General features: G+C 51.0%; 3 protein-coding genes across 11 annotated transcripts in view; 1 reads left to right on the top strand and 2 right to left on the bottom strand.

The window, feature by feature from the left end:
- Window positions 1-34,716, bottom strand: part of STX1A (syntaxin 1A) — a 74,518-nt gene extending 39,802 nt beyond the window's left edge. For both annotated transcript variants that reach the window (XR_009489136.1, XM_059865671.1), the window contains exons 1-3: window positions 34,652-34,716; window positions 17,265-17,342; window positions 16,039-16,138 (exon numbers count right to left, since the gene is read on the bottom strand). Coding sequence is in view for 1 of the 2 variants with exons in the window: in XM_059865671.1 (XP_059721654.1) it covers window positions 16,039-16,138; window positions 17,265-17,342; window positions 34,652-34,681 (208 nt within the window). In the remaining variant the exon portion in view is untranslated. The remainder of the gene's footprint in view (window positions 1-16,038; window positions 16,139-17,264; window positions 17,343-34,651) is intronic.
- An 8,891-nt stretch (window positions 34,717-43,607) lies between these two features.
- MKS1 (MKS transition zone complex subunit 1) lies at window positions 43,608-55,731 on the bottom strand. The gene is made up of 17 exons (XM_059865826.1): window positions 55,599-55,731; window positions 55,313-55,526; window positions 54,363-54,518; window positions 53,883-53,980; window positions 53,567-53,695; window positions 53,139-53,243; window positions 52,325-52,433; window positions 51,419-51,475; window positions 50,460-50,502; window positions 49,911-49,973; window positions 48,788-48,858; window positions 47,946-48,009; window positions 46,341-46,448; window positions 45,692-45,825; window positions 44,923-45,005; window positions 44,735-44,832; window positions 43,608-44,306 (listed from the first exon to the last, which is right to left on the bottom strand). The coding sequence occupies exons 1-17, from the start codon at window positions 55,694-55,696 to the stop codon at window positions 44,200-44,202; spliced, it is 1,737 nt and encodes a 578-aa protein (XP_059721809.1). The 5' UTR covers window positions 55,697-55,731; the 3' UTR covers window positions 43,608-44,199.
- Window positions 55,732-69,285: 13,554 nt separating this feature from the next.
- On the top strand, window positions 69,286-139,958 carry GTF2IRD1 (GTF2I repeat domain containing 1). Of its 8 annotated transcripts, none has more exons than XM_059865941.1 (28): window positions 69,286-69,363; window positions 90,310-90,438; window positions 92,499-92,640; window positions 95,437-95,583; window positions 99,249-99,432; window positions 100,947-101,263; window positions 102,712-102,801; window positions 103,643-103,726; window positions 105,107-105,290; window positions 106,478-106,503; window positions 109,050-109,170; window positions 111,540-111,577; window positions 113,239-113,319; window positions 115,019-115,108; window positions 115,673-115,732; window positions 116,215-116,280; window positions 118,749-118,932; window positions 120,051-120,109; window positions 120,282-120,347; window positions 121,180-121,263; window positions 125,779-125,962; window positions 126,524-126,552; window positions 132,244-132,291; window positions 136,307-136,384; window positions 137,438-137,630; window positions 138,086-138,123; window positions 138,817-138,953; window positions 139,706-139,958. In XM_059865941.1, the coding sequence occupies exons 2-28, from the start codon at window positions 90,316-90,318 to the stop codon at window positions 139,778-139,780; spliced, it is 2,928 nt and encodes a 975-aa protein (XP_059721924.1). In that variant the 5' UTR covers window positions 69,286-69,363; window positions 90,310-90,315; the 3' UTR covers window positions 139,781-139,958. The 8 variants fall into 8 exon arrangements, with proteins under 8 accessions (XP_059721924.1, XP_059721930.1, XP_059721927.1 ...); XM_059865947.1 differs by lacking the exon at window positions 69,286-69,363 and adding an exon at window positions 87,773-87,867 and having other exon boundaries at window positions 118,839-118,932; XM_059865944.1 differs by lacking the exon at window positions 69,286-69,363 and adding an exon at window positions 87,773-87,867 and having other exon boundaries at window positions 138,817-138,872.
- The last annotated feature ends 958 nt before the right edge of the window (window positions 139,959-140,916 follow it).

Genomic DNA, 140,916 nt, shown 5'->3' with positions numbered 1-140,916 from the left:
CCAGCCTGGCCTTGGGCACTTCCAGGGATGGGGCAGCCCCAGCTGCTCTGGGCACCCTGTGCCAGGGCCTGCCCACCCTCACAGAGAAGAATTTCTCTCCAGTATCTGAAGTGCTGCTACCTGAGGGCTACTTCCAGCCCTGAGCACCCTGGCAGTCACCAGAACAATGATGGATCACCCTCCTTATAAAAGTGCACAGGGAAGTGGTTCATGGGAGGCTGCTAATGAAGAATACCTGCACAAGATGGTCTCCAGCTGCACACACATCAGTACTTACAGAGCAGAAGCCAAGTCCTGACCTGCTGGATTCTATACCACTTGATGATTAATTACTTACCTCAAAGCTAATTAATCATCCATTAACTCTTGGTCAGCTCTTCTACCAGTAGGGCACATTCATGGAGTGACTCAATAAATGCTTCCACCATTTAGAGCTTCATAAGAAAAAAAATCTTCTGTGAGAGAGCCCCAGACATCTGAGAGGCCACGTCCCAGCTGCCTTTCACCTTCTTTACTGGACAATTCTTTGGCCTTGCTCTGATCCTGCTATCCATGAAGCTCAGTGCTTCTCCAGACAGCACTTTTTTTTTAGTTGCATCCAAAGCAACTCTTTTATTTGCATTTTTGCTAATAAACTGATAACTTCATTAGGAAAACACAGTTCTGCTCCACCTCTGTGGGGCCTGGAAACTCATTAACAGTGCTGAGAGATAAGATGCTTAAACCTATTAAGCAGGCTCTGCTGGCATTAAAAACAATTTCAACATTTGTTGCCTGCTCTCAAAAAACATTTCTCTCTGACAGACCTCAGGGACTGAGGCAGGATCAGCAGAAAGGGCTCTGGGGACACAGGAGGAGACATGTCACCACAGGGGAAGTGACAGGGCCATTATCAAGCCACACTCTCCTTCAAGACTGTCTGGCCCTGGTGCTGCCCAGCCAGAACCTTCGTAGCCATCATGCCCAAAACATCAATAATTCATTTCCCCAACCATAGAATCAACAATCAATTAGGCTGGAAAAGCCCTCTGAGATGATGAAGTCCAACCATTCCCCAGCACTGCAAGGCCACTACTACCAACCTATGTCCCCAGGTGCCACATCCACACATCTGGTAAATCCACCCAGGAATGGGGACTCCAGCACTGCCCTGCACAGCCTGTGCCAAGGCTGGACAACCCTTTCCATGAGGAAATATTCCTCAATAGCCAATCTAAATATCCCCTAGTGCAACCTGAGGCTGTTTCCTCTTGTCCTGTCCCTTGTGCCCTGGGAGCAGAGCCCACAGAATCCCAGAATGATGAGGTTGGAAGAGACCTCTAAGATCATCCAGTCCAACCTGTGCCCTAACACCTCCAGACCATAGCACCAAGGGCCATGTCCAGTCTCTTTTGAAACACATCAGAGATGGTGATTCCACCACCTCCCTGGGAAGAGCATTCCAGTACCTTATTATTCTTTCAGTGAAAAATTTCTTCCTAATATCCAACCTATCCCTTTTCCTAATACCCAACCTATCCCTTTTCCTAATACCCAACCTCTACCTTCCCTGATGTAGCTTGAGGCTGTCCTCCCACAGCCCAACTCCCACCTGGCTGCCCCCTCCTGTCAGGGAGCTGTGGGGAGTGAGAAGGTCCCTGCTAAGCCATGGCCTGTGCCTGTCACTAACACAGTGCAGACTGAAGGGACAGATTAATTCCTCTGTCCCTATCAGCCAGCATCTGTAAACATCTCCTGTTCAGGCTGCTGAGTCTGGAGTATCAACCCAAACCCCACCTCTCATGCCTCAGTCACAAGCCAGGATTTATGGTAACACCTCCCCAGCCCACGTGTCCTCATGTCACCGTCTCCAGAGGAGACTGGTCCAAGCACAGCACATCACCACCAACTGGAGGGGAACTGGAGCGTGATAACAATGTGACAGGTCCCTGAAAGGGCAGCCCAGCACTCCACTGATGCAGGAACTGCATCCACGAGCCAGCTACCTTAGGTAGAAGGTCTCAGGGGTGAGAAAAATCATTCAGCATCACCACACCCCATGAACCCAGCCCCATGCCCAGGCCAGGATATCCCTTCTGGGGCAGCCCCAGCAGGCTGAGTGCCCCAATGAAGCAGTGGGGTATCCAGGGTGTGGGCAGCCCTGGAGTGCAGGCTCACAGCTCCATCCCACCCCGTGCTCATGGAGCTGTGGAACATGTGCAATGCACTGGTGAGCACCCAGAGATCACAGGCAGGGGGGTCTCAGCACTGATAATTCAGCAGCAAACTGCCAGGGAAGAAGCCAAGTGACACACCAGGGAGAATTTTTTTCTCCTACTGAATGATCATCAGCTCAGAAGCAGCAGTGTCCCATTGGAATGGCAGCACTTTTCCATGATATTTCACTTTTCAGCTGCTCCCCATATCTATTATTTACACCTGCCTGCTAAATTCACTTGGAAATACCTCAGGGCCCTTTCCCACAGCTCTGTTCTAGTTGAAGGATCAAAATCCAGGACTAGAACCCACAGAATCATCACCCTAGGAGGGGGGCTGCCAGTTGGTGCTGTGGCAGGCAGCCCAGTGATGGTGGCCACACAAACTGTGGGTCCCTTCCCTCCAGCCAGCACCCACCCAAGTGGGTCCCAGCAGAGCAGGGATGCAGGAGCCACAGCCCAGCCATGCAGACAGCAGTTCTCTCCTGGGACTGTCTATCTGACAGGTCAAATCCTCCCCTGGAGAACGGGGAAGCCCTCTGCTCCTGATGGGAGCAGCTCCTCTCCTGTGCTCCCCACTGCCTGCTGGAAGCCTGGCCATGCCCTTGGAGGTTCCAGCCAGCACAGAAATGAGACAGGCACTGGTGGATGCAGGACAGCTCCAGCACGGCTGAATCACTGCTGCTCTGAGCTGTGCAGGCACTGGGGAGGAGCTCCTGCAGGGGGAAAGCTGGGGGGACTTGAGGAGACTGGAATTGCCAGGAGAGGGACTATGGAGGGACAGGGAAACAGTGGGATGGCTGTGTCCAAACTGCTGCAGGGAATGGCTCAGTGTGCAAGAGGAAACTGGGGACAAGAGGTGCCCCAAGGGTCTGTACTAGGACCAGGATTAGTTCATACTAGAACCAGAACTAGTTCAAACCTCCATCAGGACACAGGCTGTGGATCAAGCAAACCCCCAGCAAATTTTGAGCTGAGTGTGCTGAGGGAAGGGGAAGGATCCAGAGGGACCTGGACAGGCTGGAGCAGTGGGTCCATGGGAACCCTGTGAGGGTCAACCAGGCCTGGCAAGGTCATAGACCTGGATAAGGACAATCCCTAGTGCCAGCAAAGACCAGGGGGTGGATAGAGAGGGATGGATGATGGATGGATGGATGGATGGATGCATGGATGGATGGATGGATGGATGGATGGATGGAGAGCAGCTCTGTGCAGAAGGACTTTCTAGCTGAAGTCCCATTTGCCAAAAGAAATCTGGGACAGCAGTGACCTCTGTGCAGTCCTTCATTCCCAAAGGCTGACATTTATTCTTGGAAACAGAGCTCAGAGTTTCACATTGCAACTTATTGATTCAAGCTGTGGAAAACAAGAACAAAGGCATCAGATGCTGACTCAACCCTTTCCTACTTTTCTAGAATTTTTTTCAACTCTGGCCAATAAAACACTTTGCAGCAGGTATGACAGAACAGGCAAGGATGCAGAAGGATGGATGGAGGAATGGAGGGCATCCTGTGGTAGCTAAAAGAGGAAAAATTTAGATTACATATTAGGAAGAAATTCCTCCCAGTGAGGGTGTTGAGGCCCTGGCATAGGCTGCCCAGAGCAGCTGTGGCTGCTCCTGGATCCCTGGAAGTGCCCAAGGCCAGGCTGGATGGGGCTTGGAGCAGCCTGGGACAGTGGAAGGTGTCCCTGCCCATGGCAGGGGGTGGAACAAGATTAGCCCCTAAGTCTCTTCCAACCCAAACCATTCTGCAAATCCATGATTTCAGGAACTTCCAAACCCAGTACTATGGGAGCTGCTGGCACTTGCAGCAGGGGAGCACAGGGGTGTTCTCTATCAGAAGACCCTCACCAGGAGCTGCCCATTTGCAGGGCACAGCCAGTGCCAAAGGGCTGCAGGACAGCCTGCACAAGCTGAGACCATCAGTGACAATGCCTCAGAGAAAAGCTACAAACAATGTCCAACAGGAGCTGTGAGCAAGAAATGGGAACATGGGAGAGAAAAAGCCCTGCAGACCCTGAGGCCAGTGCAGAAGGGGAGGCTGGAGGTGCTCCAGGCACCAGAGCAGCTTTTCCCTGCAGCCCATGATGAAAACCATGGTGAGGCAGGATGTCCCCCTGCAGGCACGGAGGATGCCACACTAGAGCATGTGAATGTGACCATGAGGAAGCTGTGCCTTCACAGAGAGCCTAAGCTGCAGCAGGCTCTCTCTCTTTTGTAGACTGAAGCTCTAACTGTGGCCCTAGCCCCCAGAACCATCGCCCACTCACGCCATCCCCAGCCCTTGCCATTCAAGACCCTCAAAGCACCCACACAAGCTGTAATTCACCCCAAACTCTCTGAGCAAACAGCCCCAGCCTCACCAGGACCCCTCACCAGGACCTGAGATAAGCTAGAGAGTGCTCACACTGATGGTGGGGAAGAAGCCAGGAGACAGACACTGGTTTGGGCTGTGGAACATGCATGAAGCCAACCCCTAAGTCCTCCCACTCCCTCAGTCCCCTTGCCAACAGCTCAAGCTGGGCAGAGGGGATGGAGACAAGCCAGGAAACAGCAAAGGAGCTTTACAAGAGAAAACAAAAATAAATCCCAAGTCCTGACTGAGCTTTTGGGCAGCTCATGACACCAAACACTGTCCAGCTCAGGAAACTGAGCAGAAACCTCTGCCCGGGAGGTGGTAGAGTCCCCATCCCTGGGTGTGTTCAACAAAGCCTGGATGTGGCACTGGGTGCCAGGGTTTAGCTGAGGTGTTGGGGCTGGGTTGGACTCTGTGATCTTGAAGGTCTCTTCCAACCCAGTCATTCTGTGAATTCTGTGAAACAGGAGGTCCAAGTGGTACTCAAAAATGTCCCACAGATGTCCAGGCCATGTGTGTGTGTGTGGGTGGCCAGGTTGGTGAACACCAGCGTGCCAGCTCTGCCAGTGGGATTCCAAGCCCTTGGATGGCAGGCAGGCAGCTCTGGGCAGGCAGCAAGGATCAGCCTGCAGGGGCTGGGCTGGCAGCTGCCCGAGCAGCACCCGCTCCGGATCAGCAGCTCCCAGGCACTTCCAGGAGGCAGAGCCCTTCCAGCCAGCTCTCTGCAGGGTTTCCAGGAACAGCAAATGGGCAGCAGTGCCCCCACGGTGATTAATCATCTTCCTGGGATGCAGGGAATCGTTATTCCCACCCCTGAGTGCAGCTGGTGCTGCACCCACGCCACGGCAGCCTCGCAGCTGGTGGCACCCTTACATCAACCACGGGGGCAGGAGGGGGCAGTGGGCAGAGACCCTGAGAGAGTGGGCTGGAGCCTCATGCAGAACGTGGGTGGTGCTGTGAGGCTGTAAAATACAGGGATTTTGGGGGGAGTTCAAGGGGAAATGGGAGATATTTGCTGTCTGAATGTTTTCTCCTAAAACAAGGATTTAGAACGACAGGCAAACACTTGGTTACTGCAGGGATTCTGTCAAACACACACAGCAGCACTGTGTGAACTGCCTCTAAAAAGGAACAGGATTATCATGGAAGCATTTAGGTTGGAGCAATCCTCCAAGACCATGGAGTTCACCCAGCAGTGCCACCACTAACCACATCATCCCCAAGAGCCACATCCACACATCTGTTAAATCCCTCCAGGGATGGTGACTCCACCATTGCCCTTCACAGCCTATTCCACTGCCTGACCACAATTTCTGTGAATAAATTTTCTTCCATCTTGCTACATCCTTTCAGGGAGTTTAGAGAGCAAGAAGGTCCTTCCTGAGTCTCTTTTTCTCCAGGCTCAGAGCTGGAGAACACTGGATGCAGAACCACACGCAGCACCACAGCCATGTCAGGGGCCAGCACCACCAGACTGGACATCCTACTGCAGGTGTCTTTGTTTTGTCACTATTCAGCAGGAAAAAGGCCCCAGCTATCTCAGGAGCACTCCAGAAGCACTGTTGGCTTGGCCTGAGCTCAAAGCAGCTGCAGCCCCACTCCTGATCGGACCAGTCAGCTCACAGAGTGGTGGGGAGGGCAGGGGACAGCAGGGCAGATGTGCACAGTGCCAGGTTTGCCCTGGGCTGAGGCAGAACAGCTCATTCCCCCAGTTCTGCCAATTCCCAGCCTGACCCCTCAGACACTGGTCACTCTGAGCTGGTTCTGTGAGGAGTTTGCTCTGCACTGATCAGTCAGGGACGGGACAGGCACCCACTGCCACCCTGATGTCAGACCCACTCTCCAGCTGGGCTCACCTGGTTGCTGCCCAGGACTGTCAGGGCTCCAGGAGTCTCTTGGAGCTGGTCACATCACCATCCAACCTGTTCTCCCAGCAGCCTGTCCAGTGTCCCACTGGGTATCCTGGCCGTCCACCCCTCAATTCCTCTTCCAGCTCCTCCTCATCAGTTGATGTTGGCAAACCTTAGGCAGCCAAACTGACCACAGCACCTGCAGCTTCCACACCAGAGGACCCCACCACCAGTCCAGAGAACCCTCATTTCCAGACACAACACAGCTCAAGGGGTCAGAGGAGCCATTTCTGGCAGGCTCCAGCCCTGTCCAACATGAGGTGCCCCACGCTGCAGCCATGGACTACCCTCCTTGGCACATGGCACCCACCTCACCAGCCCAGACAAAGCTGCCCCTGCACCCACCCAGCAATGTCCCCCCTCCACCAGACCCAATCCACCTCTGTGGATGCCCCCTGTGAGAGCTCCCAGGCTCCTTCAGCACTCAGATTTCCTGCTCTGGCTACCACTTCCTCAGACTGCTTGCCTGAACTCTCCATTTTTGATTGATTTCTTCTCCCTCTCCTCCCACCTGAAGCACAGCCACACACACCTCCCTGCCACACATGAGTACAGTCACCCAGGGGGACAGACAGACACTGCCTTTCCAAATCCAAATGGATTTTCATCAATAATTCCTCCTCGAGCTATTCCCAGCAGTTTCCCACTCACTGTCCCTGACTCTTTCCCCTCTCAATAATTTAGTTGTAGCTTTGTAGAGTCAGTTCTTGGAATGGGCCCATAGCAGGAGCTCCTGGTGCACCCACTGTGGGATCTCCATGGGTGATGCTGAGGTCCCAGAGATCCCAGGACTTCTGGCCACCCTCCTCCTCCTCCTCCTCCTGCTGCCTGTGCTGCTGCCCAGCTCCACTGAGCAGACCCTGCTGCTCCTGCTCTCAGCATGCCTAGAAAGCAGCAGTTTCCCACACATCAGAATAATCTCAGGAAAGAGTAAAAGGATTTAGGGCTTGCTCAGCTCAGCCCTCCTAAACCCATTTCTGCAGAGAAGGGATTATCCCCAGTGCCAGCACCAAGACAACCATTCAGCAGCAGAAGGCAGAGCTCTAGCAGCAAAAGGAACTCTGCTGGGGCTGGAAGGGGTTTGCTCAGAGCACCCTCCCCACCTCGGGGTCCCTGCCCCTCTCTGCCTGCACAGGCAGCCCCCCAGGAAGCCACACAGCTGGGTGACATGGCCCACCCAGGGGTGTCAGTGCTGTGCCAGCCGTGGTGACACAGCTGCACAGGGCAGGGCTGGCCTCCTCACCTTGTGGCTGCTGGGCTGCCACTGCTGATCCTGCTGGTTCCTTCTCCCAGCACTTTCCAGAGCAGCCCCAATATTTCTGTCCTTCACCCTCAGGTCTTCACACCCCCTGAACACCTCCCCCCACCCTGACAATGGCAAACCTGAGCCAAAAGCATGAGGAATCCCAGGCATGTCCATGCCAGGAGGAGGACTGAAGGGATGGAGAGGGGATGGGGGATCCTGGATGCTGCAAGAAGACGAAACTCAACCACAGACCAGTGTCTGTGACACCCAAAGCTGTGCCACTGATGCCACCCAGCATCCCACCCACTGGGGACAACGCCACAGCCCAGCTCACTGCCCACAGGGCAGGGCTCCTGGCTGCTACACAGGGCTCTCTGGCTCTTCTTCTCCCCTTGGTACACAGGGCCCAGCTGGGAACCACTCCAAATCCAGCAGGAAGAGGCAAGGAGATCCTGAGGACACCACGTGCCACAGGCAGCCCCCAGCCCATGCACCCAGTGATGGCTGGGAGAGCCCTGGACTGGAGCTGAGCTCTGCCAGTCCAGGCAGCAAGGGGCACAGCTGCCATATCCCCCCACATTCTGGCTCCTTTCTCTCCTTCCTCCCTCTAACCTCCCTGGATGAAAAGAGTCAGGAGAGGGCCAAGAGACTCCCTGGGCAGCCAGCTTGGCTCACCCACCCAGCCACGTGGATCCCAGCCAGGGCTCAGGGGGCAGCCAGGGCTGGAAACCACCACAGGAGTGGGAGCAAAGTCCCACACACAGCATGAACCAGCAGAGAGAGACAAGGGTGCCACAGGCTCAGGGCAGTGATGGCCTCGTGTGCCCTCACTGCCAGGGCTCCCACTCCATCCCAGCACACAGAACAGGGACTGGGGCACTGTGACACTGCTGCCTGTCACACAGAGGAGCCACAGGTCCCTCCTGCACTGAGATGGGAGCAGCAGCACCTCAGGCAGTAGGGATGGGCTCCTGCTCCACAGTCACCTCCCCACTGCCCATCACACAACAGGCTCTGGGGTGCAACAGGGAGTGCTGCCCTAAGAGAGAAAGCTTCCCAGCAGCAGCAGTAACACAGGTTCCAGGAGTGCCACTAAACCTTTGGGCTAAATTAAACCCGAAATAATTACAGAACAGCTGATTATGATTCTTTTTTAACATGTTGCCATGAATCAGACTCCAGTTAATTGATATTAACTGCACTCAGTGTGTGATCAGCCAGCACTGCTCAGGGTGGATGGATGGAGCAGACAGTGGGTGCTGGTGATCAGGGATATTGATGGTCATGGAGCAGGAGAACTGCACTGGAAAAGGGAACATCACCTGGGACAGCACATTCAGGGGAAACAAAAGAAACAGCCACAGGGGCACAGGAAGAAAGGACAGAGGTGTCCTAGGTAGCCTCACTGCAGCACTGGGATGATGCACAGAAAGTCAATTGCTGGAAAAATCCCAGCTTTACAGAGACAGGGCAACTGAGACTGCTGGCTTAGGAAGGCCATGGAATAGAGATGACATTGTTGAGAGAAACAAGTTTCAACAAGTTTCAAACTATGGCCTTGCAAAAAAGACCAGATATTTTAGAGAATTAGAATTGTGAAAGATGCATTGCAGCAAGACCACATGGGGTAAAAATATAGGTGATTTGTGTTAGAAATATTAGCAGCATTGTGTGGCTACAGCTAATAGGCTGAAAAACATTTATAAGATACTGCAACCAGGAAATAGGGTGGCTTCTGATAGAATAGTGTTGAGTTTTACATCTCTTATGCCTCACCCTTCAACAAGACTGATAAAGGAATAAAATCTTTTAAAAAGCCTCTCAGTTGCCCTGTCTCTATAGAGCTGGGATTTTCCCAACAGTCCATGTGTCCAGTTCCTGTGGGCAGCACCCAAGGGCTGGCAGTGGGTGCCACCATGCTGGGCATGATGTGGCTGTGGGAGCCTCAGGCAGGTTGGCAAAGGGAAGGTGAAGAACAGCATGAGCACTCCTGCTTCCACGGCCTGAGCATCCCCACACCCATGGCATGAGCATCCCTAAACTCACAGCCCAGGCATCCCTGGCACCATGCCCTGAGCACTCCCAGCCCATGCTCGCCCCTGGTCTGCCTGCACCCCAGGCAGTGCCAGGAGGAACAGGGCTGGTTTAGGGCTGAAGGGAGGCATTTTGCCACCTTGTTCCCAGAGAGCATGGGGAGGGCTGACTGGTCACTCCCAGGACAGCTGTGCCCACAGGGTGACACATGGCCATGTCACCACGACCTGCCAGCCCTCGCTGTGCCCGTGTCCCTCAAACACACATTGCCTGTGGCTACCCAAGCACAGCAGCCACCACCCAAACGCAGGGAACCCCAGCCCATCCCACACAGACAGATCCCAGCTTCCACAGAGGAAGTGAAGGACAACCCAGCCTGAGAAGCACAACAAACACTGACCAGCAGTTGGGCCAAAACCTGGGGTATCCACCTCTTTAAAACCAGAGCTGGTGCTGGGTCTGGGAAGGCTGGGGTTGTGCAAAGCCTACACAAAACACCTGAGCTGCTGTGGTGACCTGCCAGGATGAAGCCAGAAGGGCAAACAGCTCTTTAAGCAAAATATATTTGCTCCTGGGCTGACATTGGTGTGCCAATCGATTGTAAACAGACTCAGGCTGGAAATGAGAAGATCACTGGAGGGTATGTCCTAGAGAGGCCCTTCAACAAGGATTATGGGCAGGAGAGACAAAACTCCTCCAAGATGGAGCTGGAGCAGTGTCTGCACGGGTGACAAAGTATCTGTGTGACACAGGGACAGGACAAAGCCACCTGAGGCAACCCGAGCGCAGTGTGGCACTGCCACAAGGGCCAAAGGGTAGCATTAGCATCACACAGCTAGGGATGGCCAGGCCAAGTGAGGTGTTGGAGACAGTTTAAGAGATCCTGGAACCCCCCAGTGGGCAGAGGAGACCCCCTCCCTGCACCAAACACCCCTCCAGTCTCTACATCACCCCCCAGGGACAGCTGCACCGACCATGGGTGAAAAGAGCCTGAGAACTCCCTTGGGACTGCCTGCAGAGGGGAGGCAGGACACAGGCAGGATGCTGAGAGCCACAGGGCAGGTGGCACCTGCTCTCACTGTCCCCTTGGGTGCCTGCTCTGCTGCCACCCAGCCCTTCCCACCCTGCTGGGGACCAGGACATCCACCAGCTGCACTGCTGTGTCCCCCAGCCTCAGCCCCACTGCAGGAGCTGCAGGAAGCAAACAGAATCATCCATCCCCCCTGGGCCACTCACCACTTAATGCCCATCAAAGCCCCTCCACATCCTGACAGCCAACCAGGCCAAGGGCAAAGTCCTGCATCTGGGTCAGGGCAATCCCCAGGGCCAGCTCAGACTGGGGCAAGGCTGGAGAGATGAAGGGATGGATGGAGAACCTGCAGAGAAGGACTGGAGGATTCTGGGGAGTGACAAATGGGACTTGACCTAGCCATGGGCACTGGCAGCACAGGAAGCCAAATGTCTCCTGGGCTCACCCTCAGCAGTGAGGGCAGCAGGGGAGGGAGGGGATGCTCCCCCTCTGCTCTGAGACACCCTGGAGCTGTCCCCAGCTCTGAGGACACAACACAGGACAGTGGTGTTGAATTGAGGTGGATCAGGTTGGACATGGGGGAAAAATGTCAGACCAAGAGGGGCTGGCACAGGTTGCCCAGAGCAGCTGAGGTTTCCCCATCCCTGGAAGTGTTTAAGGCCACATTGGACCAGGCTTGGAGCAACCTGGTCCAGTGGAAGGTGGCCCTGCCTACAGCAAGGGGGTGGAATGAGAGGAGCTTTCAGGTCCCTCCCAATCCAAGCCACTCTGTGAATGTGTCCCTGCTTCAGGCCAGGGGCAGGGACAGCTCCCAGCTCCTCTCAGGCTGCAGATGAAGGGTGACAGCAGAAGATGAAGAGGGGGGATATGTTGCTTTTGCCTCCTGTGTACAGGACGTGCCCAGACACCTTTTCCCAGATCCCTTACTCTGCTGGGGCTACACTTGCTTCATCTTCAAAGTCTGATGAAGTCTGGGCTGTCTCTGATTTCCCACTGGAGGGAAGCTGGGAGAGGATGAAGGAGCAAAGAGAAGACAGGAGGACAAAGTCACCTTCACCTCTCCTCTCCAGTGCTCCTCCCAAAGGAGCATCACAGCCCTGAGCCTGCAGCCTCCAACACAGCACTGCTGCAGCTCCTGGTGTTCAAGGAAGCCCTCCCTGCCCTGGTGGGACCAGGCACCAGGGGAAAGTAGCCCCACAAAACCACTGCATGGTGGTAAGTGGAGCTGAGAGGGCCCAGAAAGCCATGCCTGAGGGGACAGCTCCAGCAGGAGCCCAGCCCCAGCCTTGTTCCTCCAGCAGCACCAGAGCAGCAGCTCCTTGGAGCACACTGGGCTTCCTGCTGGGACACTCTCCCTAAGGACCTGCTGAGAGGTGAGGTTGTGCTTACAGGAGAGCACAGAGCCAGCTCAGAGGGGCCCAGCCAGCACCTCAGCACCCAGACAGTTCCAAATTGTTTTTTTTTTTTTACACAGGCCAGTGCTAGCTCAACAGCATCAGACAGAAGTGAGCAGCTACAGCTTGTGTCCTTGCCTAGCTGACATACCTCTCCACCAGAAAATGCTCTGCTAGGATTAACAGGGACCACTCTCCAAGGAACTCCCAGCAGCCAGAAAGAGTGAACAAAGTCACCTGTGCCCTGGTGTCAAACACCACCACCCTGAGCCTGCAGAGCTAAAGGGATGCAGCTGGAAGTCAAGCTCCCATGGAAGTGAACCTCCCCTTCTGTGCTGGTGCAGCTGGAATGGACCTGCTTCCAGGTCTGAAATGCTTACTGGGCCTCCCAAAGCCTGCAGAGATGGGCTGAGCTGGCAGGCTGAGAGACACAAGCTGGGATCTGAAGATTTCTGCTCCCAGAGGCAATTCATGGAGCAAACAGCTGTGTTACATAACCCAGTGTGGAGAGACAGGAGCACGGCCACCGGAGGGACGCCGTGCTCAGAGAAGAGGAATGGCACACAACCCCTCCTGACCACTCCAGGAAAACAACAAATGTGACTTCATTGCTTGCTGGCTGGAATGTCACCCAAAGCCTCCTCCTCTGGGATGTGGCCTGCACCAAGGACCAAGCAGGAGCAGCTGATTGCAGCGCCAGGAGCAGCAACAGCCACAGCACTCACCGGGAAGGATTTCAGGAATGGGTTTACCAGGAGCTGTGACTTAAATGTGGAGTAGCACAGGGATGGCCCCAGCCCAAGGAGGAGCACAGCCCACCCAGTCCCACCATGGCACTGCCCACTGGGTGGGGACACCTTCCTGTGCCCCCCAGCCAGCTCCGAGCCTGCCGGAGCCGCGGGCTGTCACCTCGCTGCCTCAGCAGCAAAGCCAGCCAGCTCCCCACCCACTGGGCTCCAAAATAAGCCCAGGCAGCAGGGGCAAGGCAGATCCAAAAACAGTCTGTGCAGCCAGAAGAGGGATCAGCAGGAAGGGAGGGATGAGCCCCTCCATGGATCCTGCACCTCCGCACGCCAGGCAGGTCCAGGTCTCACACAGACACTGGACCTCACTTGCTCCTGCAAAGAACACCAAGGGGCTGCATCTGCCTCAGCACAGCCACCTAAACAGCAGATTCCAGTGGGACTGTGCCCATGGAGTCCCTCTCTTCTATTACTGACCCTGAGAAAGCAGCTATTCACCAGCAGCCACACCTCTCCATCCATCCCTCCAACAGCAACCCCAACCACTGCCCAAACATTTCCCAGACTACCAGCCCAGCTCTGCTCCAGTCTAAAGCCCCACTCCAAAGTCCTCCAGCTCCAGGAAGGACTTGCTGGTGGTGTTCAAGGAGTTTGTATCTCTGATGGAGAAGCTACACCCACACCAAAAACAAGCTGCACAGCACATGTGCTCCAGACAAGGATGAGAAGTCCGTGACATTCTCTTATTTCCTGGAGGAACATTTCCCCTCATCTTGCAGTGAAAGTTCCACATGATGCTAAAGTACTCTGAGATCACTAAGAAATAAGCAAGGGGATGAGCAGCATCCCAAATCCCTGCAGGGAGCAACATCTTGCCCTGATGGCCATCCCAGATGTCACTCCTTGCCCTGTTAAACAGCAAACTCCAGTGAGCACATCCCAAAATCAGCCTCTCACAACCTACATTTTAGTGTCCTTTGGCTCCATCCCCCTGCCATGCCTCGTGGGAACTTGTTTCTGAATTTCCAAATTAATCTTAATAAATTCACAGCAGGTTCTCTGTGGGTTCAGGAACACAGGAGGGTGGGGGTGAGGCTGCCAGCACAATGAGCTGGCAGAGCAGGTTCAGAGGTGGCCACCAGAATGGTCCAAGGGACAAGGGGCACTGGGGTCAGACTGGGCACGGGGAAGAAGTGTCAGACTGTGAGGGTGGTGAGGGCTGACAAAGGCTGCCCAGAGAAGCTGTGGCTGCCCCATCCCTGGAAGTGTTCAAGGACACATTGGACTTGGAGCAAGTGGTCCACTGGTGCAGATTTAAGGTGTCCTTGCCCATGGCAGGGATGTGGAACTGGATGATCTTTGAAGGTCCCTTCTAACTCAAAGGGATTCTGAGTCTGTTCACTGCTGAGCCCTACCACACCTCCTGAGCACACCACAATGCCACAGATCACTGATTTCAGATTAATGTGTGGCTCCTCTCTTCCTGTCCAAACAACTCTTGATGAGACAAACTGAATTCTCTACAATACCAAGGCAAAGTAATGCTGTAAAACAAAACCAGAAACACTTCCAAGGTCCTGGACGCTTCTGGAAGTCATGGGAATGTCACCACATCTTGTTCACTGCAGATCTCAGACTTTTAAATAGATTATTATGCTTTTAGGCCATGAGTGCCCTTTGCAGCCCCAAGTGGACCCCATACCACTGCAGCAGCCAGGAGCACAGCAGCTCCTCTCTGAATACTCCCAAACAGGAACATTCCAACATCTCACAGTGAAAGCACAAGGGCCTGGAGGATGATTGAGCAATGGCCTGAGACATGTGAACTCCCTCGAAAAAATCCCTCAGTTCCAGGCTTGGCCAAGGAAATTTTAGCTGAGGAGCAGCTGACAGAAAAGGGGAGCCTGAGACAATTTAGGAAGGGCCAGTCCTTTCAAGTAATTACAAAACCTACTGATTTAACATGGATGCAGTGCAATGTGTGTGTGGGCACCCTCCTGGGACCTCCAGGAACAATTCCACAAGCAGAGATGGACTTGCACTGGGCAAATGAGAAATGGATGGGAAGAGGGTAGATGAGCAGAGAGAGACCTGGTCTCACCTTTCCAGCCTCTCTAACTGGGAGCACAAGCAGTGGTCAGCCCATGCAAGCAACACCTCTGCCAAAATGAGGGCTGCCAGTGCCTGGAGCCATCCTGCAGGGTCAGCCCTGCAGCATCCAACAGCCCTGTGACACCAGCACCACGATGGAGGTGGGCACAGGGGAGCCACCTGGGCTCAGTGTCACACTGAAGGTGGAGCTTGGGGCAGCTGAGCTGCTCCAGGGGCTGCCCCTCAGCAGGTGAGCCTGGGCAGGCTCCAGCCCCACCCCAGGGCTGTCCCTCAGCAGGTGAGCCTGGCCAGGCTCCAGCCCCACCCTGCAGAGCTCAGCCCTGCTCTCCCTACCCAGCTCAGCCCTCAGATCTGCCTGTACCACAGTAAAGGCTTTGCAGACACTGAGGCTGGAAAGCCTCTGCTGACCTCACCTCCCCACAGCCAGCTCCTCTAGGAACAGGGGACCACAGCATGCACAGTTCTAACTCTGCCAGATCTCCCAGATATCCAAATGTTGCCATCCTTTGGGTGCTCAAATCCTTAACTCCAGCTCCTGGCAGCAAGCCTTTTCTCTGGAGGAAAAAGCTGGTGAAGAAAGAGGTCTGGAAGGGATAGACTCTTTGACCAGCCAGCAACAAATTGTCCCCAGGACAGAGATGCAAGGTCCCAGCTGCCCACATCTGGCTCAAAGAGGAGCTGCAACATTTCTGGGCCCAAGCAGGCGACACTTGGTCTGTTCTGCTTTATCCACTGCTTGGGACCTTCCCAGGCAGCCCAGGGCAATACAACAGCCAACCACCACAGAAACAGCCACTTCCTCTTCCCAGCCTCCACACTGCCCCATCCTTGCAGAAATCCCCTCCCTGGACTCTCACCACCTCTCCAGGTCTGAAAGCCACCACTCACCAGGCCAGCCCAAGCCCTCCCTCACCACCCAGCTGTGAACACCTGCACACCCAGGGGCCTGTGCCTGGCCCCAGCCACCCAGCAGGGAAGCCACGTGCCCACAGGCCACACAGGACACAGCTCACTCACTTTCATCAGGGTTGGGGGAAGCCAGAATGGCACTGTGCTTCCTTTTCACTTCTTCCACATTCTCCGAGATTTTATCAATGAAGCCTCGAATTTCTTCCACCTGTGAAGTGAGACAAGAAGACAGGTGGTCTGTGACAGACCTGGACTCTTGGAAAGTGAAGGGATTATTGTACCCTATTCCAAAGCAACCATGACACGTCTGAACCACAGCAAACACCCTCCTGGATAAATATTTTCCAGTTTGGAACTATAGCACCACTGTGGAATCAGCCCTTCTCCATCCCACCAGCCAGCTCTGACTCACAGCAGTGTAATACAGACTGTATGTCCTGTGTTCTTTGTGATACACTGAGAAACTTCTGGGATTTATATAAATCAGCAGCAGATTGATTCCCAGACTCTGTGCCACTGGCAAAGCACTGCTGAGACTGCACAAGCCTGGTGGTGGCTTGTAGTGGCTGGTAGTGGCTCAATCCCCCATGGCTCCTTGCTCCATAAAAAGCTCCAGAAATGCCCAATTTGATCCTCACCCCCCATTCCAGGGAGGCCACATTTTCCAGAAGATCCATTCTGGCATTTCCCCTGCACTTCTGTGCTACAGCATCACCCAAGAGGGGAAACCTCTCCTGTGTTCTCTGCCTGCCAGGCTGCTCACCCTCTAACTCAGCCTTCTCCTTCGGCTCACACCACTCCTTTGCTCATCTTCCTCCACCTGCACATCAGATTTATCCCAGTTCCCACTCCATTGCCTGCACAGATCCATTTTAACACCCCCCACACACATGCCATGCTAAGGGTGTGCTAAAAATCCGCAAGCAGATCTTACAGCCACCCACATGCCAGAAGACAACCTCTTGTTTGGGAACGGGAGGCACCAAATTAAATCAATGCCATGCAGAGACTGCTGCTCTGCAGAGGTGCTCTGGGGAAAGGCCTGAGAGCTGGGGGTGAGGCTTCCCTGCTCCCATGGCCTGGGCAACAGCCTGGCTGGGCTCTGGAGGAGCAGGGAAACGTCCACAGGGCAGCACAGCCTCAGGTCTGAAGGAAAGCCAGGTTCCTGGTGTTCAGCACAACCTTGAGCACCAGCTGAGCAGCACCAGCCAGGGCAGGACCTTCATCCCATCCCCAGTGGCCACAGGGAGCCTGGACCACCCAGAACCCATCCTGGTGCCAGCAGAAAGGTCTGAAGCAGCTTCAAGGCCACACTGGAGGAACAAACCTCTCACCTGCTCAAAGAACTCATCCATGAAACGATCCCGGTCCACGCTGACGGTGACTTCATCATCATCATCACTGTCCTTGGCCTGCAACAGCACAGAGAGAGAGAGGCATCAACCAGGGCTTCCTGCAGAGTCCACGGCCTATTTCAGAGCTCCTGTGAGGAATCTTCCCCCTCTCCCGTGCTAACCCCCTCCAAGGAGCTGGGGCAAACACTAGCCAGAGTGTGGAACACCCCAGGCACTGCCACTCCAAGCCCCAGGACTCTGGGAGAGCAGAGAACAGACACATCCAGCAGGGAGGGATGGCCAAAACACCACAGCAGCCAGGGCCCCATGGCACAGCATGGGACACAGCCAAGGACACCCCACACCCAAGGAGGGGGAGCTCCCAGGGCACCCTCAGCCCTGTGTGAGCACTCCAGCTCTGCAAGGAGCGGGAATGGGAAACACCACAGATTCCACCATGGGAAACACCAGGGTGCTGTGATGGGAAAGCATGAGGCATGGAAACAATGGGAAACACGAGGGATGCTGGACTGGGAAACACAGGGAATGCTGTGATGGGAAACACAGGGAATGCTGGACTGGGAAACACAGGGAATGCTGTGATGGGAAACACAGGGAATGCTGGACTGGGAAACACAGGGAATGCTGGACTGGGAAACACAGGGAATGCTGGACTGGGAAACACAGGGAATGCTGTGATGGGAAACACAGGGAATGCTGGACTGGGAAACACAGGGAATGCTGTGATGGGAAACACAAGGAATGCTGTGATGGGAAACACAGGGAATGCTGGACTGGGAAACACAGGGAATGCTGTGATGGGAAACACAGGGAATGCTGGACTGGGAAACACAGGGAATGCTGTGATGGGAAACACAGGGAATGCTGTGATGGGAAACACAGGGAATGCTGGACTGGGAAACACAAGGAATGCTGTGATGGGAAACACAGGGAATGCTGGACTGGGAAACACAGGGAATGCTGTGATGGGAAAGCATGAGGCATGGAAACGATGGGAAACACAAGGAATGCTGTGATGGGAAACACAGGGAATGCTGTCATAGGAAACATGAGGGATGCTGCCATGGGAAACACAAGGGATGCTGTCACAGGAGAAAGCATGGGCAATGCCATGATGGGAAAACACAAGGAATGCTGTGATGGGAAAACAAGAGGGATGCTGCCATGGGAAACACAAGGAATGTTGGACTGGGAAAGTGCAAGGAATGCTGGACTGGGAAAACATGAGGGATGCTGTGACAGGAAAACACAAGGAATGCTGTGATGGGAAAACATGAGGGATGCTGCCATGGGAAACACAAGGAATGCTGCCACAGGAGAAAGCCTGGGCGATGCCATGATGGGAAAACACAAGGGATGCTGTGATGGGAAACATGAGGGATGCTGTCACAGGAAACACAAGGAATGCTGCCACAGGAAAGCATGAGGGAAGCTGCAGTGGGAAACACAAGGAAAGCTGCAATAGGAAATGAGAGATGTTGCAATGGAAAAACACGAGGGATGCCATGTCAGGAAAACATAAGGGATGCCATGATGGTAAATAGAAGGGATGCTGCCATGGGAAACACAAGGGATGCTGTGATGGGAAACACGAGGGATGCTGTGATGGGAAAGTAAAAGGAGTGCTGCAGAGTGCAGGAAAGGTGGGAGCAAACAGATAAGACAGCAGAACTAGTAAAGTCACAGCAGGCAAATGAGGGGTTGTCCTTGTCTGCAGAAGCATGTGTGTCATTGTCACCAGAGATGAAAACACCTCCTGTCCCAGCAAGGCGGGGGCTGCAAGCTCTCAAGGGAAGGAAAAATTACAGTCCTGCACATAAGGAGACATTTAAAAGATTATCATCCAAAGCAGTTACACGACGGAGGGAAATGGAAAATTAACAGGTTGGAAAAGTTTCCTCTTACTCCATCTTTACAAGAGAGAAGAAGCTGGTGGAATGGAGATTTAAGACAGGAGTGCCTCTGCTCATCTCATGATGATTGCACTTACACATCACCCCATGGTCCCTCTGCACTCTGCAGAGAGGAAGCCACTACAGTCTTCAGAGAGAGCCCTCTTACATTGAAATAAGCCAGATGAAATATCTATCCCACCCCCTAAAATTGTCTTTCCACCCTACAGTGACTGACTTGGGTGGTATCATCTGGACACCTCAGCTCTCAGCCTTGCCACCACTTGTGGTGTTTTTTGCCTGGGTAACTAACGGAATAAATCACAGGGACTCAATTTTCTTCATGGTGGAAAAATCCCTCTTTTTATTCACATAACTCCTTTTTATACAGTTTTACAGACCTCCTGTGGGACTCCAGTTGGCCAGGAGCTTTCTTGGTAATTACTTTATTGGTCAGTAACAAGTTGGTACCCTGTATTGATTGGTCACTCAAGCTCTCAGTGTGTATGAGCAGGAAAAGTTGTTTGTGAGAGATAGTTTTCATTTTTCTATCTAAGAATACAAAAACAGTTTATATAGGTGCAAGTTGTCTTTCACCCAGGAATAGACTGTTATGTTAATGAACTGCTCACACCAGGATTGCTTTCACATGGGAACCTGCAGAGGGTTAGCCTGACAAGGCCAGCCACTGATTCCAGGAGAGAAGGTTTGATTTTATGAAGCCTTTCTTTATGATTTTTCTGCCTTACTGCAACAGGTAACTCACTCCCACAGAGTTATCCCATTCATGGTTACCCAGAGCCTTTGTGATCAGAGAGCTCCCACAATTCTGGTGAAAATCTCACCCTGACAAGGAAGAGCAGCCCTGGTGCTGCTCTTGCCCACCACTCCATGGGCACAGAAAACTGTGCCCTTAAGTCTGAAGCTGTGCCCATTTGTGGCACAGGCACTCAGGCCAGGAGCTGCTGGCACAGTGAGGCTGGGGCATGGCCAAAGCTGCCAGCCTGGGGATGGGTTGGTACATTCAAATCCCTCCAGTGATGGTGACTCCACCATTGCCCTGCACAGCCTGTTCCTGGGTCTGACAACCCCTTCCACGGAGACATTTTGCCCAATATCCAACCTAAACCTCCCCTAGGGCAACTCGAGGCCATTTCCACTTATCCTGTCACTTGATAACCTGGGAAAAGAGAGTGACCCTCACCTGGCTCCATCCTCCTGTCAGGGAGCTGTAGGGAGTCAAGAGGGTTCCCCCTGAGCCTCCTTTTCTCCAGGCTGTGTGCCCCAGTTCCCTCAGCCCCTCCTGGTCCTCCAGACCCTTCCCCAGCTCTGTTCCCTTCTCTGGACATGCTCCAGCCCCTCAAAGTCTTCCTTTTGGAGGACCCCAAGATTTGAGATGCCTCAGCAGTGCCCAGCCCAGGGGACAGTCACTGTCCTGGTGCCACTGGCTCCCTGTGTGCTGGGACAGGCTGGGGCTGCACAGTCCCTGCAGCAGGCACTGCCATCAGGCAGGGCCAGCTTTTTCCCTGAAGTTTTTTGCTTCCAAAATTCTGCAGTTTGCTCCCAGCAGGTGCACACCACCTCTCCCATACCCTTCAGCAGCCTCAGTCCAGCATGGAGAGCCAGAGCACAGCTCAGGCTTGGGGCAGAGCTGGGTACATGAGCACATCCAACTCCTCCCACACCTCCCTGGAGCCAAGGGCAGGATTTGGACATGGGCTCTTTTAAATCCTCCCTGCATGCCAGTGCCACCAGGCAGCCCAGTCCCTCCCCCTGTCCTGTGTCACCACTGCTCCAGCCTTGCTCCAAACCATCTGAGCACGGTGACAGCTGTCACTGTCCCCACCCCAATGCCACCCCTCAGCCAGCACCAAGCCTGGCTGTAAGCTCAGCTCCACCTGGGGTCAAAAACTGCTCCCAGAGCAGTGCCCACATGTGCTCCACTGCTCCCAGAGCATCCCAAGCACTCCCACAGCACATGGCAGGAGGGCTCACCATCGAGGAGTCACAAAGAGCCATGTCCTAAAGCTAGGAATGCAAGGACAGAGCTTTGCTACAGAGATACAAGTATTATCCATGTTCACATTCCACTTACAAATCATATGTGCCTGCTAGGTTGGTGCTGGGCTTGATTTTAAGCATCACCAGCTTTGAAGCATCACACACTTTGGTGGGTGGTACTGGGAGCCCACTGGATGGGCAGCAACAACAGAGACCCCCACCTACACCCCCCAGGACCCTGGATAATGCCAACAGACCCTGGGGACACATACTGGGAGTGATGGAAGATGCACCTGCCAAGGCAAACACCACCCTGGATGTGTGTTTACAGGTCAGGGATCTTTCTTCCCTCACCCTGCTAAGCCTCTCCACATCAGGGACAAGGACATCCACACCACCCAGAGATGGAGGGACACCTGTCCTGCCTGCAGCTCCTGCCACCTCACCATGCACCCAAGAGGAAGAGTAAAGGAAAAGGGGCTGAGAGCCCCCTGTGAGGATGGATCAGGGGATTCTGGGCAGTGTCCAATGGGGCTTGACCTAGCCGTGGGCACTGGCAGCACAGAAAGACAAGTGTCTCCTGGGCTCACCCTCAGCCCCTTTTCCTTTCCCCCTCTGCTCTGAGACACCCTGGAGCTGTCCCCAGCTCTGGGGTCCCAGCACAGAACAATGGTGTTGAACTGAGGGTGGAATCAGGCTGGACATGAGGAAGAAATGTTGGTCCATGAGGGTGGGATGTCCAGAGCAGCTGTGGTTTCCCCATCCCTGGAAGTGTCCAAGGCCAGGCTGGACAGGGTTTGGGGCAGCCTGGACTAGTGAAAGGTGTCCCTGCCCAAGGCAGGGGGTGGAACTGGATGGGAAGCACCAGCCAGCCCCTGCAGCCCTGTACAGAAAAACACACCTTCAACACAACCTCCCCACAAGCCTATTCAGCATTTTTTTTTTGCCATCATTCTGGCAGGATCTCAATTTGCCAGAATTCTGAGCCCTTTTCTGAAGCCTGTGAGCAGAGTATTCCCACTGTTAATTTTAAATGAAGACTTGTACAGAAACCAGGAAGGCCAGGGACTGGCAGCAGAGGAAGAGCAGCAGGAGAGCACGGTACCTGCCAAGATGTTATTGTCTTTGTCACCTCTTGCTTGTCCCTTCCACACCCAAAACAGGCCTGGCTCATTGCACAAAGGATGTCACATCCCTGCCTGGTCCTGCCCACTGGACCCTGCCATACCCAGAAATCCTGCAGGAAGGGGACCCAAGCCACACACAGCCTTGCCAGAGGCACTCGTGCTTGAGGGCAGACCTCTCCTGGGAGCACAGAGGCTGATGGACAGGCACAGAGATGTTATTTAGGGCAGGCACTGGACAAGGGGAGTGGCACAGAGCCCAGCCAGAAGCCCCATGAAGAGGAAATTACACAGATGGAGCCTGCTGGACAGGAGGGCACAAGTCACTTGTCACTCAGGGCTGGAGAAGGGCACCATCTGTGCAACCCACGTCACTGGAAACACCCTCAGTGCCATCCTGCCTCTCACCCCCGTGTCAGGCACAGCATCCCAGCCCACCACCCCAGCCCTGGGCCAGAAAGAGCAGCCACATCCACTAATGGGGGACTTGGACTGGAGCCAGAGGGGATGCCCACAGCATGCAGGGTGATGGATCAGCTGCTCCCTGCATCTCCCTCCACCCTGGCCCTCATTGCTCCACCCCAAGCTTGAGGTGTCCCCCCATGATTAATTCTAGTACAAAAGTAGGAATGAGGCCAAAACTTTCAAAAAATAAACATAAAACAAAACAAAACAAAACAACCCCCCCATGTTTCAAATGGAAACATAACAGTGTTTTGGCTTCATGCATCCCAACTGTGAGCATCCCAGGTTTCCAAAGTCACATGGAAAGCTCCTGACTCAGTCAAAACCACCTGCAGGTGCTGCTCAGCAAACAATTCCCCAGCCTGGGAACTCACAGTGTCAGGCACAGCATCCTCCCAGTGCCCTTCACTTCTGCCTCAGGCCCTGTCAGGCAGCACCAAGGACCCAGGGCTTCCAGACTTCCCCCCACACAGGGTAGGTGAGGAGAACCCTTCTTTTGCAAGGTTTTTATTTCTCCAGTCCACCAGAGGCCAGGCAGTGGCACCATGTGGGCCCTGACCTGGCAGCTGGGATGGCTCTGGGAGCTGCTGCCTCTTCAGTGCTACTGAGCAGCAGGGGCTGGATGGGGAGGGCAGGGCAGAGCTCCACCAGCAGCTTTTGGAGCCTCACAGGCTTCACAGTGCCCTCCACAAGGGCCAAAATCCCAAGTGGAGGCAGAAGCAAACTGTGATACCATCCCTGACAAAAAGGAGTAGCAGATGGGAAGACATCCAGAGCCCCGGAGCATCCCAGCTCTGTTTGGAGGTTTTGTAACCAGCACATGCTAACAAATTCATTCAGCCCAGCCCATTCCCTCTCCAAGCACTTTCTGAAAGAGGCAAAGGAGCACAGAACACCTGAAAAAGACCCAATGCTAGCTCTCCTCCAAACAGCAGAGCTGGCAGGGTGGGCTGTGAGGGGCACAGCCAGGTCTCTGTCACCCCAGCAGTGACCAGGGGCACAGCCAGGTCTCTTGTCACCCCAGCAGTGACCAGGGGCACAGCCAGGTCTCTGTCACCCCAGCAGTGACCATGGGCAGGTCCAGGTTCCTGTCCTCTCCTGTCAGGGCTGCAGGTGAATCTGCCCATGTCCAGGGAGCTGGTGCAGGCAGCAGAGGCAGGCCAGAGGAACAAGGGGGCTCAGTCCCTGCAGGGCACACCTGAACCCAGGCACAGCCCTCTGCCAAGCCCTGCTGGCACACTTTCCTGGGAAACATCTGTGTCCCAACAGCAGGGAGCCCTTGCCTGCCTCCAGCACCACGCTGCCTCCCACCCTAGCAGACAAGGCAAGGCTCACAAAAGCACAAGGGAAAGGAAAAGCCACACCAGCTGCCATCCCCCTTTTAGGGACCACTCAGTGAAGCACAGAAAGGCCTCATCCCTGAGATGAGGAGGCTGCTCCACCGCTTCACTCCCAGGCTGCATCTGTTTGTTTTTATTTACGAACACCTCCGTGCTGCTCTGCCCAGCTGAAGAGATCCCAGCCATCTGGGCTTGACTTGCTTTGTAAAATTATCTTCTTTTGTAGCACGGCAGGGTGCACAAGCTGCTCCCGGGGCTGTCTCTGAGCAGCTGTGGGTCACATCTGGGATCGTGTCCCCACACAGAGCGGCACACGGGGGCCACTGTCCTATCTTCTGAAAAATCTTCTTTGCCCAGGATTCTTCTCCTGGGAAGCTGAGAAGCCTCAGAGAAAAAAGAAATTAATTATCTGATTTTGCTGCTTTGAAATGTGGTTGGAGATTGTTTATCCAACAGGTGAATTGTTTTAACTTAATGACCAATCACCATCAGCTGTGTCAGACTCTGGAGAGTCACAAGTTTTCATTATCATTCTTGTCATGCCTTCTGATGTATCCTTTCTCTATTTAGTGTAGTTTTAGTACAGCATTCTTTTATATAACATAATATCATAAAATAATAAATTAGCCTTCTAAGAACATGGAGTCAGACTCATCAATTCCTCCCCCGTCCTGGGACCCTGCAAACTCAACACACAGTGGTCCAACACCCAGCAGCAGTCACCTTGTCCCCTATACCCAAACCCCCAAGGCCAGGGCACTGAGACTGAGAGCTCCCAGGGCAGCTCATTCTGGCAGGCAGCTGTGCAAGGACAAGGTCACAACAACTGAGCAGCACGGCCATCTCAGCCATCTCACAGAGCCCAAAGGACTCACAGGAGAAGGCAGAGATGCCCAGATCTCTGGGAACACCCCAGCCCTGGCTCTGCAATGCTTGGCAGCACAAGGGCAGCTCAGCACAGCCCCACCTGGACAAGGTGCAGGGCACCTGTGGATCTCCCACCCAGCAAAGGGTCCCTCACCCTGGGGCTGCCCTTCATGCCTTGGGAAGGCTGACCTAGAACAGAGGCTAGACAGAGCCAAAGAATAAAGCAGGGATTTATTAGGAGGCCTCAATGGATCCACCTTGGGCAGCACAACCCAAAATCATCACAAAATGCTCGACAAGTCACGGAGTCTCTCACTTTAATAAGTTCTGCTCCAGCTTTAGCCCATGCAGTCCCATCCTTCTTGTTTTTCTCTCTCCAGTCCATTGTTTATGCTCTTGGATCTGAGATTTGGATCATTTGTCCTTGGTGCCCAGCTAGAGGAGGAATTGTTTTGTCTCCCTGCTCTGTGCAGAGAGCTCACCATCCCATAATATGAAGCCTAGACCCACACACTAAAGCAGCTCAGAATGTGAAAAATACAAAATCTAAAGCTAAGGCATCACCCTGACCTCCCCACACTTCAGGATTTGCTTTAGGCATCTGCAGCAGCCAAAAAAAGCCCTTCAAGCAGGGCTGAAGTCCTGTTCCTGAAGGTTTCCAGGGAGGTGGTGCCAAGGCTAAGGATAAGGATAAGGCCAGGGAGAGGGTGTGCTCCCAGGAGACAGCCCTGGAGAGCTGAACCACCCAAAACCAAGCCTCAAACCACCTATGGTCTCAGGCTCAGCCCTTCCTGCAGACCATATAATACAGCTGTGTACCATGACAAATTGGCCATTCCATGGCACACAGGCCCCAAACTCAGCTGTGCCCAATTCCAGCATTAAATCCAGCTGGCAGCCTGCCACCAGAGCTGTTCTCTAGGGATCAGTGCTGGAGCCACTCCTGTCTAACAGCTTCATCAATGACATGGACAAGGGGACCGGGGCCACCCTCAGCAGAAGACACCAAGGCAGGTGAGATGCTGACCTGCTGGAGGGCAGGAGGGATCTGGACAGGCTGAATCAAGGGGCCAAGGCCAATTCTGTGACATTCAATGAGGCCAAGTTCATCACTAGGGTAACAACAAGCCCATGGAATGCTCCAGGCTGGGGGCAGTCACTGGAAAGCTGGGAAAGGCCTTGGGGTGCTGGCCAGCAGTAGCTGAACATAAGCCCATGTAGGGGGATAGAATATAAGAAAATAAAGATAGTGTAGAAAGTAATCTTACCCCTAAGGAGTTGCAGCTGGGCCAACTATCAAAGGTTAGGAGCAGGCCTGACTTGAACAGGCCACAGCTGTGACCAGTGAGAAGAAGAGTGCTATAACAGAGTGGGGTGGCTGGTTGAGAGGGGAGCTGGAGTCAGCTGGCTCCTTTGTGAAGAAGAAAGGGTCAGTGCTCTGAGGAGCTGCCCATGAGAAACACCAAGAAAGTGTGGAACCCCTGCAATAAGATGACAACAAGCCCAGGTGGGCAAGAGGCCAGTGGCACTTGGCTTGTATCAGAAATAAAGTGTCCACAGGACCTGGGGGATTGTCCCCCTGTGCTGGACACTGCTGAGGAACCACAAACCTTGGGGTCAGCTCAGGGCCCCTCACAACATGAAGGTCATGGAGATCCTGGAGTGTGTCCAGGAAAAGGAATGGAGCTGGGGAAGGGTCTAGAGCACCAGGAGCAGCTGAGGGAGCTGGGGGGGCTCAGCCTGGAGAAAAGGAGGCTCAGGAGGGACCTCACTGTCTATAATGCCCTGACAGGAGGGTGGAACCAGGTGGGGGTCAGGCTCTGCTCCCAGAGAACAAGGGACAGGACAAGAAGAAATGCTCTCAAGTTGTGCCAGGGCAATTTTAGTTGGATACTGGGGAAAAATTCTCCATGGAAAGGGCTGTCCAGCCCAGTTGCCAAGGCACAGGCTGTGCAGGGCAGGGGTGGAGTCCCCAGTCCCTGAATGGATTTAAGAGATGTGTAGTTGTGGCACCTGGGGTTAGAGCTGGCCTTGGCAGTGCTGGGGAAACAGCTGGCTCTTAGAAGGGTTTTCTAACCTAAGCAATTCTGTAATTCTAATATTCACCAAAACCAGCCCATACCTTCCAATTGACAACTTTTTTTTTTTTTTTTTAATGAATAAAAGTCCAAGGCACAGATGACTTCAGCATTCAGCAACATCTGCATGAGTCAGGAGGTATTTCCAACACTAGCAGCGCAAGGCAGAACATGATTTCCAAGAGTTTTGTCCTTAGGTGCTTGCTTGCATTCCTGCAAAACAACTCCCAGCCTTTGGCACAAAGTCCAAGCCTTTTATGAGAACCATGATCCCTCTTAAGCTCAGTTTTAAAAGCAAACAGGTAAAATTCTCCCTAACTGAAGAGCAAGCACCAGAGGTGACACCAGTCTGGAGAGGGCAATGAGCTGAACTCACTGACCTCCTCCTGTAGCTCTGAAATGTGGACAGCACTATCACCTGCTGGAAAAGCACCTGTACTTTACAGCCACTACTTTATAAATTTACAGTCATGGCTGGAGAATGATTTGCTTTAAAACAGACCTAAATAATCTGAAATTAATTTTTTAACATCCTCTAAGTGGCATGATCATGATTACAGCTCCTGTGCAGACCAGAGCTGCCCATGGGCAGCAGAAGGACCTGCAGCCCAGCACTCATCTCTTCTGTCCACTCCATTCACAGGGTCAGCCCTCAGAGAGGTCTCTGCTGGGATCATCACTGTGTTTTGGTGCCTGCCAGTGTCACCAAGCCCTGGTGATGGCCACTAATGACACTGAAGCCTGTCCTAGGAAACTGTGAGAGAAAAAAGAAGGGAAGCCTCAGGCAGAGAAGGTGACAGGGGCAGCACCACAAGTCCCATGGCTGTGGGATCAACACAGTCCACACAATGCTTATCCTGCAAATCCCACCACCCCACCTACAGACAGGCACTCATGGAATACTGATCTGGAATGGACCTTCAAGGATGCTCCAGTCCAACCCCCTGCCTGAGCAGGGCCACCTTCACAAAACCAGGTTGCTCACATGGTCATGAAAGCTCAATGACATTCCTTTGGTGCTCTTGCCTAGACCCTGTAAAAGAACCTCAGCACCACCCAGGTGAGACACTGATCCTCCCAAAAGGCAAAGGTCCTCTGGAAAACCAAAACAGTCATTTCATACACAAACCCAAAGTCTGACAGAACCTGATGGAAGACCTGCAGTGGCAGGGAAAAAGACAGAGCTCATACTGGAAAACCTGCAGCACACATCTGCAGAAGTACAGCAGCACAGAAGTGGCCACAGTGGCAGAACTCTCCTGAAAACTCACAGAACAGTGAGCAGAAAACTTCATTTCTAATTATTTCCCATGAAAAGAAACGTGGGTCTGCAAGTATTCCCTAGAATCTGGAAAACTGCACTCTTAACACAAAGTTCAGTCCCACCCTGCAGCAATATTTGATGCTGCACAGCCAGGTCTGCCCCCTGTGCTGGGGTGCATCCTGAGGGGCCTGTGGATGCCTGAGGAGGAGGAGGCAGCAGGGAGGAGGAACCTTCTCCTGTAGAAAGAACATGCTGGCCTAGGAGTAAATGAACACAATTTGGGCAGGAGATTTGGAATTCTACAACCAGTCAGTTGTCTAGTGGAAGATGTCCCAACCCATGGCAATAGGGTTGGATGATATGATTCTTTGAAGGTTCCTTGGCAACTGAGGGGAATCTTTTCCTGAGCCTGAGCTCTCCAGGGCTGATGGAGCAGAAGGACTTCCAGTTCTCCTCTGGATATCCTCAAGCTTTTGGCCAGCAGATGTCCTGGACTCCACTCACTACTTCCATCACTCCTGCAAGGGGACAGCAGCTGCATCACGATGGAAAACACTCAGAGTATCACTGAAAAACGGTGAAAGATGTTTCAGAACATCTCTCATGCAGGACTTGAGCATCCTGAAGTCTGTCTGCTGTGTCAGCCCCATCCCTGGAAGTGTTCAAGGTCAGACTGGAAGAAGGCTCAGAGCAATCTGGTCTAGCCAAAGGTATCCCTGCCCATGGAACCACGTGGTCTGTGAAGGTCCTTTCCAAGCCAAACCACTCTGTGAGCCCATGACACATCAAATGCCACAGCCTGTCCCCTGTTCACAGCCATAAGTCTGCTCCCTGATGTGGGGGGCAAAAGCAGTGCCCACATTCCCAACAGCAGCCCTGCTTCTGGCCACTGCAGTCAGGGGCACAGGCAGAGGTGCAGAGGTGCAAGCAGCCTGTGACACGTCCCCCCTGTTCTCTCCTTTTCTTTCAGTTCAGCAAAACTTTCTTCTCCTTGTGCTTCCACAGTTGCCTCGTTTCATGTTTTCCCTTAGCAAAGAGCCTCTTTGGCTTTGTGCCTGGTCTGGTCCTGACACAGCACTGCTCCATCTCCATTTCCCCTGCTGTCCTCTGCTTGCCCTCCCCTCCCCACATCTCCTCCAGGATCATCCCATGGTGCAAGGACACTCCCCTGAGGCAGGTGTGCTCAGGTCACCTGGAGCCAGAACAATACCACACACTCTGTCTTCCTGGCCTTCCACCTGGGCTCACTCTTCTCCTTTTTTGCTAATAAACATAATTTTCTGGAAGAAGCAATTTATCACAGTACTTAGCTTAATGAGCCTTACTGTACATGTTCTGCCTGTAGTGATAATTTTGCATATTTCCTGAGAAATCTTGTTAATGGGGAGATACATGGCAAAACAAACATTTGTACAGCTTCCGAGCAGCTCACACACAAAGACACTTCTATTAAAACAGCGGGGATGAGACTGAACCCTTTTGGCTCCATCCTCTCAGACACCCAGTGCACAGCTGACCTATCTGGCTGCACTTATTATCACTCTTATCACTCTCTGGTGCCCAGACTGACACCAGATCTCAGTGGGTCAAGAGTATTCTTGTATTTAAGTTGACTTCAGTGGGACCTCCAAACCCCCATGCACCAGACCTGAAGCTCCCCAGCACAGACCAAGGGACCCTGGGGCTCAGCGTCCCCTCTGAGCTCTGTCTGTCCCTCAAACCCTGTCCATGCCCCACCAGGCCCCTCCCAGGCTGGGGACAAGACACACCACCCAGAGCTGACCTGGAGTCTGGGCTTTGCCTGGAGCCATGTTTATTTAAAGCACAGAAAAAGGTTTTCCCAGTTTTTGGCTTGCCCTACCATGGTGTGCATCCACTGCTGAGAACAGCATCCCTAAGCCACAGAGACACCCAGGACCCTCAGTGCTGGGGAACACAAGAATATCCCATACAGGAGCATGTAGGAACACAAGAACATCTCACACAGGAGCATGAAGGAACACAGGAACATCTCACACAGACAGGAGCATGTAGGAACACAAGAACATCCCACACAGAAGCATGTAGGAACACAAGAACATCTCACAGGTGCGTGTAGGAACACAAAAACATTTCACAGGAGCATGCAGGAACACAACACCCCACACAGGAGCATGTAGGAACACAAGAACATCTCAACATCCCACCCAGGAGCATGCAGGAACACAAGAACTTCTCACAGGATCATGTAGGAACACAAGAACATCTCAGCATCCTACCCAGGAGCATGCAGGAGCAAAAGAATACCCCACACAGGAGCATGCAGGAACACAAGATGATCCCACCCAGGAGCATGTAGGAACACAGGAATATTCCACACAGGAGCATGCAGGAACACAAGAAGATCCCACACGGGAGCATGTAAGAGCACAAGAAGATCCCACACAGGAGCATGCAGGAACACAAGAACACCCCGCACAGGAGCATGTAGGAACACAGGAATATCCCACACAGGAGCATGCAGGAACACAAGAACACCCCACACGGGAGCATGTAGGAACACAAGAACACCCCGCACAGGAGCATGTAGGAACACAGGAACACCCCGCACAGGAGCATGCAGGAACACAGGAATATCCCACACAGGAGCATGCAGGAACACAAGAACACCCCGCACAGGAGCATGCAGGAACACAGGAACACCCCGCACAGGAGCATGTAGGAACACAGGAATATCCCACACAGGAGCATGCAGGAACACAAGAAGATCCCACACAGGAGCATGCAGGAACACAAGAACACCCCACACGGGAGCATGCAGGAACACAAGAAGATCTCACACAGGGCCATGCAGGAACACAAGAAGATCTCACACAAGAGCATGTAGGGCTCATCTATACCACTCCTGCCACCTCCTCCTTGCCCAGCCCAGCAGACCCCAGCAGTGAGGTCCAGCAGAATCTCACCCCTCCTGCTCCAGACCCCACGGGAGCAGGCAAAGCAGCTTCCCTGCCGCAGAGCTTGTGGGATCAGGAATGCTCTAAGGGCAGCCATGATGTCTGACCTGCCACGGCAGCTCTGCTCCTCCCCACCCCCAAAAACCCAGCATTTCAGTGATGCTAAAGCCTGTCAGGCCGAGGCAGAGCAGGCGGAGCTGCGGACACAGCCACCGGCTGTCACCCACCATGTGACAGCCCCACTCCCGACTGGCAGGGACACAGGACCCTGAATTATTCACGTGTGACCCTTCTGGCTGAACAGAAGAGCTCGAAGGCACTTATGGCAACGAAGAGGGTTAAAAAGGGAAAGGAAGATGGCATCTGAACAAGTGAATATATTCATCTGCAAGGTCTGTAGGGACTTCTGCAGCCAGGGGCTCTGGAAAAGATGGAGACACACAAGACCTGACCTCTGCAAACAGCAACTGTGCTCGACTTCACATTTGTGCCCCCAGGAGAGAAAGCCTCAGTAGGAACAGGATGGAATTAAGAGGAATGGATGGAGAGAGGTCAGGCTGTGAGTCCTGGGTCACTGCTGCAGATTTCACTGTCACAGGAGGGGACATGGTGCATCCACAGAGCCGGACCTGGAGCCCACCTCACTTCCTCTCTCCTTTTATTTTTAACTCCCATCTCCCACAACTCCCACTGGCAGGAGGCAGCGCTGGGAGCAGGCACTTGGCTGTCAGGAGTGAGGATTCAGCCAGCTGGGAAGGGCAGTGGCACGGCACAAACACACAAACATCACTGGAGAAATGCACACAAAACCAGCTGTGGCGATGAACAACGGGCACAGGGGGAAGTGCACCCCAAAAAATGGGCCCTGCCCATGGCTGGGGACTGGAACTGGATGGTTCCTTCCAACCTAAACCACTCTGCGATCCTATAACACTGGCACATCTCCCTTGCTTCCTCCCACTCTCCTAACACCATTCATAATTATTTTACCATTTGGACCTGTGTCACATCCTGGAAATCCCAATGCCTCACTCAAACTGAGCTGTCAGCATGATGGAGCACCACAGGACTCTCACAATCCTGCATGTACACACCATCTCATCAGGGCTGCTTTTGGGGGTGTTGGGGAACGGGACCAGCTCCAGACCCACTCCAGATGGGCAGGAAACACCACTGATAGCCAGAGCTGTGACACCTGCACAGAAGCAGCTGTAAACAAAAGCTCTGCTCAGCCTCATCCAAGGCATCCTGCACAGCCCATCCTCAGCAGCTCTCCCCCACAACAAGAGGACATGTTTTATCTGTAAGTTAAATTTCCTGTCCCTGGTCCAGAGCAGACCTGGGGGCACTACTCAGACAAGGGCACTGAATAAGCTCCAGCAAGTCTGATCCAAACCAGAGCCGAGGTTCAGAAAAGAGCTGGGATTAGCATTTTGAATTTCAAGTACCATTTAAAAAATCCCGTTAAGACATGGAGATCGTGTTCTGTAGAGCAGTGACCGCCCTGCATCCCCTCCTCTGCTCCAACAATGCCAGCTCTTTTTTTATTAATCCTTCTTTTTTATCATCCCTGGCAGAATTTAAACACTGTATTCACATGGGAAGAACCAATCCAGGCTATTAATGAGGCAGCAGAGAGGATACAAGTTCAAATGCTCCTGACCCTGTGTCCACTGCAGCATCTCGCTCCTCCCTGGTGTCTGCCAGTACCAAGGGTGTAAATCCACACTGCCTCACTCACTGCAGTCCTGCCAGGGGGCACCTACCCATATTCGGGGCAACTGGATGCTCAAAAGCATTCCTCCATCCCCAGGAGTCCCCGGGAAGAATGCTGCACCCTCAGCATGAGGCTGATGAATAAGGAGCAGCAGCGGGAGTGAGGCGAAAACACATTTTATTTTTCTTAAGGCATATTTAAAGGAACAGAGAAATTTTAAAATACTCCATGGCATCACTTCTCAGCCAGCAACGGCTGCCAAAAGGACATTCACGAGGCTTCTTTTTACTATTATTATTAAAAAGCCTGCTTTCCAATCCCATTTCACAGCCTGTGCTGGTGGTGGAGACAGAGCCCCATGTTTGGGTGTTTTCCAGGCAGAGCGGGGAGGCAGCTCTTGGGGGAGCCTCGTCCTCCTCCAGAATCCACAGCCACCCTCGGGCACATACAGCGAGCCCTGGGCATTCAGAGCTGCCCAACCACCCCAAGAGCTGCCCATCATCCCCGACAGCCACCCTCTCAGCCCCTTGCATCACCCCAGCCCCATCCTCCTGTGGTTTTTTCAGACCAAACCAAACTCCCAGCCAAGTGATCCTGGGGGCAGCTCTGATGCCCGACCAGACTGGACACAACAGTGGTCCCCACTGCCCCTCGCTCTATGGCAGAGTCCTCCCCACGGGACAGACTCCCCTGCAATCCCAGGCGGCTCTGCAGCTCCAACCGTGAAGTAATTTTAAAAAATAATCCACCAAAAAAAAAAAAAAAAAAAAAAAGGAAAGGAAAGAAAAAAACCAAACAAGAAAAAGCACTAGCGGGAGGACCAGGAGGCGGTACGGGGCGGGGGCTGGAGCAGCACTCCGGGATTTGGGGCTCAGCCCCTCCGGCCACTGCCGCTGTCCCCAGGGCTCGGCCCCAGCAAGGGCAGCAGCACCGCGGCGTCCCCGAGGGTGCCGCAGGGGGCCCGGGCATGGGCAGCGGGGGCACCGGGGGCTCCTTCCACCGATGCTCCATGCGCGCAGCCGCCGCCGCCTCCCACCGCCCGCGCTCCGGGGCCGCGGGGGGCTCGGGGCCTCCGCGGGACACAGGGCCGGCTACGGTGGCACACGAAGCCCGAGGCCTTCTCGACAAGCCGGGTCGCGGCGTTGGGGTCACCGCGGTGCAGCGGCCGCAGGCGGCCCCCGGCCCCGCCGCAGCGGCTGCGCCGGAGGATGAGCACGCAAAACGGGAGGGGAGCGGAGCGGGGCGGGCGCGGCACGGTCCCGGGGAGCACGGCACGGCACGGCACGGCACGACCCCGCCGCCCGCGGGCAGCCCCCGCCCGCACCGCTACAAACACACGTCCGTATCCGCTCCTCCCAGCGGCGATGCTGCTCCGCCGCCGCGGCCCCCCGGTACCGCGCAGCTCGCCGCTCGCACCGCCCGAAGCCGGGCAGAACCGGAGCGGTGCGCGGTGTGCGGACGGCGCAGCCCAGGGAACCCCCCCCCCCGCTAATCCCGACATCCTGGCAATGTCCGGGGGGCTCATCCCCTGCTGCCAGCCCCCGCCCAACCCCCTCGCCGCCGCCGTTCAGAGCAGGGCGGCCCCTGCCCACGGAGGGGGGCCCAGACGGCTTCGGGCGGTCCCCGATGGGGGCAGAGGGCTGCCCGCATCCCCCGCAGCCCCGGCTGCGCCCCGGACTCACAGCGCGCAGCTCCCCGGTCCGGTCCTTCATCCTTGCCCCGCTGCCGCTGGGAACGGCCAGAGAGCGGGGAGGGGCGGGCGCCGAGCATGCGTGGAGCGCTGCGGAGAGGGGCGGGGGGACACCGGGGGGACCCTGCCATGGCGGGGGGGACCGGCAGGGGGACACTGGCAGGGGGACACTCACGTCTCGGATCAGACTGCGGGGAGGCGGCACGCGGGGTCTCACATCGCGGGGAGGCGACCGGAGGAGGGGATGGCACAGCTGGGAAGGTCACAGCTACAAGGGGATGTCACCGGGGGAGGGAGGTCGCGCCCGGGGGAAAATGAGGTGTCACAGCTGCGGGTCACACCCAGGGGACCTCACACGTGGGGGCGTCTCATCTACGGGAAGGGGTCTCACTGGGGGGGTCCACGCGAGAAGGTCGCAGCTGCGGGTCACACCCAAGGGACGTCACACTTAGGGAGGCCACAGGAGGCAGTCACATCTGGGAAAAACATCGGGAGGGATCACACCTGGGGAGGTCATACCAGTGGGACATCACATTACAGTGCTCTTAAGGGATGCACAGCAGGGCAGCCCCAAGAGCCATCCCTGGGTGTCCCTGGGGCCGTGGCAGTGGTGCTGGGGGTCCTGCAGACAGCGAGGTTTGGTGGCACCAACAGGACGGGCTGGCTCTGATCCCCAGCCTGGGGACAAGCAGGGCATGTTGGGGGATCCACCCTGAGGACCCCAAAACCAGGCCCGCAGGAAGCAGAGAAGTGCTAGCAGGGCTCAGACAGTTGCTGCCAGTTTGCCACTTTTGGGGAAACTGGCGGTGTCGGAGAGACACCCGTCTCCCTCCCCGCTGCCAGGGATAAAAAGGAGCGGGATCTCCCACAGCAGGGGCCTGCCGGTTCCTGCAGGTCCTGGGGCCATCCGATCCAGCCGCGGCGCCAGAGGTCGCAGTTCCCGCAGTCCGGCAGTGTCCAGCATCCCTGGGGTGCCCAGGGCTGGGGTACTGGGGTGCCCTGGTGCAAAGGCTGAGGGTCTCCCCCGTGGGTGTTACGGGCAAACCCAACGCAGCTCACCCTGCGTCCAGCCCCACTCACGCCTCACTGACCCGCACACCCCACTCACCGTGCATGGCCCCACTCATCCCGCTCACCCCTCACAGCCCCGCTCACTGCGCACAGTCCCACACACCACGCACGGCCCCCCTCGCCCCGCACAGTTCCACTCTACCCCACTCACCCCGCACTGCACCGCACAGCCCCGCTCGCCCCACAGAACCCTGCTCCCCCCGCAGTGCCCCGGTTACCCCGCAGTGCCCCGGTTACCCCGCAGTGCCCCGGTTACCCGCACAGCTCCGGTTACCCCGCAGTGCCCCGGTTACCCCGCTTCCCCCGCACTGCCCCTCTCTCCCCACGAAGGTGAACCCGGCCCGGGCTCCGAACGCGCCTCTGGGGCGCGGCGCCCCCTGGTGGTCCCAGTCAGAACCTGCGGAGTCGGTCTCCGGTACTGCCGGCACCCCCGGAGCTGGGCGGGACGAGAGCGGGGCGGGGTTCGCGCTCCCTTCCCGCTCCTCCGGGAGAGCTCATCCCCCTGGGACAGCACCGCCGGATTACACCAGGGCCACCCCAATATTCCCCTATGATCCCATGCGTAATCTTCCCCTAATTACTCGTATCCACCTCTTTACCACCTTTGCTTCCTCTCTAAAACATCCCATAAAAAACTCTGTGCCCTTGTGCTTTCCTGGAGAGCTGGAACCATCAGGGTCAAGACTTCCTGCAGGGGAAGGGCCCATCTCCCTCCCAGAGATTTGAAACTCCTGCTCCCAGCCATACATGTATTAGCTTGAAAACCAGCTCTTTGCACGCTAAGAAGTGGAACAGCAATAGAATTTCTGGCCACCACCATCCAGGTGCCTTTAAAGAGCCCTGATGTCAAGGGACACTCGTGGATACCTCAGCTGGGAGTGCAGGAGCAGGATCCCATTGTGCTGAGAGGTCTCATTGGTGGAACTTAAGCACTGGGCACAGTTTAGGTGCTGGGCACAGCTCAGGTGCTGGCACAGCATTTCTCCTGTTGGTGCTGCACTTATTTGCTGACACAGACCTTGTTGCTGTGAATCACTCCAGTGCCAGGGATGGTCTCACTCATGGAAGGATGTACAAAGCCACCATCATACTGCAAGGGAAAGACCTTGTCTGGTGTCAGAGTAGCCCTCCAGTGTCCACCATGAGGTTTCATCTCCCCTAATGCCTCTGAGCACCCGGTGAGGGAAGAGGCTGCTCCCAAGATGGTTCCAATGTCCCACAGTCTCTGTGTTCTGGCTCCTTGTGTCACATACTCTCCAAGCTGAGCCTTCTGCAAGGCAGGTGAGAAAGATGAAGGTTCTAGACACAGCTCTGTCCTTGTCACTCCACAGAGCCAGGAGACCATGCTCTGGCTGCCTCAGCTGAGACTGGGGAAGAGTCCAGCCATGCTTTGGCTATTGCCAAACTGGAGCACCTTCCCATACTGGAGCTAAGGCTGACAGCTCATCCTGCCTGTCCTCTTGTGTCACTGCTGTGGCCCCTCACTTGGCTCTCTCCAAACTGCCACAGCTCAGCATGCTGGGCAGATCTCTGGCACTAACACCGGGCTACCTGAGCAGGACAGGTCCACAGCCTCCTCCACCCCAGACCTTGAGCATGACCACCCCACCTCCATGTGAAGGACCTTTTTAGCCAGATTTCATCTCATCAAGAGGCTCATGAATAAGCATTTTCCTCCTCTTCTGAGCTCTGTGGAGTGCTATGGAAGCCAACATTACCACTTTGAAAACTTCTCTGCCTGCTACACAACAGCATTTTCCATTTCCAGACCCCACAGCTTCCCACCTCCAGGAAGGCCTGCAGGTCCCCTCTGTGCTGGCTGCCACCACCCACTTGAGGGCTCTGCTGTGTGGCAGGATCTGACCCAAAGAGTTGAGACATGGCTGTGGGGTGATCGGTCTGCCAAGAGTCCTGGGCATGCAGGGGCTCATGGAGAGGGTCACACAGCTCCTCACTTGTGCTACAGGCAACAGAGGCTTGCAAATCCAGGGAGCCACAGGCACAGCTCGCTGGAACAGTGCCTGTGCCTGCAGCACTCGGCATATGGATGGACTTTCAGGTGTTAGGCAGCCCAAAATGCAGCACAGAAACCCAAAGACACATGAGGAATTATAGAGGTGATTTGAGCAGAGGCTGCAGAGGATGGCTGCTGCAGCTGATCCAAGATCAATCCTGTCATTCTCAAGGACTTGCCTCTATCAGGAGAGACAGAACCACAATTGCCAGTGGAAGAGTTCAGACACACACAAGGGGGTGCAGAATAAATCCTCAACAGAAACACAGAGAAAAGCAAGTGCTGGGCTCGGGATGAGGCTGACAGTGTGAACGTGATGGAAATCCAGAGTGCAGCCCTGAGCTGCAGCTTGGCTGTGAATCAGAAATCACCTGAAGCTGCTCATTCATTCATTTTCAGTCACTGCTGTCACTTCAGGGGCATTATTCACTTTGGAGGGAGAAGACAGAGATCCTGGAAGAGCTGCCAGAAGTTGTTTGTCGAGGATTAGGCTGGAAAGCTGTTCATGGAGGAACAGGCTAGAGTCACAGAGCACATCAGTGCTGAGGGAGCCAGGGAGGCATTCTCCTTGCCAAAAACACTGGCCAAGTCCTGTGGCATAGGAGAGACAGGATCTCAGAGGCAAGGAAGGGATGAGGTAGATGGGCCCCTCCACACCACCTCCCTGCAAGGGAGACTCACCCCTCATCCCACTCAGTGCCCACAGGGAGATGGCAGGGAGGGCAGGAGCAGCACAGGGGAAGATCCATATGACCAAGTGGATCCAGCTGGAGGTTCCCTCTCCCTGCTCAAGGGAAGCAGGTATGTCAGTGGCAATTGCTCCAAATGCTTGTCTCCATGCCAACAGCCATTAAAAGTTGCTTTTGGACAGCTAGCACAGGCTGCAATCCCATGTATCCAAGGATGGGAAGATGCTGCACCAGGGTCTTTCCAAGGACAGGACTCCTGTCCCCACTCAGCAAACATTGGGAGGAAGGGGAACTGTGCCATGACTTGGAGAAGCTGAGGTAGGGCATTCAGAAAGGCATTGGATGGAGGTGGAAAATTGGGAAGAACAGTGTGCTGTGGCTGAAAAAGTCAAAATGGCACAGGAGACGGTAAACAAAGGAAAAAGAGAGGTGACCAAGGAGAAGGAGAGGCAATTCAGCCTTTTGAACATACCTGTGGTGGAAAAAAATCAGACATTATAAGGGCTCAGTATTTCCAGCAGCCGTAAGAAAAGTGGACATTCCCTTGTCTACAGCTTGTCTCATCTCTCATTCCCAATCCCATGTCCAGAGCTCTAAGAGCATCATGGCGCTCACAAGAACATGAACAGAGGGAACAAGATTTCCCAGGGAGTGGCAGAGTGGGACAGGAATACCCCAGAGAAATAAGAACCACCTAAAAGGAATCACAGGCTCCCTCCACCTCCTCGTGCCTCCAGCAGCAGCCTGACAACATGCTCAGGTGCAAGCTGCCACTGCCAGTGCCCTACACAGGAAAATTTCCTACAGAAAAAAGAAAACATGTGATAGGGATGATCTGTATTCTCTGTCTTTATGTAAGGAACAAGTTGAAAAACATTTCTCAGGTTTTTCACAGATGAGCATCTGTCATCTGTTATACTGCCTGAAGAAATTTGTGCATTATACCTTGATAGTCAGCCTGACCTTTCTGGATTTCTAAGGTCACATTAAGCCATGGGAAACTCACCTTCCCCACCTTCCCAAAAGCTGATTCTCTCATTCTCAGATCTGGAAAGCTTGAAACAACCTGGAATCACACACCTCCAAGACAAGTTTCACTTTCGCGCATTGTAGAAATCCTGCCAACTGTTGTGAAAGTCAGATGATTTTTAGTACAAGAACTTGTGAATAAATTATAGAGAAGTCTGATTCTGTCAGTCCCTTCTGATATTCTGTGTTACTCTATAAAATGATTTTGACAGATGAGAGAGAAAGGGAAGCATCTCCAGCCTGCACGGCACTAGGGCTCACTTAAAAATCTGCTCGAACCAAAGCAGTGAGGGATATTCAGTCAACCAAAGCAATCATTTCAGTGCAGGAACAGGGCACATGGACATTTATTTCTTGACTGATCCAATGAAGTGGGATTTTGCTCAGGTCAGCTTTACTCTGCCGTGCATGGAAATATTGGCATTAACTGCCGAGAATGTGGGCTGCACCTTGGGAGAACAGTGAGCATTAATAAAACAGCAGCAGGGGGTGAGAGGCAAACCAGCCCAGAACTTCCCTTTGCTGCTGGAAGCTTTCCTCTGCTACTCCAACCCCGTGGCTAAAATTAACATATTGATCCAACACTCAACCTCCAGTAGGGATTTAATAACGACCACTTAAACCCTGTGGTGCAAATAAAATACTCCTCCCCTCCCCACACACCAGCCAGGGGCAGGACAGATCTCTGTAGCACATGGTCCTGCTGCAGCTCTGCCTGCCCAGAGCTGGCAGCTCCACACATCCCAAACCCCCTGTGTTGGTGCACAGCCTATCATCCTTCCCAAATACCTGTCCTGGTGCACATTCCCACCATCCTTCCCAAACATCCCTCTTGATGCACACCCCAGGGTCCTTCCCAAGCACCCCTCCTGGTGCACATTCCAATGAAGTCCCCACAATCCCCTCCTGGTGCATATCCCAACAGCCTTCTCCAACATTCCTGCTTGTGCATATCCCAGTGTCCTTCTCAAACACCCTCCTGGTGCACATCCCTACATCCCAGCGCCCTTCACAAAGGAAGGATGCAACTCCTGGTGCACATCCCCAATCCTGGGATGGGGCCAAGCCTAATGCACCATTTGAGATTTCCTGGCAAGTCTCCAGTTTGGATTTATCACAGCCCAAACCTTCTTCCACTGAGACCAAAACCCATTCCTGCAGTCTGACTTTGGTGGGAAGCTGTTCCAATCATATGACTCATCCCTAGGATTTTTTTTTCTGTTACATTTACACTGGAATTTCTAATGGTTGTTGAGTTGCATCATCCAGGCTCTGTCAACTGCCCACATCCTTTTCCTCCACCAAGCTATCATTCCTGCCATTCCCTTTTGTTTGCATAGCTCATTCAATTCGACCCTGGAAGGCCCTGAGGGCCTTTGGGCTGAGTCCTGTCCCCAGGCAGCCCAAAGCACCGGTGAGGCTGCTGGATTCAGCCTCAGACAGATGCCCATTCAGCTGGAAGTTCAGTTGGCTCTCAAAAACCCATCATAGCTCCAGTCTGCCCAGAGGAAGAAGACAAAGCCCCAGAGAAACCAGCTATGCTGCTGCAGCTGGTGTAGCCAGAGCTGGGGGGCTGCCAGCCATGCACAGACCCCCGAGTCTCACTGCTAGACCCACTCTGGGACTCGCAAGAACCTGCAGCAATTCCTGGCCTGTGCCTGCTGCAGGCTCCTCCTGCCCTCCCCTTTCAATTCAGGGGTCTCCTGTCTCATTAACTCGTGCCCACCCATCCCAAGCTCTTGTGCACCCACAAGTCCTTCCTCTCACTTCTCCTGTTGAGTTTCCCTGTATGGGCACCCCTCTGGTGAGAACTGCAGGGACACTTCCAGCAGTGACCTCCTCATGGCTCCAGGGAGGACACTGGTCTCCCCTCCTGCATGTCCCCAGGGCCCATCTCCTCTCCAATCTCCCTGTGCACACCTGGTAAATGCATGATTCCAATCCAGTCACAGAATCATAGATCCATGGAACACTTTGGGTTGGAAGAGATCCTAAAGCTCACTTCATTCCAATCCCCTGCCATGGGCAGGGACACCTTCCACTAGACCAGGTTGCTCCAAGTCCTGTCCAACCTGTCCTTGAACACTTGCAGGGATGGGGCAGCCACAGATGCTTTGGGCACCCTGTGCCAGGGCTTCCCCACCCTCACAGGAAAGAATTTCTTCCTAATATCTCACCTAACCCTGCCCTCTGTCAGTGGGAAGCCATTCCCCCTTGTCCTGTCATTCCAGGCCCTTGTAAATGGTTTCTCCCCATCTTTTTGTCAGCTCCCTCAGGAACTGGAAGGCCACAATTAGGTAACACCAATTAAACAAACATGGCTCTTCTCTTTTCCAGGCTGAACAATCCCAATTCTCCCAGCCTTTCCTCATAGGAAAGGTGTTCCATCACTCTAATCAACTTGGTGATCTCCAGTTCCAGCTGTGCACCCCTCCTCTCCAAGCCAGATTCCTTGGCAGGCTCAGAGCACAAATGCCAGCGATGACTAAAAGATCAGTGACATTTTCATATACGTACATGTGTATGGAAATTTGCTAGTTTAATTTATAAAAGTGCAAATTCAAAGGGCATTTGCTGAGGGGTCTCTTCAAACCAGCTTTTACCAGCACCACTTTTTATTCTGCCAGGCCAAGGAGGCTGCAAGCATGACAGTCAAGAACTGCAGTCTCTTATTTTGGAAGAATTGCTTGCTTGGTTCTAGTAATTTTGAATTTTAAAATTTTCCTCGTGAGTTTCTCTATCCAGAGTTCTAAGGAGCAAAATAATATAATTATGTACATCTTAGTGCATCTCACACTCAGGACACTAAATCCTGCCATAATAACTGGGCAATGAGTCAGGAACCCGACCTTATCAGAAAATTCCACTCTAACAGGATCTGCCATTGGCATCATCTTGATTAAAAAGGTGTTTTGTTACTTTATTGATAAAAAATTTATTCTCGTAACCTTTTAACTCCATCTTGAGAAGCATTTCAGAGAAATGCAGTTCAGCTGTTGGTGAGAAGCACCATGAAAACACCCAGAAGAGTGTGATAAACACACAAGGCCACAACATGAATAATGATTAAAATTAAGAGATGACAAGTGCTACATACTCACCGAATGCTTTTCCTCCTGGGTCAGTCATCACAGACCATGACAGAACACAGAGATCAGTTCTGCTGCTCCAGCACCACAAGTGGTACCTCCAGAGTGGTCAGTCACATCAGCACCAGGCACATCACCCTGCTCCAGGCCAAGGACACTGCTCTGCTGCAAAAGCCACACTTCCAACACATCCTGGTAGCCTCCTCCATCAAAATGAGGGGTAAGAGGCAAGGAAGGTGAACAAAAGTCCACTTATAATTGCAATTGCCAGACAGATTCAAGCTGCCAGACAGGTCTAGGAATTACAGCAAAGGTCAAGGAAGAACAAACTGAGAGTTGCTGATTCCTTTTCCCTGTTCTCTCATTGAAGACTGGGACAACCTCAAAATGGCATGAAGGGAGTGAGGAAAATAATGGAGCACCAGGGAATAAGGGGATGTTCCAATAACCACACACATGGCTGCAACTATGAATCTCTTGTTCCCTGTGAAGGAGGAACGTGCAGAGCAAAAGAAGGATGGCCAATTCATATTTCATATCATGCCTCTGAATCCTAAATTCACAGACAGATTCAAACCTGCATAGTCTGAGCTTGAGATTTCTGTTCCCATCCTTTGTTGGAACAGAAAACACATGGAAATGTGACTCGTGCACAAATCAGCACAGCACTGTCAGTCTGCAGGGAGCTATGTTCCTCTGAACTTGAGACAGAAATAAAAATAGGGGAAAGAAAAAGAGAAAATAACAGAAGAAACTGGTAAAGAGTGGGTAAACACAAGCTTTCCCAGGAAGCACCACAGTGTTCTGCAATCAGAGATGCAACAACGAACCACCAACAAATATCAAACTCAAATGAACAGCTTGAACAGTTCAAAGTTCAGCTGCTGTGCAAATGTTATCAACAGCTCTCACTGTCTGCTAACCTTCCAACCCCCAAAGCTCTGTGGTGAACTAAGGGAAAGGTGTGTTTTCAATTGTGTTCCTGAACAAAGAAACTTTGCTCACCACTGCAGAGCCAGACCTTATGGGCACACAAGAAAATGCAGAATGTAATCCTTTTGTCCAGTTCTCCATCTGTCTTCCTTTGCTTTAATTTCATGTATTACACGTGGCAGAGAGCTCTCTCTCTAGGAATGAATCATTCTTAATGTAGAGGCGGATGGATTAATTTTACTATTGATTGTCCTGTACACAACAGCTAGCAACAACTATCAGCATTTCTCAAGAAGTTATCTACTCATTCCATTAATCTCAAAAAGCATCCATGCCTTAGCCTTCAACATCACCCTCTTCTCTAAGAAGAAAAATTGTAAATTTAGTTTTCTCATTATTTCCTTTTCAATCCCTGAAAAGGTGTTACAGGGTTCACAGGTTCCTTGCCAGTATTTCAGAAGAAATGTGAAAAACTGGCTGTATTGTTAGAGCCTGGTAGCAAAGGGCCTTGAAAAAAAGGGCTCCTTCCACAGATACTCATGGAAATGCAAATTCTGGGTCTGCAGGTGTTACAAGCTCTCTCTCCCATCCAAGGAAAGCAACAAAGGAAGAGTTTCTGAAGCTTCCAGGCACCAGCACTGGGACTCCTGCTGAGGGGTGGAGCTTGTGTTGGAGGGAGGATGCCAAGTGCTCCATGCAGCAGCTGAGGTGAGGCTCATGGCTCCAGTGGCTGGGGCACAGCAGAGGCAGAAGTGCTGATGAGGTCCTGGGGAAGGCTCTCCCGCGCTTCCTGCATCCGGCGCCGTGCCCGCTGGAAAGCCTCTGCAACACAGAGATGACAGCAGGCCAGAATGCATAAATCAGCCTCGGGGAAGGGGAGGGACGTGTCTTTTCAGGGAACATCATCTCTCCTGGTGCAGGATCCTACTTTCTATGAATAGGTTACACCACCAAAGCACCTGTGCTGCTCCACCTGCTGCTCTCTGATTTCTGTACACAATGGAATCAGAGAGAGCCTGTGCCTTAGTGCCACCAGCTCTGCCCAGTCCAGGCTGTGCCCTCACACAGTGGTTATCCCTCCTGCCCGCGAGGAGCTGATGCCTCCTGAAGTTTCCAGCTCAGAGCAGAACATTTAACCTCTGCCATGGACTTTGAGAGCTCACAGGGAGGGGAATCACTCTCACAGTAATGGAATATCCTGAAATATCCTGCCAAAGCTCACCAAGACAGAATGACACTGAAGGCCCTACCCAGAACACTGTAGACAGAGCTCTGCTGGCTGAAGCCTCCCAGTCGGTCCAGTACACTCTGCATGCGCTGTCTCAGGGCACTGTTCTCCAGAAAGGCTCTGCACAGAAGCACACCAGCAGGTCAGGGCTGCCAAATCCAGCACAGGAGATGGAGCTGATGGAGCTCCCACTCCCTTTGCTGCACTCACCTGGACTGCTGCAGGCAACAGAGCCGGAAGGTGACGCTCCCTGTGGTCTCTGTCCGGAAACCAAAGCGGCTCAAGCGCTTTCCCTGCAGGGATGGCACAGGTTAGAGCAACCCCACAGTGAAAACAAGTGTGTTCCACCAGAGCACAAACTCCTGTGGGCACAGTCCTCCCCTCCCTGCAAAGCTGGAAAGAAGAGCACATGGTTCCAGGCTGTGTTGAGGGCAGGACCTAAACACTTGCAAGCTGACAGTGCAGTGCTAAGGGCAGGGTTTCAACAACTGCTTCAGGGCTTGTTCCCACACAAAGGTGCCACTAACATCACCCTGCTCATTACACCAGCAGCCACCTCTGCAACTTACTCAAGAACATGAAGTTTCTACCTGCCTCACACCCATCAGCTTCTTGCTTCAGGAAGCTGTTCCAGGCATAATACAGCCCAAACTCCTCACAGGAACCAAGGAGAAGTCTACAGCTGGTACCAAATGCTGACCTGACAAACACTGTATAAGCAGGGCAAGCCAAGGCTTTGGCCCATGCTCCCCTACTTCTCTAAGCTGCTCACCCCTCAGAAGGCACAGCTCTGCCTCAGTGTTTGCTCATTCCTCTGCACAGGATTACAAGACTCACAGAGGAGACATTTCTTTAGTGAGAGAGACAGGACCAGCAGCTCATCCTTGTTGAAATCTTGTCCAGGCTGACCATGGGAGACTTGAACCCAAGAACAAAATGCACCACGTCCTGCAAAAGGCTACTCTGCAGCTGAGCCCACCTTGAAGGTCGATGGTATCCGGATGTAGGTTAAGTCCTCCAGCTCAGGAGATCCCCCAATGAAAAACCTCCTCATTTCAGCAACAGGCCCCAGACCCACAGGACGCCAGGTAGGGATGGTGAGCATGTGGACACCTGGCCCAGGACAAGAGGACAGCTTAGCAGCTGTGACTTGTAATTTATTCAGTCACAGAGGACAGCAAAGGCAGGTGGATACCTGCTGACCCAACCCAGAGCTGTCTAGAAATGGAAACACTGCACAGTATCAGAAATGTTCTAAAAGCATGTTCCCATTGAGTCAGCCCATTCTAGTCACACAGCCAATGCTGAAAGTACCCCCTGCCCAACAGCAGCACCTCCCCATAACACACAGGGGTCACTCCCAGATCCCACGTGGGACACAGAGGGTTACTGCACAGATGGATGCAGCACCACCCAGAGCTTTATCACACCAGATGTTGTGATGGCAGTATCAAAGCATCAAGGGCAACAGCTCCAGATGCGCCTCACATCCTCCTTTGCTGCACCCCAGACAGCTGACTGCTCCCTTGAGTACAGCAAGTCCCTGGGACTGGCTGAATCACTTCCCAAGAGGAACCACTCAACTCATTCTCCCAGACAATTAACACAATGTCCCAAGGATGCTTTACCTGGACATGTTGGCAGCACCAAGGACCCATATCCTTCCACACGATACCTCTGCCAGAAATCCAGGGATAGGACCTCAAAGTAGAGAACAGGCCACTGAGGGAGACTGTCTGCAAGATGGGGAGCAGGTCACAGCTTTGGGAAGGAGACTATCAGTGAGGAAAAGAAGGCTAAATGCACAACTCCACAGTAGGAAGCCAAAGAATCAGAGAATCATTTAGCTTGGAAAAGACCTCCAAGATCATTGAGCCCAACTTGTGACCAATCCCCACCTTGTCACTCAGACTAGAGCACTGAGTGCCACCTCCAGTTGTTCCTTGGACACCTCCAGAGATGGGGACTCCATCACCTCCCTGGGCAGCCCCTTTTAGTGCCTGACACCCATTATGGGAAGAAATCCCTCCTAGTGTCCAGCCTGAACCTCCCCTGGAGCAACCTCAGGTTTCTTCTTGTTCTGCCCCTTGCTCTCTGGGAGTAGATCCCAACCCCCAGCTGGCTCTACCCTCCTGTCAGGGAATTGCAGAGAGTGAGAAGGTCCTCCCTGAGCCTCCTTTTCTTCAGGCTGAGTCTGCCCAGCTCCCTCAGAGGAGCTGAGGCAGACTCAGCCTGTGCTCCAGACCCTTCCACCAGTTCTGCTCCCTCTCTGAACACACTCCAGCACCCTTACACCACAGTCCTTTCTGTATTTCTTCTACAATGACTAACAAAGATTTATGGTTGATTAGTTTCCCCTGTAAAATCTGAACCCTCAGATTTGAGGCTGAAAACAGAATTATTGAAGATAAAAATTAGGGAAAATTCTTTAAGAGCAAGTCCAGACTGGGCTGTCAATTATCTTTGAGCAGTCAAGACAATCTTTTGTGAATGATCTGAAGCCAAACAGCAGAACCTGTTTATCTCTGACCTTTCCCACTGCTTTTGGGGGAATATTAACTTGGATTCGCCTACATCTCTCCAAGCATTTCTTTTTCCCACAGTGAAACAAACTCATTTTGTTTCTTCTAGTCTGAAAATTCATTAGTGTCGGTTGAATACCCAGATCCAAAGTGTACATTGGATTCAAGTGGCAAGGCATGCCACAGTGCTGTCCCTAGCAATTGTATCCACAGAGCAATAGGATTGGTGAAGAAGCAGCAGGAACAGGCAGCAGAGAAGCTCAGCTTAAAATAGAGCTGAAGTTTCAAAGTGACATAAAATATCTAGGGATTATACAGGTCACCGAGCACGTCTACAAATGTAAGACTCAGCACAGAGGTTTAGCTGTGTATAAAAAAGCTGCCTGGTTCTCCAGCTGCAGCATCCCAGGGCTCTGTGCAGGCACAGCAACACAGCCCTACACTCCAGGTTTAAAGAGACAAGCCAAGATCCAACTAGTTTTCCATCTGGATAAAGCTGCCTACAGCCTAGAAACAGGGCAACATCAATGAATCCATAAAAATGTTAATGGATTCCTGGGCAAACACAGGATGTGTCCAGGGGCTGCGTGGTGACAGGGTGAACTTTTGTTGAACCAAAAACATTTCCCTCTGGCCTTTCATCTCCAGCAGGACAGACAGGATGACAGCTACAGTGGGACCAAAGGATTTCAGAGCAACAAGGAAACACACCTTCATCTTCTTGGGTGTAAAACATCTCCACAGTGAAGGGGTAGCAGAAGTATGCCACATTATCCTAGAAAAAGAACAGGGCGGAGATCAGATTCCTGGAGAATTCATCACCAGCATTGCAGAGGGCACAGAGAGCTGGGAGAAAGGAACTAATAGAAAGCAGGTGATGCTGCCCAAAAAGATCAATTACATCCCACTAACAAACATGTGACTGCAGGATGGACCTGCATACACTCCCTAGTGCCATGTCAATGGAATAGGATGTTGAAAATAATGGCAAAGGGGAGTGACATACCTCAAATGAAAACTCAGTCAATTGCATAACTACAGGGCAGCCTCAAACTTTACAGGAGCCAAGCCAAGCACAGTACCTCAAACAATGGTATTACTAAAATGCTGTATGATAACTATTTTTGTAATATGAAAACATATGAAATATATTAAAAAGCTGATAAAATTCAAAATCAACGTAGAGTCTCTGCACATTCCTGCCCCAGGCAAGATGGAACAATGCTTGGTTAACTCAGAGCATTGAAGAACATAAAAATCAAAGCTCCAAAGACAATCAGTCAGCAAGAATTAATAAAAAAAGTGAGATTCCAGAAAATGCTTGGGAGTAGTTTTATTTGGTTCAGTTTTATGTTGAGACAGTGAAAAAAATTATTTGGACCCTTGAAAAAATGACAAGTATAATTAGAATAAAGAGAATCCCAAACATGCTCTGGTCTTGAAAGGAGCCCCCAACTCAGGACATTTGCTGAATATATCTGTAGTTTGTTACACATGCTCCACTCCAGAGACTGCCTGTTCAAATTGCTCTGCAGGTCTGAAAGTGTCCTTACCCAGCCCACTGCCTTGGTGGCACAGGTCTGTGTTACTCCTGAGAGCTGCTGGAACGGGGAGCTTGACCACTCTGCAGGAGACAGGAGAAGATCAAGGCTTGGGGTGAGGCCAAACTCACAAACCAGGGCAGCTCAAAGGAGAATGTCAGTCCCTGATGACTGGGGTAAAAAGTAACATCACCCACCCTGACATTCACAGAATCACAGAATCAGTAAGGTTGGAAAAGCCCTCCAATACGATCAAATCCAACCTGTGGCTGATCCCCCCCTTGTCCACCAGGCCAGAGCATTGAGTGCCACATCCAGTCATTCCTTGGACACCTCCAGGGATGGAACTCCACCACTGCCCTGGACAGCTCCTTCCAATGCCTGACCGTCCTTTCCATAGAGAAATTCTTCCTCATGTCCAACCTGAACCTCCCCTGGTGCAACTTGAGGCTGTTTCCTCTTGTCCTGTTACTTGTCTGGGAGCAGAGCCTGACCCCACCTGGCTCCACCCTCCTGTCAGGGAGTTGTAGAGAGTGAGAAGGTCCCCCCTGAGCCTCCTCTTCCCCAGGCTGAGCCCCTCCAGCTCTCTCAGGTGTTCCTGACTTTTCCCTGTCCTGTTCCAGGCTCTTTAGAACACCCTGAACTGTCCATGAAAAGAACCAACTCAGGTCAAGAGAAAAGCAGAGCCTTATCTAAATGTACTGAGTAGCAGAAGTGGTATCTTGACAGATAAACCCAGAGAGGGAAGGCAGAGCCATAGCTTTAGGAGAATTAAACATGCAGCAGGATATGCATGTAAGTGCTGGGAGCCTTATTTGTCCATCAAAATTTAATATGTTAATATCAGCACAAAGCATGATGGCAAGCACTGAAATCAGACAAGGTCACTGGGGTGGGGAGCACAGGAAGGCTGTTCTCTGCAAGATAATGAATGAACTTTGGACAAACTGGTCACCACCACCTCCATGGCCCAGCCTGAGCTGAGTTCTGCTATTTTAGCTCTGAAGGCCTCTGACTAGATCCCAGCCCCAACATTAGTTTTTGCTGACTCCCAGCAGAGCTGGTCTGATGAACCAGACAAAGCCTGTTTCACCTCTTCTACTGCTGTGATGTGGCTGGGAATGTGAATACTCACGGTCAGGCAGCTCCAGGAAGAAATGCACATAAAGATTGTCATACTCATAGCCTTGAGCTGAAACTGAGGAGAGAATGAACTTCAGCTATTTGATTCCATACAAATTCTTCCAGCATTCACTGTAGATTTTTGGGAGTGCCACCACCAATAACCTCAAGGAAAATCAGTTACTGCTGGAAGCTGAGAAAAGCCTTCAAAGTAACAGGAGATAACCCACAGAGAAGATTCCTCCTCCAGACTAGCTCTGTCTCTGTTTCACTAACCAGATGAGGGAGTTCACACATTTAATTGGTTTCTTTGAGAAATTAATAGATATTACAGCAATCTGCTCTCCTTTTTTGAGATCTAGGCCTTCTTAGAACAGCTACAGCATTTGTAACCTCCAACCTGCAAATGCCTCCCAAGGAATTAGTCTGCAGGAAACAGGGAGGAGAAGGAGGAAGTCAAGGATTCTAGGGCCTCTTGAATCTAGGGATTCAAAAATCCTCGGATCACACCCTCGGCCCACACCCACATTGGCCCCTATTACTATTTAGAATAAGGACTCACCTATTTCTCCATTCACGAAAAGTCTCAGAGTACCAGGAAGAGGCTGGAAAAATTAGCAGACACCAAAATTAGAGCTCACCAACCACTGGTGCAACCTCAACAATTCCTTCCCAACAGCATCTCACAGAGGTATTTCACAGGTTTTTGGACATGAATGATTTACTGCTCTGGCCAGGGAGGAGGCATGATTTGTCCTATCACTTGCAGAAGTGAACAGTCCCTCTGGAAAGAGGCTCTAAAGAGACCAAACCCCCCAAAGCCCAGCCCACAGGAGTTTACTGCTCTGTACATAGGTCTCTTACAGATGTCAAGATCAATATAACACACAGTGAGAAGTCACTTGCAGAAATCACAGTCCTGCTTCTGTCCTGCTCCTGCATTTGACCAAGATGAGGGAGCAGGGGGAAGCACTGAGACACTCTACCAGTGGAAAGTACTGGAAAGCACAACTTTCACCGTTTTGTATTGTATTCCACTGATTTGTATTCACTGTATTGGCAAACAGTATTTGAGCAAAAAAAAGATTGCAATTTGGATAATTCAGTGAGAATGTGAACTGCATGAGTCCAAGTCTGAGGGGCTGTCTATTTGCACAAAGTGGCACATAGAGCTGTTTAACACTGAAGAAGTTACAGCAATCACTGTCCCTGAAGACACAAACCCTCCTTCCTTCTCAAAGTACTAGAATCACAGGCCTTGAGGCACAGCACACAGCCTCAGAGAGACTGCAGTGTTCAGCAGGCCCTGAATGGGCAGGATGGATCTCTGCAGACCATCCATGGCCACTTGTCCCTTCTGACCCATTTTTCTGCTTGAAGCCACAAGGCAAAAGCTGCCCACACCCCTCCAGAGCAAAACAGTCTTTGGAGGCTGTGCTGCAAGTGCAAACTGTGTGAGCCAGGTCACCAGACCCCAAAGACAACAGAGCTCCAGTCCCTGCCAGTGCCCCTGGAACTCACCATTTCAAAGTCTGAGCCCACGAGCCCACTGAGGTAATCCCTGTGCCGCCCATACAGCTGGGAACACACACAACAACAACAAAGAGTGGCATTTTGATTATATCTGCTGTTATGTACTGCAAAACTTAAACTGTATATAATTTAAACTCAAGTCATTACCAGGCTTAGTATATGTGGGGTTGTTACAACAAATATGGAGAATACAATTATCTAATAGAACACTGATGCGTAACTGCTAACACTGCACAGAACTTCAGTTTTGGTTCTCCAAGGCCAGTTTTAAGGGAAAAGAAGCTCTGAAGAATCAGATCTTTAATGATATCTGAAAAACACAGGTACAAACTATTCCAAGGAAATGGCCAGGCAGAGATCAGCATAGTGAAATCATTATTTCCTTGGTGACCACAAAGCCAATAAGGAAATGCACAAGTAAAAATCTAAACCAAAAAGTACTTTCATAAACTGTCAAGAGACAAAAAGGCAATTCAGAAAAATCAAGATGTGAAATGGCATCCCAATATCCTGGGACATTACAGGTAACAAGACATCACTTAATAAATATACAGGCAGCAAGAGGAAGATTAAAGAAAGGGTTTGCCCACTGCTCAAAAGGGAAGGAAAAACACTGGCAGGTGATGGAAGGCATGGAGATGGGTGGTTTCTTGCATCAGTTCTCACTCTCTAAAGCACTGCAGCCAGAGGCAGGACAACTACAGACAAGGTCTCTTTAAGGGATGAAGCAGAGAGTATTTGCTGTAGTTCTCAGATCCCTGAGCATGATGAGACTCAGGGCAGTGACATTTTGTCCCTTCAGGTGTGCAGAGCACCAGCAGTTAAACCTCCATGATGGTCTGAGCTGCTTCTGTTTCTCAGAACTAGTGAATATGCTCTGTGGCCAGTACTTACTTCTCTGAACACACGCTGCTCACGCTCCTCCTCCTCTGGCTGCACCTGGGCAGATGCATTCTCAATAGTGTATTCCCACACCTCTCGCTTCTCTCCATCCAGCTCAATCCTGCAGAGCCCCAAAACACAGGGGAAAAACTCCCCCATTATGCAGAGAATAGGCACAGGTATCAATGGGGCCCTCCTGACCCAGCAGTGTCCCCTCTACCCAGCCTGTGCAGTGAGAAAAGGGCACTCACAGCCCTCTCCTCACTCCCAGGTACCTGCCACCATCATTCCCTCAAAATGGAAGACTTGCTTGCATCCACCACATGCATAACATAATACTACAAGGGATGTAGTGAACAAGGGGGGAATGACTTCAAACTGACAGAGGGCAGGGTTAGATGCATATTAGGAAGAAATTCTTCCCTCTGAGGGTGGTAAGGCCCTGGCACAGGTTGCCCAGAGCAGCTGTGGCTGCCCCATCTCTGCAAATGCCCAAGGCCAGGTTGGACAGGGCTTGGAGCAGCCTGGGCTAGGGGAAGGTGTCCCTGTCCATGGCAGGGGGTGGAAGGAGATGGGCTTTAAGGTCCCATCCAACCCAAACCATTCCATGATAACCTGCATCCCCAGAGACTTGACCCAAAGCCTCCCACAGCACACACAGTGACACTGAGCATAAGCACACAATAATATTTCCCTAGAAATCTCTGAAATAAATGAAATATTTCTCAATTTAAGTGCTGATTCCCTGCCTGAAGGGTGAGCAGGAAGCAGCCATTTCAGCCCCTAGCCCCAGTCCCAGGAGAGATCCCAGCCCCGATCCACTCACCGGTAGGCTCCTTTGGTGCCAGTGAAGTCAGGCTTCACTGTGATCACCCCATTGCCATCCACCTTGATTGTGCAAAGCACATTTTCATACTCCCTCTGACCAAGCCTGAAGGAGGACACCAGGAAACACAGTGTGAACACAGAGAGAAAACATGGACACTCTCTTGCTCTGGAACACCAGAGCTGGTAAAGGAACTTGGGGGTACAGAAGGGAACACAAACACACTTTCCTACATTGGTTTAGAAGCCTTTTGTATGTACACACAGCTACCTCCCAACTGAAGAAAGAGGCAGAAAGAAATTGCAGCCCACATTACTGAGCTCTTGGAATTCTCCCCCCTTAACTAATGAAAGGAACAGGAGTTTTGAGTAAGGAGGAAAGATGGATTTTCTTTTGGAAAATTATGATCATTTCAGGATTTGACTTACTTCCCATAAGGTCCCAAGTCCCCCATAATGTACATGGTCTGGACAGGTGTGTTAATTACATGATTGTTCTTTATAAATTCTTCTGAAGGTTCCCAGGTGATGATTTTTGACTTCAGAGTACTTGCTTCTCTGTCAACGAGAGAACAGCACCAGTCACAGCTCACCTCAAACCCACCATGATGAGGAGTCACAGTGCTGGATTACACGTGTGACACAGCCCAAGCCACCAGCTCCCACAGACCAGGCTGACCCACAGCTGGGGCACGAGCACCACAAAGCCTGCATGAACAAGCTCCAAGCCCAAGTTTGAACTCACACAGGCCTACGGTCCTGTCTTCTCCTCCTCACATTGGCCATCCTCTCAACCAGATACGATGGCACTTCATCATCCAAGTCCGTTACCTTCTGGCAGAGCTGGAAGAACAGACAGGAACTAGTTTAACTGGACATCTTCCCCAAACACAGCTCTCCTCTTAGAGGAGGGAACAGATATGCACACAACCACGTGCAAGGACAAACTGCTAAATGACTGCAGAATTCCTTCACTTTTCTGGTGGCAAAACCCAGCAAGCTTCCTATAGAGCAGTGCTCCTACAGAGCCAAGTCCCTGTGGCTGTCCTGACCATCGCTCTGAACCAAGGACATCCCACCCCAGGTCTGGGGCACATGGGGAAACTGCTTTGCAGCAGTGTGCTCTTCTGCACTCAGGGTAACTACCCGGCTGAGAACCAAGAAATGCTCCCTCTGCAGTAGGACTGGAAGTTCTGACAGACACAGAGTAACTAAGAGCTGGTACCTCCTCTAGGTTGGTGAATCGGTCGTGGTCGGTGTAGGTGAAGATGCGACAGTTCTTCCGACCTCCAGCCTTCTCCAGTTTCTGGATCTCCTCATGGTACTGCCAGTCCAGGGGAGTCTGGCAGGCTGATTCATTCAGGTACAGATCCACCTCAAACTGACAGCACCACAGGTAAAGCACAACAGCTGCCTCTCACCAGCTTTGGCAAAGCCACAAATATTTTTTAGCTTTTTTCCAAAGCCACACCAGAGACAAGACCTTTTGGGAATCCCAGCAAAAAACCAAGATCCAGAGCAGCTCCAACACTGCTCAGGCATGTGGCAGCCAGCAGCACCACTGATGCCCACCTGGAAAGCCTTGGGCACAGTAGATGACCCTGAAACAAGGAACCCTACAGGGAGGTGCACAAAAGGGGGTGTCAGGAAGCTCCCGCAAGCCTGTCCAGTTCTGGACAGGACAGGAGACACATGGAGCTCCTGGAGCAGGTTCAGCAGAGGGTGACAAAGTTCATCAAGGAACACCCTTCTTCCGATGAAAAGCTGAGGGAACTGGGGCTGTTCAGCCTCGAGAAGAGACACTGAGCGGTTACCTAATCCCTGTCTGTCAGTGTCTGCAAGGAGGAATCAGAGCATGGACGAGACTCTTCTCTTTGGGGACCAGCAATGGGATAAGGGGAACGGGCAGGACCTGATGCCCAGAATGTTCCACCTGAACACAAGGAAGAACTTCTTCCCTGTGCGGTTACCAAGCTCTGACCAGGCTGCCCAGAGAGGGCTTGGAGTCTCCCTCACTAGGGAGGTACTTCAAAGCCACAGCTCAGGACAGAAACCTGAGCAGCGTGCTCTGGGGTCCCTGCCTGAGCAGAGGAGTCTGACTGGATGCCCCCAGTGATCCGCTCCGATCTGACCCATTCCACGAACTCCCTCCCGTCCCCCTCCCCGTGCACCCACCTGGCTGAAGAGCTTCTCCTGCCACCCCACCTCGACCTCCTCCTCCTCGTCCTCCGCGGGTCTCTGGGCGCCTGTGCGAGAGGCCGCGGTAACCCGCAGCGGCACGGCTCCCGCATCGGCGGCGCGGTCGGCCCGGCCCGGGAGCTCGGGGCCCACGAGCGGCGGCACCCGCGGCAGGAGAGGCCCGGCCGGCGCGACTCGCTGGATACGGACCCTGCGGGGAAGGAGCGGAGCGTCAGGGCTGTGCCGGCCGGCGGAGCCGGGCTGGGGCCGGGCAGGCGCTCACCGCAGGCGCAGGTTGCGGACGGGATCCCGGGAGCGGTACACGGCGGGGTCCCGGGAACGGCACAGGGCGCTACTCCCGCTCCGCGCCGCGCCCGCCATGGCCGCGCTCCGGGGAAACCGGCATGTGCGGGCGGGCAGCGCCCCCGCGCGGCCGGAGCCTTCCGCACAGCCGGGCCCGAACCGTGCACGGAGCCCGCAGAGCTCCGCGTGAGAGGAGGCCCGGAACCTCTCTGTGAGGGGGGCGTCCCACACACCCCTCCAGGTGAGGGCTCCAGGTCCCTGGGGGTATTCCTCACAGCCTCTCTGAGGGAGGGTCCCACACACCGCTATGTGTCAGGGGTGGGTCCCAAACATCACTCTGGGTAATGGAGGGTCCCACACACCCCTCCGTGTGAGGGAGGGTCCCATACACCACTCTGTGTGAGGGCTCCCGGCCCCTGGGGCACTCCCCACAGCCTCTGTATGAGGGTCCTCATGGCCTCCATAGGGAGGTCTCCATGTCCTCCCGTGTGAGGGTCCCCACAGCCCCTCAGGGGGTCCCAGGGCCTCCAGGAAAGGCTCTCCCGCATCCCTCCGTGTGCGGGACACATAGCCTTGGAGTACATATAGGCCAGCAGACCAGCTCCTTTAAAAAGGCCTTTATTAAAACACCTCTGAGTGGGGAACCCAAGGGGTTGCATACACCACCACTGCACCCACAGGACGACACTGAACAGCAGTGCGGCTTTGGCTCTCAGCAGAGATAAGGGCCTCCAACCTCAGTAGAGTCCCTGAAAAGATGATGATATCTTGTAGTCTAGGGGTGTCATCTAAGCTGGGTGCCATTTAAGTTATGGTGACAGAACGGAATCCAGCTCTGGTCACTGGTGGGTGATCTTGTGTGTTTCTGCTGGGTTAAAGTCAGTTTATGTGTTGCTTTGTTGTTTTTGAGAGGGTTGATACAGTACTGTCAGCCTCTCATTAAAATTCAGCCTGGGTGCAAGTCCTTCTGGGAGCATGGGAAGTGGTTCCCCACGGAAAGGGAAACAACTCCGGGGCAAGACGGAAAGGGTACAAATACAGAGTATGATGGAAAAATGATACAAATACAGGGTAAGACTGAAAGGGTTAACTTAAAGATTTAACAACAATTTAAATAACACAACTTGTTACAGTTTCAGATTAACACTAACAACTCTAACAGTATTAACTTGTAAACTTGTTCACAACAGCCTGTCTGTGAGGGGGGTTCTGCCACATCCCTCCACAGGAGGCTCCAGGACAAAGCCCCCCAAACCAACAGCCCCAGGGAAATGCTGAGGGACCTCCAGCAACCCAAGCTCCAGGCCCACACCTGTGTGTAAGGAGCCACCTGGTATTTCTTACCCCCTTCCTAGTGTGTCCCTGGATATTCATGGGCACCACCAGTACCCTCATGCTGTTGCCAATTTAAGGAGCTCTCTAAACACAGACAGTCTGTTTTAAGAAAGAAGCATTGTTTCTTCTCTGCAAGGTGCAGAGTGGTTTCCACAAACCAAGCACACTGAGGCGTCAAAACTTATCTCATCCGTGTGCACCAGCTGTATAAAATTAATACTATTTAATATCAGACTGTTAAAACTAGAATCTGTCAAAAAGATGTTAGTAATAAAATCTATACACCTTTTGGCTTTGTGTTGAACCTTCATGGGTCAGGAATATACATCTTTGTATTTCCCAGTCTCAAATATTCCTGTCCCACTGGAGTCCCACTCATGTTTTCCTTGCTGTTTGCATCCTTTTGTCCCTTAAGAAACCATCCCTTCTGTGAGTAGCCTTTAATTAGTCTGACTTGCAAACATAAAGAAATGGTGTCAGAAGCAAGCCCTTTCCCCCTCTATAAAAACTTTAAAAGCTTTTGGGATTAGTTTATTTCAAAGCTATTTGTCATTAGAAACAAAAATGCATGAGGGCACCTCTCATACTTTTGGCTGCAGTAGTGGTAGCTTTTGGGGTTTTTTTCCTTCCCTTCTGTTTGGATTCAGTTACTTTACTGCTGTGAAATAGACTCTTCCATTGAAATCTGTGCATTGACAACGGGAATTTATCACAATTCTGTCTGCAAATGGCATTGGAAAACAGCCACTATTAAAAAAAAATAGCGAGGAGGAAATTAATCTTGAGCAAGTTTTTCTTGAAAAGGAAAGAGGATGAATGGAGTCTGCCTCTGCTCGGTGGTGCTGAGCAATAAGCAAACAGGCAATGGGCAGAAATCAATGCACATGAAGTTACACCTGCACATGAGGTAGAACTTCTTTACTGTGTCAGCCACCAAGCACTGAACAGGTTGCTCAGAAGAGGATGTGGAGTCTCCCTCACTGGAAATATTCCAGAACTATCTGGATGCAATCCTAAGCAATGTGCTCCAGGACTGCGGACGACCAGGCCTGAACATGTTTTATCTCAAATATTTCCTGTTAAAACAGGAAAGTTCTGATAGAAAGTGAGGATTCTGCAGAGGTGGGGCAGTGCTGCTCTGAGCCAACTTCCTGCTCTGCCTTGAGAGTCATGCTCAGTCCCCACCCCCAAGTCACAACCTGGAGAATGGCTGTGCATGCACCAAGGAGAAAAACAGGTGAAAAATCTAGTTTGCATGAGAGGCGGGCACCCAGGTGAATTATAAAAGGAAGTGGATCTCCTCTCCCCCTCTTCCCCCTCCCTGCCCTCTCTTGCTCTTCCTCTCCTTCCGTGTCTCTTCTTTGTCTCTCAGCCCCAGATCTGGACACACCATGTGGCAAGACCAATGCAAGATCTACAGACTGGTGATATTCTTTTTCCTCCCTCTCTCTCTGTTCTGTGCCTGTCTTTCCCCACCTGACAGGGCGGGGAGGACGCCATGCCTGTTGTCCTGGGTAGGCAGGCACAGTCCTGAGGGTGAGCGAGGTCTGGTCTCCTCACTCCAAGGGATCAGTGCAGATGTCCTCCACAGCAGACCTGAATACCCTGTGCAGCTGCCAGTCCTGGAGCAATGTGGATCATCTCATCCAAGATGCTGCAAAGCCCAGGCATGGAGAACATCTCCTCCAGAGAGCACTGCAGACCGTGGCAGTGCTGAGTGCTCCTTCAGCAGGGCTGGCTTATCACTGGGACGTGCCCAGTCCAGCCTTGACATATGCAGGTGGTGCTGCAACAGCAGCCCTTCCCTCTGCCTTCTCTGTGTTCTCCAGAGGGCCTGCCTGGGCAGCCCAGAAGGGGACTGAGGTGGTGTTTTCTGTGGGGCTGGGAAGAGCAGGGTGGTGGGCGCTCTAGCTTGGCCAGCTGAGGCTGCTGCACAACTGATACACCCACTGGGACTCAGAAGTGTGGTGGGATGGAGGGCCCTGCTCTTCAGCCATGTCGTGTGGTTTTGTTCCGTGCATCTGGCAACCAGAGAGTCTCCAGGGCCCTCACCACAAGAGCAAGCCCTCACAGCTGTCAGGGCCAGCACCTTCTATATAACCAGCTATAGCTTAATTATGACAAGTGGAGTAGGTAGCAGAGTGCTTGAGCACCAAATCATTGTCTAAATTTTCACATAAATAATAATTTAAACCATTGTCTACACTATCATTTAAATAATCTTCAAACCATGGTCAAATCCCTGTATAACAAATATTCAATTCTTGATTGCTCACGACTTGATTACTCTCTCTTTTTCATTCAGTCATTGATTAATTACCATTAGATCATCATTTGGTCATTAATAAAATGCTTTTAGTTAGCTCCACATCAATGACTTCTCATAATAATTTCCTTGTGACACATGTGCATTCACAGATACATTTCCCTTTACACAGTCACAATCAGATACAGCAAGTGACACTGTGACCAATCATGGTAGCATGACAGATGGAGGCACTGTCACACATAATGGTATTGATATAAATACAGCTGAAGACAAGGTTACTGAAGTGCTACAGACCCCAATCCAGGTATGGTTACACTGCCAGCAAGTGTGACTGGCTGAATGCTGGGATCCCACTTCCTCATCCCACTGGCTATGAGGGTTCTGTGGGCAGGGGCCACGGTGTTCCCCAAATGCTAGGGCTGCTGTGATCCCAAGGAACACCTCTGCTTTGGGGCCAGAGGAGTGTGATTCCTTCCTGGCATATCTCCTGCCTCACAAGGTGTTTCAGGCTGTAAAGAAATCAGAATACCATCTCTGATGGGGTTAATTCCACCTTCCATGCCAAAATGCAGAGCAGAAGGGGGGATCTTGAACCTTCCAGGCTTTCTGTTGCAGAGTCAAGACTTGAGAAACATTACCAAGATGGCTTTGCTTGAATTTTTTCCTTCACTTCAAGGTCCTGTGCAGGCACTGGAAAGGCAGTGGCAGAAGCCCACAATAGCTCTAGCTCCTTCTTCTTGCCAGCCAGGAAAATGCCTCTCAGCTAAGAGCATGAGTAGGACCCCATGTTATAACTTCCGAGTCTTTTTAAGAACTGTAGAACGACTCTGCATTAAATATGCAGCACTGCTGGCACTTGGTGCTTTTTCCATGCTAAATCCTCTCTCAGTTGGGAATGTCCTTGACTGTCTGTGGCCTATGCCCTTACTCAGCAGCACTCATACTGCAACAAAACACCCATCTCCTCCTGCGGTGTTTTTTGTGTCCATGGCTTGTAAATCCTTTACAGAAATGCACTGCCAGCTGTCTTAGGATACAGGGAAAAAACTGGGATGCTTTCTTCCTTGTTTCCTGGCTCCTCCTTTTTCTGGACTTCAAGTAAAATTCTCCACTATCAGAATTACCTGAAAGTTTTAAACTCTTTTCAGATAGTTGGTGAGATTTGCAGGTGATGGATTGATTCCAGAGTGAGACCCCAAAAAAATTACAGGTGACTAACAATAACACCCTGAAAATTGGCCACTGCAACCTTATTCCAAAGCTATAACAGGGTCTGTGCAGTGTGATCCGTGATATCCTCCTATTTTCTTTTTTTCAAGATGGGCAGAAATTTCTATCAAGAGTAAAAAACTTGACGCTTTCCATTTATCCAGCAGCTTCTGGGCCCTGCGCAGTGCAAGGTTTCAACATCTAAAATATCTGTGCAAGAATGGCTGGTCCCTGGGGCACTGTGTGGCTTATTTCTGCAGTGGGTGCTGAAGGCACTGGCTGCTCCCATGGGTTTCACTGTCCTCCAGCAGCTGGAAGGAGAATAAGTCATTTGAAGTTTGCTTGGGAGAAATCCCCAGCTGCAGAAAGTCCATGGGGCTCAGGCAATGCTAGTGTGGGGCAGGGGTTGATGAAGGTGTTCCATTCATTGTCTTGTTTTTCAGAGGTGGCTGCTACCCAGTCACATGAGGTCCTAAGGTGCTGCAGATGGGCAGTGAAGCCCAGGGTGAAGAAGGACCAACAGATGCTGCAAGGTCCATGTGTGGTGACTGTCTTCTACTTGATGTCTCACTCCCCTCTTTCTTTCTCACTCCTCTTTTCTGTTTCTTTACTTCACAATTATTGTTAAATAAAATCCATATTAATGACTTTCACATATGGTCTCGTTTGCAGCTTAATTTGGGCAGAGGCATCTGGCACTTATCAGATCTCAACAAAGCCCATCCCTGAACAGTGGCTTCAAGGAGGTTTGTGACCCTCTGCTCCATCATCCCATCTTGGCTGCTGAGGGAGAGGATAGCTCCAGCAGCAGCTGTTGAGCTGTCCCCACACCAGCTTCCAGATCAACAAGAAAGTCCCCTTTTGCAGCCAAAACTCCTACAGGAACACTCAATCTGAAAAGACAGGTTTTGGGGACAGGAGGTGTTATCCAGTACAGCTGGAAGGAAACAGTGACTTTTCCATGGAGCCAGCCTTCCCCTGGGGGGAATATGCATGGGCAGGAAGGAAAGGCCACCAGAACCACATCCCTGCTCAGGGCAGGTGACTCCACCTCCATCTTTTGTGTGACCCCACTATATAATGCCTTGATGTGCATATTTACAATCAAGTGGCCAAGTCCTGTATTTTACAGAGATAATGCTGCAGTGCATCCCTTTGTTTGCAGACATCACATTTTGATGCCGTTAATTGTATAGTGAGGATTAATAAAACATGAAGTTTAAAGATGCCTAAATCACAGTGGGGGAGCTAATAATCTCTGCCAACAATAATATTTGCACTTTATTTTCATCCTAACATCCAGCCATGGAGTGAAGCTTGGGCCAGGGAGCAGCACTACTGCTAATGGACTGGGTGAGGATTGCAGAGGGATCCTCAAGCCTGTGCCTTGGGCATCACTTGGACATCCTTGGGATGCTGTGCCTGTGCCCACAGCTGGGCACAGTGATTTAAGGCTCAGTTAAGGACTGAGGTAGGCAAGAGACATGAAGTGGCCTTTCTGCATGTGGAGGTGATATCTCTGCACAGATGTATCTGTCCTGAACTAACACATATCCTGTGGCCAGCCATGGTCCACGCTCTGAGGACCCACCACCCGAGGGCACGTTCCTTTGGGATGTCCCCTCTGGAAAGGCCAAATGGCCTTGGGCTCTGGTGCTGGGAAATTTGTGAACCACCAAAGGTGTAATTTGGCTTTTGCAGAGTCTGCCTGGGTCCCCCCTCACTGCTACAACTCCCAGTGCCAATGACCTGGCTTGCTGGGGCACTACAGCCTAGCAGCCCCAGGGCTGAAATTGAGGCTGGGTATGTGCTGCATCCTTGGCACAGCTCTTTCCTCTCCATCTCTTTGCTGCCTAGCAAGCATCCTTGTCAAAATAGCTTATTCCATTCCAGAACAAAGTTACCTGAATACATTTGGAAGTTGTACTGCACTATCAGGGTAATCAGAATTTAATTTGATGCAGTCAAGGCTCTAAAAAGATATTATCAAGAAGAACATCAAAGCTGGATTCCTGCACTTGGAAAGGCAACCGGAATGCTTAGTCCAGATTTCTCATTTTATTGGAGACTTTCAAAATATCAGTCTAAATAACAAAAAATTATTATTGAGAGTATTTGCAAATTAATGTCTTTTGTAGATGAACAAAGGCCCACTTCCTTTGCATGTCAGGGACAGTCTCTTATTAAATCCTGCTAATTATACCATTTGTTGTGTCTAATCATTTCTGCACTTGCAGAAATTAAAGCTGAAGCTTATTTTCCTATGTATTAAAGCATGCTGCTCCTTGGAGTCCCAATCCTGCAAAGTGAGGATGCTCCCACTCAAGAAAGGGAGACCCTGTGGGTACAGCAATAGGGGAAAGGTGGGATGGGAACCTGGGCTGTTTCTTTTGTGCTTATGTCTCTGTTATACTCTTGGGACCTTTTATCATTCCCAGCTCTTGGGATAGCTGAGGAAAAGCTACAGCTCTTCCTAGTGAATGCAATTGTATGACAATCCCAGGTTTTATTTTCAAAGTACAGTTTAAGAGGGAAGAAAGGTGCCTCTGGGTCTTTTGAGAGGCAGGAAGGTTGAAAATGTGACCAAAAGTTGACCCTGGAGATGGATGCTCCTTTTGGGGAGGTTTTATTTGATGTGGGGTGAAAATGTGTTAGAGCACCAGTTGGGGCTGGGGCAGGGGATGGTGGAGCAGTGAGCTTGACCATTTTCACTTCCAACACCATGATTTCTGTGCCAAGCTCAGGCTGCCCAGTGTATGTCAAGCTGGTGGCAGGGGTGAGTGATGGTAGCCACTGCAGCCATCGATCCCCTCTACTCCTGCTTCTGCAGAGGCTGATCCCAAATGCCATCATGCCCCTGCAGAGGGGACACAGGAGACAGCCCCAACCCCTATTTTATCCCTCAGAAATGTGTCGAGGAAGCTTAGGGGGAAAGGAGGCTCAGTCAACTTCGTTAGGGAAATAGTATGGATCTTGTGTTCAAACCTTTGAAGTGTTAATTAAAAAGAATTATGCAAAGGAGCAAGGATTTGAAACATTCATTTGAATCTCAATAAGGCATCTGTATTAAAAATAGCAGCGGGATCAACTACAGATACAGCAGTTTTGGAGCAGAACAACCCTGGCATCCTTGGTTCTGCCGAGTAGAGCATTCCCGCCTGCTCCCTGCCCTGGATGGGTGCTGCAGAGCAGAGCACACCACAGGGAAAACATTTTGTGCCTAATATTTAAAGATCCTGAGGGCATTTCACTTAAAAACAGAGCCAGTGGGGTCTGGCATGGCACTAAGATGTAGAGCATGGGTAGGTAGAGCAGATGTATGGGTTGGTATGGTGGGTGCAGGGCTGGGATCACTCCAGAGGCACCCAACATGGGGCACTGGACACCCCATGCAGACCAAACCTCAACCTCCCACCCAGCACAGCCCCTTCCAGGGAAAACTGGGAGCAAGTGCTTCTCCATCTCTTAATTAAAACCCCCAGCATGTCCTGGCCCTTGTTCATTCCAATAGAAAGAATCCAGGGTATTAATTACCAGATCAGTGGATAACATCGTTAAGTTTACTTTTGCACTGTGTGAACCCTGGGGGAATGTCAATGCCTCCTGCGCTTGGCATCAGTGCTCCAAGGGCACGAGGGGGTGGGAGCCCCAACCTGCACTGGGGGGGCTGTGCCAGGCCATCAGCACCACTGGGGTACCAGCACCAAGACCCCAGGGCTGCAGAGAACTGACACCCTTAGTTCATTCCCAGCACAGAAAGGGGTGTGGGCCTTCAGTGGTGATGGCTTAGCCAGGTAGAGTGCCAGGGGGTTGCAATCCAGGGCTGAAAGCAGCCTTGAAGGGGAAGAGCAAGGAGCTTTGCTGGGACTGCAGTCCCACGGGAAAGGTGACAAGAGGCAAAGCTGGAGCCACACTGTGAAATTCTGCAATGATTTCAAAGGCTGAGGCTGTAACCTCAGCTGCAGACCTGATTAAAAATGGATGAATAACAGCCTGACCTTGGGCAGGGCTCAGGCAGGCACACCCCCTGGACCCTTGCTGTCAGGAGGAGGTGATGCTCTCAGCCAAAACATGGTGTGTGGATAACCCTGATGCCTGCCTTTCCACCTCACAGAGTGGGATTTCCATGGGTTGGGCCTCACCTATCCCTTTACGATGCCTAAAGTCTGCAGAGGGGAACTCAGAACCAAGGGCTGGGTCCCCTTGGGATTTTGCTGGTACTTGGGTGGGTGTGTGCAGGATTCTTCAACCCCTGAACTCCTGAGCCAAAACCAACCCCAGTGGCATCAGCTTAGGAAAGGGCCCTTTACTCCTGCCAGGTGACATGAGGGTCAGAAGGATGGGGGAAGTCAGAGAGTGGAAATCTCCCTGCTCTGCTCCCCAGGACACTGCTCAGAGGCTCTGGTTCAGTAGCACTTCACTGCCTGTCCATAGCATGGAAATAATTCAATGGACCACAAGACAGCTAGAAAAGCCTTTTTGTTGATGCACTGGAGCAAACCCTTTGAGCAGTACAAGTTGAAAAGCAGCAGGGCTGTGGGCACGTGGTGGGCAATGAGGTGTGTGAGGTGCAGGTAGGCAGAGCAAATAGTCAGTGTAAGCCATCACTGAGCCCCAGTGGGCAGGGAAAGGAGAGAGGGTAATCATTTTCCTGGTCTTTCTACAAATATATTTGGGACCCACAAATATCAGCTTGGGTTTTGCAGGGAATCCTTGCAAATTTTTTACTCAGTAGCATATACTTTGCAAAAGAATTAACACTGCATTGGGCTGCCTTGAAGCATGGCCCTCCTTGTGGGAGCTGGCTTGGGACAGGTTGGACTTGCTGCAAATACAGCCCCAAACCTGGTGGTCAATTTCTGAGTGCAAAATCTTGCTCTTCCAAGTAAAAATAATGGCTGGAGAAGCTCTTTCCCCCTCCACAAACCTCAAAGCCTCCCACCCAGTTATGCAGATCCCAGTATTTTCTCCTCTAGGCTTTTCCTCATGTGGTTTTTGCATCTCCCAGCCCTACTCTGGGTGATGCCAGCCCCCTGCAGCCACACTGCTCACCAGAGACCTGCCTGGGAATATGAGGTGGGGGTAGGCTTCCAGAAACTTCCTGCTTTTTGATCTATAATTTAAAAACCATTTTGTTTTGTCTTGGTCGCTTTAACCACCAATTTGCTATAGCAAAAGAACACAATACCCCTTCAGGAAGAAGAAATATACTCATTCTTTCAATTAAATTTCTCCTGACTTTACTAAAACTTTTCCCCTGTTCCCGCTTCTGAAGAAGCAGCTTTTCTCCTTTTTTAATTTTATTTTTGTGATCTCCAATTCCACCGAGACAGAAGAAATCAGCATATCAGAGAAAACAACAATCCTTGTGATGCCCAGCAGTCATTAATTAACAAATTATATAAAAAAAGAGTTCTGCAGATAGGATTGTTTCCTGGTGATGTTGCCTTTTCTTTTGTTGGCACTGTGACAAGGAAGTCCTTTATTGCTGAGATAGAGGAGATTAAACCATCCCTCTCACACTGGATGGCTTTGTGTGGCTCTTTTGGCCCCCAAATAAAACATCCTGTCCCCACTTTTACCCTGTTGTGAGAGGTTTCTTCCTTGATGGGAAAGAGATACAAAAGTACATTTGAGGCATAGCATCTGTCCCCCAGCTGGACCAGGTCTCCTTTTCACCAGCATGAGCATCCCCAGAGCACGAGGGGCTGAGCTAACCTGATTGGATCCAGTTTCAGTGGAACACCTGTGGAACATTTGTACTCCCACCAGGTAGTCCACCTCCTCCCTGAAGCCCACAGCCCCAGCTGGCAACAGCCCCAGGAGATCTCCTCAAATGGCCCTGCTGTCCCTCCCACCATCTTCTCAGGCTTCTTCTCTAAATGTCAGGATTACTTGGGCCTCTCCCTGTCCCTAGCTCTCATACCCCTGCTCAGGTAGGAGTAGGCTCTGCTAGGAGCTATTGGGACTGAGCTCCCTGTTCATACACTGGTGACCAAGGGTGGTACCCATGGGTCTCCAACCTCATTTCAGTTCATGGTCTCCAATGGTGAGGAGAAAAATGAGACCCCAAAGCCAGCTGTTACACAGCCAACCCCCAATTCTCAGCAACTGGGTCCCAGACTTGGGACCAGCTCTGCTGCAAGAAGGCAAAGGGCAAAAAAGTTCCTTGGGCTGTTGGAGCAAGCCAGCTGCTCGTCTTTGGCCAAAGAACCTTGGACTCTCTGCCAAGGTCTGAGGGGCAGCATCCTTTCAAAGGATCTGAAAAGTGTTGCCTGCAGCTTATTTGCAGTGGGGATGAGTTGAACACATGCTGGGGGATGCTTAATTCTCCCAACAGAGACACAATCATGTTCCTTTGACTGATCAGTAAATGCTCCCTATAAATGCTGGCATTATCCTGACTCAAGTATGGCTGCAGGCAGGAACTCCAAGATACCCAAACCTCTGTCTGCTGCCATGGGCACTGTGGGGCCACAGTGCTTCCAGGGCACAGAGCAGGGGACATGCACAGCCACAGCACAGGGATCTTGCATCAAAATACACCTTTTCCCACCCTCTTTTTATTAATCATGCAGATTTCCCTGCTCAGGGCCACAGGCTTGGGTAGGCAGTATACTGGGGAAAAGTGTTGGAGGGCACCAGCAAAAGCAGGACATGGAAATCTGCCTGTTCTGTGCAGGCAGCTCCCACATACTGTTCTTGGTGACCCAGTTAAATTAATTTTGCTGGGTGGTTGTTTTTCTGGTGAGGTGCTGGCTTAAAGTTAATTAGCCAAAAGATGCCCTGATTTCTTTCTTCACAGTAAGATCTGTCGTTTAATTTGTCAGCAAGTGTGTTCTCACACACCACTCATGGTCCCAGGCACCACAGGTATGAATTAGGGACCAGCTCTGACCACCCCACTGGGACCTGTCTTGCCCTGAGTAATTCTACTGGAATCCTACTGGGATTTGCTGGACCTCTGGGGCTATGAATACAAGTGCAAACAGTTTGAGATTTAATGACATGGGGAGTGACACATGAGGTACTGGGTGCTTGCATGTTGCTCAGCAGCACAGAAAAACCCCCTTCTCTGCTCCTCCAGAAACTGGAAAGAGAGTGTTTCCTCTTAAAATGTTTTCTTCTCCCCATGGCCCTGGAGAGGGCAGATAATGGAGCAGCTGCCTAACACATACTTCCAGGGAAAAGTGTCAGTACTTCTGAAACTTCAGAGGTTAAAATAGTGTCAAGTTATTTTTAGTCGTTTTTCATTCATTTTAATTTGCCATTCGTCAACATGCAGCAAGGAATTCAGAGAAGCATCACTCATTCCTGGTTGGGTTCCTTTCCCAATGCCAAGCTATGCTGTGCTGAGCCAAGACATGCTGACCTGAGCTGTGCAGGGCCAGAGTGTGCTGAGCTGGGCTGTGCAGGGCCAGAGTGTGTTAACTGAGCTGTGCAGGGCCAGAGTGTGCTGAACTGGGCTGTGCAGGGCCAGAGTGTGCTGAACTGGGCTGTGCAGGGCCAGAGTGTGCTGAACTGGGCTGTGCAGGGCCAGAGTGTGTTAACTGAGCTGTGCAGGACCAGAGTGTGCTGAACTGGGCTGTGCAGGGCCAGAGTGTGCTGAGCTGAGCTGTGCAGGGCCAGAGTGTGTTAACTGAGCTGTGCAGGGCCAGAGTGTGCTGAACTGAGCTGTGCAGGGCCAGAGTGTGCTGAACTGGGCTGTACAGGGCCAGAGTGTGCTGAGCTGAGCTGTGCAGTGCCAGAGTGTGTTAACTGAGCTGTGCAGTGCCAGGCTGAGCTGAGCTGAGCTGAGCTGTGCAGGGCCAGGCTGAACTGAGCTGAGCTGTGCAGGGCCAGGCTGAGCTGAGCTGAGCTGTGCAGGGCCAGGCTGAGCTGAGCTGAGCTGTGCTATGCCTCTGAAGCACCTCTGCTGATGAAGACAGGCGGAAGAGCTTGGGTTGTTCAGCCTGGAGAAGAGAAGGCTCTGGGGAGATCCCAGAGAACTTGGAGACTCTTCCAGTGCCTAAGGGGGCTCCATGAGAGCTGGAGAGGGATTTTGAACAAGGGCTTGAAAGAAAGGACAAAGGGGAATGGCTTCACGCCGCCAGAGGGCAGGGAAGAATTTCTTCCCTGTGAGAGCAGTGAGGCCCTGGCTCAGGTTGCCCAGAGCAGCTGTGGCTGCCCCATCCCTAGAAGTGTTCAAGGCCAAGTTGGACGGGGCTTGGAGCAACCTGGGACAGTTGAAAGTGTCCCTGCCCATGGCAGGGGGCTTGGAACAAGACGGTCTTTGAGGTCCCTTCCAACCCAAACCGTGATGCGGTGCTATGATTCTATACCATGCCTGGTCCCGACGGATCCAGCCGTGCCAAGAGGTGCCAAGAGGTGCCAATCCAACGACACCAGGTCAAACCCAGCCGTGCCAACACCAACAGGTGGCGACACGCACCCATGGCACCCCAGAGCCGGGGACGCGCCGGGGACGCGCCCGCGTGGCCCGGTACGTCTCGGCGCGTCCCCGGCGCGGCGTGAAAGGACTTCCAGAGCTCACCCCCGCCTTCACAAGCCCCCCCTCCCCGTTTTCGGGCTGGTTAATCCCGTGTGTAAAGGGCAGCCAATGGATGCGGCCGTTGCGCGGGGTTGGGATTAGCGGCGGGGCGAATGGCTGGCACTTTTACTGGGATTACAGAACAAAGAACTGCTCTCCCTGCCCGATTTGGGGTGTGGGGGGGAGGGAAAAAAAAAAAAAAAAACACCCCCCTCTCGGCTTCTTTTCATTCCTTTAGGCCCCTGTCGGGTTGTACCGGCTCCGCCCGGGAAGCGGCGGGAGGCGGCGGGAGGCGGCTCCATCCCGGCCCCCGCCCGCCCGCCCCCGCCGCTCCCGCCGCTCCCGCCGCTCCCGCGCAGCCTCGCCGGGGGAGGCAGCGGCGCCGCGCCCCAACCGCCCGCGGTAAGGAAAAGTTTTGGCCTCCCCTCCCCTCTTGATGGGTCCCCTCTCCACCCCCAGTCACGGCCCTGGGGGGGGGAGCAGCGGCGGGGGGCGCATGGGGGTGCTGGGTGCGATGGGGCAGGGGGATATGGAGGCTGGGGGAGCGGTAGGGCTGGGGGTGGGGGGATAGGGCTGAGGGATGCGGGGGGCAGCAGGATTCGGGGGGTGATTGGGGCTGTTAGGGCTGGAGGTGTGCAGGGCAGCATTAGGGATCCTGGGGGAGGGTGGTGCTGAGGATGCAGCACCGGACATTAGGTAGGGGTGAGCGCTGGGAGATGCAGAGGGGCAGCAGGACTGCTGGAGGGATGATACGGCTGCAGGGCTGCTAAACGACATCAGGGCACGGGGGATGTCAGTGGGCAGTAGGGTTGCTGGGGAGATGATAGGGCTGCGGGGTTGGGGGGGTGGTAGGGCGGGGGGGCATGCCGGGCTCTTTAGGGCTGAGGGATGCTGGGGGATGGTAGGGGTGGGGGATTCATTAGGGCTGGTCGGGGCAGATAGGGCTGTGGGGGTGCAGTGTGGCATCAAGGCACGGGGGATGTTGGGGAGCAATAGGGTTACTGTGGGGGATGCTGAGGTTATTGGGGCTGGAGGGATGCTGGGGGACGAATGCCAGGCTCATCAGTGTGGGACAGTTCAGGGGGGTAATAGGAATACTGGGAGGTGATAGTGTTGGAGGATGCTGCGGGGCAGTAGGGCTGGGAGAGGGCATTAGGGTTGGGGGATGCTGCAGGGCAATAGAGCTTTGCAGGGGTTCTGGATGTTATTAGGGTTGGGAAGGATACTGAAGATCTGTAGGGCTTGGAGATGCTGGGGATATTAGAGCTGATAGGGGTGTTGAGCTCCTTGCAGTTGGGGGTCACTAGGGCTGGTGGGGGGAATGCTGGGGTTGATGGTGGGCCTTGGGGTTGGTGGGATCCATGGGGGCTGTGAAGGGATGCCAGGGGGCAGTAAGGCTGGGGGGGCTTTAGGAGTTGGGGTGATAGTGCTGCAGAGGGGCTGCAGGGAGCAGGAGAGCTGGGGGTTTGGATAGGGGATGTCAGGCTGGCCCTCAGTGGTGGCCCACATCCTGAAGGCAGTTCCAGGACCACCACCTGCCCTGGACATTGGATGGTGCCAGGCAGGAAGGGGAGCTGGAAGCAGGGCTCTTCTGGAGCTTGCCTCCTCTCTGCTGGTGTCGATATTGGCAGCAGTGCTGCTGGAAATAGAAACACAGTGCTGAGCTGGTGAAGCACTTGGGGCTTCGGCTGGACTGGTCACTGGCCTTGGCACTGTGGCCCGTGGCCTGAAGGAACTGGCATCCTCTACAGGGTGAGTGGAGGATTTTTGGTGCTGAGGGATGACTGTGGTAGGGAGAAAGTTGCTCCCTGAGGAGCAGGTGCCCTTGTCCTTGCAGCGTGTGGGGCTGGCAGTGGGTTTATCTGGGATAAGCTGTAAATTGGAGTGATCCTATTAATGCGCCTTGTGCAGGAGTGAGCCTTGGACCCGGCGGTGCTGTGCAGGTAATCCTGACTGTTTGTGGTGGGCTCTGGGCACAGCCAGGCGAGGGCACTTTGGGAGGTGGTGGTACCACTGAGCACCATGGCAGAGCCATGGCACTGGCTGCTATGGGCACTTTGAGGTTGGTCACCCAGCCTGCTGCCACATCTGTCACCTGTCAGTGTGAAGCTGTGGACTCTGGAACCACCTGGGGACATCAGCGTGTGGCCTTGCATAACAGGAGCCCTCGGCTTCGGGGTGTCTGCCCTTCGTGCTGCTCGCACTGAAGGAGCTGTTGGAAGTGCTGTAGCTGGGGAATAATCTTGTGGATGTGAGAGCCTTTAATTCTCCAGAGGCCCCCACAATGCACCCCACCCCACTGAGCTGGTTGTTGCCCATCTGAGCCCACAGAATCCCCTTCTGTGGAAACTGCTGCAGCAGTTGATGTGAACTGAGAAAGCAATATGGGGACCACCAGGATGAGACCTGACCCTGCTGGCAGCCGAGGGGCTGGGGTGCTGAAGGCCGTGTCCCAGTGCCTCTGCTGCAGCCCCTGAGGCAGAGCAGCAAGCCCTGGCAGGGCAGCACGTGCTGCCATTGGAGCAGTGTCAGCAGCTGGTTGCGTGTCAGGGCCGTGTGTCAGGGCAGTGTGGTTTAATGAACACCCGTGGGTCCCCTGCTCTTCTGCCTTTAGCCTTGCAGAGCCAGACTCCCTGTGACCACCAGTGGCCACTGAGGGACAGGGTGCCCTGCTTTGGGGCTGTGCCACAGGTTTTCCATGCACCCTGGCTCTCCAGGCTGGCATGGCCTCTCAAAGCCACATTTTTGGGGTGACACGTGCCAGGGGTGTATTGCCACTCTGTCGAGAGGAGAAGGGATCGGGCAGCTGCCCTCACGTGGTGCTTGCAGAAGCTGAGGAGTGATGCCAGGCATATGCTCTGGTGGCCACTGCTGCCTGCTCCTGCTGTCCCTCCTGAGAGGGCTTTCCCATCTCCGGAGGAGCTGCTGGTGCTGTCGCTGCTCATTCAGGTTTGCTAATGAGGAGCTGGGGCAGATGAGCAGGAAGCTGCTCAAGGACATGTTTAGCAACCTGGCTCTATCTGCCTGGGTGAGACACAGTGCCCATACTGGCAGCCCAGCCCTTCCTTTCACAAGAACCTTGCATGGGGCAGGAGGTGACAAGAAAGGTGGGCTTTGGGGCCAGCACAGAGGGTACAGGTCCTACATGGTGTGTATCACATATAAGTGGAGTGATGCTTATAGGAAGGAGAAGAATACCAAACCCCCAAAGTGCCAGGCCAAAACACCACCTCTGGCTACTGGAGTTCATGGGGGATTCCCGTCTGCTTCTCCCACAGGAAATAGCTCAGATGTTTTTTGGCAATTATCAATGCCCTGTACTTCCTTCAGGAATTTTGTCAGCAGCACCCCAGCAGCCAGGCTGGAGGAATGCACAGGGACTCCAGCTGGATGTTGGCTGCAGGGCTGACCCCTGGGCTGGGTGCAGGGCTTGCTGCTGGCTGTCCCCATCTTGGGCAGTGGTGTCAGAGCATGGTTGTTCTGTGTGCTGCCAGCACCCATTTGCAGATGCCTGTGGTGAGTGGAGGTGGTGGTGGTTTGTCATGGAAGAAAATGTGAGGATGGATCCTGCTGCTCCGGGATGACTGGGCTGAGGTGCAGGGGTGTGTGATGGTTTGGGGAAGGGGCATGATGGGCAGGTGAGGGGCTGTGTTATTGTTCTTGCTTTGCTCCTCCAGCCATGTGTGTGGCTGTGTTAACACCTTGCTGGTAATGACAAAACTTCAGGGCTTTGAGGGGGGAGCAGAGGGTTGCCACCACCAGAGACCTTCTTGAGGACAGGAAAGGACCTACTGGCAGTCCCTCCCGAGATGGAGACAGCTATCCATGAGCTAAATGTGTATTGATTTGCTCGTTCATGGGAAGAGCCCAGCTGAAGCTGTGGGGAAGGGGTCTGATGTCCATCTGGATTGTGGTCAGAGCAGTGGGGCTGGGGGTAGAGAGCAGCCCCAGCTGGAGGTTTGCAGAGGACGTGGCAGCTCTTTGCAGACTGGAGTGAAGCTTCCCAGGGCTTTGCTCTGCCCTGTGGCAGCCCTGTCCCTTCACAGGGCATGTTCAGTTTACATTTCTTGAAATGTCATCTTTAAAAAGCAGTCAAGAGCTGCAGGAAGCTGCGGTGGCCCCAGGTGGGCTTTAGGAATTGTGCCCATGGGGATTTCTGGCTTGCTGTTTCATTCCTTCTTGCAGTCCCCTTGGTTACATTTACTTCAATCCCAAGAGTGGTGGAGCACTGGGCTGGGATGTTTCTGCCAGAGACCCCCCAAATCAGCTGGGGCATGTGGGACCATCTCATGTCCCATCCTGGTCCAGGAGCTGCTGCCAATCACCACCTTAGGAACTTACCCAGAACACAGCAAGGCTCTCCTTGCTGTGGGAGCAAAGGAAAGCATCCCTTGGGGTGAGATGCTGTGGAGAAAAGCACTGGGCACATGGACCCCCTCCTCAGGAGCAGACTGTGCTGAGCAGTATTTACATTTGTCCATGCAAACAGCTTCTCTGGGAGTTTTCTGGCTTCAGGTTGTCTTGTCTCTGCTCTGTGCTGGTGCACCTGGTTTAAAAAGGTAATTAATCTGGGTGGAATGAGTGAGGGACCAGCAAGGAGCATCACTGCTGCTGCACGGCCATGTGGATGTCATCGTCCTTTGCCAGCGTGTCCCTCCTCAAAGCCAATCTCCACCTCATATGAGGGCTGAGATGTCCATCTTAATTTTCTTTACATCTCTAACATTAAACAGAGCAAGTGCCAGTGGGTAGGTTGGTGTGGACCCAGGATGGGTCCTGGAAATGTGCCATCTAGAGCCCACCTGCATGCCTGAGACTTCTGCCCCAGGAGATGGAAGAGACAAGCCCGGATGCCTCCTGCCCATGGGTGACATCCCCTGTGGGGTGTGCTGGGGACTGGCAGTGCCCCTGAGCCCTCCAAGTGGGTGTGAAGGTGGCTGCAAAGGCTTGTGGTGGGCACCACAGACCTGTTGTTGATCTGTTCCCACAGCCCCACAGTAAAAACCTGGAAGCCCAGAAGGTGCTTTAAGGGTAGATCCCACTAGAGATGGCTGGGAAGAAAACTCCTGGGCAGGATGGTTTTAACCATTTTTAATTTTTGGATCATTTCTTGAACTTTTTGGTAATGTGTGTGTGCTGCTTGGCTTGGTTTCTCCTGGAGGAGAAGCCTGGGCCTTGATGGCCAGCAGCAGACTTTTCAGTCCCACTTCAAATCCCTGGATGAAGCAGGATGGGTACATGGGATCCCTGCCATGGGTTGTGCCCATGGTGTGGCTGTATAAGAGCCCTTGGCTTCCTTCTCCCTGGCTAAAAACCTTCAAGGTTTTTCAACAGGTAACTTGTTTGGAGGAACATAGAGGCAGTTGGTCTGGCTTAGGGAAAACTTACAGAGTGGGAGTCTTCCAGAGCAAGATGACACTGGAAAATGAAAACACTGCAGTGGTGAGAAAGATCTCCATGGTTTTATCTGGTTGCTGTGCTGGAAGATGCTTCACCCACCTGTAATGGGATGAGTGCATCTCTGTGCCCAGGTTTTGGCAGAGATCACATTCTGTCTTTGGCTCCAGCTGTGTCTGTGTGGATGTCTCCTGCCTGGGAAGCCACCTACTCCTCAGTACCTGTGAGAGGTGACCTTGCCTTGAGGCACTGGCTGCTCATTTGCTGCTGGGCTCCAGCCTGGGAGCACCAGAGGACTGGCCCTGGGCAGTGGAGGCAGCTCTGGCCATCTCACCAAGCTGGAGGTGGCTCCCTGGAGGTGGGCAGAGCTCCCACGCTGACAGGATACACAGATGAAAGGGACAAACCCAGCCCTGCTGCTAATTAGCAGCAATTCTTATGCCAGCTATTAACCCTGTCCACTTCATAAGGGCTCAGTGCCAGGCAGCGTGGTGGCACTCGGTGGCACCAGGACAGGGGCTGCCCTCCCTGCCTGCTCACTGCCACTGAATGCTGCAGGATGCTGAAAGCTTTTGGGTGAGCCTTGAGACAAGCTGCTGGTTCTGCTGCCAGGCTGAGATCCCAGAGGGACGTTGGTGGCAAGGGGAGGGATTTCCCTGGATGGATGCTGCTGCTTGGACAGTCACAAGAGGTACCATAAAGGATGGGTTACATTCATGGTAGGGTGGATACTGAGTCCAGTGGGATGGGTGTTTTGACATTGGTAGGATGGGGCTGTGCCCACTCTGGCTGTTCTTTGGGATCTGTTTGAGGCTTCCCCCTAAGCTACACTCCTTCCCACTGGGCTGGATTTCTTCTTGTTTCACTGCAGGGTAGGAGACAGGGATGGAAAAACCTGTAGGAAAGGCAGGATTATGTCTCCCTAATTAGTAGGGGCCTGATTATCATTTCTTCCCAGAGCTCTGGTAATGATTAAATATGTGGGAATTATCTTTTATTATTTGTATTGCATTATTATTTAGAAGGCTGGGACCCTGTTTGCTGTGCAGACAGGGAATGACAGTCCTTGCCAGGAGGAGGAAACGCCGTCTCTGGCGTCCTGGTCTGGGTAGATTGGGGGTTGAGCTCTGTGTGCCCCTGGCATTACCCAAATTGCTACAGCAACTCCCCACCCCAGCACTTAAAAGAATTTAAAGCATTGAATTGTATGTCTTTTTGCTTGCATGTGAGTCACATCTGGTTTAGTATGGGGAAAAAAAAAATAGTGTATTACTGTGACCTCTAAAATCACGATTTATATAAAGATCTAAAATTGCATATATATTTTTTTGGCACCAGGAAAGTCAAAGCCCAGGCGTTGGCCACTGCTTTTAGATGCTCTGGCTTTATTGTTGGAGGGCTACAATAAAGAAATCTTGTTAGGTAAACATAATGATGTTATGAGCCACCATCTGCTGAAGAGCTGCTGCAGGGAGCAGTGGGAGCTGCCTGCTGTGCTGCTGCTCCCCTGCTCCTTCCTGCTGGCTGGTGTCAGATGTGTCCTAGGAGAAACACGAGTGGCTGGTATGGGTGGAGAAGGGACTTTTTCTTATGGCTTCCTCCCTCTTAATCAGCTGGAACATGAGCTGTTGAGCCCTTCCAACTGGTGAGGACCAATTCCCACTGGAGTGTAGTGAGGCTCTTGGGGTGATAGCAGGGTCATTGGCCAGCTTCCCAAAAACGGGGCCACCACATTGCTGAGCTGTGGAGACCCAGATGTGTTGGAATGCTCTGAGGACACCACAAGATGCCACCAGGTCCCTGTGTCCCACAGAATCACCCTTGCTCCCACCTGAGCAGTGGGGCACCATCCTGGTGGCAGTGGGGACCCCCACAACCCCCTGGGTACAAGCTTGCAATCACTGGCGTGAAGGATTGCACTTGGTCGGCAAAATATGTGAGGAACTTTGCTTGTTTAAAATGCCTTTGGGGTTTGGGTCTTAAATAAACATCCTGGTTGGGGTTTAGGTTGGAGGTTTTCATCCTGGGAAAGGCAGGCTGGGGGGAAGGGAGCTGCACCAGTGCCCCGAGCCTGCATGCACCTTCTGACAAGGTTAAAAATTGGCTTCATTAGAAGAGGATCACTGGAAATAAATTGCTCTGCACCCTTTAGGGGAATTGCTGGGTTGTAATTTCGTCTTGTCTTCCTGGGGAAAAATGCCCAGAAACCCTTTAAGTGAAATTACAGCATTTTACCCTGAGCCAAAGTTTGGTATTTTTGCCCCCCAAAATGTGTTTACCTCCATGCCCTCAGATGAAGTTCATCCAGGATCTTGAATCATGGAACGAGAGAAGGGTTTGGGTTGGAAGGAACATTAAAGATCATCTTGTTCCAGTCCCCTGCCATGGCAGGGACACCTTCCACTGTCCCAGCTTGCTCCAAGCCCTGTCCAGCCTGGCCTTGGACACATCCAGGGATCCTGGGACAGCCACAGCTTCTTTGGGCACCCTGTCCCATCAAAGGTGAGGGGTTAGCTGGAATTCACTGCGTGTGCCAGGCCCCTCCAGCCCTGCCCCACAGCTCCTTGGGAGGTGCCAGCCTGGGCATCAGGGCCCTTATAAAACAGCATAGCCCAAGCAGAGTGCCCCAGTGCTGTTACTGCAGATCCACAGGCAGAGGTGAGTGGGTGGTGACCTTTAACAGGACATTAAATATTTACTAAACCTGTCAGAATTAGTGTCAGGCTGTTTTGGGTTTTTTTGTTTGTTTGTTTAAAATGAGAGGGGAGAAGAAAAGACAATGTAAGAGAGACAAGCATGACTGGTGTCACCAGCTGATCAGCCTGATGCTTCCAGTCCCACATGAGCTCTCAAAGTGAAAGCCTGGCTCTGGGACAGACCCAGCACCCACCTGTGCCCTTCCCAAGGCTCCTTGCTGATCCTGCTGCATCCATTTCCCCCACCTTCATCTGTGCCCCTCAAATACCTACTGGTTAGGTGGGCTAATTTTTCCCCCCACCTGTCTAAAGGTTTATTCCTTTGGAAGGTGGGAGAGTGAGATCAGCCCACTTCTTACTGGTATTGTCTCCCCACAGCCACCCACCACCTTTCCCTATGCCACCCATCTGAAGGTTATGTGCTCTCTTGAAAACTTCTTTGTTTCCCCACATTTTCTGTTGTAATTTATGTACAATGCCACTGCTTGTTGGAAACCAAGGTCTTTATCTCTGTGGGATTACACCTGCAGAAATCCAGCCCTACTGCTGCCTGCACAAGGCTCTCCATGGTAAAAGACAGCTCCAGTACCACTGCTGTAATGCAAATGTTTCCCCTGTTTTCACATCTGTCAAGGGTGATGCTTGTCCCCACTCTGCACGTCAGTGCTCTCTGAACATCACCTGCTCAGGCTGGGGTTTGACCCCCAATAAATTTTCTCCCCATCTTCATTTATTTCTCTCTCCCCAAGCAGCATAAGGTCTTTGAATATATTTTTTTCTCCTTTTGGTTAATTTTTTTTCTTTTTTTCTGCAAGCAAGATGCATATTTCAACACCTGCTGACCTTTGAGCGTGCCATGGAGCTGATGTGGTGATGCCAATGGGCAGAGCAGAGAGTGTGTGTCCCACAGGGCCAGGGGTGCCTGTGGTCAGGGCTGGCACTCCTGGAAAGGGCTATTTTTAACTCCTGGGCTGGTGCTGGGTTGCTGTCGATGCATTTGAGCACGTAGGCGTCCTTTATTATTTTGAACATGATCATTCAAAATAATGTGGAATTGTCTCTGCTCTGGGGAGCTGCTGCTGTGGATGCTGCAGAATCCAAGAAGGCTTTTGCATGTTGTGGGGGTCTCATCCATGTCCAGACTGGATGGACTTTGCTGTGGCATTGTCCCCATGGGCCATGGAAGCTGGTGCATGGTGGCAGCTTGAGCTGGCACTTTGGAGGTGAAGGGGAGATGTCTCCTGTCAGGGCTGCAGGTGAGGAGAGCAGCAGGAGGGTGACTCTTTCCTAGTGCTGGCTGATGGCTTCCATGTGCTGCCCCATGTCCCCATGCTCCACACTCCCCAAAACCAAAACTGCAGCCACTGGTGCAAACAACATTGCTTGTCTGTGAGCCAGGACAGGGGCTGGGGTCTCTCTCTTTTTCCTCCTCCCCATAACACTGTTTGTGCCTGGGTCTGGTTCAGGGGGTGCCAAGCTGAGTCTGTGCCCCCAGCGTGTGCTCCCTGCCTGAAAGCCATGGTGCTACCTATGGAAACCCTTCCAGCAAACACCATTCCTCTCAACCCTCTGTGCTCTGGGTGTGCCAGGGGGTTTTCTGTCCTCCCTCCTTTACTCACCCACTTCTCCAGTGATGCTATGACAGGCATTAGGCCCAGGAACTTCCTTCCCAGTGATGATTTTGCTGCACTTTGGGGTGCTTTGTGTCCTCAGTAGCAGGGCAGTGACATGGGGGCTGGGGGAGGTGTTCATGGGGCTGGAGCAGTATCCCTCCTTGGAGGTGCTGATATCTGGGGGGGTGGTGGTTTGGGGCTGCTCCTTGAATGTGCTGGAGAGATGCAAGATGACACTCAGCTCCTGGGCAAAGCCTCTTCAGGGTGGCTGGGCTGGTTTCTCCTCACAGTCCCAAGTCACTGACCCTGGGTAGAGGTTAAGGTGCTTCCTCCCATCTTGAGGAAAAACAGCATTTTGCTTTGAATCAGTTTTTGGGGCTCTCTCTGGGTTAACAGGTTATCAGAGGATGAGGCAGAGTGGCTGAAATAAATCCTATTTATATATTTCCCTGCTCACTATGAAGTTGTTCTGTGTTTACCTGCTCTGGCTGCATGTGCAGTGAAGAGCTCAGCACAGCATTCACCCCCTTGCTGTACCCCTTGCCTTTTCCTTCCCACCCATTTAAGAGGAGCTGATTGAGGAATGAATTCTCAATCCCAAGGGTCCAAATGGAGATGCTGTGATTGCTGTGGGGTGGGGATGGATGAGGGTGAGTGTGCTGCTTCCTGTACTTCTGGCTGAAGCAGGAGGGGGTTTTGGTGTTGGGGTGATTTGATGCCTGGAAATTCTCATTTTTTATTGGTTCCGACAAGTTTTGTAGCGTATGAGGCTGGGTGGGTCCTGACAGGGTTTGGGTCTGTGCTCAGCAGTGTCCTGAACTGGGCTGATGGAGAGGCTGAGCTGGTCTCTGGTGTTATAGCCCCTCGTTGCCCACCCCATGGATGATCACATTGAAGGGTTCCCATTTTTCAACTCAGCAAGCCCATGTACAAAAACTAAGCTGTGAACCCCAAAAGTAAGCCATATGCTCTCTGCCTTCCCTGTCACAAGGTGCTCTTCCTTTACCTACCCCCAAAATCTCCTTTTTGGGGGCCTAGACCCACCCTCCATGGTATAACATCTGGAAGCATCACCATCCAGGAGCTAAGTCAGCATCCAGCCACCTCTCACACACACTCCCACGGTTTCATGATGCAGATCCATTTATTTTCTGTTATTTATGAGGTGCCTGAGCCAAGCTCTTCATTTGCCTGGAAGCAAAGAACCAGAGTGCTTTATGGCTGCTTTGGCACCCCAGTCCTGCCCTGGGCAGCCCAGGAGGTGGTGGGTACTGGACCTTGGGTGCTTATTTCCCTGCCCCTGCATCTAAAGTAGGCTCTGAATTTGGGACGCTGCTTCTCTTGGCGCTTTGTCGGGCGCCAGAGCTGCCGATTAAGGGAAACGTGCCACAAGGCAGGTTTGCTTTGCAGGATTAAAAGCAAATAAATATTTATGCATTATGCAAAGCAGCTCTGATAAGATATGTGTGTCATTGGGAATTTGAAGCAGTTTCAACTTGGCCCTGAGATGAAGGGGTGTGTATGTCGATGTGGTATGGGGGCTTAAACCAATGTTTCTTCTCCTGCTGCAGAAAAATAAAAAGAGAAAAACAAGGGGTTTCTTGCTTCTTGGGCTGCTCTGGTCTTGGGTTTCACCATCTCCTGCATCCTTGTGTCTTTAGCTGCAAAAATGGAGAAGAGCCAGGGAGAGAGAGCAGTGCAGGCAGCATTTTGGATGCAAATATAATGCTGGCCCTGCTCCTAATATTCACTGTGTTTACACGTAAATGCAAACAACTGTTGACTTAGTTTCAATAGATAATGTATTTCATAACACAATGGAAATGAGAATTAAGCTGGAATTTAGCAGGAGGGAACATGTGTTTCTGCAAGACCTTGGGCTCTGCTGGCCCCATGGTGTTGGGGGACACCTCTGCCAATGATTTCTCTGGCTAATCCTTTCCAAAACAGTGTGAGAGGACAGGGGCAGGGCTGGGGGCTGCATTTTCAGGGAGCTGAGCTGACCTGCTTGCAAACAGGGGTTAAAGGGACCAGGGCTGATCTGAGCCAGTTTCTCCCTGGGAAAGAAGGGCCTCGTGTGCTCTGGGGTGGGTCGAGGTGTCAGGGAAGGGAAATGCTGTCCCAAGCTGCCATGCTCGAGCCTGAGTGATGACAAGCCCTGGGAAGGAGGAGGTATCAACAGCTAGGTCACCTTGTCCCGACGTGACTCCCAGGAGAAACACGTGGGGAGGACCTGGCTTGTTTTGGGGCCAGATCCTGGCCAGCCTGGAGCCATCCTCGCAGGGCTCCCTGGGGCCAGCCCTTGGATCAGGGCTGTCATCAGAGCCACTCCCACTGCATCTGCCCCAGGCTGGCACCCTCCCTGCCCCACTGCAGCCCAGATCCCTCTGGGAGTGCCAGTGAGACCCTGGCAGCACAGCAAACCCCTCCAAGGCTGTGCTGTCCTGCCCAGGTGAAGGCACCCATGTCTATGCACGGTTCCTCAGAGTCCCCAGGGCCAGAGGTGTTGCTGGGGGTTGCAACCAGCAGCTGTCTCTGGATGTGGGTCTGTCCCATCCATCTGTCCCTATCCCTGGCTGGCTGCCATCAGCACAGCAGGGCTTATGGCACTCAGGGCTCAGTGTGAAAAAAAGCCAAGCCTTTGTGAATGTGGGGGTAATCTTGTGGTGTACACCCGAGATGTATTGGACATTGGGGAATCTCCCCACAGGAGCTGTGGGGATTGTCACACTGGTGGGGACACCTTGCTCCACCAGCCAGTGAGCTGCAAAGCAGGATCTAGTGCTGCTGGCCCAGCTGGGGTGCTGGGCAGCCCCCCTGCCATCCCCAGTGGCTTCCCTGTCTTGCCTTGCTGTGGAAGGTGATGTCCCTGCCTGGGGTTTGGCTCTGGCAGCAGCAGTGACACAGCCTTGGCAGGGTTTGCATGGGAAAGGGCAGCTTTTGGGGCTGGTGTCATGGCCAGAGGCTGCCTGGGGAGGAAATGGGGATCCTGGCTGGCTGCACCTCCCAGGCAGCACTGTCAGTACCTGCCTCACTCGACGGGTCACACCAGGGCGGGGGCAGGCTTGGCTTCACCAGGGCTCCACTGCCAGTGTGAGTCACCTGCCCTGAGCAGGGTGCCCAGTTCTGGGCAGGCTTTGAGGCTGTGGGTGGCAATAGCTCTCTACACACATGATCCCAACTGTGGGGTTGGGGTGACCCTGGACCTGCTCTCACCTTTGTGACTCATCCCATAAAATAAAATAAAATAAGGGAGAAGAGAGTGGGGAGCAGACAGAATGGGAAACTCAGGGAATGGGATGCTCCCATCTCTGAGCCTCCTTTCATCCCTTTAAAAAGCCTTTTTTTTTTTTTTTTTTTTTAATGAGTTTATTTATGTAGCCAGCCTGGATTAGCAAACAGCCCATCCTGTAACACACGGAATACTCGGTGCTGAGACACCAGTAACCAGAGAGAAATACTAGAGATAAAATTAAACATAATGAGATTATGTGGCATCTCTCTGTCAGGGACCACCTTATGCAGAGCAAACTAATTGCCTGTGCAGAGCAGAAAGTGGGTGATGAGCACTGTCTGGGAGCTGGGGAGGGGCTGGTGCCATCAACTGCAGCTTTGCAAAAGAAAAAAGCATTGGGGTTGAGTGCTGAGGAGCAAGATGAGCCCAACAGCTTTTGGGGAACTGGGATGGAGCATCCTCTGGCCAGCCCTTGTGGACTCATTGTCCCCAGCAATGAGTTGCTGCTACTAGGTTTTTGTATATTTGCAGTTTGAGTAGTCTTTTGCTAGATAATAATTAATAATAATAATAAAAATATAGTAATAATCTGGAGCAGTGTCTGGTTAGATGGACAAGGTGGATGTGCCAGTTGAGGCAAGAGCCAGGATATGGCATTGAGCACTGTTCAGAGAAAGCAAACTCCCTGCCAGGGTGTGGGGGCAGGGCTGCAGCACCAGGGGCATCAAATATATGGGATTTTTCCTTAATTTAGTGGGTAGAAAAAATATTTTAAAAAAGCCAAAAAGCACGTGTCTGTGTAATATAAAATTCAAGTTAGGCTCTTAGTGATTTCATGGAAAACAACAGGCTTTTTATATTGGCTCTTGGGGTAGGAAGAGAGCAGGCTAGAATAAAGATTTACAGTCTTTGGGAGATTAAAGGCCCTTGGTACATTGTTCAAATACCACGAGATTAGTTTCCAAGGAGACGGATACCAGTTGCCATAGGCACCGGGGGCCAGGAATTAGGATTGCGATTTTTTATCCTGATCACGCAACCAGTAGCTGAATGCTGTTAAAACTGGGCTTTAAATAACCCCGGTGTTAGTGTCTGCACTGCTGAACCAGAGGCAGGGAACCGAGTCTGCTTGCCTTGCTCCTGCTCCAGCGCCCACTCAGGCATGCAAGGTGGGGCCCCAGTGCTGATGGAGGGGTGCAAGGGGGTACAGGGCTGGGAAGCCAGGTTGGTGCAATCCCAAGACCAGCCTTGCAGGTTGTCCCATGGCTTCTGAGTTCACTTCACCTCGTTTTTTCACTGAGCAAGGGCTTGCCAGCATCTTGCAATGACCAGCAGTCATGGTGGTGCAGGAGCTAGGGATCCTCATAGATCCATGGAATCATGTGGTTTGAAAGGGACCTTAAAGGTCATCTAGTTCCACCCCACCCCCGGCATGGGCAGGGACACCTTCCACTAGACCAGTGGGATGTACCAAGGGGTAGAATTATCAGCCTGCTAATTTTGGCTTCCCCATGGCACTTGCTTCTGGGAAGTGCAACCTGAGCCCTGGCGTTGGAGGTGCCGGATCTGCGTCTCTCCTTCTAGGAACTGCCAAGCAGAGGGCTTTTGTATGGGAAGGGGTGCTGAGCTCCCTGATGCAGGCAGAGTTATGGGGCTGGGCATCCTCCTGGGGAGGGAGGCTCAGCTCTGGGAGCTGTGCTGGCACCCAGGTCCCTGTGGCTGGGTGGTTCTGCTCACCCACCAGCCACCCTGAAGCTCATCCTGGCCTCACTGACCCCAGCCATTCACACAGGGCTGCTGGGGCAGGATCCAGCTTTCCATGCATGGTGCTTTCAGCATCCCTTCCTGCTATGCTGGGAATGCTCCAATTAACACTTTTTTCCGCCTTGTTTTTCTTTAAAATTTCTTTAATAAATGAAGAAACAGTTGCTGGAAGCAAGAGCTTCTGCTCCTGCCTGCTGTGAGATTGCAGTGTGGAAACTTGTCTGGAGCTGAAAGCAGTGCTGCTGGAGCTCCACAGGCACAGTGATCCCCCTGCAGCTGCCATGCCATGAAGTGTTTATCCTGGGGGAGATGAGATACAGCTTCTGAAGGGCACTTGATCCTCTTCTATCTCTCTTTGCACTAGACAGAAGCCTGCTATAATTTTATTATATTATATTAAGATATGCACCTAGGCTAGGCTTAAGGAAATCAAGGTGGCTGCAGAGTGCTATGCCCTGGTTGGAGATGGAAAGTGAAATTCCTGTGGTAGACACTTTTCCCTCTGGGAGCCCCCAGTTTGCTCTTTGCTTCTTTTATAGGGGGGACTAAACCACAGCAGGTGCCAGATTATCCAGGAAAGCAGAGCCGAGGCAGCGAGGCTGCTGAACGTTGTCGTGCCCGTGTGTATGTGAGGAGCTTTTCCAGCAGGTGCCTTGGGATTTGTGGGTAAAAGAAAACAGAGAAGGAGGTGTTTGGTCATGAGAGCTTGCTCTGCCCTGTACTACCCACTTGGAAGGAAGCAGGGAGGGGAGATAGAGGGTTAGTGAGAGCCAGCAGAGGCAGCAAGGTAAGAGCTCCAGGCCCAGTGGCAGGAGGCACAAAGCAGTGTTTGCATCCTCACTGTGCCAGTAGCACTGTGGCCCAGACTGCACTAGAAGGGTGTTTGCCCCCCAGCTCTGCTGCTTTCAGTCTTTGGAGAAAGGTATCACCTTGAAAAGCTGATATCAGCATGACACCTTTCAGTCCTGGAAAAGCTGGGACAGGAGTACTCTGTGCTGGGTTCAGAACTGGCTGGATGGGCCCAGAGAGTGGTGGTGAACGGGGCTGCTCCAGCTAGGGCCAGTCACCAGGGGTGTCCCCCGGGGCTCTGTGCTGGGGCCAGCTCTGTTCAATGTTTTTATTGATGATCTGGATGAGGGGATTGAGTCCACCACCAGTAAATTTGCAGATGACACCAAGCTGGGAGCGTGTGCCCATCTGTTGGAGAATGGGAGGGCTATGCAAAGGGATCTGAACAGGCTGGATGGATGGGCAGAGTCCAATAGGATGAAGTTTAATTAAAGTCCAAGTGCCCAGTCCTGCATTTTGGCCACAATAACCCCTGCAATGCTCTAGGCTGGGACGGTGTGGCTGGACAGTGCCCAGGCAGAAAGGGACCTGGGGGTACTGGTCAACAGTGACTGACCATGAGCCAGCAGAGTGCCCTGGTGGCCAAGAAGGCCAAGGGCTCCTGGCCTGGATCAGGAATGGTGTGGCCAGCAGGAGCAGGGAGCTCATTCTGCCCCTGTACTGGGCACTGGTGAGGGCACACCTGGAGTGCTGTGTCCAGTTCTGGCCCCTCAGGTTGGGAAGGACCTTGGGACACTGAGCACATCCAGAGGGGGCAACGAGGCTGGAGAGGGGCTGGGAACACAAACCCTGAGAGGAACCACTGAGGGAGCTGGGGGTGCTCAGCCTGGAGAAAAGGAGACTCAGGGGTGACCTCATCACTCTAAAACTCCCTGAAAGGTGGCTGTGCTCAGGTGGGGCTGGGCTCTTTCTCCAGGCAGCACTGACAGAAGGAGAGAACACATTCTTAAGCTGCACCAGGGGAAGTTTAGGTTGGAAATCTGGAAAAAATTCCTCACAAAAAGAGTGATTGGGTGCTGGAATTGTCTGCCCAGGGGTGAGGGAGTCACCATCCCTGGATGTGTCTAAAAAAAGACTGGACTTGGCTGTCAGTGCCATGGTTTAGTTGATGAGGAGGTGTTAAGTCATAGGTTGGACTTGATGACCTTAAAGGTCTTTTCCAACCTAGTTCATCCTGTGATTCTGTGAAAAGTTGTGAAATAAAAGGGAATTTTTGGATGTGTGGAGAGATGTGGCAGCAGTTATGGGGCAGCAGTTGGACCAGGTTTGGGACTGGGGGTGCATGGACACCCACATTTAGGGGATCAGATGTGTCCTCAGCAGATGCTTCTCACACCAGGGGTGTGTGGCAGCAGGGCACCTGGGGTCCCTCAAAACCCAGAGCTCCTTGCTTGTCCCAGGAGGGCTGTGCTGCAGGGGCACCCACACACAGGGCATGCCTTAGGGCTTTTCAGGGTGCTCAGACAGTTGAGGGTATTTCTGGGCATTTTGTGGGTGCCCTGGACCACAGTTGTATCTGCTGTACCTCTGCTGTTGGTGCTAATGGAGCAGCTCACCAGCCACCTCTGAGGGACACAGCAAACCATCCTGGCACGGGCATGATCTGCATGGCCTCAGATGGAGATGATGAGGCCACAGAGGCTGAAGGCTGGCACTGAGTTAGGTGTAAGGGATTATAGGGTTTAGCTGGGCAGGACAGGTGGGTTAAAGCAGATTGCCCAAGTGGAGCAGGTATCTCCACTGCTGCAGCAGAAAACCCGAGGACAGCTCTTTGGCAAGCGTGGGACCCTGTCACAGAGCTCCTGTGTCCAAGATGGCTTTGGTCACATCTGCTCCTCTGATACCAGTTTTTGCTTAAGCAATGAGAAAAAAACACAAATGGAAATTCAAGCCTGGTTCCTACCCTAGCTTTTGCCCTTGTTGTGGCTGATGTGGTTTCCAGGGATTTTTTGCTCAAATGGCACCTAAGATAATATAATAATCATATATATATATATATTTATTTTGCTGAAACTGGGTTTCATTTGGGCCTCCCACCATCTCATCAGAACCACTGAGGCAGCACCTAGAATTTTCCTGGGTAAATGAATAAGTTGATGATTTCCTGACACTGTTGTGTGGAGCTATGGGCAGGACCAGTGCAATGGTCAGGTTTTTTCTTTCCTCCATTTTTTTCTTCTTTTTTTTTTAACCCCCAGCTGCTCCATGGAAACGTTAGAGGGACTGGTGAGGGGATGTGCCTGCTGTGGGTGCAGGGCTGGGGGGCCCTGGCCCATTCCACAGGAGTTCATGAGCCTCCCAACGTGCCTGGTTTTTCCTTTGCTGCAGCACAGGTGATTCATGAGTGAAACTGCCCCGGGGCCAAGTTTCTAATCTTTCCCAGGATTATCAAGGGAGATGTTGTAAGAGCCAAGCAGAAGATGACATCCTGTGCCAGCTGTTGCACAGCACCCTGTTCACCTGAGATTACTTTCTGGACAAGAAATAATTCAAAAAATAATAAAATTTGGTAACTTAAAAAAACCCCCAAAAAACTAAAAAAAATGTTAAAACAGTGTGGAAGTGTTTGCTTTGGCCCTGTGACAGTGTTGTGATGGTCCTTGAGCCAATCTTTGCTCCTCAGTTTGCAGAGGTGTGATGGGGCTGTCCCAGGAGCAGGACCCCTGTGGAAGGTGACATCAGCCCTTTGGTGGTGTCCCAGGGAGGGATTTCAGTAGGACAGGCACGTGGAGCCCCAGGAAGTGGGGCAGGCTGCTCTGCACCCATCCTGCCCACCCTGCTCCCTGCTGCCAGCCTGAACTGCTGTGAGAATGGTTTACCCTAGTTTTCCTAAAGAGGACTTTCCCTTTAATTAGACCAACAACTTCAAGTCCTGTGTCTTAATTTGATTTAAATAAGCCTAGCACTTGCTAGTGAAATTTTCTTTCCTCCCTTTTGTTCCACCCTTTCTTAAATCCACTGTCATGCTCTTTGTAACCACAAATGATTAAAAGCTTTACTGGAATATTGTCCCCCCCATCCCTTAAAATCCCATTGTGTTACTTAGGTCATCTTTTTGTTATGTTTTGGGTCTTTTTTTTTTTTTTTTGTTGTTGTTGTTGTTGTTGAGTGATCCTGGCTTTTACTGATTAAACAATCAGCCAGGGGAAAGGGATTCTTTGGTCCCAATCTCCTGCAGGATAGGAAGGGGATGCAGGTACCCTGCCCCATTTCCCATTGATGTTATCCCTGTCTTTCCTATTGGTTCCCTCTCTGCAGCCAGATCCAGCTTGTGGCTTTGCTTTTTGCAGCCAAGAGAGGAGCATCTCTTCCCTGGAAGTGCTGATTCCTGTGGGAGGCCATGGCTGAGCAGGTTGGTGCAGCTCTCTGAGTGGATGCAACCAGCCCCACAAGGCAGGGACTGCTTCTCCAAAATGCTGCTAGAAGGCAACAGAATGTTCACAGCAGCCATATTTAGTAATAAATGGGGCACTCAGAAACATGTACAGGCATCAAAGTAAAAACTTTGCTGTTTTTAACAGTAAAACTTGCTGTTTTCTAAGCAGGTTCTTGGGGGAGTGAAGAAGGGAGTGATGCTCCCTGGAGCAAGGCAGTGGCTGTCCCCAGCTCAGCTTGGTGCCAGCATTGGCACCACCAGCACCTCGCTGTTTTCTGCCAACTGCAACTTCTTATTAGCACAGCATCCATGAAAATAGGGAATTCCAAGTTCCCTGCTCCTGCAGAGCTGTGCTCAGGAAGCTGCTTGGGAGCTTGCAGATGAAATGGGCTCTTGTCTGTCTGTCTGTCCATCCTTGCATGCACAAACTGCAGGGCTGAGCAGGGCAGATTGCTTCCTGGTGTTGCTGTGATGGTAAAGCTGGAGGTGCCTGACAGAGACCTGTCCCCAGCATGGGGACACCTGGGGTTTGTGCCCAGCTGCAGGACCATATGTTCAGTTTCCTGCTTTATTTTCCAAGCTGATGCCTATTTAGGCCACGTTTCTTCCCCCCAAGATTATCGTGGAGGGGTTGTCCATCAGCTTTGTTAGAAAGTGTCAGATGGGTGGAAAAGGATTTTCCTGAGTGACTGTTGGTGGGGCTGAGGTTCCAGCTCTGCCATCTGCAGGAGCCCCAGCACTGCTTGGCTGCTTTCAAGAGCTGGCAATATGGGGAAAAACCTGGAGGGCTCATCCAGAACAATTCCTGAAATTCAGTCATTATTGTTTAAGGGGATTTCTCTCCCCTCTTCATCAGCTTGTTGCAGACCCTTATAAAAGGGTCCAGTGGAGCTGTGGCTGTCCTATTCAGGAAGTGTTCAAGGACAAGTTGGATGGGGCTTGGAGCAACCTGGGACAGTGGAAGGTGTCCCTGCCATGGCAGGGGGTAGGAATGAGATGGGCTTTAGGATCCCTTCCAACCCAAACTATTCTCTGATTCTTTCGTATCATGTGTGTGCTCAGGCACCTGCAAAGATGCCAGTGTGGGGGAGCTTGTTATTTTGGGCCAAAACCCACCATTTCCCCAATTTCATGGGGCAGCACAGCTCTGCTTTGCGTTCAAATCCCTTCTGCTTGGACACAGGTGCAAACTAGGGCAGGAAGGTGAATTTGGGGATTTGCTGTTGCCTTTAAGCCATGTTTTCAGTGAGGCTGGGCAGCTGTGGTTATCGACTGAGTGGTAAATTGAGTTATGTGCAGGCAGCTTCATCTATATTCCCCACCTTCTGCCCATCCAGCCTTGTTAGGGATTCTCTAGCCTCTTTCATCCATTTGTGAGCACATGATTTATGATCTGGTCCAAGTGGTTTATGAGCTAACTTGCCACCCTTTATTTGCAGGATTAAGGCTGGGTGCTGCAATGCTGCCCTGCAGATGGAGGGGTGGTAGCTGGGAGGGGTGTGTTGGGTGCTGGGGGTGGTGCTGTGTCGAGTGTGGGTGTCCCAGCATGGGTGTTTGCAGGGTGAGACCTTGCCTCAGTGTTCCTGCAGCACTGGCATTACCATGAGTCCAGATGAGACATGAACACTGAGGTGCAGGACCCTGATGCTGCTGCTGCACTTGTGGCTTGGCTGGGTCACTGCATTTCCCCCATTTGGCTGTGAGGGATGGAGGTTCTGAGCCGAGCCTCTTTTCAGACATGTGGTCCCTGCACTGCACCTTGTCCTGTTCCCCCTGACACCAAGAACTGCAGAGTGGGGTGATTTCATTAGGGAATCCCTTGCCATGAGCTGCATCTCAGAGCACCCTGTGACTTTGACCTGTTTCAGGGACACTGGGTGGCAGGCTCTCCTCTTGCCCAGGATTTAGAGCAGGAGGCACAAGGATGCTCAGCACAGTGTCTTCGTGGGGACAGAGCCATCATCCCCTGCTCACAGCTGCCATCAGAGCTCGGGCACAGGAGTGTTCTGTGCCCACTTCAGCACCACATCCTCTGGCTTGCGTGGCCACAGGCTGGAGTCTGGGGTGTCCCACCATGCAGCTGGTCCAGTGGCCCTTGCACTGTGGTGGCATCTCCTCGAGGGTGAGCTCCAAATGCAGAGATGATCTGGCCACTGCTGGTGCAAACAGCATTGGCTCCAGGGTGTGATTACAGATCAGCAGCTTCTGCAGTTATCTGCCTTTAGCAGAGGACTCATGGGGATTGTGGGGCTCAGGCTGCTGTGGCCTCTCTGCATGCCTCAGTTTCCCCTGTGTACCTGTGCCAGCATTGCTCCTGTAGCACAGGATGGTAGTGGGGCTTCTGTGGTGGTGCTCAGCTCCAGCTCTGTTAGTAACAGTGATGCATAGCTCTTTCTTTTTTTTTTTTTCTGTTTTCAGGTGAATATGGCCTTGGCAGGGAAGCCTTTAGATGTGACACTCACCACCTCCAGAGCTGACCAGTGGAATATGGTTTTTCCCCAGAGAGACGAAATCATCACCAGCTTAGTGTCTGCCTTAGACTCCATGGTAAGAGGCCAGTGGCACCCCTGTCCCCATCCCCCTCCCTCCTTTGGCCTCCATTTAGCAAGGCTGTCTGGGTGCAGGGCTGGCACACGATGCCTGGTGAGCTCATCCCGCTCTCCTCTGCTGCTGGAAAGCCCAGGGAACTGCTGAGAAATAAAAACCCTTTCCTGCCCTGACAGCCATAAGGATCATAAAGTCAGCACAAGTTAATCTCAGATGTGTATTGTTTTCCCATTAATATTTATGTTGGTATCAACTGGCTGAAGGGTGGTTGGCTTTTTTTTTTCTTGCTGTTTTACCGATGTTACCGTGAGCATTTACACAACAGCAGAACAATGGCTTTTTATCTCTGAGAACAAAGAAAATAACTTTCATATCTTTTGACGTAGAATTCCCGGTGGAAACCTTGCCTAAGTCAGCCGTGCTTACATAAACAAGATAACTGTCTGGATTAAGTCTCGTGGACCAGAGCTAATCTTATTTTTAACTGTGAATGTGATCAATAAGGGAAAGAGGATGTGTAGTAACAAATGTCTAATGCAATGAGATGTGCTAAATAGCTCTCTCTTTTTAAAGTCAAGTCATATGTAATGCATTTATCTAGGATATGTTTTCCTCTCTGTGCGGGTAGAGGTTTTTTCATTAATACCAATTTCCTTCTCTTTGACATCACCACCCCACTAAGGAGCAGGTTCCCTGGAGCCTACACACCCCAAGCAGCTTTGATGATTTATATACTTGCCATCCTGTACAACAAATTATGTTACCATAGTTTGGCTTCTTAACGAATATTCATTATCATGCAGTCCTTGTTAGGTGCTTACACAGGGGCCAGGGAGCCAAGCTGCTCCTGAAATTCAGCCTTTATTCCAGCACTTCAGAGTGGCAGGCTGTGTGCTCACTGAAACCTAGCTGCCTCTGTGCCTGGTAAATAAACCACAGGGCCATATGCATGTCACCAAGCAGACTTAGGGTTTGGATTTGTTCTGCACCCAAATCTCACATACCTTTGTTTTTTGTGTCTGTTTTTTGAGTGTTGGACTTTTTGAGCAAAATACTTCTCTTTGCAACTGTGTTTTGAAAGGAGGGTTCTTAAAAATATCTGTTTTGTGGGATTTGATTCAATGCCTCCTTGAAGAAGGTGAGCAGGAGGTAAAATGGCCTAGTAGAGAAGCTGGTTTAAGCCCACCCAAGTGAAGCTCATTGTAGGTGTGTGCAGGGAGCTGAAGGTACCTTAGGGGGGTTGGTCCATGTAACCCCCCTGCTCTCCTGCTCCCTCCCTGGCTGCTAGCATCCTCCAGCTCCTCTGTGAGGTTGTTGATGTGTCTAACCAGGGCTGATGCTGGGAAAATCCCCCATTTTTTACCCATTTAAATGGTGACCTGGGGATAGCATCTTCCTAGCACCAGTGCTGTAGCTATAGGAATATGACTCAGGCTGCTGGCACTGAGTAACTATTATAATATAAAAAAATACTAATAAAAATGCATATACATGTGTATTATGTAGAGCAGGAAGGGCATGTTACATAAAATGGATTAATGGAAGAAGTTTTTTCCATCTCTTTATTGTTTTGCATAACTGTACAAGAAGAATCGTTCCACTAATCTGGACTTTGACCATATTAGTGTTCTGCAGCTGAAATAAGATTCCCGTGTTCCTTATTCCATTAGAGCTGGTGGAAAAATGCAAATTGTTATCGGTTGTGGTGTGGGTTTTTTGTTTGATTTTTTTTTACAGGAATGTTTTCTTTTAAAGAAATGCAATAAAATGTTTATTTTTAGGCTAGGAAAAAGTGAAATAAAACGATGGGTAAATAGCTCTTGTTTTCCAGCTGGATATTTTTGTAGAGCTGTAAAGTCACTGAAATTTTTAGGCGATGCCATAAACCCATGAAATTCTGACATAAACCAGAACGCTGCTTTTGATGGAAGAATCTTTTGGTGGGAAGGAAAAAGCCCCACTGGGAAACGGCAGGGGGTGGGAAAAAGGGGTGGGAAGGAGGGGTGAGAAGGAGAGGTTCTGCCTCAGCCTGTGCTGTGCTGACCTGGTGCCTCCAACAGTGCTCGGCGCTGTCCAAGCTGAACGCGGAGGTGGCCTGCATCGCCGTGCACGAGGAGAGCGCCTTCGTGCTGGGCACTGAGAAGGGAAGGGTCTTCCTCAGCGCCCGCAAGGAGCTGCAGGCTGACTTCCAGAAGTTTTGCAGTGAGTATCCTGGCACCATCTCCCAGGGCAAGGTTGGCACTCCAGCTGTGCCAGCTGTGACCCCTGCTGTGCACGGAGGGGGCACCGCAGTGCTGTCTGTCAGTCCATGGGGATGAGGGGTGTTTGAGGGAGGGAGCTGCAGCCAGAGGCTCTGCTCTTCCCTGCCAGGGAGGGCACTGCATGCCCTGGGTGTTCTCTCCTGAAGCATCCCTGAGGTGGCTCAGGGCTGGATGGCTGCTCTGCTGCCCTGCTGCTGTTAGCCTCCAGCAGTGCTGCCAGAGCGCTGCAGTGTTTTTTGAGGACTTAGCAGAAATAGTTTTTCCTAATGATCCTCCCAGGAGCAGAAGGACTTTCTTGGTCCAGGGCTTTTTTCCTGGTTTTGGAAAAACAGGAATGGATCTCATAGCCAGAAGTGTTGCTTGTGGAGTTGCTTGTATTTTTGAGGGATGAACAGTGGTGACAGGATACCTTGAGCAGGTATCTGTTCCCCCAGTCTCAAATCAGATTCACCAAGTATCTGAGGGATACCTGTGTGTTGCAGACCTTCTGTCCCAGCTCTGTACCTCTGCCAGTTTCCAAAAAACAGTCTGGGAGCTGAAGGGAGGGCAGGAGCCATTCTGTGAATGGGGACCTCTTTTCTTGGACACCATCATCCCCAGCATGCTAGCCACTGCTTTCCTCACTCAGTGTAGAAGCTGGAATGGGATCTGGTTTTGGTGGTGCTGAGGACACCAGACCCAGATCTGTTCTGCAGTGGGATGTTGGTGGAGAGAAATACATGGTGTTGACAGAAACCACATAGGTGCTTAATCCATTGGAGAGATTGTTCAGGAAGGGTTTGCTCTGGTGACATCAGTGCTATGAAGCTGCCCAGGTCAACTGGGTTGCTCACTGCATGGCTCTACAGGAGCAGCTCTCTGCCATGGCTCTGCCCAGCCCCTTGTCCTGCTGCCCTGGGCAGCTGCTGGCCAACTCCACTATTCCATCCTCTCACATCCTGGTTAGTTATCCTCCACTGTATTCTGAAGGACAGGAGGCATTTGGGAGATGTTTCCTACACTCGTGGGAGCTCTGCCTTCCCTTTCCACCACCCTCAAGATGTGGATGGCAGTGGGGTGGCCAAAGGGAGGGAACTCCCTTGTGTTTCCTCAGGCTGAGAGAGGTTGTTCAGTCTGGAGAAGGGTCCAGAGAATCCTGAGACCCCCTTCCAGTACCTAAAGGGGACTTATAAAAAAGAGGGAGAGTGACTTTTTGCCCAGGCAGATAGTGATAGAACAAGGGAGAATAATAATTTTAAACTGAAAGGGCAGAGATTTAGGTTAGGTGTTAGTAGGGAATTCTTCTAATGAGTGTTATGAGCTACTGGAATAGGTTGTCCAGAGAAGCTGCAGCTGCTCCATCCCTGCAAGTGTTCAAGGCCAAGTTGAACAGGGCTTGGAGCAATGTGGTTTAGTGGAAGGTGTCCCTGCCCATGACAGGGAGTGGAATCAGATGGTCTTTAAGGTCTCTTTTGACCCAAACTTGTTCTCTGATTCCATGATATATCCTGGTTGATGCCCTACAACTGTGCAGGGGCAAAGCACCTGGCACTAGATCCTGATTCCCCTCTTTGGTTTCATTTATACTTTTGTCAAAAAGAAATAGTCATGTCTGGTTGAAAACAGAAATATTGAGCATGGGGTTTGAGGAAAGAGGATGATGCTGCAGACAGGGTAAAATGTGATAACTCTGTCTTGAATTATACAGACCCAGACTCCACTCCATAAAGCCCTTACAACTGGCACACAGTGGAAAGTATCCCTGGAAGTGCCTCTGATTTCTTGCTGCCCTCTTAGAAAGATGTGAATTAATCTAAAGCAGACATCATTGGAGATGTAAGAAGCCTCTTATCTCTCTGGGACACAGACCTCACTTGAGCACCTTCCTTTATCTGAGCCTCTGGTCCTGCCTCTCATGATGCAGGGGGGAATTGACAGTGATCAGAATTAATGCCAGTGCAGGAGGGAGAGGCAGTACTTGGAAGATGCAGATGCATTTCATAACCTTGGTAAAACACTCCAAAAAGTTTTCCAGGGTCTGTTTTGCCATGCTGTGGGAGGCATGTGGAGCTCTACAGGAGTGGCATGGTGGCTGTTTACTTTGCTGTGTCCAGTTCTGTGTGTGTCCCATGTTGCTCTTGACCACTTCCTGTGATGTCCCAGCCATGGACTTTTTCCACAGAAGGATCTGTGAGCTCCTTGAGCACCCAGGCAGCATCCAGGCCCGACTGCCAGTAGGAGTCTGTTGAGGATGATGAAGGAATTAGTCCTTTGTCACCGAAAATCCCTTGCAAATTACTGTGGGTAGAACAGCAATAATGCATTTGTAGTGTTTAATTTTCTGTGCATTTAGAGATGCAAAGAAGTCAATGCTGAAGATATGCTTTATTTGAGGTTTAATGGGGGAAATTAGCAGGAAATAGCTGGTATTACTGAGCTACGTGATGCTGGAGGGTAAAAAAGCCTCCAAGAAAGGCGGATTTTCTTTCCTGAGAGATTGAAGGCTAAGCAGATTGAAACCAGAGACTAGAAATGGACTGCCCAATTAGTCATAACTGTTTCAGTCTGGCTGAGTGGGAAAAGCCAGGGAAAAGGGGGCAGGCACCAGAGGAGTGCTGGCACCACTGCCTATTGCCAGTACCTTTCCCTGCATGTTGGGGCTGCTGGGGTCATCCAAGCTGGGGCCTGAGGGGGGTGGGAGAGCTGGGACACTTGCCTTCTCACTGCAGTGACTTCTGTTTTCTCCTCTCCCCCTCAGGAATCCAGCAGAGGAAGGAGCAGGACGCAGAGGTGCAGAAGAAGGCAAAGGAGTGCGGGCAAAGGGTGCTCAGGGTCTCCCCGGACCAGGGATCAGATGTGTACCTCCTCAGGAAGATGGTAGAGGAAGTGTTTGATGTGCTTTATAGTAAGAACCTTCATGCTTCCCTTTGGGGATATGGAATGTCCCTGGGGCTCACTGAGCTGCCCAGCACTGCCACCAGCTGTGGCTTTCATGCCAGCCCGGCTCCTCAGTGTGGGAGCAGGTGCCTGGTAGGGCATGGTGAAATGTGCTCCTGTACAGAGTTAGTACTGCATTGAGATGGGATTTGGCCACTGCTTCTTAGTTTTCCAGTGCCCCAAACTGAGCCAAAAAAATCCCTGTGCTGAATGAAGCATCCTTTGTGTCCCCTGACATCGACAGAGTAAGCCAATCCCAACATCAACAAGGGGAAGCCTCTGATGTGATTTCCAAGCACACCTTTATCCCTGCCACTGCATCCACAGCACCTCTTTCATAGCACTTTGTTGGAGCTCTACAGATTCACTCTCTCTTTTCCCTGGCAAGTCTATTTAAAAAGAAAACAGATGATTTTCTAGCATGTGGCCCTGCAGCCCCAACTTCCAGAGACGAGGTGGTGCCGCTCCAGCACATGCATCATCCCCAGCAATAAAGCTTCTGCAATTAAATATAGGTGACCATATGGCTGTTGGTATGGAACCCAGTGGGTTGCAGAGCTCCTTCCAGACCCAATCTGCAGTGGCTTGAGCAGCAGCAGCACCTTCTTCTTGCTGACAAGGATCCACTGGAACCCCTGTGGAGCAGCTGGCAGTAGTGGCCGTGCTGCTGGCTCATCCCCTGGCAGCAGCTCTACAGCTGTGCTAGTCAGGGTAGGAAAAGCAAAACTGGCTTGGAAGAGCAGCCCCAGCTGTTCCCCCATGCTGCTGAGAGGGTTGTGTTAGCTGTGCATGATGCTTTGGGGGAGTTCAGGTCCTGTGGCTGGACCAGCTGCAGAACTGGGTGTTGGGCTTTTCTGGCTACAGCTCCCCATCACCCTCTGAGATTCAGGGCCTGTAGAGCCCTGCTGGGGCTGTGCAGGGCTCCCTGAGTGCAGAGTGCTCCTGTTTGTGGCTGTGATCTGGGAATGGGCATTCCCACACAACAGAAGGGGGATAATGGGAGCTGCCACCAGCCACACTGGGCTCACTTGCAGGAGCTGCTGCTGCTGGCTGTTGCTAGCATCTTCCACAAGCTTCACAGACAGGAAAAGGGAGCTGGCATCCCTTCTCCCCTAGGACAGACAGTCACTGAAATTTTCTGAAGCCACTTAGAAGCAATATTCCCATTAATGGGAGCAATCAGATCCTATTGCTGCCTTACAAAGGCTGGGCCCAAGGATGAAGGAAGGGATGGTGCAGAAGAACCAAGGGAACAGAATGGACAGGGTGTTTTTTGCTGGTCCAAGCTGCAGGTCTCATTGTCCTGCTGCAGATACAGTGCCAAACTTTGCTGTCCTCTTGGGAATATGTGAATTGTTAAAATATGACATACAATAAATATATAATTGCATTAGAAAAGCTTGATCAGGGTGCATCTGCATGGGCTTTATGAACCAGGTAGCCCATCCATTGGATGATTAGTAAGGCATTTCACAGTTTCAAGGTGTATGGAGGTGTGTGGGGACACATTGGCCATGTCCTCAACCCAGCATGGCCAGAAGAAGGTTGGGCATCCCTGGGACAGCAGTTTTGGCTTTGGGACTAGGTATAGTTCTGCCTTTGCTGCTGCTTCAGTAATGTCAGCTGTTTCTACCCTTAAGCCTCTCTGTGGTGAAACCTGACAAAGCTGCTGCTCCCTTCCCCTTCATTCCCACTGGGAAGGGCCTCTCCTGGCCTTGAGTGGGGAAAAATACACAGGAGACAGCAGATGCCCCGGGGTGATTCTGTTTGTAACACTGAGAGGACTGTGAGAGTTTAACAATTACAATTCTTAGGTTTTTGTTGTTGGTTTTGGGTTTTTTTTTATCCTTTCATCATTAAGGATTGGAAACAAAAAGATCTTTTAAAATGCTCAGTCAGAAAGATTCCCTCCAGAGCCTGGTAATCTCTGCACCAACAGGATGACTGATTACCAGTGGCTTCTATTAAACAGGCATTAATGATGATTATTGTCTCTTTAGCCAAACCATGAGTCTCTGTGCAGCAGTGCTAGGTTTGTGAAGGTCACCTTGACAATAACACAGTCCCATAAAAATATGTTTGGGGATTTCTTGAGCATTGGTTTGATAAGGAGCCACTGTGGACATTGGGAGCTTCTCTCAGTCATGAAGAGAGGTGATGAAGGGAGGTGCAGAGCTGCTAGAGCCAGCACATTGGGGCAGGGAAACTGTCAGCTTGCAGAAAGTAAATTCATGGTGTCATGGTTCAAAGGCTTATTTTAAAACTTTGGTTATTTGCTTAATTAACATATTATCAACCCTCCCTATAAGAAGCCTTAATGGCAAGTGCAAGTTGTAAATTGTTAGTTATAATGCATTCCTTCAAAGGACATGGTGAAGAAATCACTTTTAGTAAGGACTTGCTGGCAGTGTCACAAGATTTGCAGTATTTTTGTAAGATCTTTTGGTTTGGGGTTTTTTTTAAGAAGAGGGAAAAAAGAAAAGATTGGAAAGAAAATCCACAGTATAAAATCCCTCAACAACTTAAAGGTCCTATACCCTTCTCTCTCTGCCCCTCAGCCTGGTGATGAAGGTGCAGGCACTGTATCATGCCACCAGATGTTCTGCATCTGGACACTGCTTTGCCAGACAGGTTGCATTCCTGCATGGCTGTTTCTTGTGCTTCATGCTTTCAGCACCATGTTTATTGATCACAGTGGCTTGGGTTGGTTTCCAAAGTAATTTTTTCCCCAGAGAGTGGCTTGAGGGTTTTGGCCATCCTTGAAATCCTTCAGAGCAAGCTGTTTTTCTGATGTTTTGCCTGTAAAGTATAGCAGGGCAGCCCTGGTCTGGGCACACAGGCTCTTTATCTGTTTTAGAAAATCCCTATATAATATCAATGCTTTTCTGCTGCTACAAAGGAAGGGAAAGCAATTTGTACCTGATTCCTTAGGGAGATTTTGGTGGCAGAGGTAAAATGAAGCTGGAGGCACATGGTGGGGACATGGTGGGACTGTGTTGCCAGTGTTGAGGGGAGCAGGTGAGAGTTCTGGGCAGCTGGAGGTGACTGTGCAGTCAAATGTATCAATGCTCAAGCTGTCTGTGAATAGTGGGATGGAGGGAGATTGTTGGTTTTGGTTTTTTTCCTTGTCTGTCAAAGTGAATCAAAGCTGCTTGACAGCAACAGCAATCAAACTGTTTTCCGTTCTTCCAGGAGGTAAAATAAGAAAACTGACTAGAAATGAGGTTCCCAGAATATCTCAGTAAGCATGAGATAAAAATCATTGTGAGCTCCTCTGCCTTCTTTGTCAGCCCTTGGCTCCCTCCCACCTTGCTGATGGCCATGTCCCTCACTGGCATATGGCTGGGCACTCCCAGGGGCAGGCTTGTGCCAAGTGACCCCAACTGAGGATTCTACTGTGAAACCTGAATGATGAGACATCTGTTTATTGGCTTTTATGAGCTTTTTATTAATTAGTGCTTTTAGAAAGGAATAGGAGTGCCTTGCATGCTAAGTGTGAAGGTAGGAATGGGTTTTTTCTCCGAGTGATCCTGTTGGTATTCCTTGCTCTCTTGCATTTAGTCCTCCAGCCCAGCTCAGCCATGGTGAGGGGCACAGGGTGTTTGTCAGTGTGTAACTCTGTCCCCTCCCCAGGTGAAGCCATGGGGAAGAGCAGCGTGGTCCCTTTGCCCTACGAGAGGTTCCTGAAAGAGCCAGGCTCGCTGGCAGTGACTGGCTTGCCTGAGGGAATCAGCTTTAAGAAACCCCTGGAGTATGATGTGAAATCCCTGATGGCCATCCTAGAGCACAGCCACAGCATCCGCTTCAGGCTAAAAAGGTAATTTTAATTTTGGGGCCCTCCAAGGAGCAAGAGAGCAGCGAGCCCTTGGGATGGTGGCACAGGCAGGAGGGTCCCTCTCATGTCCCAGCTTCTCCTTGAGACCCACAGACCTGGGTCCAGCCGTGCCAAATCCAGCCTTGCACAGAGATTTGTTCCTGTTGGGGGGGCTTGAGTCCATTTCAGGCTCATTTCTATAAAAAGTGTGTGTAAACATGCACATTAACTGCATCTTTTTATGTGTCTCTGCCAAAATTTCCACTGCGGTAAGCTAAGTGCTTTTCTGTCTCCAGAGGGATTTCCAGGGTAAATGCTGCAAGTGTCTTCCCAGGCTGAAATGGGTTTTTTAATGCAAGGAGGGAAGTGGGGGACTGCAGCAGAGCAAACTCCCCCTTTTGGCCACATTTATGCAAGGGGTTCAGTAGTTTTAGGTGCATTTCCCCTGCATTTGCCTGGCTGGCAGCACCTCAGATCCATTCAGAAAAATGCTGAGCATGATCAAATACCTCCTTTAAAGGCTTGATGCTTCTGGAAAATCAGGCTGAGACAGCTAAAAGTAGGACACGCAGAATTTGTGCTGTCTGTGAGCTCGTGGCTCCCTGTCTCATGTGGAGCACGCTGTTTTCTTCAGTCTGAAACTCATTTGCAGGCTGACTGAGCTCCCCCTTGAATGTGCCATGGGTGCTGGGGGCTGCCATAGGCAATGGAGCCGAGTGATTGTGGTCATTAAAGGTTTTACTCCTTAAATGCATCGGGCATGGACCTGTGCAGCGTGGTCCTAGCTAAACTAAAAATGCTTTGAACTAACCAGCTTTGACTAACCAGCTCCACTTAAAGAAGACAAGAACCGTTTAGGTGCCTGAAGATGCTCAGGACTTTGATTGATGGATGTAACTTGTGAATCACAGAACAGAACTATAGAATGGTTTGGGTCGGAAGGGACCTTAAAGACCATCTCGTTCCAAGCCCCTGCTGTGAGCAGGGATGCCTTCCACAAGACCAGGCTGCTCCAAGCCCCATCTAGCCTGGCCTTGGACACTTCCAGGGATGGGGCAGCCCCAGTTTCCCTGGGAAACCTGTGGCAGGGCCTCACCACCCACACAGGGAAGAATTTTTTCCTAATATCCAATCCAAACCAACCCTCTTTCCGTTTGACACCATTACACCATTCCCCATTGTCCTGTAACTCCCTGCCTTTGTCAAAAGTCCCTTTCCAGCTCTCCAGTACCTTTGGGTAATGGAAGGCCAGAGTATGTTCTCCCCAGAGCCTTCTCTCCTCCTGACTGGACAATCTCAACTCCCTCAGCCTTTCCAGATAGGAGAGGTGCTCTAACCCTGTAATGGTCTTCATGGTGCTCCTCAACAAGAAGCCTGGCAGCTGGTGGTGCAGCATGTCCCACCCTCCCAGGCATGGCTCTTCTTCCCCATCCACAACCTTGCTTGTTGCACCTTAGCGCTGCCATGGGCTCAAAGGAACCTGTTTTTCCCTCCTCTTCTCCCTTCCTTCCCCTCAGGCCAGCAGATGAGCCCAGCCGAGAGCCCAACCCCAACATCGAGTTAACTTGTTCCTCCCTCGCCTCCAAGGGCAGCCGAGACTCTGGTGCCAACGGCCCCGTGGCCAAACCCGCCTCGCAGGACGCCCCCTCCGCCATTGCTATCACCAACTTCCTCTACGGCGTCTCGCTGCCCGGCCCTGTCGCCATCGACCTCAAGCAGGAGGCGTCCTCGGGCCTGCCCGGGCCCACGGCGGCGGCGGGCGAGGCGCTGCTGGCCCGGCCGGCGGCGGCAGAGCTGAAGGTGCCTTCCTCACAGGAGTACAGCGACTGCTGTGGTAATAGCCTGGAGTTTGCTCTCCCCTCAGGGCCTGCTGCGCTGCCCAGCCCTGGCCCTGCTAGGGGGCAGGCCGGGGGTGTTGGTGTTCCTGGGGTGGAAACCAGCCTAGAGCTTGTCCTGTGTGGGAGTGAGCAGAGCCCCTGCCATGCTGCACTGCCCCAGGCCTTCCCTGGGTGCCTGCAAGTGGCAGGCACACCTCTGGTTTTGCCCCAAGTGGCAGGCACACCTCTGGTTTTGCCCCAAGTGGCAGGGCACACCTCTTGTTTTGCCCCAAGTGGCAGGCACACATCTGGTTTTTGCCCCAAGTGGCAGGCACACCTCTGGTTTTTGCCCCAAGTGGCAGGCACACCTCTTGTTTTGCCCCAAGTGGCAGGCACACCTCTGGTTTTGCCCCAAGTGGCAGGGCACACCTCTTGTTTTGCCCCAAGTGGCAGGGCACACCTCTGGTTTTGCCCCAAGTGGCAGGCACACCTCTGGTTTTTGCCCCAAGTGGCAGGGCACACCTCTGGTTTTGCCCCAAGTGGCAGGCACACCTCTTGTTTTGCCCCAAGTGGCAGGCACACCTCTTGTTTTGCCCCAAGCGGCAGGCACACCTCTGGTTTTGCCCCAAGTGGCAGGGCACACCTCTGGTTTTGCCCCAAGTGGCAGGGTACACCTCTTGTTTTTGCCCCAAGTGGCAGGGCACACCTCTTGTTTTGCCCCAAGTGGCAGGCACACCTCTTGTTTTGCCCCAAGTGGCAGGGCACACCTCTTGTTTTGCCCCAAGCGGCAGGCACACCTCTGGTTTTGCCCCAAGTGGCAGGGCACACCTCTTGTTTTGCCCCAAGTGGCAGGCACACCTCTGGTTTTGCCCCAAGTGGCAGGCACACCTCTGGTTTTGCCCCAAGTGGCAGGCACACCTCTGGTTTTGCCCCAAGTGGCAGGGCACACCTCTTGTTTTGCCCCAAGTGGCAGGCACACCTCTGGTTTTGCCCCAAGTGGCAGGCACACCTCTGGTTTTGCCCCAAGTGGCAGGCACACCTCTGGTTTTGCCCCAAGTGGCAGGCACACCTCTGGTTTTGCCCCAAGTGGCAGGGCACACCTCTGGTTTTGCCCCAAGTGACAGGCACACCTCTGGTTTTGCCCCAAGTGGCAGGCACACCTCTGGTTTTGCCCCAAGTGGCAGGGCACACCTCTGGTTTTGCCCCAAAATGACAGGGGCTGCAGCACCAGGCCAGAAAGGCAGCGAAGGTCAGACAGGCACCAGGCCAGAAAGGCATCCCCCCAAAAGGGAGTGGGGATGGCAGGGGTTGGTCTGGCCAGCACCACAGCAGGTGTGACAGGCCAGGGTGCATGGAGGAGAGACAGAAGGGGTGGCAGGGGGCAGCACTCAGGGTCTTGTTGTGGTGTCTGGAGCATGGATCAGGCTCTCATGAGCCTTTTCTCCTTGTCTCCCCTCTTGTCCAGGACAGAAATCATCAGTCTCCGGAGGTCCCCTGATCCAGAATGTGCACTCATCCAAGCGCATCCTCTTCTCCATCGTCCATGACAAGACAGGTCTGTGTCCTGCTCTAGCACTAAGGCAGCCTTACTGAATTCAAGGTTTCCCCTCACCACATCTTTCCCCAGCAGTCTCCCAGCCCTCCCCATGTTCTGCAGAGACCTGGCAGTGCTGGAGGGATGCATCTCACATTGGAGCCAAGACCTTCCTCTCTGCTCCAGTCCATCCCTGCCATTCCAAGATGCTAGTGGTCCTTGAGCACTGCTGGCTGGCTGAGAATTCCCATCTCTGCTTCCTGCACAGGGACCCAAGGCATGGCTTTGGGAGAGGCTGCTTGCCCCAGCTGCATACAGCACATACCTGCTGAAAACTTGGCATTATTTCCAAATTACTGAAATCCCACTAGTCCCAGTGGGATTCTGCAGCAGTGCCTGGGGAGATCAGCAGTGGGGAAGAGACTGCCATTTCCCCACCTCCACTGCATCCAAGGGAAATGCAGCCTAAAAATCCATGCCTGCCTTAAGTGGAGAAAAAAATATGGGTGGGAAGGCTAGGAAAGAGGAGAAGACAGAAAAGATCCACTTGTGATAGGGCTGTACCTTTCAAGGGTTCATTCCAGGTGGACTTGGCTCTGTCCAAGAGGGTCTTTCATTCCAGGGCTGAGAAATTTTATGGGGTCATTTCTTAGGAATCTGATCTGCACATGCCAAGGAGAGTGCTTAGGTCGGGGTTGGAGAAACCCAGACCTTATCTGCCAGCCTGGCAAAATTCTCTCAGGAGCAGGGAAATAATTTTTAAAGTCTTGTTCCTGCTTCACAGCACTTTGCAGGAGAAAAGTGCATCTGCTGTGTATGAACCATATGGAAGTTTCTTATTTCTTGTATTTTGTTTTGATAGATAAGTGGGACAGTTTTATAAAAGAAACTGAAGACATCAACACCCTTAGGGAGTGCGTGCAAATTCTTTTTAACAGCAGATATGGTGAGTAGGAGTTAATATCCCATTATGCATCTGCAGTGCTTGTGGATTGCATATCATTATATAGCAATCATTTTTGTTCCCTAACACAGCAGCAGAAGCCATATGCTAGAGCTCCCTGCTCTTCCTAACACATTTAGCTCAGCAGCTCCCAGTCTCCTGAAGGTTATGTCAATATTTCTGTTTGGAGCCCCACACCATAGCCAAGGAATTTATAACTGGGCTGTAAAACAGCCCTGTCTGGGAATGTGGCATGCTTTATCATAGCACTTGGGCACCAGGAGTGGTGGCATGTGGCCCTTTTACATACATGTGGCAGGTAAAAAGAAGGTGGTTGTTGTTGCAGCTGCTTTTTTCTCCATCTGCATGGCTTGCCTATGTTTTTGGTGCTCCCTTTGCCATGGGCAGTGCTTTTGGTGTAGCTCATGGGCATTTGGGCAGGTGGATGCTTGGGAAATCACTAGGGGCTGGTGGGTGCTTCAGCTGTGCCATCCCTATCAGGCTGTGTAATTTGTGAGTTACTGATGGGCTGTAGATGTGTGCTGTGTCACCTGTGAGTTGTATATGGGCTTCAGAGAAGCTCTTTAACTTGGGATTTATAGATGTGGTGCTGGAGTGTGTCCAAAAGGTAACAGAGCTTAGGAAGAGTCTGGAGCAGGAGCAGCTGAGGGAGCTGTGGGGGCTCAGCCTGGAGAAAAGGAAGCTCAAGGGGGATCTTCCCACTCCCTACAATTAGCTGAAGGAGGTTGTAGCCAGGTGGGACTCAGTTTCTTCTCCCAGGTGACAAGTGATAGAATTAGAGGAAATTGCTTCAGGCTGCTCCAGGGAAGGTTTAGATTGGACACTGGGGAAAATTTTTTCACTGAAAGGATGGTCGTGCACTGGCACAGGCTGTCCAGGGTAGTGATGGAGTCACCATCCCTTGAAATGTTCAAAAAAGCATATCGACCTGGCACTTGGGGACATGGTCTGGTGAACATGGTGCTGCTGGGTTAACAGCTGGAATCAATCTTAGAGGGTTTTTCCAACATTACCAATTTTATTATTCCACATGCTGTACAGCTTGTGAATCACAGAGCTCACAAACCTGCTTAGGGGGGTCACAAGGAGTTTGGGAATGATATTTGGGCCAGCTCACTCCTGGCTTGAGCATCACTGGGCATGTCTGGGAGTTTTGGAAGACACTTAGCTGTGTTTACTGCTGCTTTCCTTTTTGTCCCATTTCCCATGGGAGAGCTGCTCCTGGGGCTCACTTTCTGGGACAAGCAGAGAAGAGGGCAGAAGGCATTTGCTCTGCTTGAGTTCAAGCCCTCACACCTTTGCTTTAGCTTCGGTAAAAGACAAAGCACTTGTGTAAATGAAAGCCATGTGTTCATCTTGCAGCTGAGGCCTTGGGGTTAGACCACATGGTCCCTGTGCCATACAGGAAGATCGCCTGTGACCCCGAGGCAGTGGAGATCATTGGCATCCCAGACAAAATCCCTTTCAAAAGACCTTGCACCTATGGGGTCCCCAAGCTCAAACGGATCCTGGAGGAGAGGCACAACATCCATTTTGTCATCAAAAGGTGGGTGGCAAGGACAGCAAAAGCAAGTGTATGGCTCAAGGGTGTCAGGGATTTGAGCTGTGCTCCCTCCATGCTCACAGGGTTTGTTTTGACACAAAAAACTCATTTCACCCTCTTTCATAAGATAGCTCTTTCTCTGCAAACCCCTGGTTTTCATCTCTCTCTCCCTTTCTGCAAGGATGTGGCAGAGCTGGCTGTACCATGATGACCCCCAAGCTCTACCACCCTGTTTTAAGTGATCATGGGCACCAAACTTTGCTGGTGCCACCCCAAACATTTGAAACTGGTTACAGCACCTTGAGTGACATTTGGTGGACGGGAGCGATGCCCCTGGGTGGAAGGTGGAACATCCATATTCTCACAGGGACTCCCATCCACCTTGTTTTTCACTGATCACTTGTGCACATCCTCTGTATCTGGTGATGAGACTCTATCACCTACAGGCCAGGCACTGTGTCCAGGTGTCTGTCTTTCCACTGGATAGGAGGAGTGGATTTATTCCTAGTTATCACTGTGCTGTGCAACCCCTCTTTGCTTCTCTGTCAGGAAAATCTGCTCTAGAATACATTGATTTATCCAGTCCCTGCCTGTGCAGCACTTCTGTTGTTCCATTTCTAGAGGTGTGAAACACAGAAAAATCCTGGACAAGGCTCCCAAGGGGGCTAAAATCACCAGCACTGATGGAATTTAGGCATCCTGAAAGGGATTAGCTTTCCTGATGTCAGTTGGTAGAGAAGCCACTTTGTCCTGCTTTGTCCAGGCTGGATCAGGCTGTGGGATTTGGCCTGGACATAGTTTGCTCCTATGAGCAAAGTTGTGGGTAGCACCAAAAGACAATATTCAGGAGACATGGTCAATGGTCTGCATTGGAAATTGAAGATCCAGTAACAGCTACTTTGATCCCACTGTTTCTTTTTGTAAAACCAGCCTCATTTAATAAGTTAAATTAAGACAATGACTTATAAGCAGATTTAGAGGTGCTTTATTTAAAAAGTATATGCCATAAGGCTGCTTGGCTGCACAAGCTAAAAGGCCTTTTTTTAGCTGAAAAATTCATTCAGTATTTTTAGAGAATGAAAAAAAATTACTAGTTTGACTTGGTTTAATGCTGTTCATTAATTAAACCTCCAACTCAGTCATTAGCAGCATCTATTTCTAATTCTTTTTTTTTTTTCCTTCTCTCCTAGGATGTTTGACGAAAGAATTTTTACAGGTATGTTCTCCAAATCCTTTGCTTTATTGCCCACAAAATTGAAAGGTTATCCAGAGAGGCAGAGTTGAAATAATGTCACTGTTAGCAGAGGTAGTGCAGGACACATGCAGTTATGCTCAGTAAGGAGAAGCCTTGTCTGTGCCCTACACCAGGACATGCTGAGATTGCCTTTGCCTGGTATCAGTGCAAGCTCTGTACTCCCCTTAAAAAAATGAGTTTTGAAGGTTTGAGTGAGAATTCCTGGTGTGTGAGGCTGGGCTGGCTCCTGAATCAGGCTGGGCCACAGTAGAGGCAATATCTGTAATTTCAAGAGGAAGAAAATTACTGCTGTGTTCCTCACTGGTAAATTATTCTTTGACTTTCTTTGCTCTGTGTTTTTACTTCTTTTTTCTCTGAGCTGGAGAATCCAGACAAATTCTTTACTGTGAGGGTGGCAAGGCCCTGGCACAGGTTTCCCAGAAAAACTGCAGCTGCCCCATCCCTGGAAGTGTTGAAGGCCAGGCTGGACGGGGCTTGGAGCAATCTGGAGTTGTGGAAGGTGTCCCTGCCCATGGCAGGGAGTGGAACAAGATGGTCTTTAAGGTCTCTTTTGACCCAAACCAATCTGTGATTCCATGATAAATGGTTCTTGGCAGATACAAGGAGACAGGTACCCATGCTGTCAGACTCAACCCACTCTCCAGCAGTGTCCTCATACACACCTGGAATATGGCATCCAGATTGTCTGGGCTTGGCTCACGAGTAAAGACATGTTTTGGGGTGGTGTTTTGTTTTTTTCCCCCTGAGCTGCCAACTGCACATGCTGGTAACTCTCCAGACACCTTCTTCCCAGATATCTCTGCCAGCCAGGTTGTCACTCTTGCCCCACAACAGCCCTAGCACTAAGAGTGCTTCCTGAGCCTGGTGAGGTTGGGGTAACCCAAAACAGGCTGGAGCCACCAGCAGAACCTGGAGAGGGTCCCACCTACATGGGGGATTTCTTTGTCTAAAGCTGGTAATGGCTTTTTTTTCCTCAAGAAAAGGATTTCTTTAAGCTCTACCCCATTCCCAAGGGATGGAGCACTGAGCTGTGTTTTGGGATGTTTGGATTTTCCTTGCAAATGCTTGCATAGTATCTGGGGGAGGCATCATGTACATCTGCACATCAGCTCCAGAACTGTGCTATGGGCCTGTGGATTACGTGGTAGGCAGGTGCAAGTGGATATTTGGAGATGAGGAAGCAAACCCAGTAGAACTGAGGTGGGTGACAGGCCCCACTCTCCTGACAGTTCCCTGCAGGGCTACCAGAAGCAAAACCCATTAAACCTGGCTCTCTGTGGTTTGTGTCAGCACATCAGCTTGTGCAAAAAAAACCTCATCTGCTGAGTCAGGAGGTGCCATTTCTGCAAAGACATTATTTTCTGAGTGGAGCTGTATTTTAAGTTGCCATTTGTGAAGTATACCAAAGCTTCCCCATAAAGTTTTGCTCACCCTTTAATTAAAATACCCACCACTGCTTGGAAACCTATTTTTGTTACTCCCCTGGGTAGCAGCTTCAGGCAGGCTGTGCTGGTGCAAGAACAAGATTTGGTTCATAGAAAGCACAAATTAAAAGGAGCCTTTTGGACTGTCAGTAGATAAATAGTGTTTTTAAGGTTCTGTGTTTCTGCTGATCCTATTGCCAGAGCCCTGCCCTTTCTCACAGGCTGGAACCAAAAGGAGAGTGCCATTAGGTTCCCATGGATGGAATATGTTTTAGAAGGATGAGGATATTGTAATGGTGCTTTGAGACCAGCAAAGGGCCTTTGACAACAGCTGTTTAACAAAACACCTTGTGGTTTCTGCAGCCTCTCAATGTAGTCTCGCTGCCTCCTTGCCCCAGCCCTCATTCTTCCGCTCTTTGCTCACTTCCCTGCTTGATTTTATTTCCTACTCTGCCTTCAGATTATTCTTTCCATCTCCAAGGTCATTGATGAGGCTTCATTTCAGCTCCTTTCAGGCTGCTGAGGAATAGGGAAGGGAGAGAGGAAGTTTTTTTATGGTGGCAGGTTGCTTCTGTCCCTCTCTGTGTCACTGTGACAGAGGTTTCTCCTGCTGCTTGGTGGGCTTGGAGCTGTGAGACAGGGCTGCCTGTGTCTCTGCTACTCTGTTTTGCCAAGCTGGCCTCCAGTGCAGCACATCCCCTCCCTTGGGACAGGGCTCTCCCCTCTTTGGGGCTTTCTTCTAGAGCAGTAGGATATTTCTGGCTTTTCTGACCTTAGTCCTTACCTCCTGGAACCCTTATCCTCTCAGCCTGCCCTTTCTGGAGATGCTCTTTTCTGGCAGGGCTTCCCAGCACACACATTGTTATGGAGAGGTTTAAGCAAATATCCTGCTAATATTTTAACATGTGAACCCAGTGGAATCACACCCTTGTCTTTGAAAGCAGGTGACATTTGAAAACCTGCTCCCCTACCCTGACCTCAGCTCTGGGACTAGGAGGGGACCAAGCTGCAACATTGGCACCTCCAGTTGCTAATCCTGGTTTTGCTTTTCTCCCAAAATCCACCACGCACACCTGGCAACAGGAAGCAAATTTACCAAAGATCCAACCAAGCTGGAGCCCTCCAGCCCTCCCCGGGAGATCTCCCCTGAGCCTCACCGTGGGGCCACGCTGGAACTGGGGGGGACCTCTCAGGCCAACAGCAGGTAAGTGGGACTCCTGTCCTATTCCCTGTAAAGTGACATCCCTCAGAGAGTTATTAGTGTGCACAGCAGGTTACTGGTGTGTTCATCAGCAATGTCCAGTGGGTGCAGGAGGGTGCCATGAGTGTGATTCAGTAAGCTGGAGCATCAGGGAGATGTTGTAAGTCCATAATGGGAAGGTGAGTGGCTAAACTGGTGCTGCTTTCCTACCTCCCTAAAATCCCACTGCAATGGGGTAGTCAGTTAGTCAGCACAGGAGGAGGCCAAGCAGCCCCATCTTTTTGCAAGCCAAAAGTTTGGAATCATTAATTTTGAGCAAAACTGATTAAATGAGGGCCATGTTTGGGATTATCTGCTGGAACTGTCTCTGGTGTTAATGCATGACCTAAAGGATTTACCCTCAGCCCACACTGTAACAACATCCTGCTAATTAAGTGTTGCTTGTTTAGAAAGCTCACAAGGAGCCTAACATTTAATAAAGGTGGAGTTATACAGTCCAGCAGGACAGGAGATGTTTTATGAGAGTACTTTCTGTTACAACTGTGCCATGAGCTAGACAGGTCCAAAACATGCTGGCAGCATCTGTGGAGCATATACCACATAGCATACAGCTTTCCAAGCCAGACTGGGAGATCCAGGAGGTGTTTGTCTCTTTATAGCCCAGTTTCCTTCATTCTTAATTCAGTGGAAGCAAGGTGTAATTTAGTCTTTAAAATCACTTTAAGGAAGAGAGGGAGCAGTTTATAGCATTATGAACTGCTATAAGACAAGGAACCTTTTCCCAGCCTTGCTTCACACAAATGGAGTAAAGAGAGCTCCTCATCTTCTCTGGCACAAAGCCTCACTGCCCAGCACTGAGAGCTCCACCAGCTGGGCTTCAGACAGAGCTGTGTGGTTGCTGTGCAGGTCAGGATGGGGAAATAAGGTAGCTTGTCCCATCCATGACATCTCCTGGGTTCCTCTCCTTTCTTGGCTCTTTGGTGACATGAACCTGTGACAGGTTGGAGTCTCTTCTGGTTCTCCCCAGTGCTGTTTCAGGTTTGCTCCCTTGGATGTGGCTGCTGCATGCCCCTAAAGCCTGTCTGGTTCAGCAGAACCTCAATGAGTGAGCCTGGCAATAAGAAATAACAAAACTTTGGAGGGCATAGACCTCTTGAGCTGCCCAGTGAGCAGGGCTGGCATTTGTCTCCAGCTTTCTGGGTATCTTCAGTTTCAAAGGAGGGTTTGTGGGAGATGGGTTTTCTTTTCTTTCTGCAAATGAGGAACCTCTGTGCCTCAGTAGGAGTGTGTCCATAGAAATGGGCCCCCCAGGTCAGAGTTCTGCTCCAGGGAAAGTGCAGTGTCCAGTGCTCCAGGAGAAGGGCCAGACACTGTGAGGTGTAATGCACTCCCCAGAGAAGCCCTCCCCCCAGATTTCCTTGGTGAAGGGTTTGCTTTGACCTGAAGTGAGAGAGTTTGAAACCCTTCCCTAGGCTCCCAGGTAGTATATATGCCTTCTAGACCAATGACCCCTTTTGCCTGTCCACACTTAGGAAGAACATTTCAAGAGCACTCATGGCTTGTTTAGTGGTTTGTTCTGGTGATGCTCCTGAGTGGGTTTAGGCAAGTGAGAAGTGCTTTTGAACATCCCTCCTGAGCCAATAGGCACTGGCTCAGAAGGATTTTCCCTCCCCCTGAAGGACCAGCATTGGGAAGGAGTGCTTTTTCCAGAGTGCTTCTTTAGGTCCCTTACTGCCAAAGAGCTGTGGTTGTCCTTGTTCAAGAGAGAGGCAGGAAAGCACATGCATCCTGGGAATGCAAAATAATCTCATTTGGATGCAGAACAACTTGTGTAAACTCCTGAGCATGTGAAGTTAACTGTAGATGGGAATTTGGGATAGTGCCCAGTTTTTAGTGAAGAAAAGCTTTGAACAGAATAAATATTTACCAATTCAATTGATATTTCCTTTCTCCCTAGTTTTTACTTCCATGAGTAAACACACTGTAGTAATACTTATGCACTGCTCTCTGTCACAAAGGGATGGAGCCAACCAAGTTTTGGGCTGAAAAACAACTTCTCTTGTTTTCAGGAGCTCTCTGCTGCAGTTCCATCCCTGGGTGTCTAGAGGCAAGGCAAGGGTGCAGGACCAGGGTGGGTTTGAGAGCAAGGCTTATTTCCAGAGAGGCTCACAGACCTTGCAGCCATGGATGCTCTGCCACTGCTGGGGCTGTGGGTGTGGTGGCCCTGGGGGCCCCTCTGTAGCTCCTGCAGCCCTATGTGATGCCAGGCAGCTTTTCTCCCTCCTGCCAGGGTCAGTTCACACACCACTGGGTTTTAAGCTCTCTCTTTTCTTACACCATGACCACCTTTCCTGTCTGCCTTTCCCTTTCAGGTCTGAGAAGTGTAATGTTTCTGAAGGCTGTGAACCAGGTGAGAAATAATTCATTTTCTCTTGCAAGACAGTGTTATGGGGGGCACTCTAGAGAAAGATGCCTGCAAAGTAACTTGAATGTTTAGTTGCCTGATTGCACCACAGTGCAGTTCTCCAAGGACTTTATCCCCATCTGATTGATGCAGAGAGGAGGGCTCTTACCCTCTGACCCTCCTGCTAGGGTCTAAAAATGCACAAATTAAAATAATGAGACTTAAGCATGTGCTTAAATGCAAAGCTAAGGGAAGTCTTCACTCTCTGAATTCCTTTGAAACCCACCAGTGAGAAGTCAACAGTGTTGGTATCCTGAGCACCATGAATGAAAAGGAAGTGCTTTTCCACAGATTGAGGGGCTTGGACCCATTGAAACACCACACCAGGCCATGCTGTCTTTCCTTTCCAAGCTGCAAGCTGGGACTCAGTGCCTTGGAGTCGATCTGTCCCACCCAAAGTGAGGAAATTTATCTTGAGGGAAGAGGAAGCTGGGCTGAGGACTGTGGGCAGCCTCTTCCTGGGACAGCCTGCTCCTGGGGCAGCTGGTCAGCAGAGGCTTTCATCTGCTGGGGTTGAAACCACACTGAATTTCACCAGGGTTCAGCTGGTCTCATCTTGGTGTGATGCAGCTTCAGTCAGAATAGGGGCAAGTTCCAGGCATGACTTGGGGAGCATTAAAATTGCTAGGAGCCACCCACTGGAGACAGTTCATCTGGTGTCTCCACCAATGCCCATTGGTGGCCCAGTTCATTTTAAGTGAAGAAAGCCAGGAAATGAGCATTTCACAAGACCCAGCTGCCAGTTTGTGGGCACCAACAGCTCCTCCAGCCAGGCTGTTTGCAGAAGCCATGCCCACAGGTGTCCCTTTGGGTACCTGCATGCCATTTGGGCTTGATGCTGCTGGGCCACTTGACTGAAGCCTTGTTGTTGTGGCAAGCTCAGCTGGTACTGAAGTGACAGCTGGCCACTGCCCTGGTGCTGTGTTGGGCAGATTGCTGGATCCTGTTGGTGGCTGCCTTCCTGTCAGAACGCAGGACATGGCTCTGGCTGCCCTGGAGGACTCGAGACCCTGGCAGGGGGCTCAGAGACCTTGGCACGGAGTCAGAAACCCCTGTGCCTTTGATTTTAGCCCTTGGAATCAATTACCAACTTTGGGTGAAGAGTTACAAGCCACAAGGGTTTGAGTAGAATGGCAGTGAATTTATCACCATGTGAAAATGTAGAATTTTGGGGATTTAGAATGAGGGTTCAAGAGGCAAGATGGAGGAATCTGGGCATGTCCTGACCCTCTTCTCCTTCTTCTTCTTGTCCTCCATCTTCTGCTGTGATGGTGGCACTTTTGGATGGGTTTAGAGTAGAGACAGACTGTCTAACATAGGTGATAGGTATTGGAAAATTATTGTAAATAAAGTACACATAGTTTTTAGTATAAAAAAATAACACTGCCCTGAGGGTGTCAGTGTGCCTCAACCCGACCTGCCAGACAGACCCCAGCGGGTCAGAGAAAGAATGGAGTAGATAAGAAAAAATAAACAACCTTGAGAACCAGAGCTGAGGAATCCTGTCTTCTTCTTTGGTCTCGGGGCTGGGAAAAAGAGATTTTCTAACACCTCGGGGTCATCTCGACAGCAGAGACCTCGTCACCTTCCCTTGCCTTTCCCCATAGGTACCTCAGGAGAGCTAGGTGGGATCAGGCAGATCAAAATCGAACCAGACGAGCTGAACATCATCCAGATCACCGTACCAGGTAGCTGCTGGGGTACCTCTGTGTGCAGTGCAGGTCATGTTTCAGCATCATGTTTCAGCATTTTGCTTCAAGAAGAGGCATTTGCAGGGTATTTCCCAGCATGTAAGGTTCCCTCACATAGCTGCAATGGTCTTCCTTAGCTGGCATAGGAACATAGTGAGGTTTCCTGGGAGCATTGGAAGGTGTTTTAGGGCTCTTTGTTGTTTTTCTCTCTCCTTCATTGCTTTCCTATCTTGCCTTTCCCCTGGAGAAAGCGAGCCTGGTTTGCTGCTTTGCTTCATGTGGAGGATCCCAGGTATTGAGTACAGGATGCTTTTGAAGAGGTCCTTCATTTAGAAAACCAGCCTGGTTTTGAAGAGTTCATAAACACTACTAGTAGGCAGGTCTAATAGTAGGCAGGCTTAATATTCAGCACATGCTAAAAATGTGTTGGAATTGTTGACACTGATGAGGGAAATTGCCCAGAGAGGTCAGTGACAATGGGTTGTGATGGAGATGACATGCTTAACGGGCAGCTGGGAGAGTCAGTTTTTCACTTACCTGTCCTGGACAGTGCAGTAAATGGTAGGATGGTCCTCAGGGTTTAGTGAATGGATTGTTAGCAGTTTGCATTTTCAGTGTGCTTTACAACCATTAATTAATAAGCTCCACAGAATGAGGGCAGCAACAGAACTCTTAACACACCTGAGGGTGAGTGATTCTGGGGACAGCAGTGGCACCAGGCCCCACCACACCAGTGCAATCTCTGTTGCACCCAAATTGTAGCAGTGCCCTTAGTAAGGTGATAGTTGAGGAGTCACTCCAGGATTGGTGTAGAATAGGCTTATCTAGGGTTACTAGAGGGAAGGGAGAAGGACCAAGGTATAGTGGTAGATCAAACATTTTCTTTTTCAACTTGGCAGCTAATGGAAGAGAAGAAAGTTGATACATGGTAAGCTGGAGGTCCATGGGAGGAGTGGGAAGAATTACCACTTGTCCAGTGCCAGGGAGATCATACCTCAAGTCCAGAGTCCACCTTTTCTTGCCTTATTTGAAGATCGAGTTGAATCAGAGGGAATACAGCTGAAGGCAAGGAGGAGGAGTAATAGAAAAGAGGTGCTCACCTACAGGGAGAAATTGGTGAAACTGGGATTATTTATCCTGTGAGGTCAGAAGCAACCTGATTGAAGCATATAAACTAGTTGAAACTTCGTTTAAAGCTGAATTTGGGTGGATCTTTGAGGATATTGGACAGCGTAGCACTTGGGGAGACAAGTTTAATGTAAAGGAAACCAAATGAGGGTTGATTTTGTTGAGAAAGACAGCATTAGTGGAACCCTTTCCTACCCCATGTAGTAGCTAAATCAAGCAGCATCAGCTTTTTAAGTCAAAATTGAGTGTCTAGATGGAATTAAGCCATTTATTAAGTAAATAATTTGAACCAGTTTTGCTCTTCACCTTCTGTGGAGGTTAGGAAGAGATTTTTGCTTCTTTCCCTCAGACCAAGAGGTCAGGTCTGTGTCAGGGGTGAGCTCTGGGTGGTTCTGGGAGGAAGAAGGCAGATGCATCCCCAGAGCATCTTCTGGTGATATGTGGGACTCCTGGGAGTGGGGGGCCATTTGCTCAGTCCCTGCTGATGGCTGGGACCCTCTGAAGGCTGTTTTGGGGACAGTGTCTCGCTGGTGTCAGAACAAAAGGTGCCCTGGGTTTTTGTCCGCAGACCGATCCCCTGCCTCAGTGGAGATGCATGACCCAGTGCCCACGCACGTGGCCTCTGAGGAATCAAGATACATCCTGGAAACAGGAGCAGGTACCAGAAGTGAAGCATCTGGGAGACTGCAGGGTAGGAGGGATGTTCATGCAAGTGTCAGAAATGAGTAAACACCATTCATGATCCAAAAAGGTAGAGTTTGAGACCCAGTTCCAGAGTCCTGGCCTCAGTGAGGCCAGCTGGGAGCTCTGACAGACTAACTGGTGGGTTTTCTGCATAAACTGGTGGGTTTCCTGGCACTGCTGCTCCTTCCCATCCCCTCTTCAGCTCCAGCATCCTGCAAACCCAAGCCCCTTTGCCCAGTGCACCCCTGGAATTTACCTGGTGGATGTATGCTGGCTCTGTGGCTGCCCTTGCTCCTGCTGGGTCTCTCCTCTCCCAGGGAGCCCATGCCAAAGGGTGGGCAGCCCTCCTGTATGGGAGCACTGGGTTTATCCTGCCAATGCAGCTCTTGGCATGCTGGTACCTGCCCAGCCTCTGCTGGGACACTTGCTCAGAGCTTAGTGAGGGGAGGGAGCAGTTAAGTGGCTGCAGGCCACCTGGAGAACTCCTACTCATGTCTTGTCTGGCTTTGCTGCTGCTAACCCTCTTCTTCCTTGGCAGAGACAGAGAAGGGGTCCAGTGAGGAGTCTCGACACGAAGAAAAGCAGATGGAGGGATCAGGTGAGTGTTTGGTGAACTCTGAGCATCATTGCAGGTTTTTAGAAGGATAGATGCACACAGATGAATTTTAGGTTGGGTTTTGTGAGCTTCCTATGTTATCAGCAAAGCCTTTAGCTCTTTAGTTTAGCTTTTAGCCTTTAGCCTCCAAAACCTCTGCCACAGAAGGGCACCATTGTGTTCCTGGGCTCTGTCCTCTCCTCTTGTGCTTCAATTTACTTTTCCTTTTTTTTTTTTTTTTTTTTTTTTGCTCCTGACTGCTAGCATGGCTCAGTAGCAGGTGCATCCTTGCCCTTCCTTGTTAGGAGATCAGTTTGGGGGCTGCTGTCAGAGGACTAGCACTGAATTGAGGGCATGGAGAGTGAATGGCTGTCTCTGGCAGAGGTCAGGCAGGGGCTGCTCACCTGCACAGTGCTTGCCCTGGAAGCAGCTGGTTGCTCAGAGCATTTCTCTGTATTGTTGTTTGTTTTTTGATTTTTTTGCAGATGGTATAGGGGACATTTTAAGTCATTTGAGGAAACAAGTTGAAATTTTGTTCAACTCACGATACGGTAAGATGGTCATTAACACATGTTCATCATGCCAGCTGCTGGCTTTGTCACCAGCCATTTCCAAACCAGCAGCTGAGTGAAGGTGCAATCTGATTTGTTCATCTGCTGTCTGCGGGGTTCACAAATGCCTTTGAAACCTCCTTCAGCCTTGTTATTGCAGCTCTTCCCCTTGATTTCCTTAAAGTTGTTTCACTGGCTGCAGCCCAGGAATTGCTGCCTTCATCTTGCAGAGGGAAGGTCCAAAGTGGTTCCCCCATCACTTGTTTGAAGTCTCAGAGTGTTTTCCACCCACAATGATCATTGCATGGCTTAGGAAAGCTGGTGGCACCTTGCTGGTGGGAGCTGGCACTCAGCATGCTCGGCTCACCTCTGCTTAGAGAGGTTATTTGAGAAGAAATACAAGCAAGGTCACACGTGCATTTTTGAGAGCTGGCACACAGTTTTTGCTCCCAGGAGATGTGGCTCTGCCTGACAATCCTTAAAAGCCAGGGGCACAGCTGAGCTGGTAGAGCTCATTGTGAGCAGGGAAAGGAGATGAGCCAGGATGCTCTCAGGCAGGGCTGGGCACTGGGGATGCAGCTGGAACAGCCATTGGAGCCATGGCTCCCAGTGCTCCCCATGTTACTACAGTAACAGGCTGGGAATCATCATCCCCACTGATGAGGTGGGATTTTAACCTTATGGTTTGACACTGGCCAAACACCAGTACCCACAAAAGTTGCTTGTTTACTTTTTTCTGTTACAGTTGGGCAGAGGAAAAGGGAAAAAAATTAACAAAGGGGTCATGAGTTGAGATGAGGACTGGGAGAAAACACTCTAAAGGCAAAACAGATTCAAATGTAAAGGTATAAAGTAAATTTATTATTAACAGAGTCAGAGGAGGATAATGAGAAGTAACACAAGCCTTTAAAACATCTTTTTTGCCCCCCAGCCCCTCCGTCCTTCCCACCAACAGTGCAGGGAGACAGGGCATGGGGGTCTGGGTCAGTTTGTCATTCGAGATCTTTTTCTGTTCGCTCAGGGAAAGGAGTCTTTTATCTGCTGTGCTCTGGGGTCCCTCCCACGGGCAAACAGTCTTCCCAAAGCTGCTGTGGCATGGGTCACTCATCCACAGGCTGCAGTCTTTTAAGGCTAGGCTGTTCTAGCTTGGAAGCAAGGGCCCTCTCTCTCTATTTGGGTTTCCCACTGGATCACAGCTTTCTTGGCATCCACCCATTCCAGCGTGAGCACTTTTCTCACGGGCTGAGAGTGGATCTCTGCATCCCCCATAGACTCCATGCCTTACAGGGGTTCAGTTTGTTTTACCACAGTCCTTACCACAGCTTGCAGAGGAGCCTCAGCTCTGATGCTTAGAGCACCTCCTCCCCCTCTTTCTTTTCCACTGTCCTTGCTGCTGCCATGTTGTTTTCTCTCACATGTCCTCACATCCTCCTTTTCTTTGACAAGAAGAAAAACTGCTGCTTGTAGGTACTATTACCTACAAGTTCCACTAATTCAAAGTTTTCTGCAAGATTCCCCCCAAGTGCCAAGAAGTTGATTTTGTCCCAGTTCCACAGTGGGGAATGGCCCACCACATTTTCACTGTCAGCCACGTGTCCCTGCTGCATGGCGCGGGCGGTGCCCGCCGCAGCGCTGGCGCTAACGCCTCTCTTCATGCAGAGCACTGGGGAGGCAAAGCTGCCACTGCTGCCCCTGCCCTTCTCACCTGTGGCATGGCTGCTAGGCAGGCATGGCTCACCACAGGCCTCTCCAAGGTGTCAGCAGCCACAGCAGCCACGGTGCCTCCCCACTCCTGGGGAAAACCTGCACATGGTCTGTTTTGATTTTCTTCTTAAATGTGTCATCACAGAGGCATTACCAACCTCTCTAACTGACCCCACAGCACGTCCATCTTCAGAGCCATCTGAGGTTGGCTCTGTCTGATATGTTGGAAGCTTCTAGCAGCTTCTCAAAGAAGCCACTTCTGTGGCCTTCCCCTGCTGTCAAAAACCAGGCTGTGCCAAGTCAACACAAACCTGTTTTTTCATCTATCCAAATTTCAAATAGCACTGCTTGGCGTTGGCTGTTTTGTTGCTTTTGGCAGTACTTGGCAGAGCAAGGGGACTCCTCACCATTCTGGGCTGCACAGGCTGATGGGGCACCCCCAGGCACATTCCCTGTCTCCTCCCTTAGCAGAGGGTTTTCCATGGGGGTCTGGATGTGGGCTTCCATTGTGTTGTGGAGAGATGCTTGCAGCCTTTATAGGAAGGCAGACTGTAATAATGAAGCAGATGCAAAAGCCAGCTCCAGGTGGCTGCATGGCTCTGTCCCTCATCTCATGTCTGCCAGTGTCAGGCACATCCCCACGAGGCACAGAGTGACCACAAACTCCCCAAAAACCTCTTGAATCCCTCCAGCAACATACCATGCTGCTGTTACTTAAAACTGACCGAGGTCCAGCAAACTAATGAGATTGGGTCCCCATGCAGCGAAAGCCATAGGAATATCAGAGCCAGTCAAAGTCCCCTACTCCAAGTTCCTGATGTACCCTGAGGACCTGTTTGTTGTGGGCTTGCCAGAAGGCATCCTGCTGCGCCGCCCCAACTGCTTCGGGATTGCAAAGCTGAAGAAGATCCTGCAAGCGAGCAACAACATCCAGTTTGTCATTAAAAGGTAAGGAGGGTGGGCTGGCTGTGCCTTGGGGAGGATGTTTGTGCTCAGCTCCTGCTGCTCATGGGAAGCACCCATGACTTGATCACCTTAAATAAATTTGCTTGAGTAGAAGCAGACAAGGGTTGTTGCCTTCTTGGAGCCATCTGTGGGAGGCAGCAATGGTGTTGTCATCTGTCCCTTCATGTCTTTTGGGGTTTTAACCTGCTTTTGCAAAGGTTTGGCCACCTCAGCACGGATGGGTGAAGAGGCCTTTAAACTTCAGTGTGCCCTGATGTGGAGCAAGGACAGCTGCTGGGAGCCCTGGAAGGTTTTCCTACAGGAAGTGGTTCCAGCTGAGGTCCAGATGTGCATATGTGCACATGGGATGCTGCAGACATGAGAAAAGATGACAGCCCTGTGCTGGGGAGCCATAAGAACTGTGGGAGGGCTCTGAAAAGCCACAACCAATGTAATGCAAGAGCATTGCCCTGATAGACAGAACAGATCCAGCAGAGACAGATTTCAAGATGTCTTGGGTATTTTGGGGGCAGTTTCTCACCCAAATACTGGCACAACCAATACTGCAGATGACTGAAACAGAAAATAAATATTGGGAGAATGAAGATTTTGTGGTGTCAGAACAGCAGCTCTCAGGTCAGCCCAATCACATTTTGGGGTTTCCTCCTGTCATGATCTCAGATTCATTTCTTTGTGACACAGCTTCAGTGCCCCTTGTTTATAAGACCTACTATCACCTCACTATGCAGCTAATTTGGGATTAGGTACCCAAATGGCAATTTTTGGGGTCAATTTTATGTTGAAAGAAGCACAGTTTCTCCCATCCCTAAGAAATGTTCTGGGCCATATCCACTAAAAGTCTAGCTGCTGACTTAAGCTGCTCAGTCATCACCTACTTAATCTCATCCCGAGGAGTGACACATCAGCTCATTAAAGAACCTGTCAGCATGAAAACTATGTCCAGAGTTCTCCTGCTGGGTTGCAGGAGCTTCTAAATAGCATTAGCCAGACAGAGTGAATGGTTTGGGGCTGTAGGAGTGGTGTCCTGGTGATGCTGGAGCAGCAGTTTGTCCCTGGCAGGGAGGTCACTCACATGCCTTCTGCTTCTCCCTGTTTTCCAGACCGGAGCTGCTGGCGGAGGGCGTAAAGGAGTCGGTGTCAGACAGCCCAGCAGCCAAAGGTAGGCTGAAAGACACCCAGCAGCTGGGCTGTTAAGGTCTAGGTAGGAGAGGAGTGAGAGTGGTTTCCTACAGCCTTCCCTCCCCACCTTGTTTTTTGGCTGGAAACCCCCTCCCATGCATCCCCCTTGGCAGCGCTGTGATTCCTAATTCCTCTTGTGTCCCCTGTCTCAGCCGCCGACGAGAGGGACTCGAGCGAGGCGCTGCTGGAGGACGCTGTGAAGAGACAGGGCTTCCAAGGTGTGGGGCTGGAGACACCTGGGGCTGAGGCACAGCCCCTGGCCTGCTCTGGGGGCTGCATGGGACAGACGTGGGGAGGGAGTGCTGCAGGTGTTGGGGCTCGGGGGGTTGGCAGAGGAGCAAGACAAGGCTGGGAAGAAGGAGAGAAGGAAGTGGGATGAGAGAATGGAAAGCACAGGCAGCTAGAAGACAAGATGAACAGCCAGGACAGGCAGTCCCACAGGTCTAAGGAGAGGTTTGAAGTGCTCTGCATGGTGCCCTAATTAAGCAGCTTGGCTTATCTCCCTGTCTGACCTTGTGAGATGCATAATTAAGTTTCCAAGCCTAGGGGTTTGCCTTTTCTGGGGCTTTTTCCACCTGTGTGATGTTTGTATAAATGCCACTGGAGTTTAGCTGGCAGTAGCATGGTGGCTCCCTTGGGGGACAGAGTGGTGGGGAGACGCCTGTGGGATGGACAGGCAAGTCCTACCCTGCTCAGGCATCTCTTCTCGGGCCCTGGGGGCCCGTGAGGGTTTGCACAAGGATGGAGAGCTTTTTCAAAGCCTTTGGTTTCTCTGAGAGGCTTTGGAGTGTGTTATATTTTAATGCCAGTAATTATCACAACTGAATCTTCGATTTCACGTGGCTTTTATTCTTAGCAAACAGGCGAGGGAAAAATAACCCAACATATTTCTGTTTAGATTATTTTTAAGGACTTTGAATGACCCACTCCACAGATTAGCTAATTGCAAGATAAGGGCTTTCCTATAATTAGAAAATGGCATTACTTAAAAGTCATAGAGTGCCTTTTAATATACCAGCAGAAATCTATAATTGTTTCTTTATTTTACAGAAAATTATGATGCCAGGCTTTCCAGAATAGACATTGCTAATACGCTGCGGGAACAAGTCCAGGACCTGTTCAATAAGAAATATGGTGAGAAACCAGGCTTGTTTTATTCCCCCCCTTACTCCCTCCTAATTTTTTGCTTTTTATCTCTCCTTTATGCTCCTGATTCCTTCTTGCCAAGTACTTCTCTCATCTCCCCCTTGAGCTGCTGGTACTTAGGAGGGCCAGGAGGGAATGGCAGGTCTGGCATTTGGCCCTGTTTGCTGCAGGAGCTGTGGGAGGTTGGGAAGGAAATAGGAGCAGGCCATAGTGAGCACTGGGGGACAGGAAAATGCTGCTCCTCCTGTTCCTAGAGCAGGGAAATGCTATTATCCCCATGCTGAGGTTTAGGAATGTTATACCCCAGCTTAGTGTTCCCACTGAAGCATTGCAAACCATGCACTGCTCATTCACTTGTCCTTCCCCCTCTCCCTCCCCTTGCTGTGGGTTGGAGGGGAGACTTGGAGGCACAGAGAGTAAAAATCACCTATTGAGATATGAGTTTGCTAGAAACAGCCATGGAATAAGAAAATAAACAGTAACAGCAACAATATCAATAACAGAGGGAACCAGCTCTACCTGACCACTCCCTCTGCCACACACACTTGACCAGAAAGGACCTCTTCCCTCATTCCTGGAAAATGATGTGAGGTGATATAGAATAAGCTCTAGGTCCTAGCCTTGCCCTCTCCTGGCTACTGCAAAAATTAACCCTGTCCTGGCCAGAATCCCTTATTCTATACCGCTTACATCGTGCCAAAATTCTACACTTTCCAACTATATATATGTATTTGTGTGTGTGTATCCACAAGCACAGATATCATTTCTGTAGTCACTGCCATCCCTCCAAGATGTTTCTTGAGTTCATTTAGTCCATGATTGTGGATTTTATCCATCTCAGAGGTCTTCCACTGGGTTGCTGTGCTTTTGACTGGTTGCTGCATCACCAGCTCATGGCCAATCCTCATTGGCCATGGCAGTTATGGGCAGTGTCACTCAGCAACCAGTATTACACAGTTCAACATTACAAATGGTTCTCACCCAAAAATCAAATTCCCTGGAGGGACACATCATGTTTCCCTGTCCCTCTGTATCACCCACCAAGTGCACGCAGGTCCTTGGGCAAAAACAATCCCATGGGTAGGTCTGCTTTTGCTTGAGGCAGGACCAATCCAAACTCTCTTCCCTAATGCATTTTCTACATGCACCATGGGGACTTCATCCTCTTCTACAGCACATGGAGGTTTTGATTGGGCAGGGCCAGCCTGATTGGTAGAGCCTCAGGTGTTAACTAACCAGGTGACCTTTGCTAAATGCAGATCTAGTGTTTGAAGGTTCCCCCATGCATTGCTTTCAGTGTGAATTTTAACAATGCATTGTACCATTCTGTTTTTCCAGAGGCTGCTGCATGTACTTGGCACTGGTTAGGCCACACCTTGAGTGTTGTGTCCAATTCTGGGTCCCCCAATACAGGCAGGATGTTGAGATGCTTGAATACATCCAGAGAAGGGCAACAAGGCTGGTGAAGGGTCAAAAACACAAGTCCTTTGAGGAGAGGCTGAGTGAACTGGTGTTGTTTAGCCTGGAGAGGAAGAGGCTCAGGGAGACCTCATCACTCTCTACAGCCCCTGAGCAGGAGGGTGTAGCCAGGTGGGGGTTGGTCTGTTCTCCCAGGCTGCCACTGACAGAATGAGAGGACACAGTCTTAAGCTTCACCAGGGGAAGTTTAGGCTGGACATAAGGAAAAAATTCTTCACAGAAAGAGTGATTGGGCATTGGAATGAGCTGCCCAGGAAGGTGGTGGAGTCACCATCTCTGGATGTGTTTAAAAAAAGATTGGATGTGGCCCTTAGTGCCATGGTGTAGTGATAAGGTGGTGTTAGGTCATAGGTTGGACTTGATGATCTCAAAGATCTTTTCCAACCTAGTTAATTCTCTGATTCTGTGATAAGGTATTTTTGCAAGCAGGTCCTGGATGGATAATAATTGGCATAGACTCCATGTGTTTCAGAAGGCTGAATAATAATCTTTATTAAGAAACCCATTGCTCTTTTATAGATAGTTGCAATACAGGTGGACCTCATTGGTCCAATCCAAACACCATCACCACTGGCTAATTAAGAAATCACCCTTTGGTAAACAAATCTCCATAACACATTCCATGTGTTCACAACAACAGGTGCAGCAAGTTAAGAATTGTTTCTCATTCTTTTCTCTGATCTCACAGACGTTCCCAGCACAATGACTGGGAAGCTGTCTGTTTGTTTCTCTCTGTGGCCAGAGAGCTGCTGCCACAATAGGGAGTATGATACCTGCCCTCAATCCCATGCTTTCTGGCCCAGGTGTCAAGGAGGCTATTTTTGAAATGAGTCCCATGCCCAGCCTGATTCTTTCAGTGTGCCCTGTTGCCACAAGACCTGCTTTTCAAGGCACAGGATGGAGTGTGAGGCACAGGGTAGGTCCTCAAGCATCCAGTGGTGCCTTCTACCACTGAGAGCACATAGTGCTTGCCTTGGCAGGTTTCAGGCAGTGTGATGCAATCAATCTGGCAGGTTCCCCATACTTATATTTAGACCACTGCCCCCCACAGGAGCTTTACCCACTTGGCTTGCTTTGATCTCAGCTCATGTTTCACAGTCATGAATAACCTGGCAGATGGTGACCATGGTTGAGTCCACACCTCGATCACAAAATCATCTGTTTGTTGCAGCTCTTCCTTGATGACCTGAGGTGTCAGGTGTCACTGAGCTAGAAATAATTCACCCTTATGTTGCCAGGCCAGATCTGCCAGAAATACTTTAACCTTGGCAGCCCAATCCACCTGTCCATTGTTGTGATACTCTTCAGTAGCCCAACTCTCGTGTATGTCTGCATCTAGAATGACAAGCTCTTACAGCTGACTTCTCTAGCTGGGCAGTAATGTCTTATCACACTTCAGCAGCCCAGATAGGTTTCTCTCTGTACTGCCAACCGGTCATTTTCTGTTGGTCCAGGCACCCCCACAGAGCATTTGCTGCCATCCATGTGTCAGTGCAGAGGTAGAGCACTGGCTGTTTCTCTTGCTCAGCAGTCTCTAGAGGCAGCTGGACAACTTTCAGCTCTGCAACCTGACTTGATCACCGTGTCCCTTGATAGCTTCTGTGACTCACCATGTAGGACTCCTTATGGCAGCTTTCCATTTTCAGTGAATCCCTACAATGACAAGAAGTGTCAGTGAAGAGAGTGTATCACTCTTCCTTTTCTGGTAGCTGATTGTATGGTGGGGCCTCCTCAGCACACGTCACCTTCTATTCAATGATGATAATGACAATAGTTGAATATTTTCACTGTCAGGCCAGTCCATGATGATTCCCAGGATCCCAGGGTGATTGGGATTTGCTGTCCAAGCTCTCTGTTTGATCAGTGCTGTCCACATAGACCCTGCAGCATCAGTGTGTGCTGCAGGGCTTTCCCTCTGAACACCCAGCCCAGCACTGGTAGCTGGGGTGCCAGGAGGAGCTGTGCTTTGGTGCCAGTCCCTTCTGAAGCAGCTCAAACCCCTTCATAAGCAGGCAGTATCTCTTTTTCAGTTGGGGTGGAGCTGGCCTCAGATCCTTCATATTCCCAGCTCCTGAAGCCCAGGGGTTGTTCTGGAATCTCTCCAGGTACCTTCTGCCAGAGGCTCCAGGAAGGACAATTCTCCCCAGCTGTGGTGCAGAGAACATTCTTTGCATCCTGTCCTGTTCTGACTGACCCAAGGGCTACTGCCTAAACAATCTCCTGTTTAATTTGTTCAAAAACTTGTTGCTCAGGACCCCACCTAAAGTTGTTCTTCTTCCATGACATGTGATAGAGAAGGTTTACAATCTGACTGTAATCTGGAATATGTATCCTCCAAAACCCAACAGCACCTAAGGAAAGCCTGTTTCCTTTTTGCTGTTTGCTGAGAACAGAGCTGTTTTGTTGACCATATCCATTGGAATCTGACAACATCCATCTTGCCATTTTGCTACTAAAAACTGAATTTCCCAGGCAGGTCCCTCGACCTTAGTTTGCTTTATGACAAAACTGGCCTTCAGGAGGACTTGGATTACCTTCTCCTCTTTCTCAAAACCTTCTGCTCTGTTGCCTCACACAGTGATGTCACCAATGTACTGCTCGTGCTGAAGTTCCAGCAGGGGTAAGACTTGTCCAGGTACTTGCAAGGAAATATGTAACCTCAATCCCACAGGCAGGCCTAAGAGAGGGAACACAGCTGTGGAGTTATCTCCAAATAACATCCAAAAACAAAGAGCAGCAGTTTTCCATCCCTCCACTGCAGTGCATGGGCATCATGATGCAGGACAGTGCATCTCCTTGGCCCCATGAGCTCTGCTGCACACATGTGCCTGTGTTTGGACCCTTCCACTGCCATCATGGAGGCAGCCTGAAAATGTTAGTCCTTGATTTAATGCTGACCTGGTGCCTCAGCAGCCTGCTCACACTGTGCTGTGCCTTGGTGGGGCTGGGGATAAAGCCAGAGCTGCAGCAGAAATGGCATCCCTGGCATTCTCAGTACTTAATTACCACTCACTTCTCTCCTAGGTGAGGCCTTGGGGATTAAATACCCTGTGCAAGTGCCCTACAAACGCATTAAGAGCAACCCAGGGTCGGTGATCATAGAGGGACTGCCTCCTGGGATCCCCTTCAGGAAGCCCTGCACCTTTGGCTCCCAGAACCTGGAGAGGATACTGGCTGTTGCTGATAAAATCAAGTTCACTGTGACAAGGTATGTGGTGAGAGGTGTCAGCCATCCTGTGGAGCCAGAGAGGGGGAGAGGAGGGAGCCCACCTAAAGCACTCCCTGCTCTGCAGCCCCATTGGGGCAGGTCTGGAAGTGCCTCCAGTCCCCCAAGACAGCAATTGAGGTGGCAGCTGATGGTTCATCAGAAAGGAGGGGACCATAACACAGAGACTCCTGCTTTCTTCCCATCTACTGCCTGAGGAGATGGTGGGGAAGGCAGTGGCAGGAGAAGAAGGTGCTTGGTGAGATTGATCTCCAGGTAGAGAAATCCCAGCCCTTTTTTAGGAGGCTTGAGACAGATTATTGCTGATGCAGGGCAGTGCTCAGAGCCCTGCTGTGCTTCAGCACCCTCTGTTTGTGGCAGGGTCCTCTGCTGCCCCAAGCAGGGACCTCATCCCCACAGAGCTCCTGCTGGTCCCACATGAGTTGTGTGAAGGACAGGCTGATCCCAGCCTTCCATGGGCCACAGGAGGCTGTTCAGCCAAGGCATGCTTGCTTCCTCATACCATTTCATTTTAAATCTCCTTTTTTTCCTTCTTTTTCACAGGCCTTTTCAAGGACTCATCCCCAAACCTGGTAAGAGATGATACCTTTTTGCCTAAGCAATGCATTGGGTAGTGGTGGTCAGGGAATTGTAAACTGTGGATGGCAAGCAATAATTTTGTCAGCTGGAGGAAGGTTGTTCTACTTCACTTTCCTGGGCTTTCCCACTTTGGTTTTGTTGTTGTTTGGTGCATTCATTGCCTGAGACAGTTGGCCTCAGCATCACCCATCAGTACTGCTGCTGTTGCTCTGAAATGATGGCATTTTCCAAGAACTGATCTAGGGCAGGGATCTGCTTTCTGTATTTAAGAAAGCACACACTTTCTTAAGTGTTTTCTTAAAATAAATCTGTGTTGTAATGAGCTGGTGGATTGAGTGGTGAGGGAAGGTCTTGGTAAGGAGTGATTAACCACAAGGGTCCACGTTGGGCTGCAGTAGCATGGCAGTGAAGGTCCACTCCAGCTCATGAACATTCCACAGGCAGATAGAGCAGGGAAGACTTGGCAGAGGAGAGGACAGGGTGTCCAGGGTGCACTCCATACACAGCTGCTCAAATCATCATCCCAGAGCCATGTCCTTCACTGTCAGTCCCTGCAGTAGCTGTCTCTCATTTCTTGGCTGCTCAGAAAAGAGAGTTGCTGTCAGAAATGTGGGTAAAAACCTGTCTTGATTTTAAATGTCTGTAATTACAACTGTTGGAAGAGCACAGATGGGTGCAAAGAACCTTGTCATCTTTATTCATGGCTTCCCATTTCCTTGGCCAGCCTCCATGGCAATGCCACAATTTAGGAAAGACAAATATGACAGACAGGAAAACATTTATATGCCCTTATTTGGAATAGCAGAAAGGCGTTAGAGCTCTAACAAAAGGTGAGCTGTCAGTAAAATTCAGGCATGGTCCTTGTGTTCACTTCTAGGAAATTCAGGCATGGTCCTTGTGTTCACTTCTAGGAAATTCAGGCATGGTCCTTGTGTTCACTTCTAGGAAAATTCAGGCATGCTCCATGTGTTCACTTCTAGGAAATTCAGGCATGGTCCTTGTGTTCACTTCTAGGAAATTCAGGCATGGTCCATGTGTTCACTTCTAGGAAATTCAGTCATGGTCCATGTGTTCACTTCTAGGAAATTCAGGCATGGTCCTTGTGTTCACTTCTAGGAAAATTCAGGCATGGTCCTTGTGTTCACTTCTAGGAAAATTCAGGCATGGTCCTTGTGTTCACTTCTAGGAAATTCAGGCATGGTCCATGTGTTCACTCCTAGGAAATTCAGGCATGGTCCATGTGTTCACTTCTGTGTCCCTGTGTAGGGCCCAGCCAATGACAGGCAGGTCCCCCAAGACCTCTGTGGAACTTGGCCTTAGACTTGTATCTTTTGGTCCTCAGCAGCAATGTGCCAGCTCACATCAGCTGCAGCTAAGATGAGCCCTCACTGAAGCACAAGTTTTGCAGAACTCTGGTTTTCCACAGGGTTCCATGGCTGTGTGTGCACTCCTCCAGCCACATCTTGTCTTTCCATTCCCCCACTCTAAACAGTCAAATTCTGTTAAGAGATGTTGATCTGACACAAATCACACCATTAACAAGGGAGCACATCAGAAGGGAAATACTTCAGGCTGCTACCTGGCTGGGAGACACAGCCTGAGAAAAAGAGATGGAGAGGAAATTGATTTTCCTTTCAATGCACAACATTTTTTCCCTCCTCCTCCAGCTGAATGCTCCCCTCACAGACCAGCCTTTTAGCACAAACCCAAAGACATATTTTATGTGTATTTCAGTACCCAAGTGGGCTCAGCAGGTCACAGCACCCCTGCCAGGCTGGGTGCTTCACTCCCTCTCCTCCCACTGAGGTTTAAATAAGAGCAGATACAGGTGAGGGGTTTTTCTTACTTGACATCTCAATTTGTTATAGACAATTTCCCGTATTTGCCAAATCTTCAGAGACAGTTTCAGGACTCATAAGTATTTTTCAGTAGTCAGATTACCACTGGAATGTCTCTTCCAGAAAAGAGCTGATTGTATTTTGCCCCTCCCTAATCCCCACAGGCAGCAATTAACCCATTGTTTGATTTTCCACCCCACTACACCAAAGTGGTTGGTGGCAGTACAGTGATGCAGTCACTGCCTTGGCTTTGATTGCTTTTCATCTGCCTTACCAAAATGAATGATTTCCAACTAGCCATAGGTCACTAAAAATTTAAATTAAAGAGTCTTCAATATTGTGTAGTGAAGCCCTGTAATGTAAAATGAAGAGCAGCAGCATGCTTGGCATTAAAATAAAGTCAATGCAAATCACTTTTATTTCACAGAGGAGGGTTAAAATGAAAGCAGTAGTTACTCCCAAGTATGGCATTGCAGAGGTCTCTAAAAGCAGGAAAGCTCAGGAGGTAAAATCATAAATGTGAGGAAAGCTAATGGGTTTTGTGGATCATTTTGGCTAAAAAATTACATGAAGTGTACCTGTGTTTAGGAGAAAGGGAAATTTAATGTAATTTTCAAATAAAATCACTACGGAGTGATTTTAGTTGCCTTTAGGTTAAACCTTTAACCTTTTAGGTTAAACCTTTATGGGGTTTAATATGCTTTAAAGCTGTGTACCTCCTGCATTGCTGTGCTGCAAAACCAGCACAATTGCAAAGAGCATTCCTGGTAACTGCAGGACCACAGATCTCTTTCTTTTGGGAACACCCACTTTTTAAGTGTAACAGAAACAGGTAAAAGGATTTCAATATGATCTGAGTGCCTCATGTGCCTTTTTCTCAAGCTAATCTGTAATTTGTATGTTGAGATGGTATTTTTCCTTGAATGGGAGATGGGGGAGTTGCTAGTGCAGAAGCAGCAGGGGGCTGTGTGCCTGCAGGGATGCTGTTTGCAGAAGGATGTGAATTTTGCAGGAAATGAGGCTCATTTTTGGAAAAAAACCCTTCAGCAGTGCAGGTTTGCAGCCTCTCAAAGATGGGACAATGGCCCTGAGGGCACCAGTGCCAGCACTTCAGCTGCATGGCCTCCCCAGGGCCTTCGACCCAGGAGCACAACCCTCTTGGCATCCAGAAGTTTTCCTTTTGATTTGCAGTGCCTCTTCTCCACACTGCTGGTCTCTGCTCTGCAAAAGAGACATTCAAAACCCCTTTTGGAAAGCAGCATGATCTTTCAGCACTAAATAGGAGTGAGTGAGCAGGGGTGAAGCTCTGGTGCCATAAACACTACACTCATCCTTTTGTTTTTTCTTTCCTGAGGCACAGATACAAAACTGGCTTAATATGAGCCTTTGAAAAATACTATCAAGCATAAGTAATCTAGCACACACACACATACACACACAAAAAAGTCTTTCTGTATGTTAATTTTAATGTGCTTTGATTGAAAATGTAGACCAGCTCCATCTGTCCTATTCCCCAAGCTCCCTACCATCACGATAGATTATTTTCCATACTCCAATTAATAAAGTAGGGCAGGCAGTGTTATTTAATTAAAAAACCCACACATCCAGGCATCCTTTATATATATATATATATATATATATATTTCTTTTCTTAATCACAAGAGCACAATCCTCCTCAAGACTTTGATGAGATGTGCCTCGCATTGGAAACTCCTAGCAAGAAAAATAGAAAAGAGGAAAGCTGTGATGAGGGCTGAGCACATCTTGCTCCATCACCAGGTTGCTTTTCAAAGTCCATATCCATCTCCCTTCACCCCCCCAACCCTTTTTAACCCCCCAGCCAGGCCTGAGGTGATTATTTTTGAGTGTTCAACTGGTCACTGTTTCTAGTCTAAGGTGAAAATTCAGGCAGGTTGAATATATGTGTGTGTGTGTGTGTAAAAATATAAATTTTTATACATGGATAATTATGAGGGTTAAAATTCTAGCAGGTGTGAATAGCTGTGGAGCTTCAAAGCCTGTTTACAAGCATGTTTGTGATTCCAATCACCTTTTTCTTTCCCTAGCTTTGGTCTCCTTTTCCCATTTGCCTCTGCATGTGGCATCCTCGCTGTCCAGAGGGCAGCACCATCACCCAGCTCATCCAAGGCCTTGTGTTCACTCTGCTCTTTCCTTCCTCCTGCTCTCCACCACCCTCACATCCTGTTGTGTCCTTCAGAGACCCCAACCCCCCTCATTTTTCAGGGTGAGATGGATGCTATTCCACCCTGGCACATTGGGGTGCACTCCATCCTTGCAGGGCAGTTGCCCTGAACCTGGTGGGGTGCTTCCTATGGTTCAGGGCTGAATGCCACCTTTGAGTTAGCAGGACAAGAAATTTGAATTACCTTTCTTAAGGTAATTTCATAACAGCACCTTGAAATGCTGCAAAAGCCTTTGAGTTGCTGCCAAGCAAAGGAAATGCCATGCTGCCTTTTCTCAACCAGTTCTGAGCCATATTGGAAAGATCCTGCCATATGTTCTCTCCCTTGCTGCCTGCAGTCTGCCTGTGCTCCTGCCTGCATTCCTCCTTGACAGAAGCCATGCCAGGACCTTGCTCCCTCTTGGCTTGGATTTTTAGCTTGGCTTTCCCAGCACCAGCATGACCCATCTGCATCTCCTTCCCCCTGCATAAGCATTTAGTGCAGTGGGTGCTGCCCACAGGGTGTCACCAGAGATTTAGAGGACCAAGCTGCAGAAATTGTTTCTTATTTTGGGGTAGGATCCTGCAGCATGGCAGTGAGTGGCCCTGCTGCAACTACTTATGGCAGAATTTGTCTTCCTGCAGCTCAGGGATGAAGAGCCCCAGCTCATGTGGGTTGACACCCAAAGCTCAGTGCCTGCAGCTGCCCTGGGCAGAGCCACGTGGTATTTCTGGTCCTTTGAGCTGCTGAACTGCAGGGCTCTCCTCCCCCTGCAGGGCACCAGCAGAGCTCTGTGCTGCAGTGGCTGCTTTCCTGAGCCTGCTTGAAATGGGGAACGGGTATTTTGAGCTAGATGTTTGGAGCTACTTCAGATTGCTTATGCCTCTCCTCAGGAGATTTGGACACATGCTCCTGCTGTCTCCCAATCCCCTTCTGTTTGCTGGTGTCAGCTCACTGCAGTTTGGCATCAAGAGCCTCACCTCTGAGCCCCTTCCTTGCCCTGGTGCTGCAACCCTGACCTCCTCACAGCTCTCTCTGTGGCTGTGACTTCAGCAGGATGAGCCACTTCATTTCTCCTTTTGCCCATCATGCAAATCCAGGCCATAGTCCCATCCCTGGCTGTGTTTCCACAGGAAGTTAATTTCTTTTTATGTCACTGATCACTTTGGAGTCAGTGGCAAGCACCAGCCTCTCCTTAGGGATTCCTTTTTCTCCCATTTCTCCTCTTGATGCAGAGCTGTCACAATCTCCCTGTTTGCTTTTCATCTGCTTTAACCTGAGATTTTTTTTTTTCTCCTCTGGCACTGGAACAGCTGTGCAAGGCAGCTGCTGCTGCTCTGTCACATGCCATAAATGCTGTCATTTGGCCTGCATCCTTATGCAGATGTGGACCTTGAGCTGCTCAGGAGAGCCAAAGGGATGCTTGCAGGCTTAAGCAAATTCCAGCAAAGCAGGTCCTGGTATGAGGTGGAGAGCCCAGCTCACCAGGAAATAACTTGCCAGGCAGTTATTAGCTACCAAAACATCTCTGTGCCAAGGAGCCAGAGGAATTTTAATCCTGGGTTTTGCTTTTGTTTGTGACCAAGAAACCAAGCTGCAGCACTCATGGATCTCTTTTTCTTTCTCTTTTTGTGTTTTTGTCTCCCATTACCTTGTGCTGTAGCCCCTAGACGGATAACATCTTTGGAAAAAGCCTATGCTGCTCTCAATGGTACGTAGCTCAGGTGGTGCATCGTAGATGGTAGCAGACAAGAAATGCTCTTACTTGTGTTTAAATATGGGAATGAAAATGTCTAAACCCCCCAAATTTCAGGTATTGTTTTTCCCTGTGGTATCCAGAACTGAATGATACAGTGTTTTATTGTTGTTATTAATCCTTTCTGCATTTCTAAGCCCCGCTGCTGTAGTCCCTGAGCATCGCTGCCATCACTCCAGCCAAACCAACCTGCCATGTTCTTCTCATGCTTCATCCATGCAATTAATTGTTTACAAATTAATTTGTTACAAATCCACTTGCCATTCATAAGGAGAGCTTCCATGGGTTTGGGTTGGGGTTGTTTTTGCTTTGCTTTAACGCATACTCTGGGTCAGGGCTGGTGAGCAGCCATGAAGGCTCCAGGGATGTAAGACAGACTGATGTACAGAAGAGCTGACCTGTGCCAGTGGCAGGGCATGGCATAGCTACAGCAGATCCAGCCTCAGTGCCACCAGCTGGGATTTTGCCTGTGGGTCTAGATGTTAATTGCTGCTGCCACAAGTTTATAGCTCTGCTTTGAAAACATACATATGTTAAGCTAATTCAAACTGCATTTAAACCTGAGTTACTGCAGAATAGCCTTAGTAAAGTCAGCAAGTTTATTCTGGATTTACACAGGGGTGTAACTGAATTGCAGCCATAGAAGCTGGAAGGGGAAAGACTCCTCTTAGGATTCAGGGCAGGCTGCTGTAAGGAGCCTGCCCTCAGCCTGCCAGCTGAGTATCTCTTTGATGAGCCTGGGATTGCCTGCAGAAAGGATCTGAGCCATATTTTCAGTGAGATGTGTTGGGCAGTGACAGTTTTCCTGACGCAACAGGCTTCAGGACAAGTCTTTGGGTAACAGGAGGTTGTTACTCCAGGAGCAGTGGCTGAGCAGAGGACAGGCATCCCCTTGAGCAGCATTTGAGGGTACAGGTGGGGGCATGAGAAGGAAGAAGGCTCCATTGAGTACCCTGCCCAACTATGCTGTGGCTTCACCACTGAGATGAAGGTTCTGCACGTGACACAATAAACACAGACAGAACCATTATTTATCCATGGGATACCTTGGATTTGGTGTTGTGTGGGTTTTTCCAGTCACTAGAAGAATAAGCAGTGGTTTGGATTCTATTGCTCAACAGCAGACACCTAAACATCAGTTTTTATAATTACTAAAAGTAGCTTGGTGTCTCTCAAGGAAATGTTAAGCTCTGACCAATCCTATAGAAAAAAGTAAGTGGTGCTTTAAAAATGTGACCACTTCTATGTAAATGCCTGTGGACTGCAGAAGTGCTGACTTCAGGCAAACAGAATTGGGGGGGAAAAAAATTAACTAGCTACTATTTTAATTTAAAAAAAAAAAGGGTAATAGACCTGAAGCCAGCAGCATGGATAAACCTGCTTTATGGGAAGGACTCAGCACATTTCAGAAGCACTAGCTGCTTCCTTGATTTACTTCTTCCTTCAGTTTACTCCCTGAGTTGATTAATTCCAAACCCAAATGGGTAAAGTCAAAGGGAGATGGAGATCCCTCTTGCCTGGGCACAGAGGGGTAAGTCCCTGGGAAGCAGTGCCACTGGCCAGAGGCTCCTCTTTGGCTTCACTGTTATGCATGCTCAGTTCCAGGATTTTCATGACATTTCTTTGTGTCCTTGAATGGGAATTTGGGAGTAGTGCCCACCTCAAGGTGGAAAAAACAAGATCCCTAGGGATCTTCTTTCTTGCACTCGGGTCACTTGGGGCAGGAGCAGAAAGGAAAGACCTGCTGCATTTTTCAGTCCCAGAGAATTAAATGAGTGAGAACACTGAATTTTGGTGTGTCTTTGTCTGCTACCATCTACACATCCATACGGGTACGTATATACAGCCCAGAAACTGAGCAGTGATGACAGGGAAGTCACAGAGGGAGCCCTCAGGGCTGTCCCCTCTGGTCCTCCATGGCCTCCAGAGTGGCACTGCAAGGCATCACTTAGAAACCTTCATCTATTCTATTTATGTTTTGCTCCATGCCATTCAAGCTGCTTTGTTGCCATTTCCGGATTTGAAGCACAACTGGCCCCTGAGCTCTCTTTGCAGAAAGTTCTTGGGTTGGTTTTTGTTTTGTTTTTGGAGGTTTTTTGTGATTTTTGGTTTTTTGAGATTTTGTTTTGTTTTGTTTTTTGTGTGTGTGTGCAATATCCAGGTGAAGCAATTGTTTTCCAGGTGGAGAAGAGGCTTTTTTGAGGTTGTACCCTGCAGTAGCAGGGTGCAGAGGTTTGAGGTTGCCAGCTTCTCTCCAGCACCCACAGCAGCAGAGGGGCTGAGATGTGGGATGGGATCTTTCTGCCTGGAGTGCTGAGCACTGAAATCAGTCCCATGCAGGGGACAGGGACTTGTAGTGGATTTTCACCTTACATTTAAAACGAAACTTCCAGCCATGTGTTTGCTTGAAACCAAAACAAAAATCATATGATCGATCAAAGTAATAAAAAAATCATAATCATGTGATTGCACAAAATGAAACTGAATAGCTGCAGACTGGGGGGCAGAGGATGCCTTGATCCCTCATGCCAGGGTTTGCAGGGATCACCTTGATGCTGTAAAAGCCGACTGTGAATAGCTCTTGTGAGAGCCCACCTGAAGCACTGCATCTGGCTGAGGCCTCCAGCACAACACCTGAACCTGTTGGAATGAGTCCAAAGGAGGCCACAAACTCACCCAAGAGCTGGAGCACTCCTGCTCTGGAGCCAGGCTGGGACAGCTGGAAGTGTTCACCTGAAGAAGAAAAGGCTTTAGGGAGACCTTGGAGCCCCTTCCAGTGCCTAAAGAGGCTCCAGGAGAACTGGAAAGGGACTTTGAACAAGGGCCTGAACAGTGTCTTCTGGCAGCCTCTGCCCCCAAAATGTCCTGAGCTGCCTGGTGCTGAGGGCTGGGTTCAAACCTCTTGGCTGAAAGCATTAATAGAATGTGATTAGATGTTGCTTAAGACACCTGAGGACACCAATACTAAAGATGGGATTTGGGCAGCATCTCCCAGCACCTCTTTCTACCCTTTTGAGCCACCCTCCACCATCACCTGAGCCAGCACTTGCACAGAGCACACCTTTACTGTGTCTGGCCATGGCAGAAACTTGGAACTGGATGGTCTTGGAAGGTCCTTTTTAACCCAAACCGTGCAGTGGTTCCATGATTTTTATCCAGTGGTTTGCCAGCCTGGGTGACAGTGCCTGCCTTGGGTGCAGTGAGGATCTTCTTTGGGAGGAGAGGAGGTGGGGAGTCCACCCCACTGAGCTGGTCCTGCACTGTGCATCCCAGCTTGCTGGGAGCTGCAGGGGTGGCCACAGCAAGAGGCAGAGAAGGTGTGTTCACTTGGTACTTGACACCTCTGGGGAAAAAAAGGCATTAAAGGGACAGGGTCAGGGTCATTTGACCCTAGGTCAAAGATTAAGGTCATGACCCCAATCATTTGTCCTGGAGCCTCCTGAGGATGCTAAACAGATGAGTGTAAAAATCTACTGACTTAGGCACATTGTTTGACATGAGAGAATGGAAGAGAAACTCTTTAGCACAATGAGGATAATTTAAAAAGCTAGGAAAGCCAAGCTGATTATATGGCTTATTATAAAACAATACTTCACTTAGGAGCTTAGCCAAAGAAGTGCTCTCTCATTGCTTGATGTCACTTGTGGGAGCATTCATGGCACTGAGGGCTTGAGTCTTTGTTGCTTTGCATTTTTTCTAGTCATTTACAGCCCCACAAAGTGGATATAAAATGCTTTTAGCTGTGGCAGCACATGGCAAATGGAGATGTGGCAGCATTTTAGAGCTGCTTTGCACAGCTCTGGAAGGTGTGGCAGGGTGCAAGCACAGAGCAGCACCTCAGAGGTGTCCCCAGGCCGTGCTGGGGCAGAGGGACAGGGATGCTGTCCTGCATTGTGTCAGTGACATTGGTTTTCCAGGGGCTCAGAAGGAAACAGGTTAAGTTGACCCCTGTTCTTTCTTGCTTTTGCAGATGAGGATGATGCCAACAGGCTTGGAGAGAAGGTGATTCTGCGAGAGCAAGTGAAAGAGCTTTTCAATGAAAAATACGGTGAGTCTCTGCTTGTAGGCATCATAGGGTGAGGCTGGTTCTGCTGAGAGCAGCCACAGTTAAAATTATTTCCACAAAGGCCTCTATTTATAGCCCAAGCCCATGCCAGCTGCTGCAGCACAGATATTGTCCAGCTGCTCCATGTTACAGCCTGTCCCCAGGGATATCCCTGTGTCTCACTCTTGGCAGGTGGGACCATTACCTTCTTGTGACAGCTCATCCTTGGAGAGGGGAGGGGGTATGGCAAAATGAAGCACAGCAGCAGGATTTGTTCAGTCTGATGTCAGCCTTTGGTGGGACAGACTCTCTGGGAGGAAAGCCAGAAATGTGGCTGTGCAGCCCTAACAGCTTCAGGTTTTGGGACTGCAGAGATGCAAGGTGGGACCAGGCTTTTACAGTCAGAAACAGCACAGGAGTGAGGGATGTTCTCTGCTCCCCAGTGAGGAGGAAATGAAAGGGTACCCAGAGAGGTGAGCAACAGGTTTACCTGTACAGAAGGAAGGGCAGCAAGGAATTAAACTGAGGTGTATCACTGCCATAGGATGTCGTGGAGGCTAAAGAGAAAAATTGATTCAAGAAATGGACAGGAGTGATGTGATGATGTGATGTGATTGATGTGATGTGATGTGATGCAATGATGTGATGTGATGTGATGATGAGGATGGCTTTGATCTCCACCCCAGTGACTCCTAGACCTGTCTGTGTACAGAAGCAAGAGGAAATGGGCAAATCTCTTCCATTCCCCCTCTGCCCTGGGCTGTCTTGCATGCTGCTGCTTCTGGTCCAGCCATGGGCTTGGGCAAGTGTGGCAGTGTGTGTATTCTGAGCTGACCTGAGGCTCCTGGCAGAATTCTAAACAGAGACTAGGAGAGCAGACAATAAATTGGGCAGGTACATGTAAAAGGGCTGGGTGGGATGTGACTGCAGCAAAGGTTGGGCACCATAGCAGCCATGGCATCCCAGAGTCCCCCAGGGCTCTTGCTCCTTCCGTTGGTTGGTTCTGGAGCCCTGCAGGGTAAAGCTGTTGTGCTGTCCTCTGTTCTGCCATTTCAGGAGAGGCTCTGGGCTTGAACAGGCCTGTCATGGTGCCCTATAAACTCATCAGGGACAGTCCTGACTCTGTGGAGGTGACGGGGCTGCCGGACGATATCCCGTTCAGGAATCCCAACACCTACGACATTCATCGGCTGGAGAAGATCCTGAAGGCACGGGAGAGCATCCGAATAGTGATTATAAACCAGCTCCAGTGAGTTTTCCCAGCTTTGTGATGGGGGGTGTTTCTGCTTGTTAAGTGTTGTCCTTGCTTCTTCAGCCATAAGCAGAGCAACTCAGCATGAGGCCACCGGAGCCACCACATACCTGTGGAGGACCTGCTCCATCCCTGGCATCCACTGTCCTGTGCTGCAGGGAGGTACCTGCCCATGGGTGGGCACAGTGAAGGGTTACAGGGCCAGTTTGTCCCCTCTTTCTTGTGTGATTTGGGATGATGATGCTGGGAAGGGGCATGGGGGCTGGTAACTCAGAGACCCAGCTGAGCTCTTTCAGGTTGTTTCTCTCAGGATGCACTGGGGATGCTCCAAGTCCCCTCTCCACACAAAGGGCTGTTGGAGGAGTCAGCTCAGGGTCAGGGTCTGGGCTGTGTCCCAGCACAGGCAGGCACACAGGGTGAAACCACTGACTTGTGCCTTGTCTCTTCCACAGGCCATTTGCTGAAATCTGCACCGAGGCCAAACAAACAGGTAAGGGAAGGGCTGGGACATAACTGTGGCTTTCCTGGCACTGTGGGAGAGAAAATGGGTGGGAGTTGTGAGGTGGTGTTTGAACCTCCCACATGGGGAGAAGATCCTACCTACAAAAATTCAGGCTCAGCATCTGTTCCAGAGTAAACTGTCCTCTTGGAGGATTCCACTTCTGTGAGCTGTGGGAAGACTGGCTGTTTGGCTCAAACTTTCAGCATGTTCTGGAGGATGTGATTATCCCTCTCCCATTAGCAATTTACTCACCATGAGCAATTTATTCCCTGGTTAAAGCCCTTAATTTGAGCCATCACTTAGCAGTTGAATTTCTAAGGCAACAAGGTTTTCTGTCATCACTGGGAATGTGTTTCTCTCTCTGTCCCATCATCCTGATCAATCTCAGACCGTTTTAATCAAATGAGTCAGAATTAGCAGTCCTAGAGATAACTACAATCCTATGTTTTCTGAAAAGAGGTGCATGAATAGAGAAGGGAGATGTGGCAAGGCAGAGCATGCCTGCAGTGTGAGCAAAGCTGGCAGCTCTGTGCCACTCACGGAGGCCAAGCCTGTGTCACCGGTGGCAGCACCGTGGGGGATGCTCTGTGGAGGGCAAGGCCAGAGTGGCAAGATGAGGCCCCACATTTAGGGACCACATTTAGGGCTTGAACACCTCATGCCTTCCCTCTCTCCTTGCAGAGAAAGACATCAGTGTTCCCAAACGGAAGCGGAAGAGGATCTCCGAAGGGAACTCGGTATCTTCCTCTTCCTCTTCTTCCTCTTCCTCTTCTTCCAATATGGAGTCCACATCATCAACAAATCAGATCTCGCTTGTGGTAAAGCCTTCCAGATATTAGGGGGGTTACTGCCTACCTATCTTTCTGCTTCAGGATGCTGCTCTGTTCTCCTCGAGCTGTCACCACCTCCCTCCACCCAACACTATAAAGTATGATGTAAAATGGCACAAGCAGGTTTGGCAAAGGAGGAGACACACCTGTGGGGCTGTCTTTTTCTGCAGGGTTTGTCTGGGGCGAGCCTGACACCCCCAGGGGCTCTCCTGCATTCCTGCAGTGTGCCTTGGGGTGCTCAGCTTTAGTGGGTGCTGCATATGAGACAGGCTCAAGCAAATCCCTCCACCCTCCTGGGTTCAAACACGAGTGCTGGTGACATCACCTCGGGTCTGTGGTGCCCCTCAGCAGAACCTGGTCGTTCCCCACGGTCCAGGCTGTGCTGGGTGTACCTCCAGCTCAGTTCTGGGAGCAATGCAGAGTTCTAGAATGCCACAAAACGGGAAAAATAGGAGATAAAGTCAGGGAGATGCATACAACTGCACTCCTTCAGGGCTTGGCTTCAGTTGTGGATGATACCAAATAAAATTTCCCAAAAATGCACAAGAGAAATAAAAACTTAAAAGGGTTTTTGTTAAGCTTGCTGATGGTGTTTTGGTTTGGGGTTGGTTCTTTTCTCTTACTTGGAAAGTGGGAGCAACAGCCAGTTGTTGGAACATGTCAGAGATTTGATGTATGCATGGTTTTGTGTTGTGTCCTAACAGAGACTTTTGCCTTCTTTTTCTCTCCCTCTCTTTCAGCAATGGCCCATGAACATGTACATGTTAGACTATGGTGGTCTAAACGTCCAGATCCCAGGACCTCTTAACTATTAGACCTCAATATCAAATAAGAACCTCAAATGAAAGAAAAATAAATAAATGTAATTTATGTAAAAAGTGTATATTCCAATATGTATCGATGCCTTTTAGTTTTTCCAATGATTTTTACACTATATTCCTGCCATCAAGGCCTTTTTAAATAAAAATAAAAAGTGTTGCCTTGCTCTTAAAAGTACTTATTTTATTGCATATCATATTGATAAATAACATTTACAGGTAAGCATAAGGACAGAAGGGCACCCCTTGGACAGGCCTTGTTGGGCTTTGGCAGCTCAGTAAATCTTAGTGTCATCAGTGCCTGAAGCCAAGAGGTTTGAAATGTTTTAATGCTTCATTTAATTTAGCTCAAAGGTGTAAAAATTCATGTACAGAGCAGAGGAGTGGTACCAAACTGCAGAGGTGACAGAGGAGGGAGCCAGCCCTCCCAAGCATCAGTCACCTTCACCCCTGAGTTCTGTTGGCTCTGAAGCCCAAGTGCATTTGGATTAAGGGGGAAGGAGGTTTCAGGCCCCCCAAGACGTGAGATCCTCCCAAACCCTCCTGTGTCAAGTCTCCTGCTATCCCAGACTTGGAAAGGCACAGAAAGATTGGATTGTGTGCTTTTAACTGGCATTTCCTGAACCAGGAAAAATTTTCAGCCACTGAAGTCCTTCATGTTTTATGGTTTTATGATTATCATTCTATGATTTTATGGGAGGTTTTGATGCCTTTTGGGGAAGGAAGGTCCCACAACAGAATTGTGGAATTGTTTAATCTGTAAGATTGAGTCCAGCCATTAACCCAGCACTGCCATGTTCACCCCTAAGCCACATCCCTAAGGACTACATCCACATGTTTCTTGAATGGTGGCAGGATGATGTGATGCTTGCACTTTCCTGGACAGTTTATTTCAATGCCTGACCTCCCTTTTGTCAAAGACATTTTCCCTAACACCAAATCTAAACATCCCCTGGGAAAACTTGAGGTGATTTCCTCTTGTTGTATCACCACTGCCTGCCTAGCTACAACACCCTTTCAGGTGGTTGTAAGCAAGAAGGTCCCCCCTGAGCCTCCTGTTCTGCAGGCTGATCACACTGATGCTCCACAGGCTTCACTACACTGGACCACTGCAGGTAACAATGCTGAGTGCA

This window comes from Haemorhous mexicanus, chromosome 22 (genome assembly GCF_027477595.1).
Source record: "Haemorhous mexicanus isolate bHaeMex1 chromosome 22, bHaeMex1.pri, whole genome shotgun sequence".
Lineage (NCBI taxonomy): Eukaryota > Metazoa > Chordata > Aves > Passeriformes > Fringillidae > Haemorhous > Haemorhous mexicanus.
Note: the sequence above shows the minus strand (reverse complement) of the source record. Positions and strands in the feature narration are given on the sequence as shown.

Excerpts from the sequence above, each read along its gene's own strand:
- MKS1 (XM_059865826.1), bottom strand. The coding sequence starts at position 55,696 with ATGGCGGGCGCGGCGCGGAGCGGGAGTAGCGCCCTGTGCCGTTCCCGG. Across the intron at positions 48,859-49,910 it reads CTTCCTGGAGCTGCCTGACC|AGTGGTCAAGCTCCCCGTTC; the intron begins GTGAGTATTCAC and ends TGTCTCCTGCAG. Across the intron at positions 46,449-47,945 it reads TTACACCCAAGAAGATGAAG|ACAGTCTCCCTCAGTGGCCT; the intron begins GTGTGTTTCCTT and ends CCCATCTTGCAG.
- GTF2IRD1 (XM_059865940.1), top strand. Across the intron at positions 101,264-102,711 it reads GGAGTACAGCGACTGCTGTG|GACAGAAATCATCAGTCTCC; the intron begins GTAATAGCCTGG and ends CCTCTTGTCCAG. Across the intron at positions 103,727-105,106 it reads TCTTTTTAACAGCAGATATG|CTGAGGCCTTGGGGTTAGAC; the intron begins GTGAGTAGGAGT and ends TTCATCTTGCAG.